Source organism: Myotis daubentonii, chromosome 15, assembly GCF_963259705.1.
Source record: "Myotis daubentonii chromosome 15, mMyoDau2.1, whole genome shotgun sequence".
NCBI classification, from domain to species: Eukaryota; Metazoa; Chordata; class Mammalia; order Chiroptera; family Vespertilionidae; genus Myotis; species Myotis daubentonii.
The window spans coordinates 7128289-7264124 of NC_081854.1; the positions used below are offsets into that span (position 1 = coordinate 7128289).

General features: G+C 56.4%; 10 protein-coding genes and 4 non-coding genes across 22 annotated transcripts in view; 10 read left to right on the forward strand and 4 right to left on the reverse strand.

Moving 5' to 3' along the window:
- The first annotated feature begins 3080 nt into the window (after positions 1–3080).
- LOC132216601 (kallikrein-5-like) lies at positions 3081–14850 on the forward strand. The gene is made up of 6 exons (XM_059665895.1): positions 3081–3244; positions 3431–3508; positions 7037–7316; positions 8490–8746; positions 9701–9834; positions 14429–14850. Exons 2-6 carry the CDS (start codon positions 3436–3438, stop codon positions 14582–14584), a joined length of 900 nt encoding a protein of 299 aa, XP_059521878.1. The 5' UTR covers positions 3081–3244; positions 3431–3435; the 3' UTR covers positions 14585–14850.
- Positions 14851–41698: 26848 nt separating this feature from the next.
- On the forward strand, positions 41699–47531 carry KLK15 (kallikrein related peptidase 15). The gene is made up of 5 exons (XM_059665487.1): positions 41699–41764; positions 45825–45978; positions 46308–46591; positions 46691–46827; positions 47379–47531. The coding sequence occupies exons 1-5, from the start codon at positions 41725–41727 to the stop codon at positions 47529–47531; spliced, it is 768 nt and encodes a 255-aa protein (XP_059521470.1). The 5' UTR covers positions 41699–41724.
- A 3023-nt stretch (positions 47532–50554) lies between these two features.
- KLK1 (kallikrein 1) lies at positions 50555–54849 on the forward strand. Its single transcript, XM_059665488.1, has 5 exons — positions 50555–50649; positions 52272–52428; positions 53562–53848; positions 53961–54097; positions 54621–54849. Exons 1-5 carry the CDS (start codon positions 50604–50606, stop codon positions 54774–54776), a joined length of 783 nt encoding a protein of 260 aa, XP_059521471.1. The 5' UTR covers positions 50555–50603; the 3' UTR covers positions 54777–54849.
- Positions 54850–55193: 344 nt separating this feature from the next.
- Positions 55194–64069, reverse strand: LOC132216603 (transmembrane protein 202-like). 3 transcript variants are annotated; one of them, XM_059665898.1, is made up of 5 exons: positions 63603–64064; positions 61477–61677; positions 56561–56707; positions 56158–56286; positions 55195–55889 (listed from the first exon to the last, which is right to left on the reverse strand). In XM_059665898.1, the coding sequence occupies exons 1-5, from the start codon at positions 63628–63630 to the stop codon at positions 55705–55707; spliced, it is 690 nt and encodes a 229-aa protein (XP_059521881.1). In that variant the 5' UTR covers positions 63631–64064; the 3' UTR covers positions 55195–55704. The 3 variants fall into 3 exon arrangements, 2 of the variants coding, with proteins under 2 accessions (XP_059521882.1, XP_059521881.1); XR_009448775.1 differs by having other exon boundaries at positions 55782–55889; positions 56158–56291; positions 63603–64059; XM_059665899.1 differs by lacking the exon at positions 56158–56286 and having other exon boundaries at positions 55194–55889; positions 63603–64069.
- Positions 63915–69884, forward strand: LOC132216602 (MAGE-like protein 2). Of its 2 annotated transcripts, none has more exons than XM_059665897.1 (2): positions 63915–65149; positions 68952–69884. In XM_059665897.1, the coding sequence occupies exons 1-2, from the start codon at positions 63915–63917 to the stop codon at positions 69316–69318; spliced, it is 1602 nt and encodes a 533-aa protein (XP_059521880.1). In that variant the 3' UTR covers positions 69319–69884. The 2 variants fall into 2 exon arrangements, 1 of the variants encoding a protein (XP_059521880.1); XR_009448774.1 differs by lacking the exon at positions 63915–65149 and adding an exon at positions 68172–68555.
- A 1238-nt stretch (positions 69885–71122) lies between these two features.
- Positions 71123–86498, forward strand: LOC132217273 (protein FAM200C-like). Its single transcript, XM_059667363.1, has 6 exons — positions 71123–71161; positions 71259–71374; positions 73303–73346; positions 78054–78093; positions 84373–84413; positions 84538–86498. Exons 1-6 carry the CDS (start codon positions 71123–71125, stop codon positions 86355–86357), a joined length of 2100 nt encoding a protein of 699 aa, XP_059523346.1. The 3' UTR covers positions 86358–86498.
- On the forward strand, positions 73165–73249 carry LOC132217710 (small nucleolar RNA SNORD88). Its single transcript, XR_009448978.1, has one exon. It is a non-coding gene; the product is annotated as a small nucleolar RNA SNORD88 (small nucleolar RNA).
- On the forward strand, positions 77882–77972 carry LOC132217708 (small nucleolar RNA SNORD88). Its single transcript, XR_009448976.1, has one exon. It is a non-coding gene; the product is annotated as a small nucleolar RNA SNORD88 (small nucleolar RNA).
- On the forward strand, positions 80128–80218 carry LOC132217707 (small nucleolar RNA SNORD88). Its single transcript, XR_009448975.1, has one exon. It is a non-coding gene; the product is annotated as a small nucleolar RNA SNORD88 (small nucleolar RNA).
- A 436-nt stretch (positions 86499–86934) lies between the features above and the next one.
- Positions 86935–87025, forward strand: LOC132217706 (small nucleolar RNA SNORD88). The gene has a single exon (XR_009448974.1). It is a non-coding gene; the product is annotated as a small nucleolar RNA SNORD88 (small nucleolar RNA).
- Positions 87026–90010: 2985 nt separating this feature from the next.
- On the reverse strand, positions 90011–95077 carry ACP4 (acid phosphatase 4). Its single transcript, XM_059665900.1, has 11 exons — positions 94973–95077; positions 94785–94889; positions 94625–94711; positions 93679–93825; positions 93321–93419; positions 93150–93245; positions 92083–92215; positions 91920–92002; positions 90664–90797; positions 90256–90434; positions 90011–90181 (listed from the first exon to the last, which is right to left on the reverse strand). Exons 1-11 carry the CDS (start codon positions 95075–95077, stop codon positions 90066–90068), a joined length of 1284 nt encoding a protein of 427 aa, XP_059521883.1. The 3' UTR covers positions 90011–90065.
- Positions 95078–110014: 14937 nt separating this feature from the next.
- Positions 110015–111007, reverse strand: GPR32 (G protein-coupled receptor 32). The gene has a single exon (XM_059667364.1). It carries the CDS (start codon positions 111005–111007, stop codon positions 110015–110017), a length of 993 nt encoding a protein of 330 aa, XP_059523347.1.
- A 9762-nt stretch (positions 111008–120769) lies between these two features.
- On the reverse strand, positions 120770–123272 carry CLEC11A (C-type lectin domain containing 11A). Its single transcript, XM_059665901.1, has 4 exons — positions 122922–123272; positions 122495–122684; positions 121982–122173; positions 120770–121431 (listed from the first exon to the last, which is right to left on the reverse strand). The coding sequence occupies exons 1-4, from the start codon at positions 123066–123068 to the stop codon at positions 120998–121000; spliced, it is 963 nt and encodes a 320-aa protein (XP_059521884.1). The 5' UTR covers positions 123069–123272; the 3' UTR covers positions 120770–120997.
- A 3666-nt stretch (positions 123273–126938) lies between these two features.
- Positions 126939–135836, forward strand: part of SHANK1 (SH3 and multiple ankyrin repeat domains 1) — a 53368-nt gene continuing 44470 nt past the window's right edge. For 4 of the 6 annotated variants that reach the window (XM_059665271.1, XM_059665272.1, XM_059665273.1 and 1 more), the window contains exons 1-6: positions 126941–127365; positions 129783–130080; positions 130251–130454; positions 131141–131212; positions 133716–133824; positions 133906–134057. In XM_059665271.1, the coding sequence (XP_059521254.1) occupies positions 129826–130080; positions 130251–130454; positions 131141–131212; positions 133716–133824; positions 133906–134057 (792 nt within the window). In that variant the 5' untranslated portion in view covers positions 126941–127365; positions 129783–129825. Of the gene's footprint in view, positions 127366–129782; positions 130081–130250; positions 130455–131140; positions 131213–133715; positions 133825–133905; positions 134058–135836 lie in introns of all 6 variants that reach the window. The other 2 variants (XM_059665276.1, XM_059665275.1) reach the window with 2 other exon arrangements.

The following is a 135836-nucleotide window of genomic DNA, read 5'->3' on the forward strand; positions in this document are numbered from 1 at the left end:
GAATAACAACAATAAACAGATGCCACATCAGAATTTGAGCGTCAGGAGGCTGGTGCCGGAGTCTGAGCCCCTCCCTGCTCTGCTACGTGGAAGCCTTTTTTCAATTCCCATGTGCTTTCACATTGAGCAGAAAAACTGTCACAGGCCCAATCTTTCACATGTGTATTTTTTTATTGATTCTTTCTTGAGAAGGAGAGAGACAGAAACATCAATGGGAGGGAGAAACAGCAATCTGTTGCCCCGACTGGAAATCAAACCTGCAACCTGGGTATGTTTCCTGACTGGGTGCACGGGACGACGCTCTAACCACTGAGCACACTGTCCAGGTCTAACGGATTTTTATTTTTTTTTGAAGCAGGGTCTTTGCGCATTTGGTACTTAAGGTGCTTGTGTGTCTAAGAGAATCGTACCCGTTCTAGGGACAGCCTGGTGACTTCAGCTTCACGTGTGTCGTCGGTGTCCGATGTTTAAGTTGGAGTCACACCAGCCTCCTATCCAGTGCTGGGAGACTTGAAAAAAGGCAGCGTTGGTCACATGTATACGTGTAATATGCCGAGGTGTGTGAATGTGTTTTCCTGCTGGGAGGTGTGCCTAACCATTGAAGGACGTCCGGAAGAGACCGAATGTGCTGGTTTCAGAAATGTAGTTTGAGCCCTAACCGGTTTGGCTCAGTGGATAGAGCAGCCCGTGGGCAAACTACGGCCCGCGGGCCGGATCCGGCCCATTTGAAATGAATAAAACTAAAAAAAAAAAAAGACCGTACCCTTTTATGTAATGATGTTTACTTTGAATTTATATTAGTTCACACAAACACTCCATCCATGCTTTTGTTCCGGCCCTCGGGTCCAGTTTAAGAACCCATTGTGGCCCTAGAGTCAAAAAGTTTGCCCACCCCTGGGATAGAGTGTGGGCCTGCGGACTGAAGGGTCCCAGGTTCAATTCCGGTCAAGGGCATGTACCTTGGTTGCAGGCACATCCCCAGTATGGGGTGTGTGGGAGGCAGCTGATCAATGTTTCTCTCTCTAACCCTCTCCCTTCCTCTCTGTAAAAAAATCAATAAAATAAAAAATTGTAGTTTGATATGTGTGAAGATACTTCGTTTGTAAATTAGACCAAGCGTTATTATAAAGAACTCACAGAAGTGTGTTAAACCCTGGCCGGTGGCTCAGTTGGTTGGAGTGCCATCCAGTACAACAAAAGGATGCGGGTTTCATGTCCGGTTCAGGGCGAGTACGGGAGGCAGAGATCAGTGTTTCTCTCTCTCTCTCTCTTCCTCTCTCTCTAAAAATCGATGAAAAACATTTCCTCAGGTGACGCTTTTTAAAATGTGTTAAAACATATATAGGCTGGTGTGGCTCAGTGGTTGAGCGTCGACCTATGACCCTGGAAGTCAGGGTTCCATTCCTGGTCAGGGCACATGCCTGGGTTGCGGGCTCGGTCCCCAGTGTGGGGTGCACAGGAGGCAGCCGATCAATGATTCTCTCTCATCATTGATGTTTCTATCTCTCTCTCTTTCTTCCTTCCTCTCTGAAATCAATAAAAATATATATATATTTTTATAAAGATATATCTAGAATGAAAAGGTTTGCAAGCTCAGCTTAAAAAACTAAGAAAGGGCTAGGTTGTGGGTGTGTCACTTTAATGCATGTAATAGTCCAAATACACCTCAGAATTTTATTTTTCATATTTCCCCCTGTGCACTAAGCCAGCCTAAAGGGCTCTAAGACCCCCCTTGGGACAGAGTGAGGGAGACAGCTGTGGTTTCCCTTCAAGGCATGTGACCTCCACCAGGCCAGCACCTGTGTCCATTTGTTCTTGGGTAGATGAGCCTGGCGCACAGTAGGTGCTCAGCATGTACGTGCTGAATGAGTGTGTGGCTCTTACTTCCTCGTGGGGACAGAGACCTGGAGGAGTCACAGTGAGAGATGTTTGCACAGAGTCGGGGGCACCCAGAAAGACCGGATGGAGAAGAGGTCAGGAGAGGCAGCCCCAGATGGCCCAGGACCAGGGAGGGACAAGTCACCTTTAGGGTTCCCCACCCAGTGCCCCATTTCTCAAAGGGCCAGGAGCCACCCACCCCCTCAGCCTCAGGTGGCCCTGCCCAACTTTCTCACCCACGCCTGGCTGTGCAGCTGAGCCACCGCACCTGTGGGGGGGGGGGGGCAGGGGAGAGGGGGTCTGGATCCTGGCCCCTTTCTGCTCCCTGCTCCATAGCACCAGGGTGCCGCAAGAGAAGGGGTTGTGGGGTGTCTTGGCAAAGTGGCCTGAGTTTTCTGGACCCAAAATGCAAGGATAAGGAGCCCAAGGGACAGAAAGCCAGAGAGAGAGAGAGAGAGAGAGAGAGAGAGAGAGAGAGAGAGAGAGACTCAGAGAGAGGCTGAGGAGGATTGAGCACAGGGGAGGAAAGACACAGAAACCCAGAGGTGGAGAGAGATTGGCCAGGAATCAGAGACACAGGAAGGGACGCGGATATGATCGTGGCCGTGGTTGGGCTTGCGTGCCTCACAGCTCAGGAAACTGTATGCGTGAAGTTCGGACGGTGTCTTGCGCCCCAGTCATCCCTCCATAAAGCCATTTAAGAAAATAAAGAAGAATTGCAGGGGGTATTTGACAAGCAAAGTGCTCCGAAGCATTCAAAAGAGAGAGGATCGTGGAGACGCAGAACAAGGGCAAGATGTGGAGCCACAGAGGCGAGGGAGGGAGGGAGGAACAGACACGTTGAGACACAGAGAGACCGAGATTGAGAGAGAGAGAGAGAGAGAGAGAGAGAGAGAGAGAGAGAGAGAGAGGCAAAAAGTGGTACTCTGTGGACACCTTATCCCGAAAGAGACTCAGATTCGGAGGGAAGCCAAGAGGGAGAGACGAGGGCTGGAAGGGTGACAGGAGGTGAGAGCAGGCGGGGGGGGGGGGGGGGGGGGGGGGGAGCCGGGAAAAGCCTGGGGCGGAGCCGCGCGCCCTGAGCGCAGACCCCTCCCCATCCCGAGGCCAGGAGGCAGGGAGTGGCTTTGGGGACTGGGTGGGGGGGTGCTCTGGGGGCGGAAGTGGGGGGAGGCGAGAGGAGTGATTGCTAAGACCCGCCAGGGCGCCTCACTGCCCGGGAATGCGCCCCGGGCGGCCGTGGGTGGTTATAACCCAGACGGGGTGCCGGGCGCCGGGGAGGAGGCGGCGGCGGGACGGCGCGGGCCCCAGACGTCTGCGCTGAGCAGGGAGCGGGCTCCCCACCCCCTACCGGGGGGACGTGCAGGTGAGGCCGGGGGAGGGGAGGGGGCAGCTCTCTCTGTCCTCCCTCCCGGCCCCGACTGCAGGGTCGGTTCCCAGGCGGGCAGTGTCCCCGGGCCCCTCTCCGCCCTGGGACCCGGGGGAGGGGAGGAAGGAGAGGGGTTCCCGTCGTCACTTGGCCTCCCGCTCTCTGTCCCCCCGCCGGGTGCAGGGACCATGGCTGGGACAGGACCGCCCTGGACGTGGATGGTCGGTGCCCTGCTCACAGCTCTCCTTCTGCGGGTGACAGGTAAGCAGAGGTGCTGCGTGCTGCGTGCGTGCGGGCTGCTGTGCCCGAGGGCGGAGGGCGCTCTGTGGCCTGGGACCGCCTGTCGGGGAGGGGGGGACGGGAAGGGGGAGCTGCTCGGACCCGCGCCTGGTCCGGGCGAGTGTGAGTCCACGTCCATATCTGACTGTGTGCCTGGGGCGGGTGCAAGGCTGTGTGGCTCCACTGAGGCCCGCTGGACGGCGTGAGGCCCTGCGCGCGGGTGATTGCAGGTGACTGCGTGTTTGTGCGGGGATTGTATGTGACTGCGTGTTTGTGCGGGTGAGTGTATGTGACTGTGTGTTTGTGCGGGGATTGTATGTGACTGCGTGTTTGTGCGGGTGATTGCAGGTGACTGCGTGTTTGTGCGGGGATAGCAGGTGACTGCGTGTTTGTGCGGCGGATTGTATGTGACTGTGTGTTTGTGCGGGTGAGTGTATGTGACTGTGTGTTTGTGCGGCGGATTGTATGTGACTGTGTGTTTGTGCGGGGATTGTATGTGACTGCGTGTTTGTGCGGGTGATTGCAGGTGACTGCGTGTTTGTGCGGGGATAGCAGGTGACTGCGTGTTTGTGCGGCGGATTGTATGTGACTGTGTGTTTGTGCGGGGATTGTATGTGACTGCGTGTTTGTGCGGGTGATTGCAGGTGACTGCGTGTTTGTGCGGGGATAGCAGGTGACTGCGTGTTTGTGCGGCGGATTGTATGTGACTGTGTGTTTGTGCAGGTGAGTGTATGTGACTGCGTGTTTGTGCGGGGATTGTATGTGACTGCGTGTTTGTGCAGGGGATTGCAGGTGACTGCTTGTTTGTGCGGGTGATTGCAGGTGACTGCGTGTTTGTGCGGCGGATTGTATGTGACTGTGTGTTTGTGCGGGGGATTGTATGTGACTGCGTGTCTGTGCGGGAGAGTGTATGTGACTGCGTGTTTGTGCGGGGGATTGCAGGTGACTGCGTGTTTGTGCGGCGGATTGTGACTGTGTGTTTGTGCGGGGGATTGCAGGTGACTGCTTGTTTGTGCGGGTGATTGCAGGTGACTGCGTGTTTGTGCGGCGGATTGTATGTGACTGTGTGTTTGTGCGGATGAGTGTATGTGACTGTGTGTTTGTGCGGGTGAGTGTATGTGACTGCGTGTTTGTGCGGGGGATTGCAGGTGACTGCGTGTTTGTGCGGCGGATTGAATGTGACTGTGTGTTTGTGCGGATGAGTGTATGTGACTGCGTGTTTGTGCAGGGGATTGCAGGTGACTGCTTGTTTGTGCGGGTGATTGCAGGTGACTGCGTGTTTGTGCGGCGGATTGTATGTGACTGTGTGTTTGTGCGGGGGATTGTATGTGACTGCGTGTCTGTGCGGGAGAGTGTATGTGACTGCGTGTTTGTGCGGGGGATTGCAGGTGACTGCGTGTTTGTGCAGGGGATTGCAGGTGACTGCGTGTTTGTGCGGGTGAGTGTATGTGACTGTGTGTGACTACTTGTTTGTGCGGGTGAGTGTAAGTGACTGTGTTTGTGCGGGTGATTGTATGTGACTGAGCAGATGACTGTATGTGACTGTGTGTGACTACGTGTTTGTGCCGGTGATTGTATGTGACTGTGTGTGACTATGTGTTTGTGCGGGTGATTGTATGTGACTGTGTGTGACTATGTGTTTGTGCGGGTGATTGTATGTGACTGTGTGTGACTACGTGTTTGTCCGGGTGAGTGTATGTGACTGTGTTTGTGCGGGTGATTGAATGTGACTGTGTTTGTGCAGGTGATTGAATGTGACTGCGTGTTTCTGTGGGTGATTGAATGTGACTGTGTGTTTATGTGGGTGATTGTATGTGACTGTGTGTTTGTGCGGGGGATTGTAGGTGACTGTGTGTTTGTGTGGGGCCGTATGTGCACCAGTGCAGCTCGATGTGGAGCTGCCCTCCCTCTGAGACAGTGGGTGTGTGAAGGCGGATGGTGCCGGCGTGCCACGGCACTAACATGCCTGTGTGCATGGACTGCACATGCGTGCACGTGAGGTATGCAGGCGTGTCACTGAGACACTGTGGGTGTGAGAGCAGGTAGGCCTCCCCCAGGGTGTGCGCCTGGGCAGTGTGCACTGGAGGCGATGCGTGTGCGCTTGTCTGTGACAGCTGCTGTGTGCGTGTTTCCTGGTGTGTGTGTGTGTGTGTTCCTGGGTGTGTGTGTGTTTCCTGGGGGGTGCGTGTTTCCTGGGGGGGGGGTGTTTCCTGGGGGGGGTGTGTTTCCTGGGGGGGGGTGTTTCCTGGGGGGGTGTTTCCTGGGGTGTGCATGTGTTTCCTGGGGGGGGTGTTTCCTGGGGTGTGCATGTGTTTCCTGGGGGGGGGTGTTTCCTGGGGTGTGTGTGCGTGTTTCCTGGGGGTGTGCGTGTTTCCTGGGGGGGGTGTTTCCTGGGGGGGGTGTTTCCTGGGGGGGTGTTTCCTGGGGGGGTGTGTTTCCTGGGGGGGTGTGTTTCCTGGGGGGGTGTTTCCTGGGGGGGTGTTTCCTGGGGGGGGTGTGTTTCCTGGGGGGGGTGTTTCCTGGGGTGTGCATGTGTTTCCTGGGGGGGGTTGTTTCCTGGGGTGTGTGTGCGTGTTTCCTGGGGGGGTGTTTCCTGGGGTGTGTGCATGAAGCTTCTCTGCTCTGGGTGGTCAGCAAGAGCATGAACTGATGAGCTATGGGGGCCGGTGATGGGGTGGGGGGTCGTGTCTGTGGGTTTGTGGGGGGAGGAGCATTCAGGAGGCGCCTTGTGTCAGAACCAGCTCTGCTCTCCCCTCCACGGGGCTCCCCAGGTTGAGCTTGCTTCCCGGTTCGGTTCTGCTGGGCCCCTCTGAGCACCCTGACCCTGACCCTTTTCCTCACTCAGCCGCCCCTCAGTGCAGGCTGCACCCACAGGCGGGGCCCTGGGTTGTGCCCACCCTGTCAGCCTCTAGGACTCCCCGCTTCACGTCGGGCCTCAATTCCTAGAGCCCAGCCCCACCTCCGCTCCCCAGTGCCCGGCTCTCTGTAGCTGGACTGCCCAGGTGACCCTGGCCTGGGCCCCACCCAGGGGGGTCCCAAGCCCCGCCCACACCCAGGCTGGGCCGCCTCCAGCCCTGACCCCATTCCCTGAGGCCTGGCCACACTCCTCGAAACCAGGCCCCACCCCTAAAGCCCCAGCCACAGGCTGCACCCCCTGAGCACCCCAGGCTGCACCCCCTGACCCTTGGCCCCACCCCTGAAGGGTGTCCAGCTTGACCCTCCCGGCCCCACCCACTGACCTCTGACCACCCCTGGGATCTCGTCACCACCTGAGCCTGGATGGACCCTGCCCTTTAACTCTAAGCCTCGCTCCTTCCCAGCGGCTCCAGCTCTAGACCCCTGGCCCCGCCCCTAAACTCCTGGCCCCACTGTCCACCCCCCCACCCCTCACCCCCCACCACCCATGAGCGCCCTTCAGAAATCCGACTCCTCGGGCTGGTCCCAGACCCTCCCCGCCTCTGAGTCCCAGCTCCACCTCTGAGCCCCTTCCCTCCTGTGTCCTGCACCCAGAGCCTGTTCTTGCAAATGCGGGTGCAGCCTGCAACCACGCCCCTGCCTCCGGGGCCTCTGGGGGCGCCCGGGACCTCGGAGCCGGAGCCGGGACCAGAGAGGGCACCCCTCTGGGCACCCGGGAGAACGACAGCAGCAGCCGCATCATCAACGGGACAGACTGCCCGGAGCACGCCCAGCCCTGGCAGGCTGCGCTGCTGCTGAAACCCAACCAGCTCTACTGCGGGGCGGTGCTGGTGGACCGGCAGTGGCTGCTCACGGCCGCCCACTGTCGGAAGAAGTGAGTGGGACCTCACCCAACCGGGTGGGGGAGGCGGGGGGGGGGGGGGGAGGCGGCCTGGAGGCCAAGGGCTGGGGGAGATGGGTCGTGGCCCAGGGAACACGAGGAGGTAGATTTGGGGATGGGATTGAGGATGGAGTTGGAGCCCTAGCCGGGATGGCTCAGTGGGTAGAGCCCCGGCCTACCCAGGACTGAAGGGTCCCAGGTTCGATTCCCATCAAGGGCACCTGCCCGGGTTGTGGGCTCCCACCCCAATGGGTGGCGTGCAGGAGGCAGCTGATCAGTGATTCTCTCTCATCATTGATGTGTCTATTGCTCTCTCCCTCCCCCTTCAGCTCGGAAATCAATAAAAGAAAATAATAATAATTTTAAAAAATAATAAATATATTTTATTGATTTTTATTGATATGACCCCTACTGGGGATTGAGACCGCAACCCGGGCATGTACCCTAACCAGGAATCGAACCGTGACCTCCTGGTTCAGGGGTCTATGCTCAACCACTGAGCTACACCGTCCGGGCATCAATAAAAATATATTTATTTATTTATTTAAAAAGAATGGAGTTGGGGGAAAGAGTGGGGTGGGGACAGGGTTAAGTTGGGGAGAGGGTTGTGGGTGGGGATGGAGTTAAGGATGGGTTGGATTTGGAGGTAGGAATGCATAGGTTGATGGCTTGGGGTGGGTAAGGGATTTAGGGATGGGGTTCGAGTTGGGCTTGAGGTTGGGAATGGGGAAGGGCATGTATCTGCTGATGGTTTGGGTTGGGGATGGAATTGTGGTTGGGTCTAGAGTCGAAAGGGTGGCTATTGGGATGGCGTTGGGGTGAAGTTGCTATGGGGAGTAGATGGGGGATTGAGGATGGGCTTGGGATTAGGGTTATGGGTGGGGTTGGAGTTGGTTGGCTTGAAGGTGGGGATGGTTAGGTTTGGGGTTAGGGATGCATGTTTGGTTTCTGTGTGGGGAAAGGTTTCAGGTGGGAGTGGGGAGGGGGTGGGGCTGAGTTGGAGATGCGGCTGGGGTGGGGACAGGCAAGAGGATGGAGATGATGATGGCGTTGGGCTGGGTTGAGGATAACGGTGGGTTGGGGTTGGGACCAGGTTTGCGGCTGCGGTGGGCATTGGATATGGGGCTGGGGGTCGGGGCTGGTGGTGATCTGCAGCGTCTTCCTCAGAATTTTCAAAATCCGTCTCGGCCACCGCTTCCTGTCGCCCGTGTATGAACAAGGGCAGCAGCTGCTCCGAGGGGTCAAATCCATCCCCCACCCCGGCTTCTCCCACCCCGGCCACACCAACGACCTGATGCTCGTCAAACTGAACCGAAAAGTCATGGAGACGCAGAACATCAAGCCCATCAACATCTCCTCCCACTGTCCAGCCGTTGGCACCAGCTGCTTGGTGTCTGGCTGGGGGACAACCAGCAGCCCCCAGGGTGAGTGTCCAGGTCCCTGTGTGTGTGTGCGTGTGCGCGAGTGTGTGTGCGAGTGTGTGAGTGTATGAGTGTGTGTATGAGAGTGTGTGTGAGTGTGTGTGTGCGCGAGTGTGTGCGAGTGTGTGAGTGTATGAGTGTGTGCATGAGAGTGTGTGTGAGTGTGTGTGTGTGTGCGAGTGTGTGAGTGTGTGAGTGTGTGTATGAGAGTGTGTGTGAGTGTGTGTGTATGAGAGTGTGTGCGAGTGTGTGTGATTGTGTGTATGAGAGTGTGTGCGAGTGTGTGTGTGAGAGTGTGTGAGAGTGTGTGTGTGTGTATGAGAGTGTGTGTGAGTGTGTGTATATGAGAGTGTGTGTGAGTGTGTGTGTGTGCGAGTGTGTGTGCAAGTGTGTGAGTGTGTGTGTGAGAGAGTGTGTGTATGAAAGTGTGTGTGTATGAGAGTGTGTGTGTGTGAGAGTGTGTGTGTGAGTGTGTGTGTGTGAGTGTGTGTGTGGGTGTGTGTGTGAGAGTGTGTGTGTGAGTGTGAGTGTGTGTGTGAATGTGTGTGTGTGAGTGTGTGTGTGTGAGAGTGTGTGTGTGTGTGTGAGAGTGTGTGTGTGGGTGTGTGAGTGAGAGTGTGTGAGTGTGTGTGTGAGTGTGTGTGTGTGTGTGTGTGTGGATATTCTCTTCATGGATGAGAGAGAGAGAGAGAGAGAGAGAGAGACATCGATCGGTTGCCTCAACAGGGGGTGGGGAGAGAACCTGCAACCCAGGCACATACCCTTGGCCTGGAACCCAACCCAGGACCCTTCCGTGCCCAGGTTGTCGCTCCAGCCGCACCAGCCAGGGCTCCGGGTCCCTCCGGTGCTCACGCATGTCCGCCTTCTCCCTGTGTCTGTCTGAGCACTCTGCCCCGCCCCGTCTCTCCCCCCGCTCACGCTCACGGTGGTCCCACTCTGCCCGTCTCTGTTCGGCAGTGAACTTCCCCAAGGTCCTCCAGTGCCTGAACATCACGGTGCTGAACCACGAACGGTGCCAGGAGGCCTACCCGCACCAGATCGACAAAACCATGTTCTGCGCCGGCGACGAGGCGGGCAGAGACTCCTGCCAGGTAAGAGCTGAGATGTCCGTTCGCCCAGCAGTCCACGCGGAGTGCCACCTGTGCGACCTGGGACCTGGCTCAGCGCTGAGCAGCCAGCCACGACCAAATCCGCCAGGACCCCGGTTCTCACAGCCCATAGGAATATAATGGTGTGAGGCATGCCTGTAATTTTAAGTTTTCCAGTAGCAACATTTTTAAAATATATTTTTATTGATTTCAGAGAGGAAGGGAGGGGGAGGGAGAGATAGAAACAGCAATGATGAGAGAGAATCATTGATTGGCTGCCTCTTGCATGCCCCCTACTGGGGATGGAGCCTGCAACACAGGCATGTGCCCTTGACTGGAATCAAACCGGGGACCCTTCAGTCCGCAGGCCGGCGTTCTAGCCACTGAGCCAAACCAGCTAGGGCTAGCAACATTTTTTTAAAGTAAAAAAGAAATTAGGTGAAATTAACTATCTTAATAATATGTTATATTTAACCCAATGTGTCTTAATTAATTTCACAATCTCTATATATAAAAGCCTAAGTGACCATTTGACCGTTCAACCGGTAGCTATGACGTACACTGACCACTAGGGGGCAGACGCTCAGCTCACAGGCATGGAAACATGCAACAGACTGATGAATCTCAGAGGGAAGGGGGGAAGGAGGAGGGTGGGAAGAGATTAACCAAAGATCTTATATGCAAACTAGAGGCCCAGTGCATGGATTCGTGCACCAGTGGGGTCCCTCAGCCTGGCCTGCAGGGATTGGGCCGAACCCGGCTCTCTGACATCCCCCGAAGGGTCCCAGATTGCAAGAGGGCACAGGCCAGGCCAAGGAACCCTATTCGTGCACCGGGTCTCTAGTGTAATTAATATAAATCAATTGTAAAATAAATTATTTTACATTCTTTTTTTTTCAATTCTAAGTCTTTGAAAGACAGACAGTGTGTAATTTTTTTTAACCCTCACCTGAGGGAATGCTTTTATTGATTTTTAGAGAGAGAGTAAGGGAGAGAGAGAAAGAGAGAAACATCCATTGGTTGCCTCCCATGTGCCTCCCGACTGGGGATTGAACCTGCAACCTAGGTATGTGCCCACCACCTTTTGGTGTACAGGACAGTGCTCCAACCACCTGAGCCACCCAGCCAGGACAGCCAGTGTGCACGAATTTCTACACTGACCGCAAAGGTGGGCTAGCCACGGTTCACGCGCTCACCAGCCCCGGGTGGCGAGTGGCTCCTGTGTAGGACAGCACAGATCTAGAGGGAGAGGTGAAGGCTGCTTTGTATGGTTGTGCACCGCACAAAGCATTCAGACCTCAAGGGGCCCCCTTCCCGTGACCCACATCACAGTGTAGCCTGTCTTTTAGGGCAAATTTCAAGCAGACGGCAGATAAGTGTCTTGTTCCCACAAAATGTGTAGCATGAAGGTTTTTTCAACAAATGCTAGTAAGATGTCTTGAAGAAGGAAAAGAGAAACCCATGCTAGAAGAAGAATGTGAGCCCTGGCCGGTGTGGCTCAGTTGGTTGGGCCTCATCCTGTGCACTGAAAGGTTGCCGGTTCAATTCCCCGTCAGGGCGCATGCCCGGGTTGGGGGCTCAATCCCCCATGGGGGCCTCACAGGAGGCAGCCAGTCGATGTTTGATATTTCTCTCTTTCCTCCTCCCATCCTCTCTAAAAAAAAGTCAATAAAATTATATATTTTAAAAATAATGTTTAATATATAAGATTGATACCAAAGTTGTTGAAAGGGCTAGAGGAGCAAAAAGGTTTTTAAAAATGGCCCAAGAGATGGCATACATAGAGTCATTTCAGGGACTGGTAAGGGCTATGCAGAGACTAAAACATAGCTCTATGATAGCAAGTGATGGGGGCAGCATTCACAATGGTGCTTGGGAGGGCCTCCCGGAAGAGGTGGCATATGAGCAGGGACTGAATGACACCAAGGAGCCAGCCTTGCAAAGGTTAAAGGGCGAGTAAAGCATGTGCAAAGGCCCTGAGGCAGAGAGGAGTTCAGCTGATTCCAAGAACAGAAAGAAGCCAGTGTGTTTGGGGACCGTGTCTGGGGGAGTAACGGGGACCAAGTAGGAGTTGAGGCTGGAGAGATGGCTGGGGGGGGGTCAGTGTCCAACAATATTTCTTGATCCCCAACACAGAGTTTCTCTGTGTTCTCATGGAAACTACATCTATTGCAGATGATAGACATTAAAATTAAACTGATACAGCAATCAGGGTCCTTCCCCTGTACTCAGGCCCCCAAGGGTTCTAGTGGAATGGACATTATCAAGCTCTTAACCACCGCCCCCCCCCCCCGCTCCCCCCAACTTAACAAACCTCACCATTGCAACAGCTTCCCAGGTCTCCAATTTCAGTTCTGTTCCCACCTAACAGTAGAAGCACGCACCTCTGCTTAGAGGGGTGGGGGTGGGGGTTATCAGAAGAAAACACATCCAGTTTGAATGCCAGCCTTTTAGACCATTTTGGCCAAGCTTGGTGCCTTGTGTTTTGTTGTTTTGGTTTGGTTTGGTTTGTTGTGTGTTTTTTTTTTCCGGGCGGGGGGGGGGGGGGTTGTTTGGTTTGGTTTGGCTGTTTTGTTGGGGTTTTTGCAGACGACAAGTTGGTTTTTCATACCAGGGTGCGGGCTTGGCCACTCAAAGCAAGAAATAACAACAACAATATGAACAGGAATAATATACTAATGGGAGCGGCTAATTGCCTAAGTGGCTCACTTAGTCAGCCGATTGGCTCATTTAGCTCATTATTATTATTGGCTCTACGTTACAGGCCAGGAGCCGCGGCTCAGCGCACTGACGGGGATATTAAGCCAAAAAGCATGAGACAAATTAAGCCGCCAGAGAGCTGAAACCTAGAGGTCAGGGGAGCGAAGCTCTTCCGCCTCTGCTGGTAGGGAAAGAGGCCAGGCCTCAGGCTTTCTTTGCATCGACCCCAGGCTCTGTGGACGCATTCATAATTTGTAAGCGCGTCCATAAGAAAAGGCAGTGAAGAGTGGCGAGTATTATTATAGGAGGGTCATTCCAGGCTCGGCCACCCAAATGAGTCCAAGGGGGCAGGTCTGTCCGCGAAAGAGGACCCAGACCTCAAGAAAGGTTTTAAAGAGTTTATTTGAGCCAGACCCCAGAGCAAAATCTCAAAAGATTGAGACCATGGTCCAGGGGATGGCCGGCTGGTGGTTTATTTTATTACTCGAGGCCCGGTGCACGGATTTGTGCACCGGTGGGGGGGTCCCTTGGCCTGGCCTGCGGGGATCGGGCCGAAACCAGCTCTCTGACATCCCCCGAGGGGTCCCGGATTGCGAGAGGGTGCAGGCCAGGCCGAGGGCCCCCACCGGTGCACGACTGGGGCCAGAGAGGGACCGCAGGAGGGCTCCAGGGTGTGTCTGGCCCATCTCGCCCAGCAGCAAGCTAACCTACCAGTCAGAGCGTCTGCCCCCTGGTGATCAGTGCATGTAATAGCAACTGGTCAGATGGTCGGAGGGACAATTAGCATATTAGGCTTTTATATAGAGAGATGAGCATCAATGCAGAAGAGGTAAGGAAGGTTGCATGATATCCATGGGTGGTGGGTGAAAGAGGCTGGGGGGCTAGGGGGTTCTCTAGGATTGGATGCAAAGTAACATGGGGAGATGTATGTTTCTTTTACATGTGGATGCAGGATAGTTAACCGTGAATATACATGGTTACCAAGCTATGCGGGTGAGAGCTAACAATGGGGAGTGTTGGGGTCCCCTCCTCCCAGTACCCAAGCATTTATCCTGCAGCCCTGGAGAGGAGCTCGTCGGATAGTTAAGGTTTTGTTATTCCAGATGCACAAAACCCATGGACAGGGCTGGCTCAAGGTAAAGGGCAAACCTGTCACATAGGATATGCCGTCCGGCAACAGCCCACTCGATGAGCGTTTTTCTTTTTTATGATCAGGACATCTGTGTGGTTGGTTGCTTTCAGTTGCTGAGCTCGTCAGACTCGCCAGGGAGCCCCCCTTTTTATTCACGGTTTTTAACGGGGCCAGGGCCGGGGGTGATTCTGCACCGCCCGGGGGACATATGGCAATGCCTGGAGATATTTTTGATTGTCAGGGGACTTAGGGGGGAGAGAAAGGGGGGAAACTGCTGGGTTCTCGTGGGTAGAGGCCAAGGATGCCGCTAAACCTCTTACGACACCCAGGACAGCCTCTCACGGCGAGGAATTCCCGGGCCCCAGTGTCAACGGGTTGAGAAACTGTCTTCCAAGGACTGAGATTTGCCTCTCAGCAAAGGCTCAGTACAAGTAGCATTGGTGTCAGGGGAGGGTCAAGGGCGAGGAAGGGAGAGAAAGGAGTGTCCGGCCGGAGACACACGAGAGGAGGGAAACAGCGAGAGATGCAACGGGAGAGACAGACAGTGGAGAGGGTGGGGTTGGGTCGGGAGGGACAGAAGACGGGTGTAGGGTGGACTGTTAACATTCTCTCTCTCTCTCTGTCTCTCTCCGCGTCCCTTCGTCTATCCATGTTTTCCCATCTCTGTGTGTCTCTCTTGGTGCTCCACCCCTCCCTCACCTGTGTCTCCCTCTCCCCACCTCCCCACGTCTCTGCTTCTCTCTGTGCCTCCCTTTCTCCCCACAGGGTGATTCCGGGGGCCCCGTGATCTGCAACGGCACCCTACAGGGCCTGGTGTCCTGGGGGGACTTCCCCTGTGCTCAGCCCGACAAGCCCGGGGTCTACACCAACCTCTGCATGTTCACCAAGTGGATCCGGGACACCATACGGGCCAACTCATGAGTCATCCCAGGCTCCGGTGTGCAGGAGACCCCCACCCCCTGCATGCCCTCACCGGTGCAGGGACCTGACACTCCTTCCAGAACCCCCACCCCCCGCCACTGCTTCCCGCGGATGCTGAGGATGGAACGTCCAGCCCCCCGAGTTTCCAGGGCCTCCCTTCCCCTGACAGTGGACCAGTCCCATCTCTGCAGTTGGCTCCCGGGGGCATGTCCTCCAAAGGCCAGAAATAAAGCATCCAAGGAGAAGTGGACTCTGTGTGTGGTCTTCTCGCCCCCGCACTCCCTGGACCCCGGGCAGGGCAGCCCCTCCCTACCACGGGACTGGCTCTGGGAGGGTATTTCCGATGAAGACACGGGTCCACTCCAGCTGCTTCCCATGTTCTTCCCAATATTGAGCGAGTGTGTGACCGTCGGGTGCCAGGAGCTGTCCCAGGGGCTGGGGACACCTCAATGGGCAAAACACAGAAAAAAAAATTCCTGCCCCTTGGAGCTCACGCTCCAGGCAAATAAGGCAGAGAATCAGGAGACCGACAAACACATTAGACAGGATTGCGATTAAATGACCCAAATCAAATGAGAACGGGGCACGAGGAAAGGGAGGGAGGTTGTGGGGAGGGGGCTGTTTATATTAGACGAGAGGCCCAGTGCACGAAATTTGTGCACTGCGTGGGGGGGGAGGGTCCCTCAGCCCCGCCTGCACCCTCTCACAGTCCAGGACCCCTCGGGGGATGTCCGACTGCCAGTTTAGGCCCCATCCCACAGGAGATCTGGCCTAAACCGGCAGTCAGATATTCCTCTCACAATCCGGGACCGCTGGCTCCTAACTGCTCGCCTGCCTGCCTGACTCATCACCCCTAACCACTTGTCTGCCTGCCTCATCACCCCTAACTGCTCACCTGCCTGCCTGGATGCCCCTAACCACTCATCTGCCTGCCTGATCACCCTTAACCACTCGCCTGCCTGTCTGACCACCCCAACTTCTTGCCTGCCTGCCTGATTTCCCCCAACCACTCGTCTGCCTGTCTGATCACCCCTAACCACCTCTGCCTTGGCCCCCACTGCAGGAGCTTTGTCCGGAATGATGTCTGGGAGGTTGTTCAGCTGTCCGGCCTAATTAGCATATTATGCTTTTATTATTATAGATGGTCATGTCCTAAACCCTCTAAACCCTGGAACCTGTGAATACGTGACCATGTTGGGCAAAGGGACTTTGCGGGTGTGATTATGTGAAGGGTCTTGAGATAGAAGTATTGTCCTGGGTTCTCTGGGTGGGACCATTGTAATCCCAGGGATCCTCAAAGGAGGGCGCGGGGGTCAGAATGAGAGATTCCATGATGCTAAGAGCTGGTTTGGATGAAGGCAGAGCCGGGGCCTGGGAGTGCAGGCGGCAATGAACTCCCCCTCCCCCCCACCCCGCCAGCCCCCCAGGCCCCCAGCTGCCTCCCAAAGTCTTGACTGTCGCCATGTGGGAAGTCCGACCCTGAGAGCTGTACGAGAATAAACATGTGTTGTCTGAAGCCTCTAGCCGTGTGCTCACCTGTCACAGCAGCCCTGGGACCCTAGCGGGTGGCATTTGCTCTGAGACCTGCAGGGTGACACCTGACAACCCCGCTGGTTGTCTGGGGGCCTGGGGTTCCAGGCCGAGAGGAGGACAAGGGCGGAGGGTCAGAGGTGAGGACAGGCTGGGCGTGTCCCTGTCAAAGGCAAACACAGAGACCGGCCTGAACAAACAAAACCAGTTTAGCTACGTTCTGCATGAAGAACTAGAAATGTGTGTGTCTAGATGGGTTTACAGGAATATCATACATTTACATAAATATAATCACACCGCAGCCCTGGCCGGGTGGCTCAGTTGGTTGGAGCATCATCCCACACACCCGAAAGGTCGCAGGTTCGATTCCCGAGATCGGGGCACGTTCCTAGGCTGTGGGTTTGATCCCCAGTCGGGGCACATACAGGAGGCAGCTGATGGAGGTGTCTCTCTCACACCGATGTTTCTCCCTCTCTCCCTCCCTCTAAAAATTGATAAAACGTATCCTCAGGTGACGATTTAAATTTTAAAAAGTCACACACATTTGTTCCGTTCAATATTCCATCTGTGTGGCTCCTCCAGGTTCTTGTCTATAGTTGAAAGACATCTCACCTCATCACGGTTGTGTAAATGCCCTCCGATTGGCTTAACAATGTGTATGGTGAACCTGGCCCTTTTAAAGGTAATGTGCTGGTGGATCATTTGCTAAAATTACGATGAAGAGGGTGGGAGATAGCCCGGCCGGCCGGCCGGCGTGGCTCAGTGGTTGAGCGTCGACCTATGTATGAACCAGGAGGTCAGAGTTCCATTCCCAGTCGGGGCATGTGCCCAGGTCACCGGCTCGATCCCCAGTGTGGGGCGTGCTGGAGGCAGCCGATCCATGATTCTCTCTCATCATCGATGTTTCTGTCTCTCTAGCCCTCTCCCTGCCTCTCTGAAATCAACAAAAATTAAAAAAAAAAAATAAGAAGAGTGTAGGGCAGTGGTCGGCAAACTGCGGCTCGTGAGCCACATGCGGCTCTTTGGCCCCTTGAGTGTGGCTCTTCCACAAAATACCGACTTCTGTGCATGGGCCACGAAGTTTCAATCGCACTGTACGTGTGCGCCCGCACGTGGTATTTTGTGGAAGAGCCACACTGAAGGGCCCAAAGAGCCGCATGTGGCTCGCGAGCAGCAGTTTGCCGACCACGGGTGTAAGGGAACGAATGCATTAGGTTCTCTTGTGAAATCGTAAATGGGGAGAAGCAGTGAGCTTGACTCTCTGCTCCGTCTCTCTGCTTCTTCCTCCTGATGGCAGAGCCCAGACGCACACGGGTCGGCCTTAGGCTGAAGGGCGAGTGGGATATGGGGAGGGAGGCCTGTGAGCCAGGAGGCCGAGGGTGGTGGCCGAGTCCGACTCAGCACAGGGCAAGCCGGGCAAAATTGAGGTGCAGTTATCATTCTGTCCCAATGCATTGCCCCCTGAGGCCAACTGTTCCTCCAGGTGGCCCGTGACCCAGATAAAGACCCTCCCCCCAGCCTTCCACCCCCCACCCCCCCTCCCCCCACACACACCTGGGCTGCCACCTGAGCTGGTTCTCAGCCGTGAGCTATAAGCTGGAACCTAGCGGCTGGGTTTTCCTGGGGAGTTTTTGTTTTGCTGAGAAAAGGGAGGGCCTATGCTTGGACCTCCCCCTTCTTCTCACCCAGAATGTGGGTGCCCAGATGTGGGCCAAGCATCTTTTTTTTAAAACGTATTTTTATTGATTTTTTACGGAAAGGAAGGGAGAGGGATAGAGAGTTAGAACCACCGATGAGAGAGAAATATCGATTAGCTGCCTCCTGCACACCTCCTACTGGGGATGCGCCCGCAACCAAGGTACATGCCCTTGACCGGAATCGAACCTGCGACCCTTCAGCCCGCAGGCCGACGCTCAATCCACTGAGCCAAACTGGTCAGGGCTGGGCCAAGCATCTTGCATCCTGAAGACGACAGCCACAGGATAAAGACGGGACCACACAGGCTCTACCCAGGTTGGCTCAGTGGATAGAGCGTCAGCCTGCAGACCAAAGGGTCCCGGGTTCGATCCCGGTCAAGGGCACGTACCTTGGTTGCAGGCTCTTCCCCGGCCTGGGCCCCTGTCAGGGCATGTGCAGGAGGCAACCAACCAATGTGTCTCTCTCACATCGATGTTTCTCTCTGTCTTTCCCTCTCTCCCACTCTCTCTAAAAATCAATGGAGAAATATCCTCAGGTGAGGATTCACAAAACAAGCGAAAAAAAAAAAAAAAAAAAGGTTGGCACCACAGGAAGTAAGAGGAAGCCCGCGCTTTGGGCGGCTTGCTTTACTAAGCACCTGGGCTGGAAATGGAGCCAAACCTCAAGGATCTGGCTACGGCCGGCCGTTGGCTTTCAGGGCTGATGCGGAGGAGAAGGTGGGGAAACTGGGTTTCCGGGGTCCTGGGGAGGTCTGACTTCCTCCCCCCGCGTGTGTCTTCTCCAGGACGGAGGCCGGCCCGGGAAGCCGGAGGGGACGGAGGCCCCGGGAACAGACTCTGCGAAGGGTGGGGAGGATCGGTGTGTTTCCTGCACGGGTGATGCAACTGGTAGAAAACAGGGCTGCGGTGGTGCAAGACACGCGCTTCTTGCCCCACGAGATGTGAAGACGTGCTGCAAAGCACGACTCACGGATCTAAAAAAAGAAAAAGTGTGGTTCGAATGCCAGGACAGACAGCTGGATCGGTGATACAGAGGGGAGCAGGCCCTGGCCGGGTGGCTCCACTGGTTGGAGCGTCATCCTGTGTGTGCACCGAGAAAAGGTGGCAGGTTCGAATCCGGTCAGGGCACATACCCAGTAGGGAGTGTGCAGGAGGCAGCTGATTGATGTTTCTCTCTCACCGATGTTTCTAACTCTCCCTCTCCCTTCCTCTCTGTAATATATCTATATCTATACCTATATCTATATCTATATCTATATCTATATCTATATCTATATCTATATCTATCTATATCTATCTATCTATCTATATATATCTATATCTATATCTATATCTATATCTATATCTATATCTATATCTATATCTATATCTATATCTATATCTATATCTATATCTATATCTATATAATGGAACTGCCATTTGACCCATATATTTCTGGGACTATATCCTAAGAAACCCAAACACCAATCAGGAAAAATATATGCACCCCTATGTTCACACATTGTTTACGGGTAAGTTTTTATCACGCGCTAACAGGTGGCGCGGGCCATTTTTGCTAATTTTTGGCGCAAATGGCAACGTTCAGTAAAATTACGATAACTTTACGTATTTACACGTTACCCGCATTCTACCGCTAGTCTATAAGAAACGTATTAATACGTGTCCCACACTCTACTACACTGGTAGGACGTATACATACGTAAAACGTGTAAACACGTTTCCCGCATACAGTGTGTTCATAGCAGCGTAATTTAGAACCGCTAAGATCTGGAAACAGCCCAAGTGCCCACCCGTAGCTGAGTGGATAGAACAGCTGCGGTACACGTACACCAGGGAATACTACGCAGCCATAAAAAAGGAAGGATCTCTTCCCCTTGGAAACAGCATGGAGGGACCTGGAGTTCTTACGCTAAATGAAACAAGCCAGTCAGAGAAAGACAAGTATCACGTGGTCTCACTCACATGTGGCACCTAATGAACAAAATAAACGGACAAACAAAATAGGCCCAAAGGCGTGGATCCATGGAAAGGGCTGACAGATCTCAGTGGAAATGGGGGAGGGGGGGCGTGGGGGGGGGGAGGGACAGGAAAAGATTAACCAAAAATGTTATATGCCTCTACAGACAATAGTGTGGGGAAGGCCGGGGGTGTGGCCAGGGGCTGGGTGAAGGGGGACACAGGGGTGACCAGAGGAGACGTCGGTAATACTGTCAACGACAAAAGTAAAATTGAAAAATTAAGCATTGGGGGGAAAGGAACCGTTCACGGGCATTTGTCAGAGTAGGAGAAGTTGTCTGTCGCGTGAAAATGGGCGAGGGACTAGGACCTACGAGATGCAAGAAGCACCTGTGGATGAAAAAGAAAAAAGGTGGACCCCCTTGTGGGGAAGTGGGTAGAGGGCACAAACAGGCGGTGGGCACCAGCAGAACTCCGAAAGCTAACACGCGCGTGAGGCGGGGTGCACACTCGTTCGTTATCAGGGTGATGGCCATTGAAGCGATGAGGAGCTATCGGTCTGCACCAATGAGGCTGGAGGAAATGCTAAGGTTGGAGAGTGTCGGGGGTACGCAGGTGTTAGAATGTTTGGGTGCACCCTGGCCAGTGCTGCTCAGTGGTTAGAGCAGCCGTGGACAAACTACGGCCCGCGGGCCAGATCCGGCCCGTTTGAAATGAATAAAACTATTGAAAAAAAAGACCGTACCCTTTTATGTAATGATGTTTACTTTGAATTTATATTAGTTCACACAAACACTCCATCCATGCTTTTGTTCCGGCCCTCTGGTCCAGTTTAAGAACCCATTGTGGCCCTCGAGTCAAAAAGTTTGCCCACCCCTGGGTTAGGGCATCCGCCTGTGGACTGAAGGGTCTCTAATTGGATTCCTGGTCAAGGGCATGTACCTGGGTTGCAGGTTCCATCCCAAACCCCGGTCAGGGCACATGCCATGCTCCCGTCTCTCTCTCTCTCTCTCTCTCTCTCTCTCTCTCTCCCTTCCTCCCTCCCTCCCTTCCATTCTCTCTAAAAATCAATGGGAAAAAATATCCTCAGGTGAGGATTAACAACAACAACAGAAAGGAATCCTATATAATAAAAGTCTAATACGCTAAGTGTCTGGTCGTCCGGTCGCCCGTTCGACCAATCAAAGTGTAATACGCTAGTGATATGCTAAGGCCACTCAACCACTCGCTATTACGTACACTGACCACCAGGTGGCAGACATTCTGACTCATAGGTCAGCTTGCTGCTGGGGTCTGGCTGATGGGGGCTGACTGAGATGGGCCAGACACGCCCTGGAGCCCTCCCTCGGTCCCTCCCCGCTGGCCAACCTCCCGCATCCCTCCCCAGCACCAGTCATGCACCAGTGGGGTCCCTCGGCCTGGTCTGCGCCCTCTCGCAATCTGGGACCCCTCGGGGGATGGTGGAGAGCCGGTTTCAGCCCCATCCCGCAGGCCAGGCGGAGGGACCCCACTGGTGCACGAATTCGTGCACTGGGCCTCTAGTGTTTAAGGATGTTTATGTGCTGCCCAGATGAGTGTGCTGCCTCCAGTTCCGAGGAAGGATCTGGCGCTATTTCATCAACTTAAATGACGACTCACACCCTGTGACTCAGTCTCTCTCCTGGCTCTACATCCCAAGGAGCCTCTGCCACACCCACAAGGAAACGTGTTGGGGGATGTGCCTGGCCTGTGCTTTGTGGAGGCTGGGAGCTGCCAGCCCTCCTGTTCGGTCCCCGTGGGGCTTGCGGGGTAAGCGTGTGGGCGTCACCGTGGGGTTCGGTTCAGTGGGGCAGGTGCATGATCAGAGCAACATGGATGGGTCTTAAACACACAGCACTGTGTGCAAAGAGACTTAGCCCTAGCCGGTTTGGCTCAGTGGATAGAGCATCGGCCTTCAGACCAAAGGGTCTTGGGTTCGATTCGGGCCAAGGGCACATGCTCTTGTTGCAGGCTCGGTCCCCAGTAGGGGGCGTGCAGGAGGCAGCCGAGCAATGAGGCTTCTATCTCTCCCTCTTCCTTCCTCTCTGAAATCAATAAAAATATATTTTAAAAATGTTGCTACTGGAAAACTTAAAATTGCAGGCATGCCTCACACTATTATATTCCTAGGGGCAGTGCTGGAGCATCCTCCGTGCCCCAGGAGGTCGTGGGTTCAATTCCTGGCTCTAACCCTAGTCGGTGCATGCAGGAGGCAACCAGTCGATGTATCTCTCACATCTGTTTCTCTCCCTCTCTCTCTCTCTCTCTCTCTCTCCCTTCCTCCCTCTCTAAAATCAATTTTTTAAAAAAGAAAAAAAGCCATAAGATTGTAAAATTGTCAAGCCACACTTTGCAAGGACTGTGGGCCCCCATGCAGGGTTAGGGAAGCTGTGTGTGTGTGTGTGTGTGTGTGTGTGTGTGTGTGTGTGTGTGTGTGTGTGTGTGTGCTGTGCCTTGCCGGTCCCTGTGGCCACCTTCTGGCACTATTTTATGTCCCTGACTTATTCAATGAACACTTGCTCTAACCCAGCTGTGGCGGATTCTCACTTGATTTCGAACCCCACTCCCCAGCCCCCTGACCCCCGCCCTGAAATGCACAGAATTGGCTCTGAGATCTGAGAGAGGCCACGGCTGAGGGTGGTAAATGTCACGCCTGGGGTGTGACTCAGAAAACTGGGTGTCCTCCACCCCGTGTCCTCGCTGTTGCGGTGGTTGGTCCCAGCCAGAAACCCGGGTCAGGGAGTGGCCCGGTTTTGTGAGTGGGCGTATTGCCCACATGCATTCCACACGCCAGATAAGCATCTAATTGTTGGCTGCAGGGCGGCCGGCTCTGGGTCCCCTTGTATTAGCAATCGGGACAATAAGGAGGACAGCGGCCGCGACTGAGGGCCAGACACCTCCCGCAGCCAGCTCCCAGGCCCGCCAGCTCTCAACCAGCAGGCTCTCGGCCAGTCGGGAGGCTGGGGGCAGCGAGGTCGGGTGGATTTGGCTCCATTTCTGCAGGAAAGCTGGCACAGGGCAGAGCCGGGATGTGAATCCAGAGAGCAGAAGTCCTGCCCAGCCGGGGTGCTCAGTGGTTAAGCGTCGACCTATGAACCAGGAGGTCACAGTTCAATTCCCGGTCAGGGCACAGGCCCAGGTTGTGGGCTCGACCCCCCAGTGGCGGGCATGCAGGAGGCAGCCCATCAATGATTCTCTCTCATCATTAATGTTTCTCTCTCTCTCTCTCTCTCTCTCTCTCTCTCTCTCTCTCTCTCTCTCTCTCTTCCTCTCTGAAATAAATAAAAATATTTTTTTTAAAAGAGAGAGAGTAGGAGTCCTGCCCGGCCCGTGTTGCTCAGTGGTTGAGCGTGGTTCCATGCACCAATAGGTCACGGGTTTGAGTCCCGGTCAGGGCACATGCCCAGGTTGTGGGATCGATCCCCTATGGGGGCTGAGCAGGAAGCAGCTGATCAATGATTCTCTCTCATTGATGGTTCTATTTCTCTCCCTCCCTTCCTCTCTCTCTAAAAAATCAATAAAAACATATATTTTTTAAAACATGAGTAGGAGTCCTGAGCCGACGCCGGATGCCACAATGCACTGGGGCCAACAGAAGCGCATGAGGACCCAGGGCGAAGGGAGAGAGGGCGGTGGCGGTTGGAGGGAGAGAGGGAGGACAGGGAGGGGGACAGGGACGGGGGCTGGAGGAGGGAAGAGAGAGGCAGAGCATTAAAGGAAGAGAGGCTAGGAGTGGTTTGAAGGCAGACTCCGATTTAAAAGGAGGGAGGCAGAGAGAGAACGTGCACTTTGGGGAGCTTTAAAAAGAGTGAACGAGTCCGGCCGCGTGGCTCTGTGGTTGAGCATCCACCTATGAACCGGGAGGTCACGGTTTGATTCCTGGTCAGGACACACGCCCGGGGTTCTGGGCTGGATCCTCAGTGGCGGGCGCGCACGAGGCAGCCCATTGGTGATTCTCTCTCATGATTGATGTTTCTCTCCCTCTTCCTTTCTCTCTGAAATCAATTTAAAAAATATATTTTTAAAAATATGTTTTATTGATTTTTTTACAGAGAGGAAGGGAGAGGAATAGAGAGTTAGAAACATCGATGAGAGAGAAACATCAATCAGCTGCCTCCTGCACACCTCCCACTGGGGATGTGCCCGCAACCAAGGTACATGCCCTTGACCGGAATCGAACCTGGGACCTTTCAGTCCGCAGGCCGACGCTCTATCCACTGAGCCAAACCAGTCACGGCAAGATACTTATTTTTTTTAAAAAGATAAAAATAGTGAGAGATACTGAAACAGAACCATAGAAAAAGCTTCTGAAGGACTTGGGAAATGGAGAGGAAGAGGGAGAGAGAGAGAGAGAGGTAGGGGGAGGGGGGGGAGAGAGAGAGAGAGAGAGGAAGAGAGAGAGAGAGAGAGAGAGAGAGAGAGCTCCTGTGGTGACAGCTGTAAGGGGGGCAGTCCAGGATGAAGAAGGGTTCTTAACCTCACCCTCCCTGCACTTCCACAGCCTCCCCTCGCCCCAGCCCCCCACCCCTAGGCCCTAGCCCGGGGCCCCTCTGGGAACTTGTTAAAAGCGAACATTTTCGGCTCCTCCTCAAACCCACTGAGTCAGGAGTTGCATTTTAACAAGAGACGCCTGTGGTTTGTGTGCACTTTCTGTGCGGGGTGTGTGTGTGTGTGTGTGTGTGTGTGTGTGTGTGTGTGTGTGTAATCGTGTGTGCACTTGCTTTTTTTTCTTTTTTTAAAAAATATATTTCTTTATTGGTTTCGGAGAGGAAGGGAGAAGGAGAGACAGATAGAAACTTCAACGATGAGAGAGAATCATTGATCGGTTGCCTCCGCAACTCAGGCATGTGCCCTTGGCCGGAATCGAACCCAGGACCCTTCAGTCCGCAGGCCGACGCTCTATCCACTGAGCCAAGCCAGCTAGGGCCCTGTGTGCACTGTCAACCTTGCGATGCGCCCCCCTGGCAGAGGGCACCCCCCTGGCAGAGGGCAATGTTAAAAGCCAGGCGCTGAAACCCAGCGTTTGCTCTCGGGCGCCCCCGTGAGGCCCGGGGAAGAACTGCCCTGGGAAAGCCGTGGGCGCGGCGAGCCGCGGGGTGGCCGCCGGTTCCCAGGCTCCCTTTGGGCGCTGTTTCCTGGCCTCTCCCCCCTGGAAATGGCAATTCCCCCTGGTGCACAGCACCTGCCCCGGGGGTGGTGCTGAGAGACGTCCTACCGCCTTCAGGAGGAGCTGGGCATAATGTAGGGGGCGGGCTGTGTCCCCCAAAAAGGGATGTTGAGGTCCAAACCCCACCACCCCGACCTCAGAATGTGACCTTATTTGGAAATAGAGTCCTTGCAGATGGAATTAGGCGCAAAGCGGTCGCCCTGGAGTAGGGTGGGCCCTGAATCTAGTATGCCTGGTGATTTGTAAGAGGAGGGAAGAGCCCTGGCTGGTTTGGCTCAGTGGATAGAGCGTCGGCCTGCGGACTGAAGGGTCCCAGGTTCGATTCCGGTCAAGGACATGTACCTTGGTTGCGGGCACATCCCCAGTAGGGGGTGTGCAGGAGGCAGCTGATGGATGTTTCTCTCTCATTGATGTTTCTAACTCTCTATCCCTCTCCCTTCCTCTCTGTAAAAAACAAATCAATAAATTTTAAAAAAAGAAGAAGAGGGAAGACTGTCTGGCTGGTCTGGCTCAGTGGTTGAGCGTCGACCTATGCACCAGGAGGTCACGTTGCGATTCCCGGTCGGGGCACCCGCCCGGGTTGCGGGTTCAATTCCCAGTGAGGACGTGCAGGAGGCAGCTGATCAATGATTCTCTCTCATCATGGATGTTTCTATCTCCCCCTCTCCCTTCCTCTCTGAAATCAATAAAATATATATTTTAATACAAAAGAAGAGGGAAGATGATGTGAAGGCAGACACGCGGGGAGATGCCATGTGGAGACGGAGACAGAGATCGGAGAGGCGCCGCTGAGGGATGCCCTGTCGGCCGGCCACCAGGGGAAGCCGGGAGAGGATAGGGAAGAGGCCGGGAGGCAGTCGGCCTGCCCACACCTTGATTTGTGGACGTCGGGCTCCTGAGCTGTGAGAGGATCGATGTCTGGGGAAAGGGAGTGGTTGTTTTGTTTTGTGTGTTCATTTTGTCGTTGCTACTCCTCACCCCAGGATATCTTTTCCCATTGCTTTTCAGAGAGAACGGAAGGGAGGAGGAGGTGGGGAGAGGGAGAGAGGAACATTGATGTGAGAGAGACACATCAACTGGTTGCCTCCCGCTCACACCCTGACCAGGGGCGGGGAGTGAACTGTAACCCAGGTACACGCCCGAGAGTGGGAATCGAACCCCAGTTCTTCGTGGCACAGGCCGATGCTCTAACCACTGAGCACCCCAGCCAGGGCTAAGTGTCTGTTGTTGTAAGCCACCCCGTCTGCTTTGCTTTGTTACAGTCTCCCTCGGAGACTCAGACCCGTGAGAAGGCTGCTCTTCTGTGTACCGTAGACGAGGGCAAATAGACTATCTCAAGGCCCTTTGCCTCTGGAGCAGCGGTTCTCAACCTGGGGGTCGCGACCCCTTTGGCGGTCGGACAACCCTTTCACAGGGGTCGCCTAAGACCCTCCTGCATATCAGATATAGACATGACGATTCGTCACAGTAGCAACATGACAGTGATGACGTAGCAACGAAAATCATCTTATGGTTGTGGGTCACCACATGAGGAACTGTATTGAAAGGGCCAGAAGGTTGAGAACCACGGGTCTGGAGGGAGGAGTTAAACACAGGTCTACTTTACAACAGGAGGTCGAGGACTGTTCAATCAGGACACGCTCAATATCGTTAGTCTTGAGAGAAATGCCGCTTAAAAGCACACAGTCAGATGCCACTTCCCACCCACCTGGTTGGCAAAAAATAAAAATAAAAAATAAAATCTCAGCTCCCAAGCTCCGAAAGGCAGCAGGGATGTAGAGCCCCCAGTGTTCCCACACGGTGCCGACGGGAGCCCCGCGTGGCATAGCCGCTTTGGGAAACGGTCGCTTGGAACACTGAACAGAATCCGTGCCCGGCAGCCCCGCCTGTAGGTGTTTCTCCAAGAGACATGGACAGACCTTCGCACAGATGTTCGTAGCAGCTTTACCTGCAGTCGCCCCGGCATCCACCGACAGGAGACAGGATACACAGAAGGTGCTGTATCCAAATGAGGCCGAGTCCTCGGCAGTTAAAAGGAACAAACTGTGCCCTGGCCTGTGTGGCTCAGTCGGTTGTGCGTCGTCCTGTACACACACACACACACACACACACACACACACACACACAAGTTGTGGGTTCAATTCCCGGTCAGGGCACATGCCCAGAGATGCGGAGTCAATAGGCAGGAGACAGTGGTCGATGTTTCTCTCTCTCTCTCTTTCTTCCTCTCTCTCTCTGAAAATTAATGAAAATATATTCTTGGGTGAGGAATAAATACTAATAATAAGATGGATGGATGGAAGGATAAAGCAAGTATCTATAATAATAAAAGCGTAATATGCTAATTAGACCGGTCAGCCGAATGACCTTCCGAACGTCATTCTGGACATCCTTGCAGACGGAGCCGTGGCAACGGGGGCCAAGGCAGAGGGGTTAGGGGCAATCAGGCAGGCGAGTGGTTAGGAGTCAGCATCCCGGATTGCGAGAGGGATGTCCAAATGCCGGTTTAGGCCTGATCCCGAAGTCGGACATCCCCCAAGGTGTCCCGGATTGAGAGAGGGTGCAGGCTGGGCTGAGGGACCACCCCTCGCCCCCATGCACGAATTTCGTGCACCGGGCCTCTAGCAGTAAAATATTAATGGAGGAATCTAAGTAGTGGCTATCTGGGTGCTCACTCTGTATGTCTTTGGAGTCGACCAGGTGTTTGCAAGTGTTCATGGTAAAGGGAGGGAAATCAGACCTGTGACTGGTTGAGTCCCAATGGCCAAGTTCCTCATCTTTATTGCCACCAGCTTAGCCCAAGCTGCTCTCCTCTTTCCCCTGGATGTTGGTTCATTCATTCATTCATGCATTCATTCAACAACTACTGAGTGAGCCCCTACGATGAGCCACGTTCCAAACGAGGTTCCCAGCATTGAACAAGTCACAGGACGTCTGTTCTCATGCAGCCCTTTCCCTTCCTAGAGGAGGGAGACAACAAACACGCCTAATGCATGTTGAATAGTCTTTCAGGGCGGCTGCATGATCTTGTGATGAAGGGGAAGAGGACAGGGAGTGCTGGGGAGCGGTTTTCTTTTCCATTGGCCTCTCTGGGGAGGTAACTCAGGTCACAGACCTGAAACGGCCGCGGCGGAGAGGGAGAGAGTCAGGGAGGTGATGGCGAGAAGAAAGAGCATCCAGGATGCCACAGGCACGCTGGACCCCTGCAAACGCTCTCTGCTGTCCACCGGTTTCCCTGCTCCGCCCTCACTTCTCTGCCCTGCGAACAGGAGGGCGAGCACGGGGCGGGGGGGAGGGGGGGAAGGGGGGGAATGCCTGCACTCTGAGGATCACAGCAGAGGAAGTTGGGCTGAGCAGGGCTCGCTGTGGGGTTTGGAGGTGAGGACGGAAAATGGGAAGAAACCCAGGACCTTGGACCCCTCACCTTCCTCATCAAAATGCCTTCGTGCCCCGCCGGTGTGGCTCAGTGGTTGAGCATCAACCTGTGAACCAGGAGGTCACGGTCCGATTCCTGGTCAGGGCACATGCCCGGGGGGTGGGCTCGATCCCCAGCAGGGGGCAGCCCATCAATGATTCCTTCTCATCATGGATGTTTCTCTCTCCCTCTCCCTTCCTCTCTGAAATCAATAAAAATATATATATATTTTTAAATGCCTTCATGAATTCTTGTTGGGACCTTTACACCTGGCAACTGTGGGGGTCCCAGTAAAGGGAGGACTGAGGGGGGTGGGGGCGCGGAGGGACAGGGGGGTGGGTAGAGGTGAGCGGGGCCTGAGTCCCCGATCCCGCAGGGGAGGAGGGTGTGGGGCAATGCCTCTCGGGCCCTTCCCTCTGCCCTGAGTCTGTGCAATCAGGGTGGGGCGCATTATTCTCAGAAATGCTTTCATGACGTTTAAGTCCACTAGTCAGCTTAGAGGAGGGAGTGGTGGGGCGGCTACCTGCTGGACGGGAGGCCGCTCGCTCACTGTCCAGGCTAGAATTTGGTCTCAGACTATGTGACTGAAGGTGGTTTGTTTTGGTTTTTTTAAAATATATTTCTATTGATTTCAGAAAGGAAGGGAGAGGGAGAGAGGGATAGAAAGATTAATGATGAGAGAGAATCATGGGTCAGCTGCCTCCTGCACACCCCCTATTGGGGATTGAGCCTGCAACCTGGGCTTGTGCCTTGACAGGAATGGAACCTGGGACCCTACAGTCTGCAGGCCGATGCTCTATCCACTGAGCCAAACCAGCCAGGGCAAAGGTGGGTTTTTCAATGCATGCTCACACACTCACGCACAGACACATGCTCAAACATGGCCCATAGGACTCACATACACTAACAACATGCTCATACAGACACACACACACACACACACACAGACTCACGTATATCCTCACACTCCTGCAGGTCTCGTACATCCTCAGATCACACACTAACCCAGCTAGGGTGAGGAGGACAGGGGTGTTGTGGGAGGGCGCTGAGGGTGGGACCCTGGGTATCGCCTAAGTCAGGAAGGAAGAGCGGAGAGACAACATCGGATGGCATTTGGCGCCGGCGACATTGTCCAAAAAGTTGGTGCCATCTTCAACCGGTGGGTACTGGCAATATGGGGTGCAGGGGAGGGGGGAACACTGGGTAAAGTATATGATTGCCTGACCACTGTACTGTACACCTGATTTAATATCCTACATAATAAAAGCCTAATATGCAAATTGTCCCCTTGAATGGGGGAATTCGACCACTCACTATGATGTGCGCTGGCCACCAGGGGGCGGCGTGGAACATGGCAGGCGTCAGCGATGCGGTGCTGGCAGCAGGCGGCAGTGGAGGCACTGCCCGCCCTGATGCGCCCCCAATGAGAGCGGGACCGTGGTGGGAAGGTGAAGCAGGTGAGTGGGCGGCACCAGGCCAAGGTGGGTGCGGGCAGGTGCAGGCCGGGCTGAGGGATGCCCCCCCCCCAGTGCACGAATGTCGTGCACCGGGCCTCTAGTGACATATAGTATCCAACAGAGCTCTGTGTTTGGACTTGGGTTTCAGAAAACCACCCTCCCCAAACACCAGTCCGGGGCAGGCGGCGAAGGAGAGTGTGAAACTGCGTGACTTCACAAGGAGACTTTTGTGCCGAGTGTCTGTAGCGTTTGAAAACAATGCACCTTAAGACCTCAGCCAGAGAAAGCTTCGGGGCTGTGCCGCGTCTCGTCTCTGTCTCTGCTGATAACAATTAAGCGAGTCATCGGTTAGCCTTCACACTTAGTCATTGTCCCAGGGCTTTTGCAATTGACTGAAGGCTGTTTCACACGCTGTGTGACCAGCTCGAGCATCAGGGAGCCTTTTCTTAACATTTTACTTTATAACTGTGGTAAATATAGATACATATATACATATCCTATATAATAAAAGCATAGTGTGCAAATTGTCCCCTCGACTGGGAGTTCGACCAGGGGGCGGGGCCAGCCAGGGGAAGGGAGGGAGGCCCCAGCCAGCAGCCAGCAGCTGCTAGAGACCCTGCCAGTGCACGAATTTTGTGCACCGGGCCTCTAGTGTATATATTTATATATAATACAAACGTTACCTTCTATCCATTTGGAAATGTGCAGTTCCGCGGTGTTAAGTACGTTTACACTGTTGTGCAACAGAATCCCAGAACTTTCTCATCTTGCAAAACTAAACCTTGTTCTTGTGAGATATTAAATCCCCGCTCCCCTTCCCCCAGCCCCGGGCAACCGTCATTCTAACTTTCCGTCCCTATGAATTTCACTATGTTTTTGTTTTGTTTTGTTGATTTTAGAGAGAGAAAGGAGGAGAGAGAGAGAGAGAGAGAGAGAGAGAGAGAGAGAGATTAGAATAAGATCATCTGAGTTCTTAGCATTGTTTCGACATCAGTTTTCTAGTTTTGACCATGCACTGGGGCTGTGAAAGATGCTATCACTGAAGGAACTGTATGAGCAACTTTTTGTGAGTCTGGAACTATTTCAAAATAAAAAGTTATAATAGATTTTTTTAAAAAAAAAAACGTGCCCTGGCCGGTTTGGCTCAGTGGGTAGAGCGCCAGCCCGCTGACCCAAGGGTCCCCAGTTCGATTCCGGTCAAGGGCACATGCCTCGCTTGCAGGCCCCTTCCCTGACCCCGGTTGGGGTGCGTGCGAGAGGCAGCCAATCCATGTGTCCCTCTCTCATGGATGTCTCTCTCTCTCTGCCTCGCCCCCTCCCTTCCACTCTCTCTACAAATCAATGGGAAAATATTCTCAGTGAGAATTAACAGCAACAAAAACAAAAACCGTGCCTGGCCCATTTTTCATTCCCTCTTACTTGCTCAATTTTCAGTGTTCTTTTTCTGGCCAGCTCTAATCCCCTCAGAACGCGTAACTGGTCTCCTTTCTGGGGCGGGGTTGGGGGGGAGCTTCCCACTGAGTTCTCGGGGGTTGAAAGACTTCCCAGAAGCAAGCTCTGCGGCCGCAAACATCCTGATGAATCACCTGTCATTTTCACGCCAACCATTGTCTTATGCTGTGTGTCATTATCTACGCGGCGTTTCACAAACCTGGAAACGAGCCAGCGTGGCAGGCCTCTGATGCTGAAAAGAGGGAAAAGGACTTTAGAGAACTAACCGAGTGTTCTGAACCCCAGCGGACGCATGGCTTTTCGAGGAGCCCGGCCTGGTGGCTGGCGGCGGGAGAAAGATAAGACTGCCTCTTCGCAGCTGCTTTTTATGTGCAACAAAACCCTTGGGGGTGGCCAAGACGCATGGTCTAGTTGTTATGTTTTTAAGAGATGATGGCAGTGGGTTGCAGGTTCGATCCCCAGTAGGGGGCGTGCAGGAGGCAGCCAATAATGATTCTCTCTCATCATTGATGTTTCTATCTCTCTCTCCCTCTCCCATCCTCTTTAAAATCAATGAAATTTTTTTTTTTTTTTTAAAAGAGGGAGATGATGGCAGGATAAACGAGGCCACAATGGAGTCTTATCACACTATACCTTTTTTTTAATAAACATATTCTGTTTGTGTGTGTGTTAATCCTCACTCAAGGATATCTTTTCCCGTCGATGTTTCAGGGAGTGGGAGAGAGAGACACATGGATTGGTTGCCTCCCACATGCACCCCAACCTGGGGATCCATCCCGGGGGTGGCCTACGACCCAGGTACGTGCCCTTGACCTGAAATCGATCCCGCGACCCTACAGTGCGCAGGCCGACGCTCTAACTGCTGAGCCCCGCTGGCCAAGGTCACATGCCCTACTTTTTGTACCATGTGGAAATCATATCCATACAAAACATTAACGAGAGGCCCTGGCCAGGTAGCTTAGCTGGTTAGAGCATTGTCCTGATACGCCAAGGTGATGGGTTCGACCCCCAGGCAGGGCACATGCAAGGAGCAGCCAATGAATGCATAACTAAATGGAACAACAAATCGATGTTCCTCTCTCTCTCTCAAATCAATAAATAAAAGCTCTAAAAATTTTTTAATTAACTAGGAATGATGAAATGCACACAGACGCTCGTGCAAGTCTCGCCGGGTTCACACTTGGCCCCTTCTTGCTGTGTGGCCCTGGGAACAGCCCGTAGCCTCTCTGTGCCTCAGGTTTTCCTCTGTAACGTGGGAGTGACGGTAGTTTCTGTTTCATCAGCTCTCAAGGAGGTTAAGTAAGTTGACATTCGTGAGGGACATGGAATAGCTCCAGAAGCAAAATAATTACTCTGTGTGATTATGACGGCCCCCCATGTGACTGTGACTGTGGTTGTTATGTGTGACTTGCTTGCCCTCGGATCTCTTCGTGGCCACGTCATGGTGTCCACATCTCCCCTTTTACTCTCCACCGGGGTCGGGAACTCTTCTGCCTCCTGGGCCAGGCAGGCCGTGTAAAGCAGGAGAGCAGGCTGGACATGGGCCCCAGAACGTCACGGAACGGTCCCAGGGCAGTGGCCATCCGGAGCTTGCAGGTGGTGGACTGTGGCCACGTGGGAATACATGTATGAGGTCGCCGGATGTCTGATGTCACCACCTTTTCCAGGGAAGCCTGAACTCTCCTGGCCTTTCAGTGCTGGTGGCTGCGTTTTCTAAATGCCTAGGACAGAGAGCCCAAGAGTAAACACGTGCAGATAAGGTCAGCTGGTCATGGACAAGGGCCCCAAGAATACCAGCAGCGGGGGTGTTTGGGGAGGGAGAGGATGGTTTCTTTCGCAAATTGTATGGGGAAAACTGGACATTTGGACGTTTGTGCACCAGGCCTCTGGTATGTAATAACTCCTTCCATTTTTCCAACATTGTAGGAGAAAAGTGCTGTAATTATTCCTGTTTCACTGATGAGACACTGAGGCACAGAGAGTCTTGGTAATTTGCCCAAGATCCCCAAGTTAGCACGTGACAGAGCAAGGATTTAAACTCTTAATAGCCTGGGTTCCAGAGTCTGTCTCTTAATTCGTGTCAAATGCAACTGGCAGTTTCAAAACTGTTTGTCATGGTAAATGGATGGTTAGTAAGGGCATTCATTCGTCCCTCCTTGGGGGCATTGGTTCATTCAGTGAATGTTAACTAATCACCTACTATGTGCTAAGCATGGTTGACCTTGATATGGATGTTTTGTCCTGAGGAGCGTATATTCCAGTCAAGGAGACAGACAGAACGAACAAGCAAAGCATTAAATGTGTCATGCGATTTTGTGGTGGATAAAGGTGTGCCCACCAGCAAAGGTGTCCTGTGAATCTGTGATCTTCCTTGGAGACTTTGAAGATGTGATTAAATGGAAGATTTTTAGGTCCTGTGTCGGAAGCTACCCATTGTCTTCACTATCAGAAAAGTGTAAACGAGGAGCCCGGAATGCTGGTGAACCTTGAGCTCTGGCAAGGGCCAAAGCTATGCACCCATTGTTTAGTCGAGACAATGGTGGCTCAATCAATTTCCTGACCTAATAGTCTCAAAGTAAATCTTCACTAATATTTACTGACCTTTAAGATAGTCTGTCTGTTACCGGAACTGCCTGCCTGCCTAAGGGCAATATGTGTATCCAAAACCGAATAAAAGGTTGGCAAGGTCTGGGCGCCAGTGAAGTCCTTTCCCCTGCGTTGACTCTCCGCCTGGCCCCCAATTTCCAAATTATTATTTCTCATCCTGTCTCGTCATTTGCCCGAGGCCCTTCTCCAGATCCCGAGCCCTAAGCCACGTGGGATGTGGCTTCTGGATTATCTCAGTGGCCCCATAAAACCACGAGGGTCCTTGGAAGAGAGAGGCAAGAGCATCCGAGTTAGACGGGGCCACATGACCGTGGGAGCAGAGGGTGGGGCGATGCCACTGCTGGCTGTGATGCTGGAGGAAGGGACCACCCACCGGCCAAGAAGGCAAGGAATGGGTTCTCCCTGAGAGCTTTCCGGATGGACTGAGCCCCCTGAAGCTAACTTTTTTTTTTAATAGCAAGGTGTTGGGACCTGCTCCATCAGGTAACCAAGATCTATTTTATTGATTTTTTCTAATATATTAATTTATTTATTTTTGTAGAGAGAGAGGGAGAGGGAGAGAGAGATAGAAACATCAATGAGAGAGAAACATCAGCATCGATCTCCGCTACTTCCTGTACACCTCCCCTCCCCCCCCACCGAGGACTGAGCCTGCAACCCAGGCTTGTGCCCTGACGGGGAATCAAACCCGTGACCTCTTGGTTCACGGATTGACACTCAACCACTGAGCCACACTGCCTCAGCCCAGTGAGACTAACTTTTTGTGTGTTTTTTTGTTTTTGAGACTAACTTTTGACTTTGACTTCCAGAAGAGAATAGATATATGTTGTTTTAAGCTAGTAAATTTGTGGTCATTTCACAAAGCAGCAATAGGAAATGAATACAGATGTTTATACTGGTAAATTTTACACTGAGGAGAGTGTATGTGAGGTTATATAGCTTACCTATGTAATAAATATATAAAGGTACATATAATCAGAGTGCGTATACTGATAATAAGGGTACAGAAAGCCACCGTACGTAAATGGGGAGGAGGGAGCCAGGGAAAGCTACTCTGAGGGGGGGGACACTTTATTTCATTTATCCTTTTTTATTTTTATTTTTTTTCAATTACAATTGCCATTCAATAGTATTTTACATTTCTTTCAGGTGTACAGCATAGTGTTAGATGATTACATAATTTACGAAGTGATCCCTGGGGATGACACATTTTATTTTATTTTTATTTTATTTTATTTTTGAGAGGGAGGGAAGAAGAGAGAGAGAAACATCCATGTGAGAGAGAAACTCGATTGGTTGCCTCCCATACACCCGCAATCCAGGCATGTGTCCTGACCAGGAATCAAACCCATGACCTTCCGGTGCCCTGGCCAACGAACGCACCAACCGACTGAGCCACACCGGCTAGGCAAAGAGCATTCTGGGTAGGAGAAACAGCCAGTGCAAATGTCCTGAGGTGGAGTGCGCTTCACAAGTCTTAAGCAGCAACACTAGGCAGGTGGGGCAAGTGCGAGAGACGGGGAGAGGCTGTGAGATGAGGTCCAAGCAGAGACACGTGAAGATCCTAACTTCTACTCGGGTGTCGTCAAAGTCTTCCAGGTCAGGCCTGTAGGTCTATCCCGTGGCTGCGGGCTATGGCACAGCAGCCCGGACAAGGCCCTGCTATTGAGAGCAAGGTTACAGATGAGAGACATTCGTGGCACCACGTCAGCAAGAAAAAGAAAGAATTCCCACCGGCCCCCTGCCACCACCCGTTTGCAACATGCTTCCGGCCGTCTCCACTTAAGAACAATTAATATCCCGTAAGCATCTTCTGTTTTGTGCATCTTTGATTCCTAATTCCTCCAAAGCCACGCTGTCCAATCAAAATAGAATGTGAGCCGCCTATGTCATTTTACATTTCCCAGTAGCCACCTTAAAAGAATGAGAAAGACGTAAGTGAAATTTCCGTTTTAATTTCGGTAGAATCTGTTATGTAAGCCAGGAGAGCCAGGAGGGCCATTGCCACAGGGAGTCCATATAACGTTTTTAATAAGAGAGTTTACTTCTGTTTTTTTAATCCTCACCGAGGATACACTCTTAATTGTTATTTTTTCACTCTTTATTGTGTTTTTTTTTTTTTAAAAAATCCTCACCCAAGAATATGTTTTTCATTAATTTTTAGAGAGAGAGAGAGAGGAAAAAAAAGACATTGACCAGTTGCCTTCAGCATGCAACCTGGGTATGTGCTCTGATGGGGAATCAAACCTGCGACCCTATGGTGCACAGGACGACACTCTAACCAACTGAGCCACACCGGCTGGGGCTCAAGGGGCTGTTTGAAGTTCAATCTGGAGGCTCCTCATGACAAATTCCAGCAAAGAAGCTTTAATACTGAATGCAGCCCCAGCCAGTGTGGCTCAGTGGATAGAGTGTTGGTCTGCAGACCAAAGGGTCCCGGGTTTGATTCCGGTCAAGTGCATGTACCTCGGTTGCAGGCTGCTCCCCGGGCCCGGGCCCTGGCCAGGGCTCCTGCAGGAGGCAACCAATCAATGTGTTTCTCTCACATCAAAGTTTCTCTCTCGTCTTTCCCTCTCTCTTCCACTCTCTCTGAAAATCAATGGGGAAATATCCTTGGGTGAGGATTAACAACAACAAAAAATAAATGAATAAAGGTGATTAAATGTGAAGAAGAAGGAGGTGGAGGAGGAGGAGGAGGAGGAGGAGGAGGAGGAGGAGGAGGAGGAAGAGGGAGGCTACCATGAGAGTTTGCTAGGAGCAAAGGTTAACCTGGGGCTGGAGCGGGGAATGGAGGGGACCCCAGTGGGGGTCAGGGCACAGGAGGCACCAGGTGTGGGAAGGGTTGATGAGGGAGCGTAGAGGGAGGCTGGGTGTCTGGAGGACTGGGGCACCCCGGGGTGGAAGAGGAGCAGGTCGGTGAACACCCTGGGCTCAAGTGGCCTTGGTGGGGACGGAGCGGGGGCACCCCTGTGCGTGGGTGGGGTAGGGCTGGGTAGGGTATAGCTGCACAGCTACTCAGGTCAAAACAGGTTCACCCTGGACTCCTCGCTGCTTCTCACGCCCGCCTGCGCTCCATCAGCAAGTCCTGCCGGCTCACTTTAAAGCAGCGGTTCTCAACCTGAGGGTCGCGACCCCTTTGGGGGTCAAAGGGCCCTTTCACAGGGGTCGCCTAAGGCCATCGGAAAACACATATATCATTGCATATGGTTTTTGTGATGAATCACTATGCTTTCTTTTTTTTAAATATATTTTATTGATTTTTTACAGAGGAAGGGAGAAGGATAGAGAGTCAGAAACATCGATGAGAGAGAAACATCGATCAGCTGCCTCCTGCACGTCTCCCACTGGGGATGTGCCCGCAACCCAGGCACATGCCCTTGACCGGAATCGAACCTGGGACCCTTCAGTCCGCAGGCCGACGCTCTATCCACTGAGCCAAACCGGTTTCGGCACTATGCTTTCATTATGTTCCATTTGTCACAATGAAAAGACATCCTGCGTATCAGATCTTTACATGACGATTCGTAACAGTAGCAACACGACAGTGATGAAGTAGCCACGAACACAATGTTATGGCTGGGGGTCCCCACCACATGAGGAACTGTACGAAAGGGTCGCGGCATTGGGAAGGTTGAGAACCACTGCTCTAAAGGAATGAGAAGGAGACCCCTTTTCCCCTGCCCCCTGCCACCAACCTGGTTTCTGTAATGCCATCTGCCTCTCCTCAGCTCTGCAGCCTGCCCCACGGACGCCAGAGGGAGGCGGTGAGCAGGCCAGCCAGACCCTGTCCTGCTTCTGTTCAAGCACTGCCCCCGGCGGCTCCCAGGCCCCTCAGGACCCAGCCAGCAAAGAGCATGCCGTCTTTGCTCTTTAATCACTCGGTTCGGACACACACGATGTTGGGCAGGAGTCCCAGGTCCACGCACCAGAGGCAGTCACGGCTCCTCCCTCTGACCCCGGAGTCTGGGGCCCCCAGTCCCCTGCAGGAACTCTCTCCCTGGGGGGGGGCGGGTTTCACGATAAGACTTGTCCTGGCAGGAGGATCTCAAAGGACCTCCAGTGCCAGGCTGACGGTGGGGACCTGTCCCAGAGCAGCGAGGAGCTGGAGGGGCTGTGAGCAGGGAGGGGCGGGTCAGGTCTGAGCGTAGACAGCCCTCGGAGGCCACCTGGTGATGGGTGGAGGGAATAAACTGGCCGGTGGGAGGTCGGGGAGGAGGCTGGGGTGCGGGGCCAGGGGCAGAGGAGGACACCTGAGCTGCAGCCAGGCCCAGGGCACAGAGAGGAGAGAACGAGGCAGAGAGAGGCAGGGACAGGAAGGAGCCAGACCAGGGACCTTTGGGCTGTAAGGGACAGGAGCAGAGGTCGCCACATGACGCGGTGGACGGTGGGGCTGTCCCTAAGACAGGAAATATGGCAGGAGGCCAGTTTGGGGAAAGAGAGAGAGATGAGTCAGGACACACGGAGTGAGAGGGGCCTCCCAGGACCAGGGGGCCGCCCTCGGCAGGAGCTCTGGGTCAAATGGAGGAGATCTACGTGGTTGGTGGTTGAACCACGAGAGTTGATGAAAGACTCCAGGGAGGAGGAGGAGGAGGAGGAGCAGGGTACAGGGCGGGACTCGGGCTGCGGTTAAGGTGAAGGACGTGTGGGGAAATGCCCGGGAGGACACCCATCACCCAGGTCTGACTCGCCAGGATGGGAGGGAGGGGGGACGCAGACGTCACCGTGCTGGGAGCAGGGCGGGCTGCCCTCCCCGTGAGCCCGCCATCGGACGCTGCTCATGTGGGGGGTTAGATGCCATCTTCTCCCATATTACCTGTGGGGAAATCAACATTGGCCACTGGTCCCCTACACACCCAGCCCCCATATTGGCTCCCCTTCCCATAAAGGGGCTGGCTTTCCAGACTTGGGGAGGGGCCATGCTTATCATTTCAGCGCGCGATTGGAGGCCAGTCCTCCGGCTCTCTCTGCCTCCTCCTTAGTCAAACCAGCAGGGGAGACTCAGCAATTGCCCAGAGCCCTCTCGCGTTCTGAGGCGTTGTAAGACAACTTCAAATTCCCAGAGCTTTGGGTCATCTTAGTGAGGATCGCCAAGCCTCCGGAAAGCAGAATCCAGACTTCAAGCCTCAAACCCAGAATCAAGACTGTAGAATCCAGAGTAAAGGCTCCAGTCACTAAATTTATACTCCAGGGTCAAGATTCTAGGAGACTAGTAATCATGGCAACCAGGTCCATGTCCGGCCTCTTTTTTTTTTTTCCGGCCTCTTAAATATACCATGCAGATTTGAAACTCCAGACCACGCTCCAAAGTCAGCCCAGGAAATCTCAGAATCTAGACCTAGACTCTAGAACAGCCGTGGGCAAACTACAGCCCGCGGACCGGATCCGGCCCGTTTGAAATGAATAAAACTATTGAAAAAAAAGACCGTACCCTTTTATGTAATGATGTTTACTTTGAATTTATATTAGTTCACACAAACACTCCATCCATGCTTTTGTTCCGGCCCTCCGGTCCAGTTTAAGAACCCACTGTGGCCCTCGAGTCAAAAAGTTTGCCCACCCCTGGTCTAGGATCCAGGTTCCAACATTCAAAATCTACCATTCATACTCCAGGTTCCAGCTGTGTGAAGATTTCTGACCTCAAGTCTTAGGTTGCCAATGCTAGATTCCAAACTTACAGATTGGATGCTGGGTTCAAAGGCCCAGGATCTAGAATCCAACTCTGAGATGTCACTCAAAGACCAGACCCAAATTCCAGAATGGAGACTACGCCAAAATTCACACTCTAGAATTCAGGTCATGAATCCCCAACTCTAGACCCCAAAATCCAGAATCCAGAACTGGGGAGCCAGAATCAGAGATCCACAACCAGAGATCTGGATCCAGAACCCAGGACCAGCGGTCCAGAATCCACGATTCCGAACCCAGAAATGAGACGTCTAGACTTCAAGATCTAGAATGGGGTGTCTGGATCCAAAACCCAAGGTCCAGCATTGGAGATACTAGATACGGAACCCGACGTCAGAAAAAGCCAAGACCCAGAGTCCAGAATCGGGGGGTCCAGAATTCAGAATCAGAGACCCAGAGTTGGGGCTCTAGACCCAAGTCCAGAATTCAAGACCCAGAACCCTACTCCAGGCACAGGAAGCGTGGCTCTAGAATCCAGTTTCTACGCCCCAGACCCCAATTCCAGGTCACGGGCTCCAGAATCCAGGCTCTGTATTTCGACCCCCAGTTTTCAACTCTGGCCATCCTGCCTCTCCCCCCCCCCCCCGCCCTTGAGGAATGGCCCCCCCAGAGGGGAAATTCCTCATTGTCGACTCAGACAAAAGTTTCAGCCCAATAAATGTTTACGAGGCCTCATCTCCCACCCCACCAGCCACCTAGGCGTCCAGCTTGTAAAGCCGCCTCCCACCCCACCCTACCCAACCTCCCCAGGCCCGGGTGGGGCCGCTAGCTTATAAATTCAAGCATTCCAGTGCCCTCTCCCCTTCTCCTGGCATCCAAGCTGCCCCAGATGCTGCTGGAGAATCTGAAAGGGGTAAGATGGTTGGGACAGGAGTAGGGGAGATGGGGGGAGACGGTCTGCCCTGAGACCACCCTGTGGGCGCTGAGAGTCCAGGTCACCCGGGTAGGCCCATGTGCCCTTTGCTGGTGGTCTACGCTGAACTTGAACCAAGAAAATGTCCTGGAGAGAAACAAGAAGCAGCTGTGTGCGTGGGGCGGGGGGGGGGGGGGGGAGGATGGAGATGGGGATGCAGGGAGGGGGCTGGAGTGACTCTGGAGGATGTCCCTGAAATCACTTGTACCAAAGCCAAGAACAGGGTCAGGAGTTGTCACGGGTTCAAGCCAGCGCAGCCCAACCCCCTGAGGTGCGTCCGGTGCCAGGCCCCAGGCTGGGCAGGGCAGGGGACACGGAGAGAACCCACCCTGAGCACCCCTGGGGATCTGTGCTGTGACGGAGGCAGAACAGACACCGTGGGACCCAGGAGAGATACGTGTTAGGAATCAAGGCCTCCCAGACGTGAAGAATCCACTGTGTCTAGAAGGTTATGTCATGGGAGACCCAGCCAGCAAGGCCGGAAGGGGAGAAGCCATCCCGACCTCGAAAGAGAGGCTGGCGGGCTGGGACTTGATCCTGGGGGCAGTGAGATTCATGCGAGCTGTGAGCACGAATCGGAGGTGGTCAATTCCAGGTGCAGAAAGACCCTGTGGGAACTTGAGTGGAAGAACCGACTCAGGGAGGGTGCAGAAGACCCAAGAGGCGGGATAGGAACCTGGCATAGGGTCTGGGGAGAGAATGTTTCCTGAGCCAGGACCTTGGAGATGGAGTGAGGCCAGAGATGGCGAACCTTTTGAGCTCGGCGTGTCAGCATTTTGAAAAACCCTAACTTAACTCTGGTGCCGTGTCACATAGAGAAATTTTTGATATTTGCAACCATAGTAAAACAAAGACTTCTATTTTTGATTTTTATTTTATATATTTAAATGCCATTTAACAAAGAGAAATCAACCAAAGAAATGAGTTCGCGTGTCCCCTCTGACACGCGTGTCATAGGCTCGCCATCACCGGTCTGGGGGCAGGTAGGACGGTGCTGGGCTCTGCCAGGCCGTGCGGGCACCTGGGAGTCTACTCCAGACCCATCGCAAACGGGATTCCCCGGGAGGAAGAGCAGGCTGGGGCTGGGGCTGGGGGACGAGGACGGTGAGAAGAAATGTCTGAGCGGCAGGCAGGATACGTCTGTGTCCCGAGGGGTCGCGATGGGGGCAGGAGGAGCCAGCCTCACCCCGTTCACTCTCTCCTCTCCCCCAGACTTCAGCAGAGCCCCGGTCCCTCCTCCGCGATGTGGCTTCTCGTCCTTTCCTTCCTGCTGATGTCTGCAGGTAAGGGGGGCCCGGGCCGGGGGGGGGGGGGGGAACCGTCTGTGGGAGTGGGGTGCTCCCTACACTCCCCCATCCTGAGCATATCCAGGTCCTGCAATCTGCCAGCCCCTCCTTTACCCAGAAACCAATTGGCTTCCTCCCTCACCCCTTCCCCACCTCGGCCACCTGCCGATATCTTTTGAGTCCTCACTCCATCATGACAGCTGTCAGGCGCGCGAGGGGTGGGGGGTCGGGGGGAGAGGTGGGGGACCGCCATGCAGTCCCCATGCCACGTGGGGCCCATGACAACAGACACAGCCACCCTGGGGTGGCACAGACCCGGGTTTCAGTTCTGGGGGCTGCTCCTCTCTTGACCCTGCCCCTTTCTGGTCATTCAGCGTCTGTGACAGGTTCCCTCACTGTCCCCTGGAGAGAGCGACAGAGGTGGGAGGCGCCAGGAGGGCCCTGTAAGAATGCGCTGGCCTTGCTGAGCGCTCAGTACGTGCCAGGCGCGGAGCTCGGCGCTAGGGAGGGTCACCCGATCCAGGCAGCATCCCCGTGGGGTGGGCTACGGGCCTCCTTTGGCAGAAGAGGGGCCTGTGACTCAGAGAGGGGCAGCCACCAGGCCAAGGTGACCCCAGGTGGCAGGAGCACTCCTGCCCACACTCACTACCACCCGTGAAGAATTAACTGTAACCTGATACCTCTACCCTGGGGGACTCGAGGGGGGACTTCCATGAACTCCCTCACACACATGACCCTCTCGCCCCAGGGGGGGGCCTCCAACCTCCCCCCCTTCCCCTTCCCCAACCCGCTGCCAGCATCCCCTTGGGCTCTGTCCGTGCTCTCTCCTCCCCGCCTCCCGGCCTGCCTGCTGCGCCCCGCTGCCACCCACCCCCCACCCTCCTCCGGCTGGGACTGGCCAGGTGCGGCCTCGGTGCCCAGCTGTTCAGCCGGCACCCTCTGCCCTTCTCCGAAGGACGACCCACCCTTCCCTTCTTAAGTCCCTTGTCCACCTCATCCCAGTTCTCCCTGCCTTTGCCAGGGCTCTTGGCCCAGCTCCCAACCCTAGAGGGCCAAGAGCATGGGCATTTGATCTTGGCGGTGAAATCCTGCCCCAGGGTGGGTGGCATTGCGTGCCTGGCTGTGACCTTGAGGGGACATATGCATGTCGCCCAGTGTAGGGAGTCACGGTCCTGTGACCTTGAAACATCCCCGTGGGCGTCCTTGTGCGTGGTGCTGTTGGAGGGAGGGGGAGCGCAGGTCCTGCTCATATATGTGTGAGCCAGGTACCCACACATGTGATGAGTGACGCTCTCCCCCAGCCCCCAACCCCCACGGCTCCTTCTTGTACATCCAGGACTATTTCTTGGTTCAGGTTCAACTTGAACACCAAGCAACTGGCTTGGAGGCTGATCTAGAGATGGATAACTATGTCTCCAGCGAAACCTATGTCCTTGACCTTGGAGGGCCAGACCCTGCACCCAGACATGGCCCTTTGAGTCCCCACAGAGTGGCTTGGGCCTGAGTCACAGTTTTGACCTGGACTGTCTTGATCTGGGCCTGGTCATACCTCTGACTGACTTTGGCTTAAATTTGTGTCCACAACCTGGCTATCCACACGTTCTGTCGGCATCAATAAATCCATGAGCCCTTTGTTTAAAATAACTAACATTTATTAAGCTGTCACCGTATGTCAGGCATCGCACACACACACCTCTCCCATCCTTACCACAATCCCATCTTACCGATGAGGAGACAGAGGCACAGAGAGGTCAAATAATTTGCTCAGAGACTCACAGATAATATGTTTGGATGCGGGGCAGGGGTTGAGGGAGTATAACTCTATCCCTCCAAATTTAACCACCATACTACAGACCCATGCCTGTGAACAAGTTCTGGGGGGTCAGTGTCTCTCCACATGTACCTTTTTAAATATATATATATATATTTATTGATTGTTTATAGAGAGAAGGGAGAGGGATAGAGAGTTGGAAACATCAATGAGAGAGAAACATCGATCAGCTGCCTCCTGCACACTCCCTACTGGAGATGTGCCCGCAACCAAGGTACATGCCCTTGACCGGAATTGAACCTGGGACTCTTGAGTCCGCAGGCCGACGCTCTAGCCACTGAGCCAAACCGGTCAGGGCTCCACATGTACCTTTATTAAAGACCCCACCTTGTCTGTCCACACCCCCATGTGCAAGTGTGAGCACCTGTGACCTGGTGTGTGCAGACCCACGCTGGGTCTTCTGTTTGCAAGCCTGTCTGTGAGTGTGTCTGTGATTGTGTGTGTGTGTGTGTGTGTGTGTCTGTGAGTGTGTGTGTGTCTGTGAGTGTGTGTGTCTGTGAGTGTGTGAGTGTGTCTGTGAGTGTGTGTGTCTGTGAGTGTGTGTGTCTGTGAGTGTGTGTGTGTGTCTGTGAGTGTGTCTGTGAGTGTGTGTGTGTCTGTGAGTGTGAGTGTGTGAGTGTGTCTGTGAGTATGTGAGTGTGTCTGTGAGTATGTGAGTGTGTCTGTGAGTGTGTGTGTGCATGCTGGCACACACGCCCATATCTTAACTGTCTACATTCCTACACACATATGAACCCCTGTGCTGTGAATATTTTTTTAAGATTTATTTATTATTATTTTGTTGTTCTTAATCCTTACCCAAGGACATTTTTCCATTGATTTTTTAAAAATATATTTTTATTGATTTCAGAGAGGAAGGGAGAGGGAGAGACAGATAGAAACATCCATGATGAGAGAGAATCACCAATCAGCCGCCTCCCACATGGCTCCCCTTCCCCCGCCCCCACTGGGGATCAAGCCCACAATCCAGGCATGTGCCCTTGGCCAGAACCGAACCCGGGACCCTTCCGTCCGCAGGCCAACGCTCTAGCCACTGAGCCAAACCAGCCAGGGCTCCATTGATTTTTCGAGTCTGCAACCGAGGTACGTGCCCTTGACCAGAATGAAACCCAGACACCTTTCGTCTGACAACCGATGCGCTATCCACTGAGCTAAACCGCGGGGCCCTGTAAGGTCTATGCTGTGATTCCTGAAGCTGCAACGCATGTAGGTGCAAGTGAGTTTCCGCTTCAAGCGCTGCCCATATCAGTTCCCACGTGGGGAAGACCCGTGGCGCCCGCCCCCTTGCCCATGACCTTGTGTGGTCTTGCCTGTGTCCTTGCACGTAGGACACACTGCATTTGGCCGGGGTGCCCAGGCTCCGGAGCCAAGACTGTGTGTCATCCGTATTGAGTGGCCACATCCAGTTGATGCCTGTGACAGCTCAGTGACCTTGAATGGCTGGTTCCAAGTGGCCATCTGCCTGCGCGGTACCCATTGTCCTTGTCTCTGCTCCCAATGACAGAACACTTCTCCTCCTCTGGCCCCTTCCCTGTCCCCTCCCTCCCAGAGCCCTTTGGCAAATGGGTGGGGGCCAGGGACAGGGGCACAGTTGTGGGGAAAATAAGCAAAAGTTGTAAAAGCTGGAGAGAGGGTGGTGCCTAAAAATCAAGATAATGTTTGGGGGAGGAACAGGTGAAAAATACACAGTGAGGGCAGGGTGCAAGGAAAAGAACCCTGACACAGCCCGGCCAGCCTGGCTCAGTGGGTGAGCATCGACCTATGAACCAGGAGGCCAGGGTTCAATTCCCGGAGGGGGGCACATGCCCAGGTGGCAGGCTTCATCCTCAGTGTGGGACATGCAGGAGGCAGCCCATCAATGATTCTCTCATCATTGATGTTTCTATCTTTCTCTCCCTCTCCTTTCCTCTCTGAAATCAATAAAAATATATATTAAAAGAAAAACAGCCCTAACCGGTTTGGCTCAGTGGATAGAGCGTCAGCCTGCGGACTGAAGGGTCCCAGGTTCGATTCCGGTCAAGGGCATGTACCTTGGTTGTGGGCACGTCCCCAGTGGGGGGTGTGCAGGAGGCAGCTGATCGATGTTTCTCTCTCACCGATGTTTCTAACTCTCTATCCCTCTCCCTTCCTCTCTGTAAAAAAATAAATTTTTAAAAAAGAAAGAAAGAAAAGAAAAAGACTCTGACACCCCACCCTCCCCACCCCCACCCCCCGCCCGCCCAGCAGCCCAGGACAACAGCGGCAAGGTGATGAAGGGCGAGGTGTGCGTGCCCCACTCCCAGCCTTGGCAAGTGGCCCTCTTCGATCGCAGCCGCTTTAACTGCGGGGCTTCCCTCGTCTCCCCAGACTGGGTGCTGTCTGCAGCTCACTGCCAAACCCGGTAGGAAGGCGGGGCTCAGGGTCCTGAGGGCCTTGGCGGGGAGGGTCTAGGGGTCTGAGAACCTTGACTCTGCAGAAGAGCCAGCTGGAGCCTGAGGACTGAGTTCCAGGCGTGGGCATGCTTGTGGGCGCTTTGGTCCCTGGGGGTGGGAGGGGGGGGGGGGGGGCTGGGGCTGGACCGGTTGGCTTTGGGGCTTTGGGGGGAGGGCAATAGGATATCTAGATTCCAAAGGGGTCGGGGCGCCCCAGGTTGCCCGCTCTTTTATGTTTCTGTCTACTCCTCCCCTGCCCTCGCGGGTAATCGCTCGCCCGCCCGCCTGGCCTGCACAGCCACATGAGAGTCCGCCTGGGCGAGCACAACCTGCGCAGGCACGACGGCACCGAGCAGCTGCGGGCTGTGAGCCGCATCATCCCGCACCCCGGCTACGTGGCGCGCACCCATCGCGACGACCTCATGCTGGTGCGTCTAGCCCGGCCGGCGCGCCTCTCCCCGCAAGTGCGCCCCGTGTCACTGCCCACGCGTTGCCCCCAAGCCGGCGATCCCTGCGTGGTGTCCGGCTGGGGCCTGGTGTCCGCCTACGAGTCTGAGACCACGGGGAGCCCCAAGTCACCAGGTGCGTGGGGACCCTGTCCCCCAGGGAGGGCTCTTGGGCGGGAGAGAACACGGGCCTGAAAAATGGATGGAGTCACTCAAGGCTCGCTGTCCTCCCCAGTGGATCTCCCAGACACCTTGCACTGTGCCAACATCAGCATCATCTCCGACTCGTCCTGTAGCAAGGACTACCCAGGGCACCTGATGGGCACCATGGTGTGTGCAGGGGTGGAAGGCGGAGGCACCGACTCCTGTGAGGTCAGAGCCAAGGGGTCGGGGCACGCCCCGAGGAGAGGAAGGGACCCGAGTTTGGGAGTGGGGGCCGGGTGGGGGGCGGATTTTGCTTGCTTGGGGCCAGAGAAGATGGTAGGGATGGGTCCGGGGATGGAGAAGGAAGGGCAGTTAGACTGGGGGTGAGGTTGGAGTTAGAGACCGTGGTGGGTTTGGGGTGGCGGATGTGGTGGTGGGTTTGGGGCGGCCGATGTGGTGGTGGGTTTGGGGCGGCCGATGTGGTGGTGGGTTTGGGGTGGCATGGGCTGGAGTTAGGGTGCCAATGACAGGGCCGTGGGTGTGGATCTGTTTCCGTTTTGAATGGGAAAGATGTCGAGGTGGGGTGGGTGGGCGTGGGGCTGGACAGGGGTTGGCTGAGCAGGGTTGCGTCGGGGTCCGGTTGGTTGGGTTCACCTGGGTTGTCTTGGGTGGAGATGGGGTGGGGTGGGATGTGGATTGAGATTGTGAATGGTGGTTCGGAGGAGGCTGGGAACACGAGACCCGAAGCTTCTCACTCCAGCTTCCCCTTCTCCCCGCAGGGTGACTCCGGGGGACCCCTGGTCTGTGGCGGCACCCTGCAGGGCATTGTCTCCTGGGGGGACGTCCCCTGCGACACCACCACCAAGCCTGGGGTCTACACCAAAGTGTGCAGATACATGGACTGGATCCGGGACACCATGAGGAGGAACTGACTGTTTTGGGCCTACCCACCCACCCCGACCCCCACCCCCGTGTCTCTGACTGAGCAGACACTCCCATGGCCGCTCATCCTGACCTGGGGCAGAATCAGCCACTACCCGCCCCCCCTCCAAAAAACCCCATTTGTCCAAGGCCCCGTGTTAGCCAAGGGCTTGTCCGGTCTGATGTTGGTGCTCACAGTCACCTGTTTAACACCAAGATAACAGCACGGGTGCAAGTTTCTCTGCAAACGTTTCTGTGGCTTTCTTCTGGGGATGAAGGGACATGGGGACCAGAGGCCGGGCGGGGAACCCAGACCTGATGTACGTGGTTCCTTTGCACCCACTGTCCTGACCCCTAGGTGAGGAGAAATGGCCTGAAAGCAGGGGCTCTGTTCCCTCCACGCATGCGATCGGCTGTGTGACCCTGAGAAAAAGGCTCAACCTCAGTTTCCACGGCTGTGAAGCAAGGGCCCTCATATGGCTTCACTCATGGGGTTAAGGGAGGAAATTCATAGGAACTGACTCAAACAGGGCCTGGCACGGGGGGGAGTGCGCTATATCACCGCACACGTGACTACATGGTCAAGAATGAGTTCATTTTTCTTTTCAAGGTTTGGTTCCCGGCTTCCTGGTAGCCATGGCAAAAAGGCAAATACTCTCCTGTCCTGGCCTAAAGCAGAGACCGGGACCCTGTGAGCTGCTTCGATTTTACCAAAGAGCCAGGAGAGCCCTGACCGGTGTGGCTCGGTGGATAGAGCGTCGGCCTGCGGACTGAAGGGTCCCAGGTTCGATTCCGGTCAGGGGCGTGTACCTTGGTTGCGGGCACATCCCCAGTAGGGGGTGTGCAAGAGGCAGCTGATCGATGTTTCTAACTCTCCCTTCCTCTCTGTAAAAAATCAATAAAATATATTTTAAACAAACAAACAAAAACAAAGAGCCAGGAGAACAGGGTTTACCATGGAGGCTGCAGGAATCTAGTTTTTAATTCTCATCAGAGATTAAAAAAAAAAAATTAAAAAAAAAGTGATTTTCAAGGTCACTGGATGTTGAGATACATAAATCTGGCCCCTGAGGACTCTCTATTCCAGCGGTTCTCAACCTGTGGGTCGAGACCCCTTTGGGGGTCGAACGACCCTTTCACAGGGGTCGCCTAAGACCATCGGAAAACACAGATATAATTACATATTGTTTTTGTGATGAATCACTCTGCTTTCATTATGTCCAATTTGTAACAATGAACTTGGGGGTCACCACAGCATGAGGAACTGTATGAAAGGGTCGCAGCATTCGGAAGGTTGAGAACCACTGCTCTATTCTATTGGGAGAGGAGAGACTGCAATTGGTGGAGGTGATGCTCTTGACCTTGGAAGGCAATGGATTCCTGAGACTTGAGGACATGACCTTGAGCATCGAGATCTGGGGAACCAGGAGGTGGGGAGGGGAAGGGGATCTCAACATTGCTTGGGGGAACAATGGTTTTTGAAACTCCAGGGAACATATGCAGGGGGACCACTGAAACTTTCTATTTCTGGATCTGGGGGGGGGGCCTAGAATTGAAATGGGCACCCCAAGATGTTATTATGAGAGGAACAATAGATTCGAGGACCTAGGCGATCGGAAAGCCAAAGCTTCTACTTCAGGGGCATCCAGAAGCCGAGGAGCTGGCATCTCGGCTCCGAGCAGTGCAGGGAGCAGGGAATTGGAGCCCCACTGTCGGTATTTGAGGGGACACGGGGGCTTCCTTGGGGTTCAGGAATTCGGAGCTTTGTATTCGGGGGGAGCCTGTGATTCCTCCACCTCCTGTTTCTGTTCCCACTCACTCCCCCACCTACCCTTGTTCCCTGCAAGACGACGAGACCTCGGTGCTCATCTTGAAGGAATGATTTCAGTCAAGAGACGAAGTGCAGCCCTGACCGGTTTGGCTCAGTGGATTGAGCACCGGCCTGTGGACTCAAGGGTCCCAGGTTCGATTCCCGTCAAGGGCATGTACCTGGGTTGCGGGCACATCCCCAGTAGGAGGTGTGCAGGAGGCAGCTGATCGATGTTTCTAACTCTCTGTCCCTCTCCCTTCCTCTCTGTAAAAAAAAATCAACGAGATATATTTTTTAAAAAGAGAGAGAGAGAGAAAGATGAAGTGCAGCAAAGCAAGCAGGAATGTATTGGCCGCAGCAAACGCCCTTTGTGAAACAAGGAAGGGCTTAGCATAGAAGAAGCAACCCAGGTAGGCCCGCTCTGGCCCAGGACGAGGTGCCGCTGCCCACTGCTGCCCTGGTTGCAAGTTCCATGGGGTCCCTTAGCGGTTAGGAGATGCCTGCCTGGGGGGAGGGGGGAGGGGGGGCAGGGAAAGGCACAGGTGTGCGCCCCAGAGGGAGAGCATGAGCTGGGCCCTCTGTCTTAAGGGCTTTTCTTTCTCTCCTGCAGGTGAGCAATCTCAGGGGAGGCCTCAGGGGCAGGTTTCGGCGGCACATGCGTCCGTTTCCCAGGTGTGCCCTTTCAGGGTCCCGGTCTCCACTGCTTGGCGGGCCCCGGGGTCAGGGGTCATTCGTTATTGCAGCTGGTCCTGTCGGGCAGCCATGGCCTCACTTCCCTGGGGTTGCCGCTTTGCTGGGCCCGGAGCTGAAACACGACTGAGGCCTCGGTGTGGGGGTCGAAACAGCAGGACCGGGGAGCGATGCGATAGGGGAGGAAAGTTTACCTGGGAAGGGGGGGTGGGGGGGGGCGAGGTAGGCACCCGGGCTTTCCGCCCTGTGACCTGCTGTACCTGGCCCATCGTCCTTGCTCTGCTCGGGTCTGTCTAACTGCCAATGACATCCTCACTGGCTCTGTCCCCAAGATCAACGCCCCAGGAGCTCCGGGCCCTGCCCTGGCTGCCCCCCTCCACCCCACCCCACCCCCACCCCCACGCTTCCAGGCCCTTCAGAGCAGCAGCTGCTGGTTCTCCCGTCCCTTCACAGGCCGGGTGGGGGGAGGTGTCCAGGATCGGAGTGCCAGCAGGGCAGGGGCGGGGCCCTAGGGGCTTTTAAAGGCTCCTCAGGGAGGCCCTCCTGGTTCACCACCTGTCTGCCCCCGGACACCTCTGCCACCATGTGGTTCCTGGGCCTGGGCCTTGCTCTGTCCCTGGCCAGTACCGGTAAGCCAGCGGGGGAAGATGTGGGAGGGGAGCCGGCCCTGCCTCTCACGCCGCCTTCCTTCCCTCCCAATATAACATACTAAGTCCTTTCCCTCCCAACCCAGCTCCCCAGCCTGCACCCCTCCAGCCACACAGACCTTCCCCCTCCAGGGCCCCAGGCTCTTTCCTCTCTCTCCCAGCCTCTCCTCCTTCTTACCTTTTCCACAGTCCTCACTCCCAGGAACCCCCAGAACTTTCTACTCTTCCCCCCTCAGATCCCGCCCCAGCCCCTCTATGAAGGAGGCATCCTGGGCCACCTCAGGCTCGCTCTTTGGGGGACTCCAACTCTTCCGAGGACCGCCCCCCCCAATCCCAACAGACCCGGGGACCCTGACCACCCCCTCTCACCTCTCCAGCTCTCTACGGCCCAACGGTCTGGCTCCCGAGTCCCCCAAACCTACCACTCCAGCTGTCAGCTCTCACACAGGTCCTCCAGTCCCTGGCATCCGGTCCCCCGATCCTCCCAGGACCCCCCAAATGCCATCAGACGCCTCCGACGGGGGTTCTGTGACCGTCTCTTCCTTCCCTCACGCTTTGCCCCGAGACCCGCATCCAGCAGCCCGGCCTTGTCCTCCAGGAGAAACATCGCACCCCCAACCACCCGCTCCTTCCCTGTGGACTCTGCATCCTTCCTCCAGCTGAGCCTTCTCCCCCTGCACCCCCTGCACCGCTCTGGTTTTCTGGGACAACCCCCCTCCCTAGGATCCCATATGCCTTCCCGGCCCAGCTGTGTTGCCCCTCCCGCCCCAAAGTACCCAACACCATGTGGGTCCTCCCTGCATTCCCACAGCTGCTTGGCCCCTGGTATGCCTCTGTCTCCATTCCTGTCCTAACATCACTCCCAAGGGACCCCCCTTTCTTTCCAGCCCGCCCCCCCCCCGACTGTGACCCAGCTCCATAGACTCCCCACCATCCCAGAATGACTATCACCGGCTCTCCCGCCTTTTGAGCCCAGTCTTGACCCCAGCCCTGTCCCGGGGCTCCCACCCCCCTTAGAATGCCATGGCCTGGTCACAGGACCCCAAACCCTACAGGAGCCCTCTCCCAGCCAGACCCTGTTGGCCACTCTTTGGCCTGGAACCCCGAGTTCTCTCAACCAGGAGCCCCAGTCACCCCACATTCCCCAGGTGCTTCTTCTTGACCTGATTCCCCAAATCCATACCCTTTCCAGAAGCCCCGAAAACCCAACCTCCCCCCCTACAAAAAAGGTCCCTAACCCTCCAAATCCTCTCACCCAGCCTCTGAGCCCCTCTCTTGAGGCCTTTAACCTTGTCCACAGCCTCTTGTCCTACAGGCTAAGACCCCCCATCACCCCACAAAGCCCACCCCGCACCTGATGGGGTCAGCTCTGCTCTCAGCAAAACATCCTCCCACCCAGGTCCAGCCACCACCCCCTTCCCCCTCCACCCCCAAAGTCTCAGAGCCTCAGATTCCTGAGCCCTTCCCATCACCCCTGCCCATGTCCTCAGACCCGGCCCTCTGCCCCTGCGTCCCTGCGTGTCCATAGCCCGGCCCCCTCTCCCAGTCCAGTCCCCTGGCCCCTGGCCACCTCCACCCGCCCTGACTCAGCACCCCCTCTGCAGGCGCCGTGCCCCCCATCCAGTCCCGGATCGTCGGAGGCTGGGAGTGCAAGAAACCCCAGCCCTGGCAGGCGGCCCTGTACCATTACAACCGCTTCGAGTGCGGGGGCGTCCTGGTGGACCCCCAGTGGGTGCTCACCGCTGCCCACTGCATCAGCGAGTGAGTAAGGGGGAGGGATGGGGCGGGGTTGGGGGTATCTGTGCTACCGCAGGACTGGGCAGCCAGCACTGACCCTTCAGATGACCTCAGGGGACGCAGAAAGGACAGGTCGTGGTCTGGGGTCACAAGGAGAGAGACAGGGCTGGAACCGGTTGACCAGAAAGCCCTCCCACAGCCGCCTCAGTCTGCCTCTGTCCCTCCCCTAGATCTCTCTCCTCTCTCTTCTCTCTCTCTCTCTCTCTCTCTCTCTCTCTCTCTCTCTCTCTCTCTCTCTGAGTTTCTGCCTCACTCCCTCTCCCCATCACTACTGTGCGCACACCCCCAGCATGGGACTGAAGGGGACCCCCAGAAAAAAAGGGAGGGTCGCCCCCAACATTTTGGGGGAGGGAGCTTCTCACACCACCCAGCCCCGCCCTCCAGGAGCCCCACAGGGAAGGGCTGGTCTCCGGTGGGGCTGCGTGGGGGCCTTGAGGGCCACGGGGGCAGGGGAAGGAATGAGAAGAGGAAGGGAAGGTGCTGGGGAGGGGAGGAGGACGCTGACCTTGGGCTCAGGGCCAGGCCACCCGCCTGCTGGGGAACCAGCCCCGAAGCCCCAGCTGCTGCTGGCCTGGGCGCAGGCCCCTCCTCCCATCTGCTCCCCCCCCTGCCCTCCGCCCCTGGTCTCTCACTCCCTGTCACTCCCTGGCCTCCTGGCTCCCACTTCTCTCTCTCTCTCTCTCTCTCTCTCTCTCTCTCTCTCTCTCTCTCTCTCTCTCCCTCTGCTCCCTCATTCTGTTCTTTCCTGCTGCTTCCTTCTGTCTGTCTCTCACCGTCTCTCTGGCTCTTCCTCATCTCACCCCCTTTCTGCTCCCTCCTTCTCTGTTCTCCCTCCCGCTCTCCCATTCCCCGCACCTGCTTCAAGCCCTTTTCCTCACTCCCCTTGTCCCCGATCAGCCTTGAATCATCGTCTCCACCGGTGTGGAATCTTTCATGCTCTCTCCCTTCTCCTTGTTTCTCTCTCTCTCTCTCTCTCTCTCTCTCTCTCTCTCTCTCTCTCTCTCTCTCGACCCAGCCCCATGCTGCCCTGCCCCTTCCCCCCCACCCTTCTCTCCCCCTCCTCCCTCCTCATGCCCTGCGTTCCCGTCTCCCCCCAGCAATTACCAGCTCTGGCTGGGTCGCCACAACCTGTTTGAAGAGGAAGAGGGGGCGCAGTACGTCCAGGTCAGTAAGAGCTTCCCGCACCCTCAGTTCAACCTGAGCCTCCTGAAGAACCACACCATCCACCCCGGGGAGGACTACAGCTACGACCTCATGCTGCTCCGCCTGGCCGAGCCCGTGCAGCTCACCGACTCCGTGAAGACCCTGGCCCTGCCCACCCGCGCCCCCAAGCTGGGGAGCACCTGCTACGCCTCTGGCTGGGGCAGCACCAACCCATACCCATGTAGGTCAGCCTGGAACCCAGGCACCGGGGGGTCGGGAGGGGGTGGGGGACTGGGGACCTGCCCAGGAGCCAGGAGGCTCCGGCCACAGCCATGCTTCCCCCTGGCCCGCAGTCGAGTACCCAGATGAGCTGCAGTGCGTGGACCTCACGCTCCTGCCCAACAAGGTGTGTGCCAACGCCCACCCCGAGAAGGTGACGGACGTCATGATGTGTGTTGGACACCTGTTGGGTGGCAAGGACACCTGTGCGGTGAGCTGACCTGCTCCCCCCGGGGCCTCAGCATGCTGGGGGGCGGGGGGGGGCAAGGGGCAGGGGTCGGGGGGACTCAGGTTCTGGCCTGGGGCTGAGAGCTATCCAGGCATCTGTCTCCAAGGCTGCCCAGATACTGCCCCCCTCCCCTGTGCTCCAGCTCCCTCCTCTGCCCCTTTCCTCCTCACACCCCCAATCAGGTGGCCCATGCGTCGCCCTCCTCCCTCTAACGCGCCTGGGCAGAGAGAGCTAGCTGGGAGAGGTGACATCTGAGATGAGCCCTGAGGTGGGAGGGTCCCGTGGATGGATGCCCCCTCCTGCTCTCCCTGCAGGGACTGTCCTCCAGGGCCCTGGTGTCCCACCCCCATTGGCTAGAACTCCACGCGCTGTCCCCCTATTGGAACCCTGCCACCTCCTTCTGGGAGTGGACCCCGGAGACAAGTGTGTCCCTCCCCACAGCTGGACTCGGGTCTGCAGGCGGAGCCCCCAGCCTCACGGACCTCACTCTCTCCCCCTCCTGTAGGGTGACTCCGGGGGCCCGCTGATCTGCAACGGGGTCCTTCAAGGAATCACATCCTGGGGCCAAACCCCCTGCGCCCGACCCAACACGCCAGGGGTCTTCACCAGAATTCTGCCCCTCGTGGGTTGGATCAAGAAGACCATGGCAGCCAATGCCTGAATGCCTCTGCCCTATCCCTGACCCCCGCACCGTCTCCCCACCCCACCCCAATTAAAACCAAATATGCATCCAATTTGCATGGAGTTCTGGTGTCATCTGGCCTCCCAGACACCCCTCCCCCCACACACACCCCCTCCCGCCCCGTCTCCAGGGCCAGGGCCGGAGTCTCCCCGCCCTCCCTGTGTTGGGGCGGGAGGCGTGCAGCAATGGACAGGGGAAAGGATGGGGCAGAGGCAGGTGTAGACAAACAGGCAGAGAAGGAGGCCGGGACTCCAGGCGGGTTCTCGCACACGCCGGCCCGACCCTGCCCCGAGGGAGAGGGCGCAATGGAGGATCGGACTCTGAGAGCGGGGTGGTGCCCACATTTTATTGTGGCGCAGAAGCCAGGAAGGTGGGCAAGGGACGCTGTGGCAAGCCATGCCCTCCTGGGGAGGGGCAAAAGCTGGGTGGGTGTTGTGTCCGCCCAGGGGCAAGAGGAGGCATCCAGGGGCGGGGCTGGCCCTCGGAGAGGGAGGAGTTCCGAGGATGAAGGGCGGCTTTGGGGTGTGGCCTAGCTGGGATGGGGCGGGGCCTAGCTAGGATGGGGCGTGGCCTGGCTAGGATTGGGGGGGCCTCGGTAGGATCTGGGCGTGGCCTATCTGGGATTGGGGCGGGGCCACGCTAGGGTGGGAGCAGATCCACACCCACTGGCCCCTTGGCGGGAGCTGCGTGCAGAGCGGAAGGGGGCGGTGTCTGACTTCTGGGATGGGGACCAGGGGAGGACTCTGGACGGGAACAGAGCCGCAAAGGGTGGGCCCAAGCTGGAGGGTCGCGGCTTTGTCAGCAGCCCTCGGAGGGCGAGGCATGTTCTTAGGGAGGCGGGTCTCCGTGGAGGTCTGATCCCCGCCCCCGGGCCCAGGTACCCGTCCGTGTCCTGAGCAACCATGGCTTAGGGAGGCTTGGCGGGGATCCCCTGCCCCGGGAGCGAACTGGACTTGCGGTCTGAGTCTGACTGTCTGGACAGGTGCCTCATAGAAGTGAGCCGCGAGGCCCACCGCCAGTAGCTCACCCGCCGATCCCAGCTGAACGAGGCCTGGCTCCACATGCCCGCGTAGTTTAAGTAGCTCAGGACTCCTGGGCAGGAGGAGCTGGGTAGGCGGCTGGACGCCCAGTTCCGCAGAGGCCCCGCCCCCTTCCCCTAGGCCCCGCCTCCTTGGGTTCACCACCATCTGGGCCCCAGGCCCAGCCCAGGTTTCTCCCCGGGCCCGCCCCTTCTTCCCGAGGCCCCGCCCCTTCTTCCCGAGGCCCCGCCCCTTCTTCCCGAGGCCCCGCCCCTTCTTCCCGAGGCCCCGCCCCTTCTTCCCGAGGCCCCGCCCCCTCTTCCCTAGGCGCCCGCTCTCACCTGTCCACAGTATCAAGGCGCCGCTGCCCCAGCATAGGTAGGAGGTAAACAGGTACGAAATACGTGGCTTTGGTCTCAGGGCCTGGCAGTTGGCTACAAAGAGCGTCATGCTGAGGATAACCAGGAACCCTGCGCTTGGGTGGGGCCAGAGATGGACACTAGGCTAAGCAGGTAGCCCGGAACCTCCAGACACACGTACACACACAGACGCTCTCGACAGTCAGAGATGCCCCCCCCCCCCGCACTACTCACCCCAACTGAGAAAGACAGCGGAAGGAGAACTGTGAGAGAAACTGTCAAAGACGGACCCAGGTGACCGTGGGACAGAAAACACTGAGATCCGCCTCCCAGGGCGCAGATGCTGGGGTTGGGAGGGCACCCCATCCCCCAGGCCCACACTTACCAATGCCGAAGCTGAGTAAACTGAAGATAAGGTCGGTCTTGTTCAGGCGGCGGAAGACCGGCCAGAAGGAGAGGGCCATGGTGGTGACAAGGATGAGACAAATGGTCAAGGCCAGCATCATCAGGCCCATGCTCATGTGGATGAGAACTGGGGGGGATGGGGGAAGTGGGGGGAGGGAGGATTGTCCAAGAGTCACCCCCAGACGCTCTCCAAGGTCAACCTCTAAACTCATGTCAATGACACCCCTGAGCTGGACCCCCAAAGGCCCCCCAGAGTTTGACTACAGACGTCCTCCAAGTCACTCCCATTCCCATCACCAGAGTCACCTCCTAGAAACCCCAAAATACGACTCTCACAAAATCACCCCCTGGGGAACCTGTAAGTCATCCCCACTCACACCCTCAGAGTTCTCCCCAATCAACCCCCATTCGCCCTAAACATAAGCCCCAGACACCCTCCTAATCAACTACGCATACCAGGGTCACCCCACAGATGACCCCTGAGTCACCCCCACTCACATTCTTGAGGTCACGCCACAGAATCATCTCAATCATTTCTAGGGTCACCCCCACAGTTACTCCCAAAGTCGCCCCACTCACACTCCCAAAAGATGTCCCACAGCAACTCACAGGATCCTCACTATCACTCCCAGACATGCCCAAACACACGTGCAAAGTTATCCAAGACACTGTAGTCTCTTCAGTGATGAAGAGGGGTTCCGGGGTGTGGAAGCCAGGAAGGTGGGTGTCTCTCTACTCCTCTCCCCTCACACTCCTAGGTCCCCTAGTGACCCCTTTCACACCCCAAAACCTCTTCCAATGTCACCTCCATTCACACCATAGAACGCCCCTCCACACAGACATTCTCCACATCCCCCATACATCTCCCAGAGCACACACACAGATGTACACATGCAAAAAAACAACAAATAAAAACAAAAAAAAAACAAAAAAAACTTACAAATATCTAAAATCAGGGTACCTAAAAGATGTCATTGCATTCACTATCCTATATAATAAAAGGGTAATATGCAAATTGACCCTAATGGTGGAACAACTGGCCACTATGATGCGCACTGACCACCAGAGGGCAGATGCTCAATGCAGGAGCTGCCCCCTGCTGGTCAGTACGCTCACACAGGGGAAGCTCCACTCGGCCACAAGCTGGGCTGATGGCTGCGAGCGCGGCAGGGGTGGCGGGAGCCTCTCCCACCTCTTCAGCAGTGCTAAGGATGTCTGAATGCGGCTTAGGTCTGCTCCCTGGAGGGGGCCTAAGCTGCAGTCGGACATCCCCTGAGGGCTCCTGGGCTGCCAGAGGGATGTCTGACTACCAGCTTAGGCCCGATCCCCCACAGAGCAGGCCTAAGCCAGAGGTGGACATCCCCCGAGGGCTCCCAAACTGCGAGAGGGTGCAGGCCAGGCTGAGGGACCCCCCACCCCTGAGTGCACAACACTCAGGACATCCGGGCCTCTAGTAGAACTGGTATTTATCCAGTTTACACTGCAGTGTGACAAGACTTGCAGCTCCTTCTGAGAACAAGCCCCTTCCTACTTTGCCTGCTTTTGAACAGTTTCAGCCAAATGAGCTAAGGCTTCATCTGCTATGCTTCTGGCAAACTGCACACCTCTGACACCTAACCAGCAAGCAAAAGGTTCATCCTATATACACAATAGCAATGGCGCTCTCTGGTGACTACAAAACCCTGATGGAAGGCTTCTCCGGGCACACCTTTGTGCTCTGGGGCCACAGAGATACACATGTGACTCTGGTTGAGCCCATCACAGTGTCCCATGCCCCAGACCATGGTGATGGGCCATAAGGTGGGCACACGATCAAAGCCCTGCCCTGGGACTTTTTCTAACTGACGTTTTTGGGACAGCTGTCCCTCCTCTGGTCCATAAGACCAGGAGCCTGGAGCTGCCTGAGTCTGGCTCCCAGCCTCCTGGGGGATGGGAGACCTGAGGGAGTAAAACTAAAAAAGGAAAGCAGACAAGAGAAGGAGAGTTGAGGCGACACTGGCTGTTGGGCTGTTGTCATCCCAGAGGCCAGCCCATCCTGTGGCTTGGTCAGGAAAGAGTGGATGTTTACGGCTTACCTCCACCCCATGCATGTCACCCTCCTACCTGTTCCCCACTCTCAGCCCCAGTTATAAGCCAATCAGTGCATTGCATTGCTCTGGCCGCCAGGCTTGGTTGGCGGTACTGGTGTGACCCAGCCAGGGCTTTGACGGGAACTTTCGGGGAGGGGGGGTGGCATGCAGAAGGCAACCAATCAATGATTCTCTCTCATCATTGATGTTTCTATCTCTCTCCCTATCCTCTCTTATACATACAATATATAATTATATTATATATATAATTTTTAAAAGGGCATGGCTCCTCCTCTGCCCAGGCCCTGGTCCGGGAGCATGCAGGAGGCAACCAATCAATGTGTTTCTCTCACATTGATATTTTTCTGTCTTTCCCTCTCTCTTCCACTCTCTCTACAAATCAATGGAAAAAATATCCTCAGGTGAGGATTTAAAATAATAATGATTTTTAAAATAAAATAAAGGTAGTTACCCTGGCCAGTGTGGCTCAGTCGGTTGGGCGTTGTCCTGTGTACTGAAAGAAAGGTCATGGTTCTATTCCAGGTCAGAGCACATGCCCAGGTTTCAGGCTCAATTCCCAGTAGGGGGCGTGCAGGAGGCAGTCGATCAATGTTTTGGTCTCACAAGTAAGTTTCTCTCTCTCTCAAAATCAATAAAAATATATTTTAAAAATACAAATAATAAAATGATGGTAGGTGCAGCAGCTGGTAAAAGAAAAGTGTTTTTATAAAACTTACTAGAGGCCCAATGCACGAAATTCATGCAAGAGTAGGTCTTCCTTCCCCTGGCTGCCAGCACCAGCTTCCCTCTGGCACCAGGGACCCAGGCTTCCCTTGCAGCCCTGGCTTCATCTGGAAGGTCATCCAGTAGGACATCCGGGAGGACATCTGGTCTAATTAGCATATTATGCTTTTATTATTATAGACTAGAGGCCCAGTGCATGAAAATTCGTGCACTGGAGGGGAGGTCCCTCAGCCTGGTCTGCTCACAGTCCAGGTGCCCTCAGGGGCATGAGGCAACCCGGCCATCATGGGAAGGTGACGCCCCCATCACACCTCTGCTGCTGCCACTACCGGCAGCGCAAGCCTCGGCCAGCCCTGGTTACCTGAGCCTTGGGTGACCCTGGGCAGCTGGGCAGCCAACATCTGAGGCTTGCCTGCACCTTGGGCCATCCTTGGGCAGCTAGAGGCCTGAGGGCGGATCCGGCCTCACTGCGAGCCTGCCACCCCCGGTGGGTTTGAAAGGACTGGGGCCTCCGGCGAGGCTGAGGGAACTAGGCATCGCCATCTTGTGACTATGGGCGCTGCCATCTTTGTAACGGTGTGACAGTGAATTTGCATATTCTGTCTTTATTAGATAGGATAGCTAAAGTTGGTGTAGCACTTAAAATGTGCCAGGCAGTGTTCTCATTCCTTTATGTGTTTTAGCTCACACATTAACAGCTTACAAATTGGTACTGCTATTACTGCCATTTTTAGAAATGTGGAAACTGAGGCACAGAGAGGTGAAGAAATGCATCCAAGATCACCCAGCTACCAAGTGGTTGGACTAGGATTCGAACTAGGCACTCTGGCACCAGGCTCCAGGCTGTCTCCTGTTGCAATGCTCAAAAGCAATGAAGAGCCCTAGCCGGCTTGGCTCAGTGGATAGAGCATCAGCCTGCAGACTGAAGGGTCCCAGGTTTGATTCCAGTCAAGGGCACATGCCTGGGCTGTGAGCTCGATCCCCAGTAGGGGGCGCGCAGGAGGCAGTTGATCAAGGATTCTCTCTCATCATTGATGTTTCTCTCCCTTCCTCTCCCAAATCAGTAATAATATATTTTAAAATATATTTTTGAAAAAGCAATGAAGAGACCAACAAGGAGGCAAAATGTTCCTGCTGAAAACCTCTTGTCATCTTTTCTGGAAAAACAAAATGTTAAGTGAGAGAGAGAGAGAAAGTGATGGTGTTTTCAGCCACCTAGTGATGAGGCAGGCGGGCTTTCGGTCAAGTATAGTGCTCACTTTCCAAAGCATACGACAGTCCCATTTCCTTATGAGCCAGAAAGAACTCCAGGAGCCCTGGCCGGTGTGGCTCGGTTGGCTGAGCGTTGTCCCAGGCACCAAAAGGTCACGGGTTGGAGTCCCGATCAGGGCACATGACCAGGTTGCTGGTTTGCTCTCCAGTGAGGGCCATGCAGGGGGCAGCCAATTGGTGGTTCTCTCTCATCAATGTTTCTCTCTCTCTCTCTCTCTCTCTCTCTCTCTCTCTCTCAAATCAATTAAAAAAAAACACACATATTTAAGCCTAACTGGTTTGGCTCAGTGGTTAGAGCATCAGCCTGCGGACTGAAAGGTCCCAGGTTCGATTCCAGTCAAGGGCATGTACCTTGGTTGCAGGCACATCCCGAAGACGGGGTGTGCAGGAGGCAGCTGATCGATGTTTCTCTCTCATCGATGTTTCTAACTAACTCTCTATCCCTCTCCCTTCCTCTCTGTGAAAAATCAATAAATATATATATTTAAAAAACATATTTTAAAAGAAAAAATTCTTTTTTAAAAAAATATCAGTTCTCTTCTCACTTCAGTGGTGACTTTGTTTTCTTTCTTCGGTGGTGTTTTTTTAAAAAAAAAAAAAAGAAAGAAAGAAAGAAAAAGAAAAACAAAGAAAGAAAAAAAAAAAGTACCCCAGGAGACCCCCTCACAAGGCCTTCAGAGAATCTCCAGAAACCCTTTCTCAAAGGCTCTGAAAAGATTTCCCCCCAAGGACACCAAAGCTCCCTGCCCCTGATCATCTCCAAGGATCCCCCTGCAGAGTGCCCCAGAGCCCGTCCATGGCCCCCACTGACCAGTGACTTGGCCCACGTTGGAGCATTTGTACTTCTTGCAGTTGATCCAGAAGCCCATGTAGCCAGAGTAGGAGCCCTCCAGGTAGGCCATCCGCCCATCCACCGCGCTGAGCACCATCAGGGTGGTGAGGGTGCTGAAGACCAGGGCCCAGCCCCGCAGGATGTACTTTCTGTCCTCCTCCCAGGAGTAGTTTGGGTCCGCTGGGAAAGAATCGAGGACTGGGGGGTCAGGATCGGCCTGCATCCTCCTGCGGCCCATCCCTGAGCACACAGCCGTGTCTCCATCCCCACCCGAGCCGCCCCTTTCACCCCGTTCTCCATCCCCTTCCACCCCAACCCCGATGCCAACCTCATCCCCATCTCCGTTCCTGTCTCATCCCCCGTTTTAACTTTGTCTCCAGCACCATTCACAGCCCCACGCCACCCACAATAGTCTCGGTCCTCAACCCCAAACACATCCCCCTGCCCATCTCCAACCCTCATGCCCAACTCATCCCCCATCCTCAACCCTATTCCAAGCTCAAGCCCATCCTCCTGTCCCGATTCCCCAAGCCCGAGCGAGAACCAGCCCCTCTCTGGACCTCAATCCCTTATCTCCTTCGATGTCACAAATCCCAACCCAGGACGCGCACAACAATGACACAGATTCCAGAGGGTGCTCACGAGGCCATGACCCATGGTGTCAAAAGAGTGAACGCAGGGGATACACCCAATATTCACCAAGCCCCTGTGATCCCGCCAACCTTCCCAGCTGGCAAGGGCCCCCCGGGTCTCACTGTTCACTAACTAGACTTCACAGGGTCTTTCCCACCTGGGTACCTCCACGCAGTCCCGCCTGCTCCTCCAACCTGGGCACTCCCCTTCCACCTTTGCCCAGACTGCCTTAATCACCCTCACTTCTAATGTCACTTCTTCCGCATCTCCTTTCTGACACCCCCACCCCCGGCAACTGACCCCCACAGCCTCCGTTCTTAGTCAGGTTGCCCATTAAATGCTCCTAGAGTACAATGTGCAATTCCTCACGGACTTGTCCGTCGTTATTCCACTGACTTTTTTTTTTTTTTTAAATCTTGACCCAAGGATAGTTTTCCATTGATTTTTAGGGAGAGTGGGAGAGAGAGGGAAAGAGAGAGAGAAATATCGATGTGAGAGAAGCACGTCGATTGGTGGCCTTCTTCCGGAGCCCAGACCAGGGCCCAGGTCGGGGAGGAGCCTGCAACCAAGGTACCTGCCCTTGACTGGAATCGAACCCGGGATCCTTCAGTCTGCAGGCCAACGTTCTATCCACTGAGCCAAATCAGCTAAGGCTTCACTGATATTTTTTTTTCCTTCACCAGTTTTCCTGGACAGACCCCCATAAGGATAGAGGACAAATCTGCACCCCTATCGCCTGCTGCACCCCTATTGCCTGGTACACAGCCTTTGCTATCCTATATAATAAAACCCTAAAATGCCAACAGCAGAATGACCGGTCACTATGACGCGCACTGACCACCAGGAGGCAGAAGCTCAATGCGGGAACTGCCCCTGGTGGTCATTGCGGAGTTCCCACAGGGGAAGCACAGCAGGAGCCTCTCCCACCTCCACTGCAGGCGGGCGGTAAGGAGCAAAGGGTCCTGGACTGCGAGAACCCCAGACTGCAAGAGGGATGTCTGACCGCTGGCTTAGGCCCAATCCCAAGCCAGGAGGTGGACATCCCCCAAAGGCTCCCGGACTGCAAGAGAGTGCAGGCCGGGCTGAGGGACAACCCCCCCCTCCAGTGCACAAATTTTGTGCACTGAGCCTCTAGTAATAAATAAAGGGGTGAAATGGATTCAGAGAGGGCCCTGGAAGGGGTGTGGAGTGAGGCAGGTAGGAAGAGGGAATTATAACTTCAGGACCTCTGGAAACTGTAAGAACTAATCTCAGAGACACTGGTGACTCAACCCTACCTAGTCCTGACCCCGCTCTGGCCCCTCTCTAACCCTGTCTCCACTCTGAGATTGCTCCCTACCCCCCAATCCACCCCTTGCCCTGTCCTGACACCTCTCTGACCCAGCTACGACCTCTTCTTGTCCCAATCCCGACCCTGCCCAGACCCCACACTGAATGCACCCAGACCCAGTCCCAACCCCCATGTCACTCACACAGGTCCACTGTGCAGGATGCGTCCATGGCCAACGTCCCAACTCCCTGGAACCTCTCCAACTGTCACAGAACCTCCCCGCAGCCCCAGCTTCAGGCCAGCCGGGAGCCCTGAGGCCTGCTTGAGGACAGTAGGAGAGACCAAGAAACACTGAAGGAAGGACAAAGAGGTCAAAAGGCCAAGGGACAGAGCCTGAACCCCAGAGAGAGACCAGAAGACTTCCAGTGGCCACTGAGGTGCCGGGAAAGAAGGTTGGAGGCAGTTGGCAGACTGTCGAGTGCATCTAGGGACTGGCTTGGCCCTCTACTGCCACATGTCCCACAAGTCCCCATCTGGCCACCAGAGCAACCAGGCAGATGTCCTTACAGAAGATCCCGAAAGTGACACCCAAGATGAGACTTCAGACCCTTTGCCCAACACCTCCAGGCTAAGTGCCCAGGACCCTCCACCCATTCTCCACCCTAGCCCAGTCAGCGTCCAAGAACCGCCATCCGTGACCCACTCCCGCCGGGTCAGCATCCAAGAACCGCCACCCGTGACCCACTCTCGCCGGGTCAGCACCCAAGAGCCGCCACCCTTGACCCACTCTCGCCGGGTCAGCATCCAAGAACCGCCGCCCATTCTCCACACGCGCCGGGTCAGCATCCAGGAACACCCGCCCACTGTCCACACTCGCCGGGTCAGCATCCAAGAACCGCCACCCATTCTCCACACGCGCCGGGTCAGCATCCAGGAACACCCACCCACTGTCCACACGCGCCGGGTCAGCATCCAGGAACACCCGCCTGTTATCCAAGAGACACTGCCCGTCATCCACACTCGCCGGGTCAGCATCCAAGAACCTTCACCCATCCTGCGCACCCGCCGGGCCAGCGTCCAAGAGCCTTCGTCCATCTTGCGCACCCGCCGGGCCAGCGTCCAAGAACCTTCGTCCATCTTGCGCACTCGCCGGGCCAGCGTCCAAGAGCCATCGCCCATTGACGAGAGTCTCTGGGGCAGTATCCGAGAGGCACCATCCCTTGGTAACATTAGCCAAAGGAGTATCCAGGAGACACCATCCACGGTTAACATTAGCCAAATGAGTATCCAAGAGACACCATCCGTGAGCAGCGTTCACCAAGCCGGCCCCCAAGACACAGCGCCAGTGACCCCTCTCAACACCCTGACCGTTCCGCCAAGTGGCCAAACGAGTTTCCAAATTCGTAGATTCAGTATCCCCAGGCCTTCGCCGGTGCCCCACATCCCCCTGGCCTGTATAGAATCAGTTGCCTACACCAGTCAAACCAGTTTGGAAGACACCTTGACAAGCACCCAGAGTCAAAGTTTAAGGGTTCCAGGCATCAAGTTCCCAAACCGGGCCAGTGTGGACGTCCCCCCTTCAATTACCGAGAGCCCCGAGGCCAGCATGGAAAGCATGGAACAAATTCTCTGGACCTCCCAGGAGGACTTCAAAGAATCTTTGTACAACCTCCAATTAAGCAAAAATACTCCAGATAGCGATGTCCAAAGCACCCCGCTACACAGCTCCACGGACACCAGCTCTTCCAGGTGAGAGGCAGAGGTCCAGGCAAAAAGGCCAGGTTCTGGGTGAGAATTGGGGGGGTAGGGGTGGAGGGTGGAGGGAGCCAGCAGTCAAAGGACAGGGACCAGAACATGCCTGGCATCGCAGAGATTAGAGGTTGGACCTAGGTGTGGCAGGTCTTGGAAGCTGGTCCTGCAGGCTGGCCATGGGTAGGACATAACACAGAATCTGGAGAGGGGATTTTAGGGTGGCAGGGCCTGGAAGCTAGATCTGGAGGCAAGGGAGCCTGGAGGGCAGGACCTGGGGGAGACAGGGTATAGAGGATGGACAGAGAGAAGATAAGAGTCTGAAGGGTAGACTGGGTGGGACCGGGTCTGGCAGCCGGACCTGGGATGGTTGGGCCGGGGAGCTGGACGCGGCGCTGACACTGGCGGTGGGCTCTCTGCAGCAGGTTTTCGGTCAGGGCCAAACGCAGACATTCACAGCTGCCCGTGGGCACGCGGCTGCTGCACCAAGCCAAGAAGCTCAGCCGCCAGCTGAGCCTGGTGCTGAGCCTGGTGGGCGCGGTGATCATCGGTCTCATCACCCTGGGCCAGCCCTGGGTCCACTTCCAGGTGCCACTGACACTCCCCGGGGGTCCTGCTGACCCCCCGCCCCAAACCATCCCCATCAGCACCATCTTCGTGGTGCGGTGTTCTGACGTCTCCTGCCTGCACGAGCAAGACCACAATGCTTGTAAGGCCTGCCCTAGACTCCCCATTCCCAGGGCGCGTTTCTCCTCTGTCCTAAAGACCCCTTTCTGCCTTCCCTGGGAGGACCCCACCGCCCCGGGTGCGTCCCCTCTTCTCTGCAACGGTCCTCACTACCTCCGGACCAGCCTCCCTTCCCCAGGGTGGGGCTCCCTGCCACGAGACCACCCTACATGACCCTGATCCTGGCGTTCCTGGTTCTCTTCCTTCCCTAGACTTGCTGGACTCTGCCTGGGCCTTCTTTTTCATTTCCGGCTTCACCAGCTTCTGCCTCTGCCTCATACTCATGGACATCACCTTCTTTACCAAGTCCAACGTGCCTGTGCTGGACTTCTCCAACATCGTCCTCAGCAACCTGGCAGGCATGGCGCTGAGATCCTTCCTTTAGGGACACCAAGGCCAGGCGAACCCTGCCGGGCGCCTACCGTGACACCCAACCCGCTCCCGCCAAACTCCAACCGCATCCCCTTCCCATCCCCACCTTCCATCCCAATTCAAATCCTATCTCTTGACCCAGTGGTTGGCAAACTGCGGCTCCTGAGCCACATGGGGCTCTTGGGCCCCTTGAGTGTGGCTCTTCCACTAAATCCCACGTGCGGGCGCGCATGCAGTGTGCGATTGAAACTTCGTGGCCCGTGCGCAGAAGCCGGTATTTTGTAGAAGGGCCACACTCGAGGGGCCAAAGAGCCGCATGTGGCTCGCGAGCCGCAGTTTGCCGACCACTGTCTTAACCCATCCCAATAATATGTGTGTGTGTGTGTGTGTGTGTGTGTGTGTATATATGTAAAATATATATATAAATTTTCAACCTAACCCCATCTCCAGCCCCAATACCAGCCCCCACTTCACTTCCCAGCTCCATCACCAACACATCTCAAACGCATCCCCCGCCCCTTCCATGCTGTCCAGGCCCCTTCCCACCCCCATGACAATTCAATCTTCTCTCCAGAATCCAAGCCATCCCCCACCCCTTTACCAACGTCAGCACCCAACTGCAACCCCATCGCCCTATCGCCCGTGAACCTCGCTCTGAAACTCAACCTAACTCATTCCCAGCTCCATCCTCCATCTCCAGTCCATCCTTTCCCCCAGCCACAACCCAACACCAACCTCCACCTCCACCTCCACCTCCACCTCCTCCATCCTTATTTCTCAAACTTCAACCTCTACCAAGATCCCATCTCTATTTCCAGTTCCAGCCCCACCCCCAAACCCTGCCTCCTCGCCACCACCGGTGATTTTGTTCAAGCTACTTCATCTTTCTGAGCCAACTTCCTACCACGTGGAGATGTCGTGAGGACTGAACTGGGAGATGTCATCACCCGGTGTAGATATTGTACATGTCCTTACCTCCATACTCCCACCCAAGTAACTCAACATTGATATTCCGATGAGAATAGTTTAGTTCCATTTGGATGTCAAATCACACTTTTTAGAAAAAGGGGCCGTGGGGAGCACTTTAATTTAGAAATGAAGGATATTGTCTTCTCTTGCGGTAATTGACCACAACTTTCGGTTGCATCAAGAGAGCATCTTTGGAGAGTGACAGTGACATTTCCGTGTTAGCAAATGTTATGTGTCCAGTCTGTTAGCTCTCCCCGATTGTTTAACTCTAAGGGATACGGGGTGGAAAAGGCCTCACTTTTATGTCATCTAAACTAGGACGTTTTCCTATAAGAAAATAATTCCTGCCCCGTCTCCCTTTTAATTAAAGGGAAAACACTTCCTATACTATGAACATAAAGAAAAAATTACCCTACCCAGGCCCTAGCTGGGTAGCTCAGTTGGTTAGAGCATCATCCTGATATACCAAGGTTGTGAGTTTTATCCTCAATCAGGGCACATACAAGAATCAACCAATGAATGTATAAATAAGAGGAACAACAAGTCGATGTTTCTCTCTCTCTCTCTCTCCCTCTCCATTCTCTCTCTCTCTCTCTCTCAAAAATTTATAAATAAAAATTACCCAGTACTCCATTCACTACCTGAAAAAACAAAAACTTTTCCTTTTCACAAATCATCTTTAATTCATGTCATTAAAAAAAATGCAGCTAAAATATCCAGAATGACAGAGTTCCTTATCCACTACCTCAGAAACCCCAAATTAAAGACCCAGTACAGTGATGTTAATCTGGCTTGATTCTTGAGGGCTCCCTGTGTGCCAGGAAATGGGCCAACCTCAATAACTCTTCGCCTGACAACCAAGGAAGTGGTTCCTGCAATTATGCCCACTTTACAGATGGGGGGAATGAGGCTCAGGGAGATGGAGGTGTCCCGATGGTGGGAGGCCGAGGCCAGACAAGCGTTCCAGTCAGTTGGCCCCAAAGCCTGTGGTTTTAGACACCCCCTGGCCCACAGAAAGACCAAGACTTGCACTTCCGATGTCCTCTGCTATGACATTGTCAGGAGCCTCTTATCCTGCTTGTGAGCAGAGATACAGGGGGGCAAAGGAAGTGGGGAAATAATGGGCAAGAGCCACGCAGTTACACAGCCAGGGGCACGGGTCTTCACACACCTGCTGTCCAGCCTCCTCACACCTGTACTCCTGCAGGGACCAGCATGGCATTGGGTGTCCTGTTCTACCTGCTGCAGGCCCATGAGTTCCTGCAGGAAGGCATGACCTACAGTCTGGGGCGTAGCTTCTACCTGGCGTGGACTGGCATCTTCTGCTTCCTGGCGATTGGTCTGAGCTGGGATGGGGTTGGGTTTGGACAGGGTTCAGTGATACCGATGGGGGACGGCCCGGGAAAGAGTTGGGGATGAGGATGGGGTTGGGTTTGGGTTAGGAAATGGATTATTGGGGGCAGGGTAGGGATGGGTTAGGTTTGGGTTTGAAGGTGGAGGGTTGAAGGAAATGCAGGTGAAGGGGTTGGGGACAGGGTAGGGGATGAGATGGAACTGGGGACGGGATTGAATTTGGAAATGGATTCGGACAGTGCAGGGAATGGGGTTGAGGTTGGGTGTAGGGATGGATATGGGGACAGGGTAGGGGGTATCATTGGGCATGGGGAGAGGACTGGGGTCCAGGTGGGGCTGGTGAACTCTACACCTCACCCCCTCTGCTTTCTTCCTCCCTCAGGTTTCATTTCCTACATGAACTACGTGAATTTCTGGTTCATCCTGGCACCCCAGGCCATCTGGACTTAGGACATGGGAATGGCCCTCCTTCCTTCCTGCTCCCACAGCTCCCTGCCACGGGGCTGACGACCCTGCTCTCTGGCCCTCACACCCGCCAGGACTCTTGTCCCTTTTCAGTTCCTTCTGAGTCTCCCCCACTCAAATTACTAATCGGCATTTTTAAATCTGTACTTTGGCCCAGAATATGCTTTTGGCTTAGTACCTTGTCAGTGTTCTGTGGAACTGTCATCCCTCCTGAGGTCGTCCCTTGGGCCCTGTGGGGTAGAAGGATGGGACTTAAGGGTAGAAGTGAGGGGAGGGAATCATGACAAAGAGACTTGAGGCACAAGGCCAGCCAAGAATTAGGCCAACAAGGATATTTTTTCCATTGCTTTTCAGAGAGAGAAAGTGGAAGGGAGATGGAGGAGAGAGAGAGAGAGAGAGAGACTTGTTGTTCCACTTATTTATGCATTCATTGCTTGCTGCTTGTATGTGCCCTGACCAGGAATTGAACCTGCAACCTTTCGGTGTACAGGACAATGCTCCAATCAACTGAGCTACCCGGCCAGGGGTCAAATTTGTTTTTTTGTTTTGTTTTTGGTTTGTTTTTTTTAAACGCAGGCTGATTTGTAACTATGTGCCAGACACCGGATCTATAGCGGTGATCAAATTGGACACAAATCCTTGTCTTTACGGAACTGACATTTCATCTGGGAGGCAAAATAATAGGACCACAAACAAAGAGTTGGGTGTGTTGGGGGATCCGTGCTATGAAGAGAAACAAAGGAGTGTAAGGGAGACCGGTCTGTTCTGTAAAGAGAAGGGGGGCTGGGGGGGCCTCTCTGCTAAGGTGACCCCTGAGCGGAATCATGGCTCAAGAGAGGAAGAGAGCAAATGGAGTTAGATCGCGGGAAAGAGTCCCAGGCCGAGGGAACAGCAAATGCAAAGGTCCTGGGGCGCAACTGTGTGCCTGGCAGGTCCTAAGAAGGCCCGGGAACCAGCGTGCCCGTGGGGCCGGGCGAGGGAGGGGAGGGAGGAGGATTAGGGGACCGCGGCACCTCACTCCCAGCCTCGGGGGCACCTCACTCCCAGCCTCGGGGCCACAGCGAAGCCCTGGCTTCACTCGGGGTGCGGTCCCCGTAGGAAACGCCTCGTTTTTCCTAAGAGAGGAGTTCGCGTCTCTTCCTTTCACTTCGGACTACAGACTTCACGGGAGGACTCTCCCAGCCAGAAGGAAGGGAAAAAAACCCAGAAAACGAGGGGAACCAGCCAAACAACGTGTGTTCTGCTCACGTGTGTGTGTGTGTGTGTGTGTGTGTGCGCGCGCGCGCGCGCACGTGTGTGTGTGCATGTGTGGTGTGCGTGTGCGCGCGCACGTGTGTGTATGTGTGTGCGTGGGTGTGCGTGGGTGTGTGTGTGTGTCATAAAGAGTCCGCACCAAACTGTTGACCACGGCGACCTCCGGTGTGTGGGTTGATATAGAAAAGTTTCCTTTTTCATCTTTGAAAAAAAAAAACATACCTTGGTTGCGGGCACATCCCCAGTAGGGGGTGTGCAGGAGGCAGCTGATTGATGTTTCTCTCTCATGCATGTTTCTAACTCTCTATTCCTCTCCCTTCCTCTCTGTAAAAAATCAATAAAATATAAAAAGGAAAAAAAAAACGTTTTACCATCATGTCTGTTGAAACACACGCCTTAGATCGCCAACTTACCATGAAACCCAGCCCCCAGGTCTCTGGCGATCTAAAAGCCGGGGAACGAGCACCAAACGCGGCCCTGCCTCAGCTCGAGTCCTGTCCCCGTCCTCCTCCCTCGGACCCGGGAGTCCAGGACCCCAGCCCGCCCCCCGCACCTCCCCGCCCGGAACCAGAGTCCAGGCTAAGCCTCTACTCCTCGGCACCTGAGCGCCCTCCCAGAACTCCCCCCTGTCAATCTCAGCTCTGGCCCCGCCTCCCACGCTGCCGCTGGGATTACGTCAGGAGTCGGCCCCGCCCCTTCCGCCAGGGCTGTGGCGCGGGAACCGCCAGTTTTCCCTGCCGGCCCCGCCTCCACTCGGGGTCCTTCCCCTTCCCGATCCTTCTTTGGGGCCGTCCACCGAAGTGCCTGACGCTCCTGACAGGACAGCAGGCGTCGATGTTTCCTCGGTTTGTGTTGTCCGCCTACGGGGGCAACGTATTATGTCCTGACGTTCAGGAGGATTTTAACGGGGACAGACACTGTCCTTCCTCGAGCACGGAAGCGGGGTTTTTGGCACCGGCGCCGCCACTAGACGCCTCGGGGCGGAGCCCAGACTGGCCGTGGGGGGTCCTCGCGAGCGGCGCGCTCTGTAAAGTGGGACGCGAGCGCGAGCCCCGCCGCGTTCGTTGAGGAGAAAGTCGGAATCGGGTGAGTGTTTCCTTCGTCTTCGGTTGCTTTCCGTCAGCGCGGCGGGGCTTAGGGATCGGGGCCGCGCGTGCAATGAGGTGCCCGGGGCTGTGGCGGGATGGCCACGCTGTCGCGTGGTCGGGACCACGGCCTTCGCCCCGCATCTTGGGGCGTCTGGAGCGGGTGGGCGGCGCTCGCAGTGTGGAGGACTCGCCGTCGGAGCGGCCGGCGCCATCTCGGCAGCGCGAGGCCCGGGCGTCCGCCATTTTGTCCGTCTTCCTCGGGGGGCGTGAGGCGGCGAGTTCTCCTGAGGTTTACCGCGCGTGCTTCCCTTCGGACGTAGCTTCTTTGTTTCCCACCCCAGGCGGCTGCGCATGTTTTGCCGCCTCGAACAGAGACTGAGGGGAGTTAGGACCCCAGAGGCCACGAAGGTGAACGTGGGAGTGGGGTCTCCACGCGAATGGCTGGTGTTCTGAGAAGCGGATAGGAATGGCCTCAGGAGAAAGCTAACGAGGCCTCTGTCCGCCTTCAGGAATCCTGTTGACCCCGTCGCTCCGAGCAGTCGGTTAAACGTTAGTTCTGGGCTAGTCGGGCCTTAAGGCAGTGGTTCTCAACCTTGGCTGCACGTTAGAGTCACCTGGGAATCTTTGAAATCCTGATTTCCGGGCCTCATCCTCCGGAAATTCTGTTTCCTTGTGATGGGGTGGGCCCACAACATTAGTAACAAAGAAACTAGCCCCAGGCTACCATCCGTGAAGCTCATATCCCGTCTCCCCCATCAAACCGCCATGTTCCAAGTGGGAAGATTTTTCTCATTCATTCATCATTGGCATTGCCGTCTTTCCGCCACTGCCCCATACGTTTCTTTTCTCTTTTTCTTTGTAAATATATTTTATTGATTTTTTTACAGGGAGGATGAGAAACATCAATCAGCTGCCTCCTCCACGTCCCCCACTGGGGATGTGCCCACAACCAAAGTACATGCCCTTGACCGGAATCGAACCTGGGACCCTTGAGCCGAAGGCTGATGCTCTATCCACTGAGCCAAACCTGTTCTGGCGTTTCTTTTTTTTTTTTCTCGTGCCCCTTTTAACTTTTTTTTTTTTACCCCAGAGAGGAAGGGAGAGGGAGAGATCGAAATATCAATGCCTCCTGAGCGCCCCCTACTGGGGATCGCGCCCGCAACCCGGGCATGTGCCCTTGACCAGGGAATTGAACAGTGATCTTCTGGTTCATTAGTCCCTGCTCAACAACTGAGCGACACTTTTTTTTAAAAAAAAATATTTATTTATTTATTTATTTATTTACAGAGAGGAAGGGAGAGGGATAGAGAGTTAGAAACGTCGATCAGAGAGAAACTTTGACCAGCTGCCTCCTGCACACCCCACTGGGGATGTGCCTGCAACCAAGGTACATGCCCTTGACCAGAATCGAACCTGCGACCCTTCAGTCTGAAGGCCGACGCTCTATCCACTGAGCCAAACCGGTTAGGGCTGAGCAACAACACTTTTTACTTTTTATTAGTGAAATAGCCAAACATACAGGAAATACACATAATCTTGATATCGGAAACAAGTCACATGTCTGTGTTATTTGGACTTAAAAGTGTTTTTGTTTCTTTTTTTCCCTGCACTTAGTGTTTTGAAATAAATTCATTTCATCCAAAGTAGTTGCCACTTACATTCCTGAAATAATATTTTCTACTTAATGACAATGTCGTCACCCCTAATGTTTCCCAGTCTCTTAAGTACTGTTGGCATGGTCTCAATCCCTGAAGGTGATTGGCCTTGGGCCTGGTTGCCGAGGGACTGGGACTCCCATGATGTTCAGCACTGGGCTCCGATCACCCCTGAGGACACTCCTGGGACCTTTGGCACATGGGAGTCCAAGGGGGCCCCCCCCCAGACTATTTCTTTGCACACCCTCACTAAGTCCTTCCTGTGTTACAGGTGTCTCTTCAAGCTGAGGGGCCACCCACCACCACCCCATCTTGGTACATGGTCCCACTCCCTGACCCACCCAGGTCTAAAACACCTGCATTTTGGGTGACTTCACATCAGATATCCCTGGGACCTAATTTATATGTGAACAGTCATGCTCAGTATTTACATACAATTCCCAGCTCTGCTATTGGTGGGATTGACGTGATAGTCAAGTGATTGTACTGCTGAGCCTCAGTCTCAGATTCTGTGTCTAGAATCTGACACATGACCAGGGAGATTGTCCTCTCATATTTAGGGGGTGGAAGGGCGGGAGGCAGAGCATGATATATCCTGCTTTTGAAAGGAAGAGTTGAATAAAATGAAATGCACAGGCTGTGAAAGGAAGAAATATACATACATTTTTGGTTTGGGGACTAAGCAAAAGTCCAATTTTCAGACTTAGTAGAAGAAAAGAAACTGTGGCTAGCAGTTAATACTGTCACTGGTTTCTAGACTGGATATAGTGTATCAGCCAAGTTGAGAGCTTTCCATGAATTGTGTGCATATAAACTTGTAGTTAATAAAGTTACCCTCTACTGACACATAGCTGTTAAAATGACAGTGCACCATGGCAGATATTTCACAAGTGTTTCAAAGACCTAAGTCGTAAAATGGGCCTGGATACAGGTTACCCAAAGAGGAGCAAGTGTTCTAGACTCAGGAGGGCTTTCCCTCTGTTCCCTGTTCTTGGATCTTCCAACACTTGCTGGCAGGCCCTTTAGGGAGGAGAAGCTGCTTTTTGTGGTCAGCTCAAGTTTTGGATCATCTGATTGTCACATTTATATTTTTTAATTGATTTCAGAGGAAGGGGGGGAGAGAGAGAGAAACATCATTAATAAGAGAAAATCATTGATCAGCTGCCTCCTGCACACCCCCCCCCCTCCCCAAACTGGGGTTCTAGCCCACAACCGAAGCATGTGTCTATGACCAGGAATCCAACTGACCTCCTGGTTCATAGGTCCGACACTCAACCACTGAGCCACACCGGCCAGGCCCTAATTGTCTTTTGAGGGGCTGATGCTCTTCACCCTAAGTGCCCTCTGAGAGGGAATTTCTGGGAAAGCGTGGAGGGAGGGAGGTGCCAGCTGGACATGGGTATGGGGGGCAGGGGAGATAGTGTCTCTGTCTTTTTTTAAATTGTTGAAAGTATTACATACAGCTGTGCTGGTTAATCGGATTTTTTTCAGTAGATGGAGTTACACGTGGGTTGATATATATGCAATTTGATATCTATTTTGCATTGACAGCAAGCTTCAAAACTTCATGTGTCAAATTTTCTGAAGGTGTTAACATGATAGATTGTTTACACTTAAAAATGTCAAATTTTGTGCCAAAAAAAGAGCATTTGCGAGAAGTTTTAATTCATCTACACTAATAAAAGAGAAACATGGTAATTGGCGTACGACCGCTACCCTTTTCATTGGCTAATCAGTGAGATATGCAAATTAACTGTCAGCCAAGATGGCCACCGGCAGCCAGGCAGCTTGAAACTAACATGAGGCTTGCTTGCCTCAGTGACGGAGGAAACCAACGTTCCCGCCTGCGCTGAAGGCCTCTGAGCTGACAGTTTCAAACATTGTAACAAATACCGCCAGACTTTAGCCAGCAGGATCACAACATTGTATGCAAAGGCCAGAAACCTACTTTCAGCAGGGGAGGCCTAAGAGCTGGAGCCAAGACTCAAGCTAAAGCTGGCCCAGAATTTAAAAAAAAAAAAAAAAAGGAGCGGTTGGGAGCTTCAGTCACCCCCAGCCTGAAAACAGCCTTCAGCCCCTCACCCAGACTAGCCAAGCACCCCAGTGGGGACCCCTACCCTGAAGGGTGTGTGACCAGCTGCAAACAGCCATCATCCCCTCACCTAGGCTGTCCAGGCACCCCAGTGGGGACCCCCACCCTGATCCAGGACAACCTTCAGGGCAAACCAGCCGGCCCCCACCCGTGCACCAGGCCTCTACCGTATATAGTAAAAGGGTAATATGCTCCCAGCACCGGGATCAGCGGAACCGTGAGGCCTCCCGGCACCGGGATCGGCATGTCGGGGCAGCGCCCAAACCCCCTCATCACCCTGCGGCTCTGTGTGACGGGGCGGCACCCAACCCCCCCCACACACACACACACACACACACACGGGCCCTGCTCTGTGTGTAACGGGGTAGAGCCATAACCTCCCCATCAGCCCTGCCCTGAGTGTGACAGTGGCGGCGCCCCAACCCGCTGATCCGCCCTGCTCTGTGCGTGACAGGGGACGGTGCCCCAACTCCCCTATCGGCCCTACTCTCTGAGTGACGGGGGGGAGCTCCTCAACCCCCTGATGGGCCTTGCTCTGTGCGTGACAGGGTACAGAGCCCCAACCCCCCTGATGGGCCCTGCTCTGTGCGTGACGGGGTGGCGCCGCAGCCTCCCCATCGACCCTGCCTTGAGTGTGACAGGGGGCAGTGCCCCAACCCCCCAATCGGCCCTACCCTAAGCATGACTGAGGGTGGCATCGCAACCTCCCAATCCACCCTGCTCTGTGCATGACAGGGGGCGGCGCCCCAACTCCCCAATCGGCCCTGCTCTGAGCCCGACCAGGGGCTGCACCTAGGGATTGGGCCTGCCCTCTGCCATCCTGGAGCAGGCCTAAGCCAGCAGGTCATTATCTTCCGAGGGGTCCCAGACTGCTAGAGGGCACAGGCCGGGCTGAGGGACCCCCCCCCCACCCCCACCCCCAGTGCACAAATTTTTGTGCACCGGGCCTCTAGTTACTTTATATTGAAGAAAAGTGCTGCTGAAAGTTGTATACTTTGGGAAGCTTATGGTGAACATGCTCCATCTCAAGATACTTGTGAATGCTGGTTTAAACACTTTAACACATTGTTTGCGGGTAGTTTTTATCGCGCGCTAACAGGTGGCGCAGGCCATTTTTGCAGTGAATAGATTTGATTACCATTATACCTGGAAGTACATACATAATTCACCATTGTATGTGTTAGAGACCCAAATTTTGTCCTTTGTAATTCGTATATCTGCATGTTAGCATCCCTTTAGAGCAATAAAAAAGTATAAAAATAAACGTATTTATACGTTACCCGCATTTTACCGCTAGTCTATAAAAAACGTATAAATACGTTTCCCGCATACAGTGTGTTAAAAGTGATGATTTCGATGTGAAAGACAACACTCAGGTCAACCAAAAAAGTTTGAAGACCAACAATTACAAGCCTTATTAGATGAAGATGCGTGTCAAACTCAAAAACAACTTGGAGAAAGATTAGATGTTGCTCAGCAAACAATTTCCGATTGTTTACAAACAATGAGAAAGATTTTAAAGGAAGGAAAATGGGTGCCACGTTAACTGAACGAAAGACAAATGGAAAACCACAAAGTCATCAATAAAATGCTGCTTCAGCGGCAAGAAAGAAAGTCTTTTTGCATCAAATTGTGACCGGCAGTGAAAAGTGGATTTATTGTGAGAATCCCAAATGCACAAAATCATGGGTTGATGCAGGTCAACCATCAGCATCAATGCAAGGCCAAATTGCTTTGGAAAGAAGACAATGCTCTGCATTTGGTGGGATCAGGAAATTATGAGCTTCTAAAACCAGGTGAAACTTAATACTGATCGCTGTTGACAACAAATAATCAATTTGAACCACGCTTTGATCATAAAATGACCAACATGGGCCAGAACATACGGCAAAGTAATTTTGCTTCATGATGACCCACCATCACACACTTCAAAACCAGTTAAAGACACATTAAAAGATCTTGCCTGATGTTTCTGTTGAAATTACCATGTTTTGATTACAAAATCTGCATTATTAACCAGTATGCCTGTTCCCTTTTTTCCCACATTGATCCTCTCCAGTCTGTCCCTTGTCCGTCCGTCCCCCCAAACCCTCACCACCCCATTGTCTGTGTTCATGGGCCATGCATATATGCGTACAAGTGGACAGCATATTTCTTCACAAAACTCGGATTTAAGAGTTTCTGCTTGCTAAAGAGTAGCTCACAATAGGGAGTGCTCGCCCTGTTTCAGTACTTTTGAGAACTCACCAGATCCAGATCCTGATGGCAGGCATTTAATTTTTCTCTGATTCAGAAGGTTCTGGTATAGCTGTTTCCCCAGGTTAAGCAAGGAATGGCAATGCAGGACTGGCCCAAAGCTGGAGGCTTTGGGGAGCTGGGTGGGAAAGCAGGCCTGAGGTGTGGACAGAGTACGTGCAGGGATGTGCTCATCAGACCCACCTTGGAGCTGAGTCAAGGGCCTCCTTCATCTCAGTGGATTCTGCCAACAACCTGTCTGCAAGGCGAATCTATCCCCATTTTCAACAGTGGGGCTTAGGTCAGTTGCTGCAGGTCATACAAGTAGTGACACCCAGGGATAAGCCACTGAGGTGGCAATGAGGAGATTTAGTGTCAGAAGGCAGGCAATGGGGGTTCCCTTGTTGCAGCTCAGGGCCATGTATTAGTCGTTTTTCCTGTCTGGAATTTTGAGTTCTTGTCTGTGTTGTCCCCTTAGGACTGTAGGCAAGTAGCTCTGGGGCCTGGGTGAAGACAGTGACTAGGGTCCCCATGATGTCCAGCACTGGGCTCTGACCTCCCCTGAGGACATGGTGCCCCCTGGGATCTTTGACACCCAGGGGTCTGAGGGACCCTGGCTCTGGGGAGGGATGCATGGGGGACTATGGTTGCCCTGCACCCCGATAACTGCTTTCCCTCCCTACTCCTTTCTGCAGGTGGTTCCTCCAGGAGTCAACAGCCCCCTCATCCTTCTTGGTAAGAAGTATCTTATTAACTCCATAATCATGTTAAGTTTCTAATGTTACAAATTTCTAGTTAAAAAGACCTAAATTGTGGTGGTGTTGGTATAATGAGAGGTGCTGAGCACCCACTCTGAGCATGCACAGTGCTCTGCACTTGTTCCTTCAGACCTCAGGAGCCCAGTGAACTGGGTCGTTTGTTCCTGTTCCACAGCTGAGGACCTGCATGTACAGAGACTCTGATTTTCCCATGCCCCTCTCCTTTTTGGAAAGGGGAAAGGGCCTTATTTCTGCAACCTCCATGCACATTGGGGTGCTGCAGGGTGATAGGGGTGCTCTGTTTCCCTCTTCCCTGCAGCTAAGGCAGCAGAACCAAGGAGGTTGGCTTTTGCTGTTGTTAATCCTCACCCAAGGGTATTTTTCCATTGGTGTTTGTTTTTTGTTTGTTTGTTTTGGTTTTTTTTTAGAGAGAGAGAGAGAGTGTAAGGTAGAGGGAGAGACACATCGATAGGTTGCCTCCCATGTGCATCCTGACCAGGACTGGGGATTGAGCTTGCAACCAATGTACATGCCCTCGACCAGAGTCAAATCCAGGACTCTTCAGTCCATGGGCCAACACTCTAACCACTTAGCCGAACCTGCTAGGGCTAAAGAGGTTGGTTTTGATCCCCACTAATGCCACTTTGACCTGAGGGGTCATCTGTGACTTGCCTGCTTGGCTGCGGTGGAGGTTCCTGTGTGGGTGCTGTGGCCTGGACTTACAGCAGAGTCACCAGGGAGCAGCCCCCAAAACTGCCAGTCCATCCCTGAATCATGTGACTGCCACTGTGCACAGATGGAACGGGTAAGGATGTGTACGGAGGTAGATGTAGGACAGGGGTGAGCAACCTTTTTGTGAGTGCGTGCCAAAACCAGCAAAATCTCTGACTCAAATTTCTGCGTGCCAACCCTAGTTTTTTGAGAACATGTTACGCCTACTTGATATCTCTTAAGGTGTACGTATGTGAAGAACCTTGAAGAAATAATAAAATTCATTCGAGCGACAAAAACACAGTATATGATGATGAATAATACATTTATTTTTTATGTATGCATATACACTTCTAGTCCGACAGAAAACTTTATGACCCTGTTTGATATTATCAGTGGGACTTTTGCTGCTGCATCACTGATGACAGAGATTTTACATCAGGTTTATATTTCGTGACCTTCAGAGATATGCACGAGCTACTACTTTCATCCGTCAGGCTACTCCTATTACGAGACTTAACAAAATTCATCACTGAGAACAAAGATTCACAAGCGTATGTGGATGAAAACATGGAGAGTAACGCTGTCGCCAAGTTTTTTAAACAGAAAAAATTTTCTGGAATGGCATTCCAAGTCCTCAATAGTTCATTTTCGACACTTCTCTCTGGTACTCCTGTCTCTAATCGATTTTTTTCAATGTTTTCCAAGTCAACTCTAAGGTCAATAAACTTCTGCTTCCAAATTGAGCTACTCTGAAATTCAATCAACTGCATTTCAAAGTCAGCCATGTCTATCCATGAAAACATTTGTAAGTTTAGTTCCTCCAGTTTCATGCTGTCTGGAAACCTCATGAATTTTGCTGTCTCTTCCAGCTCTCTGAATTTCGCAAATCTTGAGAAGAACTGCTCAGTAGTTGACTCGATGATGTTTAAAAACAGCTTTTGAAGGCTTTGACAGTCTGTTCTGTCATCTTTTGGGAGGTCTTTGATGTGCCTCTTGAGGTTTGGGAAATAGCTAAATCTCTCACCATCCACATCCCTCTTAAAGACTTCCAGTTTCTTTTCAAAAGCCTTTATGTAACCACATATAACATCAAGTGTCTTGCCAGTTCCTTGTAATTTAACATTTAAGTCATGCAAATGTTCACAAAAATTGTAAATGGAAGATGATTATAAGAGAGGGTTTCGAGTACCAGCAAAAGTGATTGGCGTGCCATGTTTGGCATGCGTGTCAGGGATTGCCCACCCCTGATGTAGGAGCACTTGGGATTAGATTAGAAACACGCTGATGGGGGTGCTTTGGGCCCCTATGATGTTCAGCACTGGGCTCTGACTTCACTTGAAGACACGGTGCCCCCCAGGACCTTTGACACCTGGGGGTCTGAGGGGCCCTGGCTCTTGGGAAGTGTGGACAGGGGACCATGGTTGCCCTGTGCCCCACTGATCTCCCCTCCCCCACTCCTTCTTGCCGGTGTTTCCTCTAGGGCAGGGTTGGGCAACCCCTGGTACGCATGCCAAACATGGCAAGCCAATAACTTTCTGGCACGCAAAACCCTCTCTTATAATCTTCCATTTACAATTTTTTCATTAGTACAGTGGGGCCTTGACTTATGAGTGTCCCGACTGACGAGTTTTTTGAAATACCAGCTATCTCTCGGCCGATTTTTTGCGTTGAGTTGATAGAGTAATTTGAGTTAACGAGCTCGGTCTCGGAATGAATTAAACTCGTAAGTCAAGGCTCCACTGTATCGGCTTTTTTATTTTTCACATAAATTCAGTGTAGGTGCATCTTAGATAAATAAATAATTTTACATAACAAGTTATCTTAAAGACCATAGACATGGAATGACGAGAGAGGGGAAGAGCAATTTCTATGCCTCTGCCTTAACTCTCCCTGCCTTCCTAGATCCGACCAGTGTTTTGGTTTCAGCCTCAGACGCAATGGGTTTTCGTTGACAAGACAACCGCCTCACCTACTTAATTCAAAATTTCACTCTATAAAACTGAATCCTCCACTCTCGCTTTGCCCACCGGTACTAACGAAAGGGGAATAAATTTCTATGTTTCTCTTCGATGCGCGCTACAGCAGTAATGTGACGTCATCATCACACCGTATCCGTCTGCGCTGAAAAGTAAGTTACATAATTACCGTACTTCTATTACATTATGCTATATTTGTCTATGTTTTCTTTATTCTGTTATTTTCCTTAGGAAATATTTTTAGTTTGTCACACTTTTGTTATCCATAAACCAAATCTTATAAATAAAAATAATAACTGATATGCATACAATGTATTGTGATTTATAAATAAAGGTTCTACATTTTGTGATTTTTTTACATGCTTTATCTTTACTGTTCCCTGCATCGCGCCCGTCTTCCCATTTTGTAGGGATGGCAAACTATTTTTCTTTCTATTTACTTTAACCCTTGGAGTGCCAACCAATATCCTAGGAACTATGCTAAAATTGCTAAAGCATTTTTGCTGATTTTACAGCAGTTTTGGGGGAAAAAACTTCATAAAATTGTAGTACCTGTAAAAAATTAGGCAGATAAATGCCAGTGGTGAATTTTAGAACTACAAACATTTGGCATCATAACATAAGTAATCTGCACTTAGGTGCCATCTGTCAATAAAGAGTGAACTACTAGCATCTAATAGTGACACTGCAAGAGGAGCGCGATCGCACTCCCCGGTACTCTAGGGGTTAATTAAAAAAAGTTATAGCAGTACAGTAGTTTGATCAAGCTAATTAATCACTGACATTTTACTATTCTTCTTTCACCTTTTTCACGTATACCATCATCTCATGTATTTTTTCTGTCCTAGATTGTGTAGAATGTCAGGACCACCAGCTAAGAAACGATGTAGTTCAGCTGAAAAGGATGTTAGAGAATTTCAAAAATACTGGACAGAAAAGTTTGGTGTGATTAAGAAAGACAACAAAGCCTTATGTGTTTTCTGTTCTGAAACTGTTGTTTGCAGAACATCTTCTGTAACAAGGCATTTTGTAAGTGTTCATAAGAACATAAGCAATAAAACCGAAGAGGAACAAAGAGAATTAATTTCTCGTGAACTCAGCAAAACAAAAAAGCAGCCTGATAATTTTATGAACTTCATCTCAGGCAGGTCGAGTTTCAACTTAGTTGCTGCTAGTTTTGAAGTTTCGAAAGTCATTGCCCAACATGGAAAACCACTCAGTGATGGAGAGTATATTAAAGAAGCTTGGCTAGAATGTGCACCTTTCCTTTTTGATGATTTCTCAGAAAAAGAAAAGATTATTCAGCGCATTAAAGATTTGTCCGTGAGCAGGAAAACAGTTAAGGATAGGATACTTAAGTTGGCGAGTAATACTGCTGAACAATTAACAAACGATTTGTCTTCATGTCAGTTTTTTTCTATTTGTATTGATGAAAGTATAGACATTACATCGTCATCTAGGCTGGCCATTTTTTCTCGACTTTGTAAAGGTGATGAAATATGTGAAGAGATGGTTGCCCTTCTAACTCTTCCTGAGCGTACTACTGGGGCTGAAATATGTAAAGCAGTTACGAACGAATTCTCTTCTCGACAAATAGACATTTCAAAAATAGTGTCCGTCACCACTGATGGTGCTCCTTGTATGACTGATGAGAAGGCAGGTTTTGTAAATCTGTTTGCAAAAGAAGTTGGTCATACACTGATAGGTTTTCATTGCATCATACATGAGGAGGCTTTATGTGCAAAAGCTGGCCTGAAGGAACTGCAGGAAGTGATGCAAACAGTTACCAAAGTTGTTAATTACATTTCTGCTCGGGCTTTAAATAAAAGACAATTTCAAGTTTTACTGAATGAGGTAGAATCTGTGTATAAAGGTCTGAAAATGTATAACAACATTCGATGGCTTAGCCGAGGTTTGGTTCTAAAACGATTCGTTGAATGCTTAAACGGGATAACGCTCTTCTTGAATAACCAACATGTTTCTTACCAAGAATTGTCTGACGCCACGTGGGTTTCTAAACTGATGTTCTTTGCAGATTTTTGTGAACATTTGCATGACTTAAATGTTAAATTACAAGGAACTGGCAAGACACTTGATGTTATATGTGGTTACATAAAGGCTTTTGAAAAGAAACTGGAAGTCTTTAAGAGGGATGTGGATGGTGAGAGATTTAGCTATTTCCCAAACCTCAAGAGGCACATCAAAGACCTCCCAAAAGATGACAGAACAGACTGTCAAAGCCTTCAAAAGCTGTTTTTAAACATCATCGAGTCAACTACTGAGCAGTTCTTCTCAAGATTTGCGAAATTCAGAGAGCTGGAAGAGACAGCAAAATTCATGAGGTTTCCAGACAGCATGAAACTGGAGGAACTAAACTTACAAATGTTTTCATGGATAGACATGGCTGACTTTGAAATGCAGTTGATTGAATTTCAAAGTAGCTCAATTTGGAAGCAGAAGTTTATTGACCTTAGAGTTGACTTGGAAAACATTGAAAAAAATCGATTAGAGACAGGAGTACCAGAGAGAAGTGTCGAAAATGAACTATTGAGGACTTGGAATGCCATTCCAGAAAATTTTTTCTGTTTAAAAAACTTGGCGACAGCGTTACTCTCCATGTTTTCATCCACATACGCTTGTGAATCTTTGTTCTCAGTGATGAATTTTGTTAAGTCTCGTAATAGGAGTAGCCTGACGGATGAAAGTAGTAGCTCGTGCATATCTCTGAAGGTCACGAAATATAAACCTGATGTAAAATCTCTGTCATCAGTGATGCAGCAGCAAAAGTCCCACTGATAATATCAAACAGGGTCATAAAGTTTTCTGTCGGACTAGAAGTGTATATGCATACATAAAAAATAAATGTATTTTTCATCATCATATACTGTGTTTTTGTCGCTCGAATGAATTTTATTATTTCTTCAAGGTTCTTCACATACGTACACCTTAAGAGATATCAAGTAGGCGTAACATGTTCTCAAAAAACTAGGGTTGGCACGCAGAAATTTGAGTCAGAGATTTTGCTGGTTTTGGAATGCACTCACAAAAAGGTTGCCCACCCCTCCCTGCTCTAGGGCAGCAGTTCTCAACCTGTGGGTCGCGACCCCTTTGGGGGTTGAAACACCCTTTCCTAGGGGTCGCCTAAGACCATGGGAAAACACATATTTTCGATGATATTAGGAACTGAGACACTGCTCCTCTGTCTGTCTCCAGGCAGGTCCACCCACATGCAGATATGCCGATATTGAGATACACCCACATACAAGTACCCAGAGTGATGACATCGCGCCAACCCCATCTCGTACACCCCGTACAAATACAGCTGTATGTGACAGGGTTGGCGCCATAATGTACTTATGCGGACCAGTCACATGTGTAGAGAGCAGCTACTATGTAGAAAGCAGCTATTGTGTTGAAAGCAGCAGTATTGGAGGTAAAACGACACTTCATGAATTATAATTACTGGGTTAATGTAAAATCATATACTGTAAAATCAAGTACTGCAACGAAAAATATCTGTTTCATGGGAACTTAATCTGGATGCTGATCGGTCTTTTTATATTCAGCTGTGGTTGCTATGAATACGGCCCCCTTGTGATAGTAACAGGTATGTAAAAAAAACAAAACAGAATGGTAAATCATAGGATACTTTAATGAACTGTATTGACTGAACTATGCCATGTATCACCTTTTGTATTATTAAAGCTGTTGTTATATATTATTTTCATTAGCAAACCATCCCATGACAATGGATCGTGTAGAGAAGAATATTAAGAAAAGAAAATATAGTGAGGATTTTTTACAGTATGGTTTTACCTCAATAATTACAGCAGGAATTGAGAAACCGCAATGTGTTATTTGTTGTAAAGTTCTATCAGCCGAATCTATGGAGCTGAACAAACTAAAACGCCATTTTGATAGCAAGCATCTAAGCTTTGCCGGCAAGGATACCAACTATTTTAGAAGCAAAGCTGATGGACTCAAGAAAGCCAGATTTGACACTGGTGGCAGGTGCCACAAACAAAACGTAGCAGCCGTTGAAGCTTCATATTTGGTGGCACTCAGAATCGCCAGAGCTATGAAACCTCACACCATTGCTGAGGATTTACTATTGCCAGCGGCCAAAGACATTGTTCGAGTTATGATCGGAGATGAATTTGTTACAAAATTGAGTGCAGTTTCCTTATCTAATGACACTGTCCGCAGAAGAATAGATGACATGTCTGCTGATATTCTTGATCAGGTAATCCAGGAAATTAAATCTGCTCCACTTCCAATATTTAGTATCCAGCTTGATGAATCTACAGATGTTGCAGACTGTTCACAGTTACTGGTTTACGTGAGGTATATTAATGATGGTGACTTTAAAGATGAGTTTCTTTTTTGCAAACCTCTTGAAACAACAACTACTGCACATGATGTATTCGACACAGTTGATTCATTTCTGAAAGAGCATAAGATCTCTTGGGAAAAGGTTTGTGGTGTTTGCACAGATGGTGCTCCAGCTATGCTAGGATGTCGATCTGGATTTCAACGGTTGGTACTGAATGAGTCACCAAAAGTCATCGGAACTCACTGTATGATTCATTGGCAAATATTGGCAACGAAGACGCTGCCACAAGAGTTACAAGAAGTAATGGAAAGTGTAATAAGTTGTGTCAATTTTGTAAAGGCGAGCACTTTAAACAGTCCACTGTTTTCGCAACTGTGCAACGAGTTGGATGCGCCGAACAATGCTCTGCTATTTCACACTGAAGTGAGATGGTTGTCAAGAGGAAAAATTTTAAAACGTGTTTTTGAGCTTCGTGATGAACTCAAAACATTTTTTAATCAGAAAGCAAGACCACAGTTCGAAGCACTTTTCAGCAATAAAAGTGAACTGCAGAAAATAGCTTACTTGGTTGACATCTTTGCCATCTTGAATGAGTTAAATTTATCACTGCAAGGACCAAATGCAACATGCCTCGATTTGTCTGAAAAGATCCGATCATTCCAAATGAAACTTCAGCTTTGGCAAAAAAAATTGGATAAAAATAACATTTACATGTTGCCTACCTTATCTGCTTTCTTTGAGGAACATGACATTGAACTAGACAAAAGGATTACGATGATAATTTCTGTGAAAGAACACTTGCACATGCTTGCAGACGAAATTTCATTGTACTTTCCAAATCTGCCTGACATCCCGTTCGCACTTGCCAGAAGCCCATTCACAGTCAAAGTTGAAGATGTTCCTGAGACAGCACAAGAGGAGTTCATTGAACTTATTAACAACGATGCAGCAAGAACTGATTTCTCTACAATGCCAGTTACAAAATTCTGGATCAAGTGTTTGCAGTCATATCCTGTTCTGTCTGAGACTGTGTTGCGCCTTCTTCTTCCATTTCCAACAACATATCTTTGTGAAACAGGATTTTCCAGCTTGTTGGTTATCAAATCTAAATACAGAAATAGACTTGTTGTGGAAGATGTTCTTCGTTGTGCTCTTGCAAAGACTGCCCCGAGAATTTCTGATCTGGTGAGAAAGGAGCAATCTCAACCTTCGCACTGACGTTGGCTTTTTACGCATACTGTCGCAAAATGTGGTAATGTAGTTTACTGTTGTTAAGACTGTTACCTGTGCTACACCATACTTCAAGACAAAATTTCATTTACTTGTAAGTAGAAATAAATATTTCACAATATATAATTACATATTGTTTTTCTGATTAATCACTATGCTTTATGTTTAATTTGTGACAATGAAAATGCTTCCTGCATATCAGATATTTACATTACAATTCATAACAGTAGCAAAATTACGGTTATGAAGTAGTAACAAAAATAAAATTTTATGGTGGGGGGTCACCACAACATGAACTATATTAAAGGGTCGCAGCATTAGGAAGGTTGAGAACCACTGCTCTAGGGGTTGAAGGGTCATTGCTCTAGGTAAGAACAGAAGAGGCTCCCTCATTCATAGATTGTGTGAATTATGCTAAGGTCAAGGCAAAGGCTGAGCAGTTAGCTGAGCCAGGCCTGCTTCTCAATTGGTTGAATCTTCACAGTAATACTATTGGGTAAGGGGAGGTTTATAAAGGAGGGGCTGGGGGCACTGCAGAGAGACATTCTGTGTTGGGCTGTGCTTGGGGCCCCTATGATGTCCAGCACTGGGCTCTGACCTCTCATGAGGACACTGTGCCTCCTGGGACCTTTGACACCCAGGGGTCTGAGGGGCCCCAGCTCCAGGGAGGTGTTGCAGCTGTAACTGTTTGCCACACCTGGTGCCCCTGTGTCCCTGCCTGCAGCTCCTTTAGTAGCACTCCTTGGGCTTCCTGCTGTTTCCCTCCAAAGCAGTTGTGACCATGGCCGAGAGCATGACGGTGCTGGCGCACCACTGCTACATATACACTGAGTTCCTGGCCATTGCACAGCACTTCAAGCAGAAGCCCAACGAGCAGCACCATCTTCAACTGCCTCTACAAGTGTCTGCGGGGCAGCCGCAAGGCGCTACTCACCTGGCCACTGCAGGCCTGGCTCCAGCGCTGGCAATCCTTCCTGCACTTCGAGGTCACCGAGATGCCCTTCGGGTCCTGGACCACCATGTAGCAGTGCATCCAGCTGGCGCACCAGCTGAGCATACTGGAGTGGATCTACCGAGAGCCTGCATCTCAGCAGGCACCATGGCCTACACCTAAGGACATGCCCTTCACACAGGGCTGGCGTGGGCGCCTGCTGGCGCTGGCCAGGTCCTCCAAGTTGCAGCTGGTGCTGGTCGGCCTGCCATTCAAGGGCATGACAGTGCTGGAGGTGATGATGGAGGTCCAGGGCAGAGACCAGCTCAGGGACCACCTAAGCTGCCTCCTGAGCCATGACATGTCCAAGGAGAGGGTGGACAAGCAGTCCACCAAAGTCCTCCTGGACCTGTACGTCAAGGAAGCCACATGTAGCCATAGCCTCCCAGCCTACATGCTGGAGGAGGAGCAGCCCCCGCCTCCACGCTACTCCATCAGGGCCTGTGGGTAAGAGAGCCCATGGCTCCTTACCTGCCTCTGGGCCCTATCTAGGAGCCCTAGTTTCCAGGGCAGGGAGATGCAGAGTCCCCTGAGGGACTGCCCACCTGTTTTGTTTTTAAGATGTAAGAGTTGAGTATTTTTTAATATATATATATATATATATATATATATATATATATATGGAGATAGAAACATCGATGATGAGAATCATTGATTGGTTGCCTCCTGCATGCCCCCTACTGGGGATCCAGCCTGCAAGCCTGGCATGTGCCCTTGATCAGAATCGAACCAGGGACCCTTTGGTCCACAGGCTGTATTCACTGAGCCAAACTGGCTAAGGCTGACCTTGAGTTTTTTATGGGCGGGCCACCCTCACCTAGTTTTGAGGAGCCCAGAAGAATAAGGTGTCCTTCCCCCAGTAGCTACCTCATGGGTGTCACTGGCTGACCACAGTGGTTCTGTAGAGAACCCAGCAGGCCTCTTACATTTCAGCTGAAATAGCATGTTGGGTGGGCACCCCTCGGGCCCCCAAAGCACTACAGGCCCAGCAGGGAGACCCCATGGCCTACAACATGAAGTTTGCACTGTTTTTGTTACTTGTTAATGCATTGTTTTAATACTTGAAGCATATACAGCACTTTGGTTTTAAGCACTCTTCTCTGTTGTCTTGATTTTTCTCTTCAGACTATTTTGTTTGTAACGCCTTTCCCTTCTGAAGCCAGCCTGCTGTTGCTCACCTGGGGAAGCGACTGCCAGGCCAGTCCCAGTGTCTAGCTGCATGTGTGGTTTCTGGCCAGCGTCTGGGTTAAATGTTGGGACCAGGAATCCCGCTGAGGGTGGGGAGTGAGGGCTTAAATAGTGAGCATCACTGCATATGAACTGTGGTGCTTGACGCGGCCGCCCTGCAAAGCCATTTCCAGAACCTTCGTGGGGCAGGGTTCTGGACACGCCTGTCTCCATGGGCCCTGAGAGAGCTATGCTCCGTCAAGCCCTGGGAGCCGCCCCCAGCAGCAGGGCAGGGAAACCTAAGGACTCAGGCCTTCCGTGGGTGAGAAGTAAGAAGCTGTGTCCCTCCCAGGACCAAGTACAGAGGGCATCTGGGTGTGGCTGCCTCGCTTCTAAGGCCTGTTCTAAGACGATGGGTGTGATGGGGTGACAAGGCTACCTTCAGAGTCCAGGGCATGGGCCCCTGCCCACAGTGCTGGGAATTGGGTAGACCCGGCTTTCTCCTCTCAGTCTAGGGGGCTCTGCACCCTGTTTTCCCCCGTTGGAAGGTCCTGGTAGCTGGGATTGACTTCTAGCCACAACCTCTCCCCCCACCCCACCTCCAATTCTCCAACTCTACCATTTGTAGTGGGCACTGAGTGAGTGGCTGCCTGCTACACACCAACGCCCCCACCCCCAGTGTTCTGATCTGGGGTGTTCACACACTTGAGCCTGATGCCTGGCTGGTGGGAAGGGCAGTGGCTACAGGAGTCTAAGTGCTGTCTGGGTCCTAGGCCCACTGGGCCCACCACACCAGCCACGTGTGGCCGTGAGCCATTGAGATGTGGCTGGCACCTGAATCTTACATTTTATTCAAATGGCCGATGGCAGTCCTGAGAACGGTCCAGCCGCACCTACTCTGCTGGTCCTGGGAGGTTCATTTCAGAGGTGCTACGGTCTGAGTCTTGACGCGCCCTGAGATGGGAGCACAGAGGCCAGCGGCTTCCCGAGTCACACAGCCTCAGGCTTGGTACTGAGCAGCCTTGGGGCCGGGCTTAGCTCTCCAGATACAAGACAGGCCTGACCCCACCCCAGGAGCTTAGAGGGCTGGAGGTGCCACTTGTCCCCTGGGTATCGAGTCTAAGAAAGCTCAGCCTTGTTTCTCACACCACGTGCCGTACCTACTAATACCATCCCGACAGAACCACCACATGCCATCATGCACATAGAGAAACGCATCAGCACGCCCCTAGAGGCACCCGCACACACCAATACAGATTGCACGTGTGCATAGGGGCCTGTCAAGCATGCAGATATGTGCCATCGCATGCAAAATGTTCAAATATCTACACATGAACTGCATGTGTGCACAAGCCACGTACGTGTGTGCACACAACCACTTGTGGCTTCCAGGCCTGGGAGCCCTGGTGTCCGTTTCTCCCCCACCCCCGGCCCCACGCACAGGCGCGCACAGTAAGTCATGGAAGCTGGTACAGTGGGTGAGCACACATGTTGGGGTCCAGGGTCAGCAGTGGGGAGGGGGTGCCCGGTTTCGCGGCTCACACGGGGTCTCCCCAGGCCCGCAGGCAGCCGGGTCTCCAGGCCAGCAAGCCCAGCCCTATGCAGAGCGCCGCCAGCATGGCCACAGCCCCAGCCAACAGGGGCACGACGGTGGCTGCAGGGAGAACATGAGGGGTGAGTCTCAGGACTTGAACCCTCCTATTCCCACCCCAACACCAAGGGCCTCACCCGTGGGAGTGGGAGTCTCATGGGTGCCGTGGCAGGGGACCCCGTGAGCTGGAGGCCGGGCCGGGGCGGTCAGCTGGCGGAAGCGGCCTAGTGGGCAGGGGGCTGGGCACCCGGGGAGGCTGAGGCTCAGGGGCAGGCCGGTGGAGTCGTTGCGGTAGAAGAGGGAGATGGTGACGTTCCTGCAGAGAGAGGAGGCGTGTGGCAGCAAGGCTCCTCACCTCCCCTGCCACTGACCTCAAATCCACAAGCATCTGAATGGAGGAGCTGGGCTCCTGGCCACCCGTCAACCTCCTGATGGCCTCCCTGGCCAACTCCCCCTCCAGGCCGGTGCCTGGGCGGCCCTCTGCCTGCCACCATCCTCCTCTGGAGAGCTCTGCCCGCCCGTTCCCAGGCGCCACCCCTCCTCACCCTGCATCTTCGTCGTCGTCATCGAGGTCCCCCAGGCTCCTCCGGAACTCGAAACCCAGGCAGGCAGCGTAGGGCGGGGTGTGCCCGTCGTAGAGGCCCAGGGCCCCCTGGAGGGCCAGCAGGGTGCTGTCGTGCTGCCGGCAGATCAGGGCTGAGCCGGCTCCTCTCTCCTCCCCTGACGACCCCTTTCCCTGCGCTCTAGGCTCCTGCATCCAGCTGCCTCCCAGACGTCCCCAGGCCCCTTAGGAACCCAGCCCCCAAAGCTGCTCACCCTGAAGGCAATCCCACCCGGTACAGGGAATCATTCAATAAAGATTAGTCAAATGGCCCCGCCGGCGTGGCTCAGCGGTTGAGCGTCGATCTGTGAACCATGCAGTCGAGGTTCAATTCCCAGTCAGGACACATGCCCAGGCTGTGGGCTGGATCCCCAGTGTGGGGCGTGCAGGAGGCAGCCGATCGATGATTCTCTCTCATCGTTGATGTTTCTATCCCTCCCTCTTACTTCCTCTCTGAAATCAATAAAAATATATTTTTTAAGCCGAAACCGGTTTGGCTCAGTGGATAGAGCGTCGGCCTGCGGACTGAAGGGTCCCAGGTTCGATTCCGGTCAAGGGCATGTACCTGGGTTGCGGGCACATCCCCAGTAGGGGATGTGCAGGAGGCAGCTGATCGATGTTTCTCTCTCATCGATGTTTCTAGCTCTCTATCTCTCTCCCTTCCTCTCTGTAAAAAATCAATAAAATATATTTAAATATATATATATATATATATATATATATATTTTTTTTTTTTTTTTTAAAAAGAAAACATTGGTCATGGCCCTAACTGGTTTGGCTCAGCGTCGGCCTGCGGACTCAAGGGTCCCAGGTTCAATTCCAGTCAAGAGCATGTACCTTGGTTGCAGGCACATCCCCAGTTAGGGGGTGTGCAGGAGGCAGCTGATCGATGTTTCTCTCTCATCGATGTTTCTGACTCTCTATCCCTCTCCCTTCCTCTCTGTACAAAATCAATAAAATATATTTAAAACAAAACAAACATTGGTCATGGACGCAAAACATGATTGGGCAGCTCAATTCAACAGCCTGCCCTCCTAGAGGAGCTGAATTCTTTCTCAGAACACCATCTCCTCCCTCCTTCCAGACACTATACCTCTAGTGATATGTCTGCAGCTATGAGTTACCCACTGGCTCTTCCTCACCCCAACGGCCACCCCCCTCATCCCTGTGCCCTCGCCGCCTCCCTTGCCAAAGACTCACAGCCGAGTACATCACCATCTTGAGGGGCAGCCCCAGGCGCTGGACCCGAGAGAAGTTAGCAAGGATGGCGTCCAGCAGGATCCCTGAGGGGGCAAGACCAGGGTGCTGAGAACCCCCAGAGGGAGGTGCCCAGCCTCCCACCCTCCCCCACCCCAAACCTCACCCCCTGTCAGCTGGGCCTTCTCTGCTGCCCGGGGTGGGCCCACGTGGGCCCCAATGTCCAAAGCCGAGATCTGGGCTAGTGTCTGCAGGACATCCGGGGAGGCCCAGGACGGGAGGGGGAGACCGTGGGCTCGCTGGGGAGAGACGGGGAGAGAGGATAATGTGACCGGATGTCCTGAGCTCTTCGTGGTCCCTTCGCCCTCCCAATGTCGGTACTTGTTCCTGCGATCCTCTCTCCGCCCCCATCAGAAGCCTGCACAGCTGGGGCTGGCCAGGTCAGGAGGTGGTGGCTTGGGCAGTAGCGATTATTTATATTAATCACCATCACCCCACAGTCCAGCAGCTCTTCCCTGAGAGCTTTGGGGCCAGAGGTTTTCAGAATTCAGCCATTTGGGATTTTGGCCCCGTCCCAGGCTGCCAGTTCCACATACCTCCTAGCATCCCGTAGGGTCTGGGCAGCCCCCCAGTCACACACATTGCTAGTCCCACTGTGCGGTTGGAACATTCCCAGCAAGTGGGGGAAACCCAGCCTATGAAGAGCATCAGGCCGTGCCAGGGGCGCTGGGTTGGGGCGCTCTTTGGACGGTAGAACCACAAAGAGGAATTGCAAACACGTAGCCTCGGGCCTGAGTGCCGGCACATGGCGTGGATTAACCCATTTCGATCTTCACAGCAACCCCAGGTGGTGGTCCCTCGGTGCCCCCAGCCCCATGGTGCACATGGAGAAACTGAGGCCCTAAGGCAGCGGTTCTCAACCTGTGGGTCGCGACCCCTTTGGGGGGTCGAACAGCCCTTTCACAGGGGTCGCCTAAGACCATCGGAAAACACATATATCATGACATACTGTTTTTGTGATGAGTCACTCTGCTTTCATGATGTTCAATTTGTAACAATGAGATTGGGGGTCCCCACAACATGAGGAACTGTATGAAAGGGTCGCGGCGTTAGGAAGGTTGAGAACCACTGCCCTAAGGGTTCAGGGGCTGGCCTGTGGGAGCATGGCTGTTGAGCTGCAAAGCTGGGATTTGAACTCAGCTTGCCTTAGCCACTGGCTGGGCGGAACCTCACCTGGCACATCAGTGTGTCCAGAACCTTCCACGCCCTGCGAAGCGGCTCCCCAACCAGGGACAGCCCCGTGCAGTTCTCCAGGTGAGCCAGGAAGTCCTGGGTGGACAGGGCCAGGTGAGTCCGGAGGACCGCCACGCCCGTTCCCCACCCCATCCCGCCCGCCCGGCTCACCGTCCAGCCCTCCAGCGCCCTCTGGTACTCGGGGGCCTCCGTGGCCTCCCGCAGCAGCTCGTGGTATCGGGGACAGCTGCGCGTGGGGAACCTCAGCAGCTGGGGGAAACTGAGGCTCAGAGAGGACAGCAGCACGACTGGGGGTGCGGGAGTCGGGGCTGTGGCCCGTCTCTCCCAGGCCTGGCTGCGCAGCATGGGGACAGGGCTCACCGTCCGGACCGCTCTGCCCCAGGAGCTCCTGCTGCTGGGCTCTGACTCGGGCTCCCGGGAGCCGCCCGCCAAGCCCTGCACCTCCTCTCCTCCCGGCCTCTGCCTCTCTCCGTGCCGCCCACCCCCGGCCCTGCCCACACCCCCTGACCTTGTCCTCAGTGACCGGCACCGTGTGCACAGGGATGGGCCTCCAGGCGGCCTCAGGGCGCCCCGGGCCGGCCTCGGGGAACAGCCCCCCCAGGTTGGCCTGAGCGCTCTCCAGGGTCCGGTCGAAGTCCGTGCTGCGGACATACACCTGGGGTGGGGGTGGGGGGCGGGTGAGGGGGCGACGGTCACAAGGGGCCCACAGTCGGGGTCAGAGCTTAGCTGCAAAGCTTTGGGTTCACTCTGGAGTTGCAAGGGGTCAGGCGTCAAAACGTCAGGTCCGATTTGAATGTCTGAGCTTCCGTGTTGGGAGTTGGAATCAGAGGTCCACCGCAGGGGCAGCCGGGTTGGAGGTCAGAGATGGGGTGGGTGTGTAGGGTTAAGGGGTCGGCTGAGTCATCGAAAGTCAGAAAGGAAGATCAGCATGGATGCTGGCTGGAAGCTGGAGGTCAAGATTAGGAGCGCGGGATGGAGGACATGGGGTCAGAGTTCCGTACATATCAGAGGTCAGGGGTCAGGAGGAACGAGCCTAATTAGGGGATGGCAGACGACAGAAGAGGAGATAGGAAAGGAAAGATTTGGTGAAGGGCAGAGGTCAAAGGTCTGAGGTCAGGAGGGCACGTTGATTCCATGAAGGTTAAAGACAGACTCGGTCAGGTTTTGGAGTGCGAGGGTGGAGGTCAGCAGGTCTGGCTGGTGTTGGCGAGAGCGAGAAGACAGAGGTGAAGGCCAGAAAATAAAGCTGGAATTGACGGAGGTCAGGGGTCAGAGGTCCAGGTGTGACTCAGATTGGGATGAGGTCAGAAGCGGATGCTGCGAGATCAGAGATCAGACACAGGAGCAGAGCAAATTGACGGGGATGGAAGGCCAGAGGCGGAGGCCCGCGGAGAGCATGGGAGTCAGCAGGGGCAGAGGTGGGCGGCCAGGGGGCCAGGTCGACATGGCAGTACCTCCTCCCGCCGGTACTCGGGGCTCAGAAAGGCCTCGTAGCGGCTCCTCAGGAAGCGGCCCAGCTCCAGCTGCTGGCGGACCCCCTCCTGGGGACAGAGCAGGCTCAGCGGACCCCTCCCCGCCCGGCCTCACCACTCAAACCCACCCCCGGCTCCTCACCGAGGTCAGCTGGCCCAGGCCGCGCGGCCACAGCGTGGACACGGCCTCCTTGTGCGGGTCGGTGGGGTAGGAGGCCAGCGGGGCCCGGTCCCCATGGCGGAACACCTGGGGAGGGGACCCACCCGGTCAGTCAGGGCCGGCCTGGGGGAGGGGAGGGGAGGGGAGGGGCCCGGGTGGGGGCGCCTCACCACAGCCACGAACACCAGGGGTCCTTCCACCAGGGCCTGGGGCAGGAGCAGCAGCAGGAGCAGGAGAGGTCCGATGGCGTGGCCCCGGAACCCTGGCCCGGCCATGTCCACGCAGCCAGACGCTGAGCTCAGCCGGCCGTCTGTGCCACAGCCCCACCCGCCCATTACCTCCCAGCACCGCACGCGAGCAGGTCCCAGCACGTTCCCCAGCCGCCGGCTCCCCCGGGCCTTTGCCAGCCTCGGGGTTAACCGTGGACTAATCCATTTCATCGTCATCACAACCCCAGGAGGTGCTGGTATGATTCTCCCCAGCCCCGCTGTGCAGGTGGGGAAACTGAGGCACGGGAGGGTTAAGTCACTTGACTGAAGGAATACAGCTGAGTGGCAGGCAAAGCTGGGATTGGAACCCAGGTGCCTGTAAGCTGGGCCCAGGAGCAAGGAGACTTCCACCCTCGCCCCACATCCCAGACCAGTGATGGCGAACCTATGACACGCGTGTCAGAGGGGACACACGAACTCATTTTTTGGGCTGATTTTTCTTTGTTAAATGGCATTTCAATATATAAAATAAATATCTAAAATATAAGTCTGTGTTTTACTATGGTTGCAAATATCAAAAAATGTCTATGTGTGACACGGCACCAGAGTTAAATTAGGGTTTTTCAAAATGCTGACACGCCGAGCTCAAAAGGCTCGCCATCGCTGGCCCAGAGTCTTAATGTGATAAGGTTTAGGCAGATGTGAGAGAGGCAGTGTCTTATCAAAACCAGGAGGTGGAGGTTCAATTCCCAGTCAGGGCACATGCCCAGGTTACGGGCTCGATCCCCAGGGGGGGCGCGTGCAGGAGGCAGCCGATCAATGATTCTCTCTCATCAGTGATGTTTCTCTCTCTCTCCCTCTCCCTTCCTCTTTGAAACCAATACAAATATTTACACATATTTTTAAAAGACAGGCCCCATCTCAAGATCTGTCCCGGAATCGCCTCTGCCAAGTCCCTTTCGCCAGGTGAGGGAACGTGCTCGCAGGCTGTGGGATGAGGGCGCGGGCATTTTTAGGGACATGATTCAGTCCACCATGCCCGCCGGCCCCTCCCATCCACGTTCTGCCCTCCAGGCAGGACCCTGAGCTGGCCCCCTGCCCTCTGCATCCTGGCTGGGGTCAGCCATCCAAGGACACCTGCTGGCTGTCACGTAGCTCCCGACTGGGGACCCTGTCTCTTGAGACTCGGGCGACATGGACCCTGCTCCTGCCCCTTGACGTCCTGGAGTTGTGTATTAATTCGTTTGCTGGAAGGCGGGTCCCAGGCCCCTGGCCTCGTTGGGGTTCCTTGACCTGTGGGCGCTCGCTCCCGCCTCCATCGTCCCTGGCTCTCTCTTTTCCTTACACTTACAGGGACACCCGTTATGGCCTCACTTTAACTCGATTACATCTGCAAAGACCCTGTTTCTAACGTCACATCCACAGGTGCCAGGGCTGAGGTGTGAACAGACCTTTGGGTTGGGGGGGGGGGGCTTGATCCGACCCCCAACAGGGTGGTAGCAGCTCCCCACCTGTGCTAAGCCGGGGCGCTGTCCCTCCTCCCTGAGCACGGTCCCTGCATTAAACTCGCTCCCGGGGGTTGTGCCGTGGGACGGGGACAGGAGACCGGTTCCGACGGCTCAGGCACTGGCTTCATACGCACACTTTTCCCCCCACACGAGGTCAGACCGGGCGTGCGTCCTGTCACTTGCACTTTTTGGCAAATGTCTCCTCTTCTCTCAGGCCCCCTGTCCTCTGGAATGTCTGCGATTTCCCCCCAAACATCATTTCCTGCTGCTGTGTCCAAGCAGGACCCCGTTCAGGTCGCCCCTTCTGGTCATGCGTCTCTTAGGGGTTTTTTAAAATAGAGAGTCCACTTGCCTTCGGGGCTCTGTCTGTCTGCTCTGTGTGCGGCTCACCCTGTGGGATGCCTCGCCTCCTGGAATTTTCCGGTTGGCGCTCTGACGCGTAGGTTCCCAGCCGAGCCTGGCCTTGCCAGCGGCTGTGCTGAGGGAACCCGCTGGGGACGCTGAATTGGCCAGTGCTGATCGCTGCTTCGAGGGGAAAAGCATCATGGCATTTACACCTATGTGCAGGGTGTCCCACAAACGTATCCCACTGGAACCGCTGATCGCTCCGTGCGGGCAATTTGTAATGATTTTGAAATGTGTTTTAATAACCACTGCCTTTAGAACTCTTCAAAGTGGTTGTATACATTTTGGGGTGACTATATATATATATATATATATATATATATATATACACACACATACATATATATATATTTGATGTAGATGTAGAGAGATATAGATATAGATGATATAGATATAGAGATAGAGATAGAGAAATAGAGATAGAGATTTAGAGATATAGATATAGATATAGATATAGATATAGATATAGATATAGATATAGATATAGATAGATATAGATATAGATATAGATATAGCCCTAGCTGATTTGGTTCAGTGGGTACAGCATTGGGCCTGCAGAATGAAGGGTCCCAGGTTCGATTCCAGTCAAGGGCACATGCCTGGTTGCAGGCTCCATCCCCAGTAAGGGGCTTGCAGAGGCAGCTGATCAATGATTCTCATCATTGATGTTTCTATCTCTCTTACTCTCTCCATTCCTCTCTGAAATTGATAAAAACATATTTTAAAAAAGATATAGATATATAAATACAGATACAGATGTAGATATGGATATGGATATAGATAGATATAGATATAGAGATAGAGATAGAGATAGAGATATAGATAGATGTGGATGTGATTGTGGATGTGGACATGGACGTGGACATAGACGTAGATGTAGGTGTAGATGTGGATATATCTCCACAGATGCCCTGACAGCGCCATGGCATTCGTTCGGGGCTTGGAAATAGCTTTGTGAGCAGACGGATTCGCAGATGCGGGCCCGTGGGTAGGTGGACTGCCCAGGTTTCTCCCTCCTCTGTGTTTCCGGTCACCTGCAGTCCGTTCGAAGGGCGTGAGGGACACACAGAGAGTTAGGTGTCTGCAAAACAGCAGGAGGAGGCAGAGTGGAAGTCGGCGGCGATGACCGAGGAGGAAGAGGGGCTGTGGGAGCCGCGGCTCGTCCCTGTGGCCAGAGCTGGGGAAGCCGCCGCCATGGCTGGTTTCTGCCCTTGTGACGGCCGCTCCAGCCCCTAAACGCCACCGGGCTCTGAAGTCCAGCCCAGGCCTCTGTGGCACCTCCCGACCTGCGATCTGCGTCTGGCAGACGGGCTGGAGAAAGCAGCATGGCCCCTCACGACTCAGGCCACAGCGCCTGCCGGACCCACAGCTCCTCCCGCGCCCACAGCTCCTCCCAGACCCACAGCTCCTCCCCGGCCCACAGCTCCTCCTGGGCCCACAGCTCCTCCTGGGCCCACAGATCCTCCCAGACCCACAGCTCCTCCCGTGCCCACAGCTCCTCCCAGACCCACAGCTCCTCCCGTGCCCACAGCTCCTCCCAGACCCACAGCTCCTCCCGGACCCACAGCTCCTCCTGGGCCCACAGCTCCTCCCGGGCCCACAGCTCCTCCTGGGCCCACAGCTCCTCCCGGGCCCACAGCTCCTCCCGGACCCACAGCTCCTCCTGTGCCCACAGCTCCTCCCGGGCCCACATCTCCTCCCGGGTCCACAGCTCCTCCCGGGCCCACAGCTCCTCCTGGGCCCACAGCTCCTCCCGGGCCCACACCTCCTCCTGTGCCCACAGCTCCTCCCGGGCCCACAGCTCCTCCTGGGCCCACAGCTCCTCCTGGGCCCACAGATCCTCCCAGACCCACAGCTCCTCCCGGGTCCACAGCTCCTCCCGCGCCCACAGCTCCTCCCGGGCCCACAGCTCCTCCTGGGCCCACAGCTCCTCCTGGGCCCACAGATCCTCCCAGACCCACAGCTCCTCCCGCGCCCACAGCTCCTCCCAGACCCACAGCTCCTCCCAGACCCACAGCTCCTCCTGGGCCCACAGCTCCTCCCGCGCCCACAGCTCCTCCCAGACCCACAGCTCCTCCCAGACCCACAGCTCCTCCTGGGCCCACAGATCCTCCCAGACCCACAGCTCCTCCCGCGCCCACAGCTCCTCCCAGACCCACAGCTCCTCCCAGACCCACAGCTCCTCCCGGGCCCACAGCTCCTCCCGGGCCCACAGCTCCTCCCGGGCCCACAGCTCCTCCTGTGCCCACAGCTTCTCCTGGACCCACAGCTTCTCCCGGGCCCACAGCTCCTCCCGGGTCCACAGCTCCTCCCGGGCCCACAGCTCCTCCCGGGTCCACAGCTCCTCCTGTGCCCACAGCTTCTCCCGGGCCCACAGCTCCTCCCGGGCCCACAGCTCCTCCCGGGTCCACAGCTCCTCCCGGGCCCACAGCTCCTCCTGTGCCCACAGCTTCTCCTGTGCCCACAGCTCCTCCCGGGCCCACAGCTCCTCCTGTGCCCACAGCTTCTCCTGGGCCCACAGCTCCTCCCGGGCCCACAGCTCCTCCCGGGCCCACAGCTCCTCCCGGGTCCACAGCTCCTCCTGTGCCCACAGCTCCTCCTGTGCTCACAGCTCCTCCTGTGCCCACAGCTCCTCCCGGGCCCACAGCTCCTCCCAGACCCACAGCTCCTCCCGGACACACAGCTCCTCCTGTGCCCACAGCTCCTCCCGGGCCCACAGCTCCTCCTGTGCCCACAGCTCCTCCGGGGCCCACAGCTCCTCCCGGGCCCACAGCTCCTCCCGCGCCCACAGATCCTCCCGCGCCCACAGATCCTCCCCCGCCCACAGATCCTCCTGGGCCCACAGCTCCTCCCGGGCCCACAGCTCCTCCCGGGCCCACAGCTCCTCCCGGGCCCACAGCTCCTCCTGTGCCCACAGCTCCTCCTGTGCCCACAGCTCCTCCCGGGCCCACAGCTCCTCCTGTGCCCACAGCTCCTCCGGGGCCCACAGCTCCTCCCGGGCCCACAGCTCCTCCCGCGCCCACAGATCCTCCCGCGCCCACAGATCCTCCCGGGCCCACAGCTCCTCCCGGGCCCACAGCTCCTCCCGGGCCCACAGCTCCTCCTGTGCCCACAGCTTCTCCTGTGCCCACAGCTCCTCCCGGGCCCACAGCTCCTCCCGTGCCCACAGCTCCTCCCGGGCCCACAGCTCCTCCCGGGCCCACAGCTCCTCCCGGGTCCACAGCTCCTCCTGTGCCCACAGCTCCTCCCGTGCCCACAGCTCCTCCCGTGCCCACAGCTCCTCCCGGGCCCACAGCTCCTCCCGGGCCCACAGCTCCTCCCGGGCCCACAGATCCTCCCGCGCCCACAGATCCTCCCGGGCCCACAGCTCCTCCCGTGCCCACAGCTCCTCCCGTGCCCACAGCTCCTCCTGTGCCCACAGCTCCTCCCGGACCCACAGCTCCTCCCGGACCCACAGCTCCTCCCGGACCCACAGCTCCTCCCGGGTCCACAGCTCCTCCTGTGCCCACAGCTCCTCCTGTGCTCACAGCTCCTCCTGTGCCCACAGCTCCTCCCAGACCCACAGCTCCTCCCGTGCCCACAGCTCCTCCCATGCCCACAGCTCCTCCCGGGCCCACAGCTCCTCCCGCGCCCACAGCTCCTCCCGCGCCCACAGCTCCTCCTGTGCCCACAGCTCCTCCTGTGCCCACAGCTCCTCCCGGGCCCACAGCTCCTCCTGTGCCCACAGCTCCTCCTGTGCCCACAGCTCCTCCCGGGCCCACAGCTCCTCCCGGGCCCACAGCTCCTCCCGGGCCCACAGATCCTCCCGCGCCCACAGATCCTCCCGGGCCCACAGCTCCTCCCGGGCCCACAGCTCCTCCCGTGCCCACAGCTCCTCCTGTGCCCACAGCTCCTCCCGGACCCACAGCTCCTCCCGGACCCACAGCTCCTCCCGGACCCACAGCTCCTCCCGGGTCCACAGCTCCTCCCGGGTCCACAGCTCCTCCTGTGCCCACAGCTCCTCCTGTGCCCACAGCTCCTCCTGTGCTCACAGCTCCTCCTGTGCCCACAGCTCCTCCCAGACCCACAGCTCCTCCCGGGCCCACAGCTCCTCCCGCGCCCACAGATCCTCCCGCGCCCACAGATCCTCCCGCGCCCACAGCTCCTCCCGTGCCCACAGCTCCTCCCGTGCCCACAGCTCCTCCCGGGCCCACAGCTCCTCCCGGGCCCACAGCTCCTCCCGGGCCCACAGCTCCTCCCGGGCCCACAGCTCCTCCCGCGCCCACAGCTCCTCCCGCGCCCACAGATCCTCCCGCGCCCACAGATCCTCCCGCGCCCACAGCTCCTCCCGTGCCCACAGCTCCTCCCGTGCCCACAGCTCCTCCCGCGCCCACAGATCCTCCCGCGCCCACAGATCCTCCCCCGCCCACAGATCCTCCTGGGCCCACAGCTCCTCCCGGGCCCACAGCTCCTCCCGGGCCCACAGCTCCTCCCGGGCCCACAGCTCCTCCTGTGCCCACAGCTCCTCCTGTGCCCACAGCTCCTCCCGGGCCCACAGCTCCTCCTGTGCCCACAGCTCCTCCGGGGCCCACAGCTCCTCCCGGGCCCACAGCTCCTCCCGCGCCCACAGATCCTCCCGCGCCCACAGATCCTCCCGGGCCCACAGCTCCTCCCGGGCCCACAGCTCCTCCCGGGCCCACAGCTCCTCCTGTGCCCACAGCTTCTCCTGTGCCCACAGCTCCTCCCGTGCCCACAGCTCCTCCCGGGCCCACAGCTCCTCCCGGGCCCACAGCTCCTCCCGGGTCCACAGCTCCTCCTGTGCCCACAGCTCCTCCCGTGCCCACAGCTCCTCCCGTGCCCACAGCTCCTCCCGGGCCCACAGCTCCTCCCGGGCCCACAGCTCCTCCCGGGCCCACAGATCCTCCCGCGCCCACAGATCCTCCCGGGCCCACAGCTCCTCCCGTGCCCACAGCTCCTCCCGTGCCCACAGCTCCTCCTGTGCCCACAGCTCCTCCCGGACCCACAGCTCCTCCCGGACCCACAGCTCCTCCCGGACCCACAGCTCCTCCCGGGTCCACAGCTCCTCCTGTGCCCACAGCTCCTCCTGTGCTCACAGCTCCTCCTGTGCCCACAGCTCCTCCCAGACCCACAGCTCCTCCCGTGCCCACAGCTCCTCCCATGCCCACAGCTCCTCCCGGGCCCACAGCTCCTCCCGCGCCCACAGCTCCTCCCGCGCCCACAGCTCCTCCTGTGCCCACAGCTCCTCCTGTGCCCACAGCTCCTCCCGGGCCCACAGCTCCTCCTGTGCCCACAGCTCCTCCTGTGCCCACAGCTCCTCCCGGGCCCACAGCTCCTCCCGGGCCCACAGCTCCTCCCGGGCCCACAGATCCTCCCGCGCCCACAGATCCTCCCGGGCCCACAGCTCCTCCCGGGCCCACAGCTCCTCCCGTGCCCACAGCTCCTCCTGTGCCCACAGCTCCTCCCGGACCCACAGCTCCTCCCGGACCCACAGCTCCTCCCGGGTCCACAGCTCCTCCCGGGTCCACAGCTCCTCCTGTGCCCACAGCTCCTCCTGTGCCCACAGCTCCTCCTGTGCCCACAGCTCCTCCTGTGCCCACAGCTCCTCCCAGACCCACAGCTCCTCCCGGGCCCACAGCTCCTCCCATGCCCACAGCTCCTCCCGGGCCCACAGCTCCTCCCGCGCCCACAGCTCCTCCCGCGCCCACAGCTCCTCCCGCGCCCACAGCTCCTCCCGCGCCCACAGCTCCTCCCGGGCCCACAGCTCCTCCCGGGCCCACAGCTCCTCCCGTGCCCACAGCTCCTCCCGGGCCCACAGCTCCTCCCGGGCCACAGCTCCTCCCGTGCCCACAGCTCCTCCCGTGCCCACAGCTCCTCCCGGGCCCACAGCTCCTCCCGGGCCCACAGCTCCTCCCGGGCCCACAGCTCCTCCCGCGCCCACAGCTCCTCCCGCGCCCACAGATCCTCCCGCGCCGACAGATCCTCCCGCGCCCACAGCTCCTCCCGTGCCCACAGCTCCTCCCGGGCCCACAGCTCCTCCCGCGCCCACAGCTCCTCCCGCGCCCACAGCTCCTCCCGCGCCCACAGCTCCTCCCGCGCCCACAGCTCCTCCCGCGCCCACAGCTCCTCCCGGACCCACAGCTCCTCCCGGGCCCACAGCTCCTCCCGCGCCCACAGCTCCTCCCGCGCCCACAGCTCCTCCCGCGCCCACAGCTCCTCCCGCGCCCACAGCTCCTCCCGCGCCCACAGCTCCTCCCGCGCCCACAGCTCCTCCCGGGCCCACAGCTCCTCCCGTGCCCACAGCTCCTCCCGGACCCACAGCTCCTCCCGGGCCCACAGCTCCTCCCGGGCCCACAGCTCCTCCCGCGCCCACAGCTCCTCCCGCGCCCACAGCTCCTCCCGGACCCACAGCTCCTCCCGTGCCCACAGCTCCTCCCGGGCCCACAGCTCCTCCCGGGCCCACAGCTCCTCCCGCGCCCACAGCTCCTCCCGCGCCCACAGCTCCTCCCGGACCCACAGCTCCTCCCGGGCCCACAGCTCCTCCCGGGCCCACAGCTCCTCCCGTGCCCACAGCTCCTCCCGGGCCCACAGCTCCTCCCGGGCCCACAGCTCCTCCCGGGCCCACAGATCCTCCCGCGCCCACAGATCCTCCCGCGCCCACAGATCCTCCCGCGCCCACAGATCCTCCCGTGCCCACAGCTCCTCCCGTGCCCACAGCTCCTCCCGTGCCCACAGCTCCTCCCGTGCCCACAGCTCCTCCCGGACCCACAGCTCCTCCCGGACCCACAGCTCCTCCTGTGCCCACAGCTCCTCCTGTGCCCACAGCTCCTCCTGTGCCCACAGCTCCTCCCGTGCCCACAGCTCCTCCCAGACCCACAGCTCCTCCCGCGCCCACAGCTCCTCCCGCGCCCACAGCTCCTCCCGGGCCCACAGCTCCTCCCGTGCCCACAGCTCCTCCCGGGCCCACAGCTCCTCCCGGGCCCACAGCTCCTCCCGGGCCCACAGCTCCTCCCGCTCCCACAGCTCCTCCCGTGCCCACAGCTCCTCCCGTGCCCACAGCTCCTCCCGTGCCCACAGCTCCTCCCGGGCCCACAGCTCCTCCCGTGCCCACAGCTCCTCCCGGACCCACAGCTCCTCCCGGACCCACAGCTCCTCCCGTGCCCACAGCTCCTCCCGGGCCCACAGCTCCTCCCGCGCCCACAGCTCCTCCCGCGCCCACAGCTCCTCCCGGACCCACAGCTCCTCCCGGGCCCACAGCTCCTCCCGGGCCCACAGCTCCTCCCGCGCCCACAGCTCCTCCCGGGCCCACAGCTCCTCCCGCGCCCACAGATCCTCCCGCGCCCACAGATCCTCCCGGACCCACAGCTCCTCCCGGGCCCACAGCTCCTCCCGGGCCCACAGCTCCTCCCGGGCCTACAGCTCCTCCCGCGCCCACAGCTCCTCCCGCGCCCACAGCTCCTCCCGGACCCACAGCTCCTCCCGGGCCCACAGCTCCTCCCGGGCCCACAGCTCCTCCCGCGCCCACAGATCCTCCCGCGCCCACAGCTCCTCCCGGGCCCACAGCTCCTCCCGCGCCCACAGATCCTCCCGGGCCCACAGATCCTCCCGGGCCCACAGCTCCTCCCGCGCCCACAGATCCTCCCGCGCCCACAGATCCTCCCGGGCCCACAGCTCCTCCCGGGCCCACAGCTCCTCCCGGGCCCACAGCTCCTCCCGCGCCCACAGATCCTCCCGGGCCCACAGATCCTCCCGGGCCCACAGATCCTCCCGCGCCCACAGATCCTCCCGCGCCCACAGATCCTCCCGGGCCCACAGATCCTCCCGGGCCCACAGCTCCTCCCGCGCCCACAGATCCTCCCGCGCCCACAGATCCTCCCGGGCCCACAGATCCTCCCGGGCCCACAGATCCTCCCGCGCCCACAGATCCTCCCGCGCCCACAGATCCTCCCGCGCCCACATATCCTCCCGCGCCCACAGCTCCTCCCGGGCCCACAGCTCCTCCCGCGCCCACAGATCCTCCCGCGCCCACAGATCCTCCCGTGCCCACAGATCCTCCCGGGCCCACAGCTCCTCCCGGGCCCACAGCTCCTCCCGCGCCCACAGATCCTCCCGGGCCCACAGATCCTCCCGGGCCCACAGATCCTCCCGGGCCCACAGCTCCTCCCGGGCCCACAGCTCCTCCCGGGCCCACAGATCCTCCCGGGCCCACAGATCCTCCCGGGCCCACAGCTCCTCCCGCGCCCACAGATCCTCCCGCGCCCACAGATCCTCCCGGGCCCACAGCTCCTCCTGGGCCCACAGCTCCTCCGGGGCCCACAGCTCCTCCCGGGCCCACAGCTCCTCCTGGGCCCACAGCTCCTCCTGGGCCCACAGCTCCTCCTGTGCCCATGCTTGACCTGCCCCCCTCAGCCCTCTGTGGCTCCCCAGCCCCCTCCAGTGAATTGGGACAAAGTCCTCAGTGTGGTGTTGGGTTTGGACTCTCTTATCTCAAATGTCCTGGTCCCAAGCTCAGCTACCCCATGGGGCATTTTATTTCCAATATTCTTGCTTGATATCGGAGAGGAAGGGAGAGGGAGAGAGAGATAGAAGCATCCATGATGAGAGTCATTGACCCGCTGCCTCCTGCACGCCCCACACCGGGGATTGAGCCCGAAATCCCGGGCGTGTGCCCTTGACCGGGAATCAAACCGTGACCTCCGGGTTCATAGGTTGACACTCAACCACTGAGCCACACCAGCCGGGCCCCCATGGGACATTCCTGGCCCCCAGGCCTCTGCCCCAGTGTCCCCTCTACCCAGAATGCCCTTCCCCATCGCCACGGCTACCATTCTGGTCTCCTGGACAACCCTCTCAGGTTCCGGTGACTGGCTGGCCTCCCCTCTCTGACCCAGAGGCCCAAGAGCAGCAGCGGGAGAAGGAGGTCACGTGACCTTGCCCAGAGGGCTCATGGCCATGAACTTTCAAGAAGTGAGGGCGGGTCAGGGGGGACAGGGAGGGCGGGCAGGGGCGGGAGGGGCTGGGTCCTGACCTCCCCCTCCCCCTCTCCCGTCCCCACAGAACGTGACACTGGCCATCGCCGTGTTCACCATCCTGGCCTCCATCTACTTCTTCAACAAGGTGAGCGCAGGGAGGAGCCGGCGGGCGGCTCTGTCAGCGGTCCCCGTGCCAGCGTCCTGGCCTCCCCTCTCCCACATCCCTGCATGTCTGTGTCTCCTCCCCTCTTAGGCTCAGCGATGAGGAAGCGAAGAAACGGGACAGCTTAATCCAAGAGCCCGGCCTCTGCCCCGACCATGACTCTGGCCCCGGAGACTTAATAAATGAATCAGCATAGCCAGCTCTGTGCCAACACCGTGTGGGACTCTGTCCCAGGGCCAGGCCTCTGGGTCTGAGGGAGGAGGGGCTGGGGGCCAGGCCTCTGGGTCTGAGGGAGGAGGGGCTGGGGGCCTGGACCCCTGGGTCTGAGGGAGGAGGGGCTGGGGGCCTGGACTCCTGGGTCTGAGGGAGGAGGGGTTGGGGGCCTGGACTCCTGGGTCTGAGGGAGGAGGGGCTGGGGGCCTGGACTCCTAGGTCTGAGGGAGGAGGCTGGGGGCCTAGACTTCTGGGTCTGAGGGAGGAGGGGCCGGGGGCCTGGACCCCTGGGTCTGAGGGAGGAGGGGCTGGGGGCCTGGACTCCTAGGTCTGAGGGAGGAGGCTGGGGGCCTAGACTTCTGGGTCTGAGGGAGGAGGGGCCGGGGGCCTGGACCCCTGGGTCTGAGGGAGGAGGGGCTGGGGGCCTGGACTCCTAGGTCTGAGGGAGGAGGCTGGGGGCCTAGACTTCTGGGTCTGAGGGAGGAGGGGCCGGGGGCCTGGACCCCTGGGCCTGAGGGAGGAGGGGCTGGGGGCCCACATTCTCAGATTTGAGGGTAGGGGCCCAGAATTTGAGCTGGGTTTTGAGGGATGAGTAGGAGTTTGCAGCAGTGTTTAGAGAAGAAGAAGTTATTCCAACTTTGGGTGCAAGAGCACAGAGGAGAGAAAGAGCAGGGCTGATACACCACTTGGCACCAACACAGACCGCTCTGCACAGCAGATTTCATTTCTTCTCTCGGAGTCCCGGCTTTCTTATCAGACAAAAATCAAAACGTCTTTGTCCCCTGGGCCCAGAAGGCCACCGCAAGGACAGCCTGAAACCGAAGACGAGTGTGGGCATCGTAAGCGTCTTTCTCTTCTCTTAGCAAACTTGTATTCAACCTTCAAAACCCACCGTCCATGCCCCTTCCTACAAAAGATTCCAGATGCCCAGGACAGAGTCAGCCCCGGGCTCCCCCACTCCCTGCCTCCGTCCCCAGCACGTGGCTCGCCCTGGATGGCCCCTCAGCCTCTGGTTGAGCTTCAGCCACTTTCTCACCCGAAAAGAAACCATTGCATTTCACCTGGAGATCTGAGATGGCGGCCTCTTCACAGGATGAGCAAACATGCTGGGCTTCCCGGCAAAGGACCAGCAAATTTCAGTTCGGGATGGAATCATAGCTCCGCTACCTTTTGGGCTAAAGATCGCCAACACTTGGGGCCAGCGGTTCCGCACACTGGGTACTTGCGCCCCCTTGAACGCTCGGGCGTCCTGGTTCCGACAGTCTGACTTATAGGAGCTTTGGTTGCAATGCTCCGAGTCACCACATGGGGGCGGTGTTGGGCCATTTTCCCAGTCAGAAATGAGTCCGGCTCCCGGAGGGAAGTGGGGTTCCGCAAAACCAATACTTTGAGACTGGTGTGTGTGTGTGTGTGTGTGTGTGTGTGTGTGTGTGTGTGTGTGTGTGTGTGTGTTGGGGGGCGGGGGACCCTCACTGCTCCCACCCCCACACTTCCCTGGCTGGCCTACCTTGGACCCTCGCCCCAACCCCCTTTTTCTTCCTCCCTTCCTTCCTTTCTTTTTTAAATATATTTTTATTGGTTTCAGAGAGGGAGGGAAAGGGGGAGAGAGATAGAAGCACCAATGATGAGAATCATTGATGGGCTGCCTCCTGCACGCCCCCCCCTCCCCCCCGGGGATGGAGCCCCCAACGCAGGCACGTGCCCTGACAGGGAATCGAACTGTGACCTCCTGGTTCATAGGTCAACGCTCAACCACGGAGCCCCCAATTTCTATTCTCTACCCCATCACAGGGGTCTCTCTACACCCAAAGTTGACCCTCTCCCTCCCTGCTCACAGCCCTCCTATGGTTCCCCTGTCCCCCTGAGAGGATTTCTAGTCACAGCCCCGCGGCCTGCGTTGAAGGCTGTGTGCACTGGCTTCCTCCAGTCTTTCTCTTTAAAAAAAAAAAAAATCCAGCCAGCCCGGCCGGCGTGGCTCAGCCGTTGAGCGGCAACCTGTGAACCAGGTCATGGTTCAATTCAGGTCCAGGGCACATGCCCGGGTTGCAGGCTCGATCCCCAGTGGGGGGCGCACAGGAGGCAGCCGATCAATGATTCTCTCTCATCATGGATGTTTCTCTCTCTCTCCCTCTCCCTTCCTCTCTGAAATCAATTAAATATATATATTTAGAATTCATCCACCTCCTCAGCCCCCTCCATGGCACAGCCTTACCCACAGATAACTGAGAGATGGTTTTGCTTTTTTAAATGCCATGCCCCAGTGCCTTTGCACATGCTGTGCCCTCTGCCTGGAGTGTCCTTTCCCACCTCTGCTCTGTGTCAGCCCTTCCAGAGGCTTCCTGGGAAATCCCTCCCTATCAGATATACCTCCCACCCCCTCCCTCTACTCCTCTGCCCTCCATCTTCAGTGGCTACAACTGGGGGGGGAGGGGCGCACCCGGAGTCGAATCAGACTCCTGCCGGACCCGCAGCGTGAATCTTGGCCGTCGTGTTTATAAAACGATTTATTGGCAAAGAGCTTGGTCTTGGCGTCCCCTGGGCCTTGCCAGCACTTAGTGCTGGGCCCCGGGGAGCTGGCGGCGGCATTTTCACAGCCGCAGGCGTGGAGGCCGATGGGGCTCAGCTGGCTGCGGGCTCCCTGGGGGGCTTTTCAAACTCCCAGCGCCCAGCCCGCCCCGGCCACCACGAAAACCACAGGGCCCGGGGTGGGGCCTGGGCGCCCAGAACTGTAAAAACTCCCCGGAGATGCAGGTCCGAAGGAGCCGCAGGTCGAGGGCGTTGCGGCCACGCGTTTCCCAGGACAGAGAGCGGCAGATGTCCGGGGTGGGCGCTTCTGAGCTCGCTCCTGGGACACATCGGAGACGCCAGAACGTGGAGCAAAAATTACCCTTTCATTTGGGACCATTTGGGAGTTTGAACTCGAAAGACAACAGGGTTCCCGGAGCAGGATGGTTAGGAGGCACCGATAAGCCAGGTGTGAGCTCAGGCCCTGCGTTCCCCGGTCCCTGGGGCCGAGGCGTCCGGGGTGCGGGGGACCCTCTGGTTTTAGGCCTGAGAGCCCCACATGCGGGAGTCCCGGGTGAGCCGTGAGCCTGGTCCCACGGTCCTACCTGCGTCTGCACTCCCCGCTCGCGGCTCTCCGTCTCTCGCTGGACTGTGTCCCTGTCTGTCCGTCCACCCGTCCGTCCGTCCGTCTCTCCCCACTCCTCCTCCTCCTCCTCCTCCTCCTCGGCTTCGGCCCAATGCCAGCTCCGTCCGTCTGTCCCGGGCCCCCCCTCTGCTTCCGTCTCTCCCTGGGCCTTTGTCTCCAGGTCTTGTTCTGTCTCGTCTCCCAGGCGTTCCCTCCTGGCGGCCGGACCGGCTCACCCCGCCCCCTCCCTGTGGCGGCCTGGGCCTCCTGGCTGCAGGACCCCATCACCTCTGCGTCACCCACTGCTCCCCCCAGTACCTCTTCTCCCACTTCACCCGCTCTCTTCTGGGTCCTTGTCCCCCTGCACCTGGGTCCCTGTCCCCCCTCCACCTGGGTCCCTGTCCCCCTCCATCTGGGTTCCTGTTCCCCTCTCTCTGGTCTCTTTCTCCTTCCTTCCAGATCCCCTCTCACCCCTGCTTCACCTCACCATCTCTCACTACATCCACATCTAGTCTCACACTCTCCCCCCTCCCCTCACTGCCCCCTCCCCTCTCTGCCCCCCTCCCCTCACTGCCCCCTCCCCTCACTGCCCCCCTCCCTCACTGCCCCCTCCCCTCACTGCCCCCCCTCAGGTCCCGGCAGGAAGTTTGGACCTGCATCCCCATCGCCCAACCCCCCCTGCCTCCTCCCCAGACCCTCCCCTGGGCAGGACCAGAGGGTCCCCCACAGCCGCTGCCTGAAGGCCTGGTCCCCGCACACATAGAGCAGGGGGTTGAGGCAGCCGCAGGCCCCCGCCAGGACGAGCCCCAGGGGTCTGAGCAGCACCCAGACCTCGGCCAGGCCCAGACTGGCCTCTCGCGCCTCCAGCAGCCTCAGCAGCATCAGCAGGTGGAAGGGGAACCAGCAGAGGAAGAGCAGGGCCCCCGAGGCCCAGGGCAGCCCCAGCAGCGGCGGCCTCCCCGTGAGCCCAGCCAGGCGCAGCTGGGCCCGCAGGAGGACGTGGAGGGCGCCCAGGACCCCCAGGGGCACCCCAAAGCCGAACACCAGCTGGTTCAGCGCCAGGCTGGACAAGTGGGGCAGCCCCCTGGCCGAAGTCCTGTTCTCAGGCCGGGCCGGACCCCCACAGCCCCCGCCCCGCCGGCCCCACGCCCCCAGCGCCAGCAGGAGCAGCCAGAACGCGCCGGCCCAGAAGGCCGCCCTGCGGGCACCCCGGTGGCGCAGCGCCCAGGCCGGCCAGAGGGTCGAGGCGCAGCGGTCGGCGGCCCTGCGGGCCAGCAGGCGGCCGCTGGCGTAGAAGGTCAGCAGGGCCAGGCCGGGGTCCAGGTGGCAGAAGGCCGCCCCCAGGGGCCAGCAGGACGGCGTCCAGGTGACGGCCAGCGGCAGGAGGACCGTGAAGGCGACGTCGGTGGCGGCCTGGTGGCCGAACCAGGCGGCGGACAGCGCGGGAGGCAGGTGGGGCCCCGCCGCTCGGAACACCAGGCCGCGGCTGGCCACCTCCAGCAGGTAGGCGGCCAGGATGGCCAGGGAGTAGGCGAGAGAGAGGGCAACCGCCGAGGGGCACACGACTCCAAAGGGTGCCGGCCGCCGAGCGTCCGAAGGGTCCTCCATGGGCCGCGGGGTGCTGTGGGGACCCGCGCGCCTCTGCGTTAGCCTGTCCCACACCCATACACCCCCCCCCAACCCCACCCCAGACGCCGTCCTCTCCCCGTCTCCCCGGCACCTCTCAGTCTCACTCTGACTCTCTCTGCCCTGTCCCTGCGCCCTGTCCCCATAGCCCCGGCCCAGCTCAGCCTCCACCGGCCTCCCTGCCTCCCGCTCCCCCTCCCGAGCGGCCCCTCCCCGGCCCACAGGCCTCCCACGGCTCCCCAGGTCCCTGGGCAAAGTCCCAGCCCTTCCATGGAGCTGAAACCCCAGTGGCTGCCCCCACCCCCGCCCCCTGCAGCCCCTCCTGCCCTTGAACTGGCCCTTCCCCATTCCCGCAGGGGACCTGTGTCCTGGGAGGGTTGCAGGAGCTGCTCGGTGGCCACTCCTAACAGCTCTGCCTTTCAGACGGGGAAACTGAGGCTGGGGAGGGAGAGTCAGGTGCTCAAAAATCAAAGCAGACAGAGCACAGGCCCAGCCCGGATTTGAACTCACGTCTGTGCGGCCTCAGAGGCCTGGATGTTAACTGGGGGGCCCGCCCCCACCCCCGTCCTGCTGTTTGTGGGCCTTTGTTTACCCACGCGGTGCCTTTGCTGGTTGTCCTGGACTCACCAGCAGGCGGGGGTGCGGGGGGGCGCGGGGGCAGGCGTCTTCCAGGGCGTCTGAGCAGGAGCTGGCAGCCGGACCTCCCCTGGAGGACCCGGGCGGGGAGGAGTGAGGAGCGGGCAGCTCACAGTGGGCAGAGGGGGGAGCGGGAGGCAGGGCCCAGGTGGAAATCAGAAGGGTCTGAGCATGAGCCGGGGTTTCCCCACCTGTGGCCTGAAGGACCGCGCTCTCTTCCAGGTGCCCCAGGACCAGGTCTGAGCCCCTCAGCCTGGCGTGGGCAACCTGACCTGTCGTGGCGCCGCCCACACCGCCAGCCTCATAGCTCACCACTTCCCTTCCTTCCGCTCTGAAGTTCCCAAAACAAGCTCCATGGTTTCACGCTCGCGTGCACACACCCAGCCTCTGTCCTCGCCGCCGGTTCCTCATCCTGGGCCACTTGGCTTTACCCCATTGTTTCAGCCGGCAAACTCCTACTCATCCTCCAAAACCCTATTGGCTGCCACCTCCCTCAGAAAGCCTTCTCTGACTGCTGCCCACCCATCCAGACAGGATCAGGTACCGCCTCTCTCTCTCTCTCTCTCTCTCTCTCTCTCTCTCTCTCTCTCTCTCTCTTAAATTTCTTCTTCTTCTTCTTCTTCTTCTTCTTCTTCTTCTTCTTCTTCTTCTTCTTCTTCTTCTTCTTCTTCTTCTTCTAGAAAGAGAGAGAGAGAGAAACATTGATTTGTTGTTCCACTTACTTATGCATTCAAGGGTTGTTTCTGGCATGTGAACAGACCAGGCATTGAACCCACAACTTTGGCGTAGTAGGATGACGCTCTAACCAACTGAGCAACCCGGGCAGGGCTCACCTCTCTTGCACGCAGGGCCTCTGAGAGTGGGTTCCAGCTACACCCCTTCCCAGTATCCCTGTCATCACTCGCTCTTGGCTTAACCTTCCTGCTCTCCCCTCCATCGCCCTGACAATCATGCATCATTTAAACTTTCTGTTTTGTTCCATTGTCTCTCTGCACCCTCCTTGCCGCCCCCCCCAACACTGTACCATAGATTTTCATCCCAGAGCAGTGCCTGGCACATCGTAGGTGCTCAGGAAATACTGTTGAATAAAGGGATGAATGGGTGTGAGTAAGGACCCCCATATCCATGTGGTAGGCAGAGTAACAGTCCCAAAGATGTCCCTGGCCAGGGTGGCTCAGTGGGTTGGGCATCGACCTGTGCACTGAAAGGTTGCCGGTTTGATTCCCGGTCAGGGCACATGCCCGGGGTTTGGGGCTATATCCTCGGTAGGGGGCGTGCGGAAGGCAGCTCCTTGATGTGTCACTCTCACATCAATGTTTTTCTCTCACCCTCTCCCTCTAAAAAAATCAATTTAAAAGCTATTTAAAATAAATTTTAAACATGTCCATGTCCTACTCCTCAGATCCTGTCTGTTGCATTAGCTGGAAAACAGGAATTAAGGGTGCTAAGCGGGTGACCCTAAATTAGGGACAGGGCCCTGGATCACCCGGGTGGGCCCAGTGTTGTTAGAGAGAGGGCGGCAGAGAGAGACGGGCCTCGAAGCTGGAGGAAGGGGCCATGAGCCATGAGCTGGGCACAACCAGAACCAGGAAAAGGAAATGGATTCTCTAGCGCCCATGACCCAGTTAGCACCTCTGGCCCCCGCATCATGAGATAAGTGTGTGTGCGGGGGGGGGGGGGGTTGTTATTTTTTAAAAGAGATGTATCCTTCTGTTTTTATTTTTTTTATTGATTTCAGAGAGGAAGGGAGAGGGAGAGAGAGAGAAACATCAATGATGAGAGAGAACCATTGATCGCCTGCCTCCTGCACGCCCCCTACTGGGGATCGAGCCTGCAACCCGGGCATGTGCCCTCACTCAGAATCGAACCCGGGACCCTTCAGGCCACAGGCCGACGCTCTATCCACTGAGCCAAACCGGCTAGGGCAAGTTTGTGTTGTTTTGAGTAGCTACGTTTGTGGGAATTTGTTACCGCAGCCTTAGACAACGAATACGCCCATTTTATAGGCCAGCAAATGGAGGCTCTGTGAAGGTCACGCAGACACTGCATTGCTGGCTTTGCCTCTGGAATGGCAGGGGGTTGGAAGTCGGGGACAGGCCCCAGAAAGAAGGGTCTGGACCCAGGAGGGCCAAAGGGGAGGCCAGGAGGCCGCGGCCAGGCTGCGGTGGGAGGGGTGGGGCGGGCCTCCTGGAAGAGGAAGGAATGGGAGCCCTGGGGGGAAGTGGGTGCCGGGCTCTGAGGCTCCCGAGGGCCTCAAGGTGTCCAACAGGGAGGGGGCAAGGTGAGGGAGGAGGAGGGGGGTCCTGGTTTAGAGACGCTCACTCCCCCCTCTCCCTCCTGTCACTCCCTCTGGCCCCTTCTGGCCTGGCCCGCCCCCCCTTCTCCCTCCCCGTGCCTGGGCCCCAGGTGCATCTCTCTGCCCTTGGCATTGATCCTGCCCCTCCCCTGCTCACGCACCTGCCATGGCTCCCCAGGGCCCCTGGACAAAGTCCCAGCCCCTCCGCCTGGCCTTGCCCTGAGGCCCAGCAGAGCCCTCAACTCGACCTCCCACCACTTCCCCGGGAGCTCTGGGCCGCCACCTGCTCTGTCACAGAGCGACCCCCTTGGCGGCTCCCCGTCCGCGTCCATGGCTGGGGCCTCTGGCAGCTGAGAGTCTGGGTCGGGGTCCCCGGGGGTCCCCAGCGTCATTCAGCACAGGAGCCTCACCCAGCCCTCGGTCAGGTCAGCCTGGGACTGGGGGCGTGGGGGGCAGACAGGACCCACTCGCCACAGGACGTGTCCCAGGAGGGGGGGACGGGCACAGGGCAAAAGAGACAGGCTGCCATTTCACCCCAAACAAGCCTGGGACCCAGATGAGCCAAGCTCCTGACTGAGATGGGATCCGGCCCTGACATCGGATCGGATCGGACCGGCTGGAACCGTGGGACCGACCGTGACCTGGGCAGGTAGGTCCTACCCTGCGGGCAGCTCAGAACCCAGGAACCAACCAAGTCTGCAGCCAGCAGGGCGGGGTGGGAGCCCAGGGAAGGTGTCAGGTGTCGGGGGATGCGCTGTCTCCTGACAGCTGTTTTCCCACTGGGGTGACAGTCTGTCTGTCTCCCGCCCGCGGCTGCGGCTCCGCCTCCCTCTCTCCCTGTTGACAGAAACTGGGTTGTGATTGAGAGCGTGAGGCCGCCCTCCCGCCTGGGAGGCAAGCGTCTGTGGGATCGTCTGTGGGATCGGCAGGCAGGTCGGGGCTGGGCTGCGAGCTCGAGGGCACGGCTGCGCTCCTGGCAGGCCCCGTGGGTGCCAGGGCTGGTGGGCATCTGTAGGGACCGTGTGCTCCGTGCACACCGCTGGGCACAGAGTGCGCGTGGAGGTGGGGGCTGTGGGATCTGAAGAATGAGGGCTGTCTGCCCCTCCCTGCCCCCTGGCAACCCAGCCCCTTGCCCTGGAAAGTCACCCCAACTTTGGAAATGTCGGCCCCCTTTCTCCCCCTCCAATGCAGGCTCCCCTCCCCTCCGTCTTTCTGACGCCAGTGCCTCGAACCGTGCGGCTCACCTGACAGGCCTTCACGAACCAGGACTGAACGGGCTAGCGGGGTCAGACCATTCAAGTCCCGACGACCACTTACTCGCTGTGTGACCTTTGGGAAGTGGCCTTCCCTCTCTGAGCCTCAGTGGCCTCATCTGAGCAATGGGCGTCATTGTGCGAGGCCTCTTTGGGGAGCCTGTGTGTTGATAAGGCTCCGCATGGGACTGGGTGCACAGGATGCGATCCATGCCTGTGAGGGTCTCTGTCTGATGACGGGAGGAGTGAGTCGCCCGCTCGGTTCTTAGAGAAATCTCATTAGAGAGAGTCTTCAGTCCTCATCTGGCCCAGTCAGAATCCGAGGTGGGCAGGGCCCGCCTGGCTCAGTGGTTGAGCGTCGGCCTGTGAACCAGGAGGTCGCGGTTCGATTCCCGGTCAGGGCACATGCCCGGGTTGCCTGCTCCATCCCCAGTGGGCGGCGTGCAGGAGGCAGCGGATCCATGATTCTCTCTCATCATTGATGTTGCTATCTCTCCTTCTCCATTCCTCTCTGAAATCAATAAAACTATATTTAAAATAATAATAATAAAAAGAGAAGTCTTCCTGGAAAGGAAGGGTGGAAGGAATACGGGGAGATAACCAGGTGTCTCGCACGGAGTGATTGAGATGAGGCCACGCCAGGAAGACCTCCTGGAGGAAGAGGCGGGGTTGTGCAGGGCCCTGCAGCCTCCCAGGGGAGAGGCTGCAAACTTTAAGGGTCCCATCATCCCCTGGGCACTTCAGCTGGGAAATGGGGTGACTGAGGAACCCCACCTCACTGCGGGCCCTGGCTTGGCATGATGAATAGGCAGTTCTTTCCCCCGTAGCCGTTCTATGTTTTTAAATATTGAACCCAAATATAGAAAGTCCCTGGCAGAGACCATGGCTGTGGTCGACACCATTACGCAGCCCAGCGTAAGCATCATGGACGTGCCAGGAGAGGAGGGAGAGAAAGGAACGGGAAAGAAATTGAAGAAGTAATGGCTGAAACTTTCCAAATCGCACTAACGGACACATCTAGGAAGCTCAGTGAACGCCAGTAGCATCAACATAAACAGACCCACAGTCAGACACATCCTAGTGAAAATGTTGAAAGTCGCCCTAACTGGTTTGGCTCAATGGATAGAGCATCGGCCTGCGGACTGAAGGGTCCCAGGTTCGATTCCGGTCAAGGGCATGTACCTTGGTTGCAGGCACATCCCCAGTAGGGGGCGTGCAGGAGGCAGCTGGTCGATGTTTCTCTCTCACCGATGTGTCTAGCTCTCTATCCCTCTCCCTTCCTTTCTGTAAAAAAAATCAATAAAATATATTTAAAAATAAAAATAAAAAGAAGTTACATAGAAAAATCTTTAAGAAATTAAAAAGACTGAAAAATTTATTATTTAAAAATATATAAATAAATAAATAAATAAATAAATAAATAAATAAAAATAATTGGTCATCCTTATGGGAAAAAATAAAGTTGGATCTCTACATCACACCACACACACACACACACACACACACACACACACTTCAGATGATTACAGACTTCAATGTGGAAGTCAAATCTTTTAGAAGATAATGAAGGACAATGTGTTTATCACCTTGGGGTAGGGGAGGACTTCTTAAAAGAGTCCCCAAAAGTACCCAGCATAAATATTTGGAAAACTGACTACATTCAAATTAAGAAACTTCTGCCCTGGCCCAGTGGCTCAGCTGGTTAGAGCGTCATCCCTTCCACTCTCTCTAAAAATCAATGAAAAAAATGTCCTCAGGTGCCCGGCCAGCGTGGCTGAGCGGCGACCTGTGAACCAGGATGTCACGGTTCGATTCCTGGTCAGGGCACATGCCCGGGTTGTGGGTTTGATCCCCACTAGGGGGCGTGCAGGAGGCAGCTGATCCATTATTCTCCCTCATCATTGATGTTTCTCTCTCTCTCTCTCTCTCTCTCTCTCTCTCTCTCTCTCCCCCTCTCCCTTCCTCTCTAAAATCAATAAAAATATATTTGAAAAAAATAGCAGAACATGGAAACACAGATGCTCATTTGTGAAATGCAAAAACCTCAGCCAGAACAAAGCGAATTCGCTGTAGTGTCTGCCCCAGAGGACACCACACCATGGCAACAACGCAGGAACAGAGCCACACGAGCGAATATTTGTAATATGTTTGCCTTTATTTTTATTATTTTATATTTTTATTGATTTCAGAGAGGAAGGGAGAGAGAGCTGGAAACATCAGTGATGAGAGAAAATCATTTTTTAAAATATATATATTTTATTGATTTTTTTACGGAGAGGAGGGGAGAGAGATAGCTAGAAATATGGATGAGAGGGAAACATCGATCAGCTGCCTCCTGCACACCTCCTGCTGGGGATGTGCCCGCAACCCAGGTACATGCCCTTGATGGGAATCGAACCTGGGACCCTGCAGTCCACAGGCCGACGCTCTATCCACTGAGCCAAACCGGTCAGGGCGAGAGAGAATCATTAATTGGCTGCCTCCTGCAGGCCTCCTACTGGGCATGGAGCCTGCAACCCTGGCATGTGCCCTGAAGGAATTGAACCATGACCTCCTGGTTCATAGGTGATGCTCAACCACTGAGCCATGCTGGCGGGGGCTCAAGAACTATTTCTAACCATTTTCCATGAACCTGTTTCACTTATTTTAAAAATGATTATGACCCACCCATGGAAATCTACCCATATTTTGGGGAAAAAAAAAAAAAAAAAGCTTGTAGGAAAGATCTGAGCGCTAGTTACAGACTAAACAAAAGTTAGACTCTTGAGGCTTTGGGGTTTTCTACGGGTTAACGCGTGACCGGACTACATTTCCCATAGTACCTCGGGCCCAGCCCCGATGGGTTCTGAGCTCTGATTGGAGACTGCTGAGCTCTGTCTTCCTTGCGAAGGGCGGGGTCCTAAGCTTGCTGGGAAATGTAGGCGATCCGCACGTGGGAGGAGAGGGCGGGGCTTGCGGAAGGACCTGCGTGAGGCACCCAATGGCCGCCGGGAAATGTGGCGGTAGGCCTGTCGCTCAGCCGCCTGGGATTTGTAGTCCTGACAAGCCCCTGCGGCTAGCAGTGCTAGTTCTGCCCCAGGCTGGGTCATCTCCGGCCTTGGGCTCTTCCTCCACCACTTCCCTGGGTCCATGAATGTTTCTACCCTAATAGCTGCTGCGGCTTCCTCTGGTCCGCGGCTCCTGGCTCTCAGAGCAGATGCTCCTCCCCGAGGGCCAGGGAGGGGGCACTGGCAAAAGCTGGCCGTTGGCAGGCCTGGGAGGGTAAGGGGTCCCATAGGCAGACCTGAGTCAGGAATAAACCCGCAACGCTGTATGTAGGCGAGCTGAGCTCATGTAGAAACTCCTTGCAAATGCCTTCCACTCACCACCTCGGACCTCTCTGCGTGCCCCAGCTCTTTGCTCCTAGGCATCTAGCGTGATGGAGGGTGTGATGGGGAAAGTCTCGGACCTGTGCAAGCCCGGGGATTTGCCAGGAAGAGAGAGCAGCAGTTCGAGACCCGACTCCTCTCAGGGTCCCCGACCTGGCCCCACACAGCCATCCTCGAGGCTTCATTCAAGGGGCTCCCATGTGCCAGCCAGGGTATGCTGGGTACACGGAGTTGCTTATACCCAGCCCTGCCCTGCCCCACAGTGTCCCCCAGCCTGGCTGACCAGTGCAGGGTCAGGAGAGACGTCTCACTCACATCGGCCCAGTGGGAAGTGTCCTAGGCAGGACTAGAACTTGGGCCTTCTGGCTCGAGTCCAGGCAAGGATAGCCATTGAACTGCCCAGAATGTCAAGTCTGTGAGGGTGAACCCCTCCTGGGCCAGGGCAGGAACTCCTCTGCCTCATCTGCCCCGTGGTTGCCTCTGACCTTCTGCTGCCCCGCATCCAGCCTGGAAAACGAGCTGAAGGGCAAGAATTCTGAGCAAGGTCTTCCTGACCAGAGGCCACCCCTTCTCACTCTCCAGCTGGAGGGGGCGTGGTGCTCCCCCTTTTTGGAAATGACAGGGGTGACTGTCACTGGTTGGCCCAATGGTGACACTTTAGGCTGGTTGGTGCCACAGCTGAGGGAAGGGAAGAAGAAACGTTGTGATCTCTTGGTTTCTAGGATCATGTCGGAGTCAGGACCCTGATGCCAGTATTGGGGGGAGACACCGGGGTGATTTCGGGGTGTCCCCATGGCCCCAGGGAATAAAGGTATGAAAAGCGGTGGGGAAGGGAAGGTATCGCGTGGCTCATGTTCCACCATTTCCCAAGTGCTCACTCACTTCCTGGGCTCATCTGAACACCCCAAGAACCACACAAGGCAGGGGTGAGTGTGCCTGTGTTCAGATGAGGAAACTGAGGCTCAGAGCAGGGAAGGGACTGGCTCCTGGTCTCACAGGCAGGGAGTATAGGAGGGAACACTGGGAGGGAGCCTACACTTCCATGCTGGGTAGGTCTTCAAGTTTGTGTCTCCACACAGGGCCCTGGGGGTGGGGCGGTGCCCCATGGGCCATCTGCTGAAAGGAGCTGGAGGCACAGGAAACAAAATTAAACAAGGTCTCGCCCTAACCGGTTTGGCTCAGTGGATAGAGCGTCGGCCTGTAGACTGGAGGGTCACAGTTCGATTCTGGTCAAGGGCATGTACCTTGGTTGCGGGCACATCCCCCGTAGGGGGTGTGCAGGAGGCAGCTGATCAATGTTTCTCTCTTTTTTTAAAAAAATATATTTTATTGATTTTTCACAGAGAGGGAGAGAGATAGAAAGCTAGAAACATCCATGAGAGAGAAACATCGATCAGCTGCCTACTGCACATCTCCCACTGGGGATGTGCCCGCAACCCAGGTACATGCCCCTGACCGGAACCGAACCTGGGACCTTTCAGTCCGCAGGCCGACGCTCCATCTACTGAGCCAAACCGGTTTCGGCCAATGTTTCTCTCTTATCGATATTTCTAACTCTCTATTCCTCTTCCTCTCTGTAGAAAATCAATAAAATGTATTTTAAAAAAATTAAATGAGGTCTTTCTTGCAGGACTTGTCAGAGCCTTTAGCTCCTTTATGATTCCCCAGATTTCTCTGATCAGGACCAAGACCTGGGACAATGATTGATAGGCCCGGGGGGTCCCAAAGGCCCTGAGCAGCGGGGCACCATGGGGGTGAAGGTGTTAGTGTGTGCACTTCGGTGCTCCCGACATCTGTGTGCAAGCGTGGAGGGCCGTGTGTCACAGATGCATGGGGGTTCTCAGCTGATGGTTCTGGGGTTCAAATAACACCCGCACAAGAGGAACGGGCCAGCCCTGACCGGTTTGGCTCAGCGGATAGGGCGTCGGCCTTCGGACTGAAGGGTCCCCATTCGATTCCGGTCAAGGGCATGTACCTTGGTTGCGGGCACATCCCCAGTGGGAGGTGTGCAGGAGGCAGCTGATCGATGTTTCTAACTCTATCCCTCTCCCTTCCTCTCTGTAAAAAAATCAATAAAATATATTTTAAAAAAAGAGGAATGGGACAGGCGCCCCCAAGGCCAGGTGCTCGCCTTTCCCGGCCTGCCACGCGGCGAGAGAAAGGCCCAAAGTGCTCCCACTGCCCGCTCCGGTCAGATTCCAGAGGCTTTATTGTCTCGGACCTCGCCGCTCTCAGGAGACACACAGGCAAGGAAGGGGTCCCGGCCCCGTGGGCACCCCGCCTCCACCCCCGCCTCCGGGATCGCCCAGCCAGGCAGGGTGGGTGGCAGGGAGGGAGGGAGGGAAGGACGTTCTCGCTGGGTGCGCGGCCCTGGCCAAGGGCGGGTGCGGGATGGAGTGGAGGCGGGGGACCGGCCCCGCTAGAAGGGGAACTCGCAGACGTAGTAGAGGCGCCGCTCGCAGTCGTGGTCCCACCAGGAGCCGTCGTCCGAGGCCTGCGCCACGCAGTTCTCGAGCGCGCCGCCGTTGGGCTGGTTGGGGCTGAGCGGGTGCGGCGCGGCGCTGGGCTCGCGGCCGGGCGCGCGGTGCCAGGCGAAGAAGGTCACGCGCTGGCCGTTCTCGAAGAGGTAAAGGCCCTCGGCGCGCCGGTCGTGCACGCCCAGCCACACGGGCCAGTTGTAGGGAGCCAGCGCCGTGCGCAGGTAGCGAGCGAGCGCCTCCATCTGCTGGCGGTCCGCCGGCTGCGCGAGGCTCCCGCCCCGCGCCACGCACCGCGCCTGCGCCGCCGCCTGCGCCTCGAAGTCGCGCGAGAGCAGGAAGCACTTGTGGCCCAGGCGCAGCCCTTTCAGGCAGCCTGCGGGAGGGGCGGGGTCAGGCCCTCGGTGGGCGTGGAGGGGCGGGGTCAGGCCCTCCGGGGGCGTAGGGGCGGAGTCATACCCTCCAGGGGCGTGGAGGGGCGGGGTCAGAGACTCCGCGGGCGGCCAGGGAGGAGGCGGGGTCAGGCCCTCGGTGGGCGTGGGGGGCGGGGTCAGGCCCTCCGGGGGCGTAGGGGCGGAGTTATATCCTCCGGGGGCGTGGACAGGCGGGGTCAGAGACTCCGCGGATGGTCAGGGAGGAGGCGGGGTCAAGAACCCAGCAAGGGGGCGGAGTCAAGGCCGCCGGGGGCGGGGCGATACTGTAGGGACCGGACTGCAGGGGGCGTGGCGCGTGCAGAGTGGGGTCGGCTCCACCGCCTGCTCCCGGCACTACCCCCCCTCCCCGCTACTCTAGCCTCCCCATCAGCCAACAGCCCCAAGTTTCAAGGAACCCCCTCGCCCCCGACCTCTCCGGGCCCCCTCCTCCCACCGGTTTCCCGCCAGGCCCGGATCGCCGTGCTTGCCCCGCCCCGCCCCGTGCGGACTCACCCTCCAAGCGGCCGTGCTCGCGCTCCGCGCGGCTCTGCGCCTCCTGCAGGACTTGCACGGCGTCGCGGGTGTCGCCCACCGCCTCCCGCAGCTGCCGCAGCCCCTTGGTCAGCTCGACCACGCGGGTGTCCAACACGTGCAGACGGACGTGCAGCTGGTGCAGGCCTGTGTCTAGGCCGGCCAGGCGGCCCACTGCAGACGGACAGGGCGCACGTTGGATGGGGACCCTGGGGGCGGCATCAGGGGAGCGGAGGACCTGGGGGGACAGGGACCTATGGCCTCTGGGGGCCGAGTTTGTGGGATGGGAGTTGGGGGACTTGAGAGTCCTGGAAGGTCGGTGGCCCCCGGCCTTTTTGGGAGGCAAGGCCGGGACCCAGAGCTCATAGGGTTGTGGGCGAGACGGGCTGGGCCGTGAGCAATTGAAAGCTTCCCCCCGGTAGCGACAGGACGGTTCATTTTGGGGCAAATGATGGTGGAGGCCTGGCGGGCAGGGCAGACCTAATGATAACTCACGGATGTAAGTGATGGCGTCCTCCGGGGTGGGAGAGGGGCTGGGGGTGGAGGAGGGGATCGGCGTCGCTTCCTCCTCTTCTTCCTCCTCCTGCTGGCCCTCCTCAGTCTCTGAGGCCCCTTTGTCTTCAGGGGTTCCCTCAAGATTGTCGTCCCCCCTCAAAGTGGGCAGCCCCAGGGCCTCCTGTAAATGCTGAGGCAGGGAAGGGATGGCCAGGGACAGCCCGTCGCCCCATTCTGACTCCCCAGATGCTCCAACCACCCCCTCTCCAGCTGCAATCTGGCTAACTGCCCTCGAGTCCCTCCTGGGAGCCCATCACCCCCATCCTCCGGGCCTCTCCCATCCCTCCCGCTGGCCCAGTTCCCTGATCCTGCAACAGCCCCTCCCAGGGCCCTGCTGGCCGCGGCCACCATCCCCCCAGCCACTCACCTTCAGCAGCAGGGCCTCCCTCTCCCGCTCCTCCTCCTGGGCGCCTCCCCAGCCCCCCTCCCACTCCCTCTCGGCTCCCCGAGCCCCGTGGCTGAAGCCCAGGAGCTGGGGGACCACCAGGGCCCCAAGGAGCCAGGCTGCCTGCATCAGGGCGGGCTCGCAGCACCCAAGGCTGCGGACAAATGTCTCTGAGGAGGGGGTGTCTCTGGCGACTGGAGTGTGTCCAGATCACTTGCCCCCCGGTCCCCACCTCTCCCAGCTCTTCCCTGGTCCCTCTCCTCCCAACGCCTGTCTCTGTTCTTGGTCTCAGTTCCTCGATGTGTGTCTCTCCCCGCCTCTCTTGGCTCCCCTGAGGCCCTCCCTGCCTCTGTGGCCGGAAACCTCCAACGTTCCAAAGCCTGGATCCTGCCCTGGGTCTCCCCTCACTCCCTCCTCTTCCCACTTTCCAGAGCTCACTCCGCCCCATTCTTTCCTTCTGCCCGGGCCAAACGCCCTGATGGGCAGGAGGAGCAGGGAGCTAGCTCTCCAAGGGATCCTGCGGACACAGCCTCTACCAGGAACCCCCGCAGGGGGGTTGTTGGGCTGGGACCCTGCACCCCGCCCCTCTTCCCTACTCCCCCCCTCCCACCCCCGTGTCCCTGGCCACTCCTCACAGAGGGGGGACTGCGGGGTCTCTCCAAGGTTATTACCCTGCTGGACGAGGCTTTCCCACCATTCTCAGGCTTTAGGGCACCGTCTCCCCCAGATCTCCCATCCCACCCTCCACACTCTTGCCCCAAGATGCAAGTTGAGTGTGTGGGACACCTACAAGGAGCATGCGTGTGTGCAGGCCCAGGAGGCCGGCCTCTGGGGTTCATTTCCCATACGTTTTTTCTGGAAGCCTGCAGACCAGGCCCTTCCTTGGTGACTGGGGACTCCAGACAGGCAGACAGGCCGTCCCACTGGGTGAGGGGCTCGGGCAGAGGGGAGGGAGGAGGATGGGTGAGGTGAGGGGGGTGGGGGTGGTCAAGATGCTTTCTCCAGGAGGTGGAGCGGACAGGTGCTGGGCTGGGTGCCTACGGAGCTCTGAGCAGTCAGCGAGGTTCCTCTCCAGCCTGGACCACTGCAGTCGCCTCCTCCCGCTCGCCCCCTCCTTCCTCCCTAGCCCCTCCAATCCACGCTGCTTGCCGCAGCCAGAGCAATGCCTCCAAACTGTAAATCAGAGCCTGTCACTCCCCACTCCCCTGCTCCCCCAGCTTCCCATCACAGGCAGAGGAGAAGCCAAACCCTGCCCTTGGCCAGGGTCTGGCCAGCCCCGCAGGGAGCCGGGGAGGGCAGGTCCTTTGCAATCCTGCCAGCTCATCACCCCCACGCCCCTGCCCCCTAGGGTCCAGCCACACTGGAGTGCGGGTAGCCTCTTGGCTATTTCCTGAATGCTGAGCTTCTTCCCACCTCCTAGCTTTCGCACGAGTCTTTTCAGCCTTCTAGAACAAGGCTCTGTGGCTCAGCCCCTTCTCATTCCCCAAACCTCAGCCCGGAGAGGCCTTTCCTGACTGTTTTATCTAAAGAAGCTCTGCTCCTGCCCCAGCTGGTGTGGCTCAGTGGATAGAGCGCCGGCCTGTGGACTGAAGGGTCCCGGGTTCAATTCCAGTCAGGGGCACATGCCTGGGTTTTGGGCTTGATCCCCAGTAGGGGGTGTGCAGGAGGCAGCGGAACAGTGGTTCTCTCTCATCGTGGATGTTTCTATCTCTCCCTCTTCTTTCCTCTCTAAAATCAATAAAATATTTTTTTTTTAAAAAAAAGAAGCTTCACTTCTGCAAATTATTTTATTAAAACACCCCCTTTGATCTTTTCGGTATACTCAAGACTGGCATTGTCTGGTTTGTTTGTTTGGTTGGTTGATTGGTTGTCGCCTGTCTCCTGCCAATGAAGGCAAGGGTTCTTGTTTATCGCTGGATCCCCAGAGCTAGAACAGGGCCAACCTAGCGCATAGTAGGTGCTCAATCAGGTGCCGAGTGAGAAAGGAAGTAGCCACTCATGGCACCACAGTAACTTAGCCCCTCGATGGGAAGCTTGACTGTTGTGCTCAGATGGCACCCTGAGGCCCAGGCAGGGGGGCACGGGAAAGGGTCGGGGCGGCCAGGGTGGATGAGGTGGTGAGGGCAGAGGGAGAGAGGATGCACAGGCAAGAGAAGCAAGAGGCCAGGCCATGCCCACTCTGTGCCAGACTCGTGACTCATGCAGGGCTTTCCTCCATTTGGCCTGGCCAGCGGTGCCAGCAAGCATGGAGCTCACCGGCCAGGGATGCCAGGGCCCACTCTTCAAGGGAGGAAACCAAGGCTCAGAGAGGGGCCAGCAGCCCGCCGGAGGTCACCGGCATGCAGGCAGCTGGCCAAGGCTTCTGGCTCTACGCAAGAGCAGGGCCCCTGCCCGCGGCTGCTGGGAGCCCCAGGAGGGGCCTCGGAAACCAAGGCGCCCGGGCTGCCTGCCCTCTTCCAAGGAAGCAGAGGGCAGCGTGACCTTGGGCAGGCTGCTGCCACATCAGAGCCGGTACCTCCCCGGTGCCCCTGAGGGTTCCCAGGACCCCTCCCCAACAGCTACAGGCCTCCAGACCTGACGCACAGACCGGGACAGGCCTTGTAAACTGTAGACGGGCGCACAGCCTCTCTCGCTGATGGCACCCGCCTGGGCAGCTGTTCTCTCCCAGGGCCCAGCTGCTCACCACCTGGGGCGCTGGCTGGGGGTGCACCAGAGGGGGGCCTCCCAGAGCTGGGCCGGCACCTGCTGCAGCTCCAGCAGAGGCACCCGGAGCCCGCAGCTGGAGATGCCTCCGGAGGCTACTGCCCAGCACTGGCGCCTGTGCCCTGGCTGGTGGCCCTGGGGGTGCTGTTGGAGCTGGGAGAAGGGGAGAAGGCTGGGCTCTGGAGGCAATTTCATGGAAGCCCTGACTCTGTGGGTGCAACGGGGGTGGGGGGGGGCACCAGCCAGCTGAGCTGTGAGAATATGTAGCCATGGTGAACAATAGGGGTGTGTGTGTGAAGACTTTGAGCCTCTGAGCCCGCGCCTACCTGTCCCTGATCCCTGGCACCACCTGGGTGGCCTTGGGTATTGGCCTCTCTGAACCTCAGTTTCCCTCTCTGGAAAACGGGGATGGCGACTGTCCCTACCTGGCCCATGGATTGGTGGGAGAAGTCCAACCCGGGATAAATCCAGACCGGAGCCCGGCACACAGGAAGTGCTCCCGAAATGCCAGCATTCATCAGGCAGGGCAGCTGTGGCCCGGTGCCCGCACCCAAACGGGCGTGTGCACACCTGGGTGGTGGAGGGTGAGGTGGGTGGGTGGGTGGGTGTGATGGGGGACGCAGGCACACGTCTCCCTACCCAGTGTGTCTGCTTAGGGGGTGCGTGTGAGTTGGAGACCCGAGGGTGCACACGGGGTGCCTGGTCCTGCGTGGGGCGCCAACGCATGCTGTGCTGCCTGTGTGCCCTGGCGCACAGGTGTGCTGCGTACACGTCACACGTGCTGAGTGCGTGTGTGGAAGCGTACCCTCAGGTAGGTCCCCGCGCACGCCCTGCAGAGTATGTGCATGTGGGGACGCTGCACCTGCAGGGCCAGCTAGCGACTCCCTGCACCTGTGTCCTGGGAGAAGGGGTGTGCGCGCGTTTAGGGGGACAGCATGGGAGTCTGTAGCTCTCGGCATCCAATTTGAGGGCGCAGAGCTCAGCCACCAAGATTTCTTGCGCCCTACTGTGTGTAGAGAGGGAGGGAGGGGCTCTGGGAAGGGGTGGTCCTGGGGTGTTGAGGGGGTACCGTTAGGGGGGCGGGGCCCCCTGGTCGGGGTTTGGGGGCAAGCAGGGGTGGAGTCCGGGTTCGGGATCTGGTGGCGAGGAGGAGGAGGAGTGGGGGAGGGGAGGGGCAGGGGGCGGAGCCGGCGGTGGGGGGGGGATGGGCGAGGTTTGGGGGCGCGGGGAGGGGCGATGTCTCCTCTGCCGGCTCCCGGAGGGAGGGGAGAGGGCGGAGGGAGGGAAAGAGGGAGGGAGACCGAGAGAGAGACCGGGTGAGGGAGAGACAGCGAGAGCGAGAGAGCGAGAAGGGAGACCGAGGAGGCACGGAGCGGGCGGCGGCGGCGGCGGCCCGAGGAAGAGGAGGAGGAAGAGCCGGCGGAGCCGCGGCGCCCGGAGCGGCCGGACGGAGCCGGGGGCGGGCGAAGCCGGGAGGGGCGCGGCGGCCGCGGCTGAAAGGGGACGCTCTGCGGCCGGCCAGGCCCGGTCCGCGGGGGGGGGTGAGGTCCGCGGCCCCCCCGCCCTCCCCCCGGCCCCCGCCCGCCCCCGCCCCGGCCCGCTCGCCCTCCGGGGCGGTGGGGCATGGCCTGAGGGTCCTCCGCCTCCGGGGGGGTGGGGGGTGGGGGGAGGGGGGAGGGGCTGCGGGCGCCGCCGACCGGGACTCAGCAGCCCCGCCAGGCAGGTAAGAGGCCCGAGAAGCCGGGGGTTCGGGGGGCGCCGCGGGGCTGGGGAGGCCGGAGGGGGCGGGGGCGCCCGGACGTCCTTGGCCGCGCGTCGGGCTCCCGGCCCCGGGCGTGCGGTGCGGGGTGGGGGGTGGGGGGCCGGGAGGGGACCGTTGCCCCGGGCGACGCCAAATTGGGTTACACCGGGGTCCCCCGTGCCCCGTCCCAGATCGCCGACTGGATGGGAGGCTGCGCCCCCACCCCCGCCAGCGGAACCCCCGGCCCGGCCACTCCCCCGCCTCCCCACCCGCCGCCTGCGCCCCGGAGCTCTCCGGCCGCCGCGCGGGCCCCTCCCCCGGCCACCCCGCGCCCACCCCCCGCAGCGGGGGTCTGGCCTCGGCCTCCCTCGCCCCCCCCCACCCCCCTCGAGGTCCTGCCTCTCCCTCCGGCTCCTCCGAGCCGCTCCGCCCGCGTCACCAGCGCCCCTTCCCCACCCGCCGCCGCCTCTCCCTTCTCCGCCGGCCGGCGCGCCCCCTCGGCGCCCGCCCCCGAGTCCCGCTGCCGGGCCCCCGCCCCCTCTCCCGCCGGGCTCTCCCCCGCGGGCTCCTCGGCCCCGGCCCGCTCCCTCTCCCGCCTCCCGCCGCCTCCTTCCCTTCTCCCGGGTCCCCCGCCGGCCTCCCCGCCGGCCCCGACCCCGGCAGCTCCCCGGGCGCCCCCTCGCTCCATCCCCCTCGCGCCGGTTGCCAGCCCGTCTCGGTGCCAGCTGCGTGCCAGCTATTCTTAGCCGCCGCGCGTTTGATTCATGCCGCCCCGGCGGCGTGTGCCCGCTGCCTCCTTCGGGCCGCAGGGGGAGGGGCCGGCGTGGTCCCGGGGTGGCGGGCAGCGCCCCCGCGCGCGGCGGCCGGGCCAGCTCCGCCTTCCTCCCAGGGGCGACCCCGTTGGTGCCGGGGTGAGGCTGGCGGTCAGCCAGGGCCGGCCGAGGGGGAGTGGCCGCGGGCCCCCTGTTGGGAGGTGCGGGGTGGAGTCGCGCGGAGCCGGGGGGAGGCCGGGGGTTCCGCGGGGTTCCGCGGGGTTCCGCCAGGGCGAGGTGGGGCCGCGCCGCCCGGCACCTGGCGGGGCGGGAGCCGCACGGGCCGAGCTCGCGTGGGGGAGTGGTTGGCCGGCGGTGCTGCTGGCTCGCCCACAGCTCTTGGAAGTCTCCTCGCATTTTGCCTTCCCTCCCCAACCCCGCCAGCCCATCCCCACTCCCCCAAAGTCAGCAGTACCCTCCACTGCTTCCCATCTCCATGGCAACGGTGCAGGAGCTGGGCCTGGTGTGGGGGGGTGGGGGGTGGGGAGGGACCAGACCAGACATTCTGGTTTCCGGTGCTGGGGTAGGAGCGGGGGAGAAGATGAGCCAGGCGGACCCCATTGGGGACCCACTTCCCTAAGGCTGCCTCATTGGAGAAGAGTAGGGATTGGGAGATGACCGCACCCCAGTCCCCGGACCCTCACCCCACTCAGGGCTCCCAGCCCCAGTCTCCCTCAGCGTGGGGCCACCAGTGCCAGGCAGTGCTGGTCCGCCCACCCTGCATCGCCAGTTCTCAAACATGCCCACAAGTCACACACACACACACACACCCCCCCCCGCACCGACACAGGCCACCACACTGCTGCCCCCTGGACAGCCCTCCCAGGGCCGCCTCCCCAGCCCCCCACACACCCTCCTAAGATGCCCCCAGCAACCTGCACAGGCCTCCTGCTGTGCTTCCCTCAGGGACACCCCATGCATGATGCTCCGCCCCATGGCACCCCTTCCCGGTGCCCCTGGGACACTGGTCCCCCAGCACACCTTTGCAGCCACACTTCAGTGAAGTCACCGGCTCCACCCTCTCCGGGCACCACGTGGCCTTCTGCTCCGCTGCCCCGGGCTCATGACACCTCCCCGTTTCCCTTACTACATCTCAGCCCCATACCCCCCTCCCCCCACCCCGCCTCCTTAGCCAGGGAGAGGGTGGGAGGCCTCCGGTGAGGGGCCAGGCTGGGGCCAGGAGGGCAGGGTGCCGGTGGGCCGTCCACCTGTCTGTCCTCGGCTAATTTTAGCTGCATTTTCCGTGGCCTGGCAAAGTGGGCCAGTAGCTCCCGCGGTGATTCTGCGGTTTCTGGGACACCAGCACGCTGACCCAGCGGCAAACTGGGGCGCAGGCGGGGCGGGGGCTGCGAGCAGGGCCAAGGGCAGGGAAGGAGACATGTGCTGGCAGCGTGGCAGGGATGGGGGTGTGTGCACAGGCGGCCGGAGCGTCTGGGGGTGTGTCCAGCCTCCGGCCTCGGGCCTGCCCGCCTCCTGCAGCGTGAGGCCCGCTGGCCTTGACTCCTGGGCCGCCCAGTGTGCCTGGGGCCTTTGGAGGGTTGGGGCTCCGAGGCTGACCGCCGCCCTTGGCCCCCCACCCCCCCACAGCGACCTGTGATGCTGCCGTCCCCCATCGCCCCGTGTCCCCACGATGACCCACAGCCCCGCCTCAAGCGAGGACGAGGAACACCACAGCGCCAGCGAGTGTCCCGAGGGCGGCTCGGAGTCCGACAGCTCCCCAGACGGGCCCGGGAGAGGCCTCCAGGGGACCCGGGGCCGGGGCAGCGGGGCACCTGGTAGCCTGGCCTCGGCCGGAGGCCTCCAGGGCCGCTCCATGTCCGCCCTGGACGACGCCCACTTCAGCATGATGGTCTTCAGGATCGGCATCCCGGACCTGCACCAGACAGTGAGCGACCTGCCCACCCCGAGGCCCCCCGCCGCCTGGCCCTCCATTCCAGACACCCCTCCTGCTCCCCCAGACCCCCCACCTGTTCCAGCATCCCCCCACACACACACACACCCGCTTCCCCAGCCCGCTCAGGCCCCGCCCTGTGGCCTTGTCGCCCTCCCCCCCAGAAATGCCTGCGCTTCAACCCTGACGCCACCATCTGGACGGCCAAGCAGCAGGTGCTCTGCGCCCTGAGCGAGAGCCTGCAGGACGTGCTCAACTACGGCCTGTTCCAGCCCGCCACCTCGGGCCGCGACGCCAACTTCCTGGAGGAGGAGCGGCTGCTGCGGGAGTACCCCCAGTCCTTCGAGAAGGGGGTGCCCTACCTGGAGGTGAGCCCCACAGCCTTCCCAGGTGAGAGGAGGCGTGTCCCGCCACACAGCTGCCCCCCCACCCACCCCGTTTCCCTCCCGGCCAAGACCTGAGCAAGGAACCTTCGGGATCTCCGGGCCCCTGAGAACCACCTAAGAGTCAGAGAGGCCCAAGTCCAAGGGACCGTCGGTTCTCCGAGCGGCAGAGGGGCCTTGGGACAGTCACGTCCCCGCTCCAGGCTTCTCCTCGCCCGCCCGTCACGTTGGGGAAGGATTCCTAGTTTTAGCAGGTGTTTGAGATCCTTCCCTGATAGTCTGCACAGCAGGCCTGCACCCCCACAGCCGGCCTGCGCCCCCACAGCCGGCCTGCGCCCCCACAGCCGGTCTGCGCCCCCACAGCGGGCCTGTGCCCCCACAGCGGGCCTGCACCCCCACAGCCGGCCTGCATCCCCACAGCCGGCCTGCACCCCCACAGCCGGCCTGCGCCCCCACAGCGGGCCTGTGCCCCCACAGCCGGCCTGCATCCCCACAGCTGGCCTGCGCCCCCACAGCCGGTCTGCGCCCCCACAGCCGGCCTGCACCCCCCTCTGCCCACCCAGCCCAGGCCGTGGCTGTTTGCACCCTGGCCCCGAGCTCAGCGGGAGTCCGGCCTCCTCCCCAGGCCCTGACTCTGGCCTCTGCCTCCCTTCCCCCGCCCCTCGCCTCAGTTCCGGTACAAGACCCGCGTTTACAAACAGACCAACCTGGACGAGAAGCAGCTGGCCAAGCTGCACACAAAGGTGAGAGGACCCTGCTGGCACCTGCTCCCCCCCCCCCATCTCCCTGTGCCCTGCCCGGAGCCCACTCCCCAGCCCCTGCCTCCCCCACCTCTTCCTGACAGCCCTCCACATCCCTGGACCCTTTCGTTCCTCTGCCAGGACAGCCCCCCAGACCCCCCCTCCCCGTATCGTAACTCCTGAACCTCCCCTTGTGCCCCTCATTCCTGTGCCCGGGCCCACACCGCGTCCGCCTGGCTCCCACCGTCTTCATGCTTGCACTGCCCTGTCCCACCTCCTGGGTCCCTCATACCCATGCAGGGTCCCTCACCCTCCTCAGCCTGGACTGTGACGCCCAGTGCCCTGCTGCCTGGGGTTGATTCGTAGATTCCCCGAGTCCCCCAATCCCATGGCCTAACCTCTACCAGGTCCAGGGATGCCCGTCCCCAGCCACTTCTGTCCTCCAGGCCCCTTGCCTTCCCGTGCTCGGACCATGTGTCTCTGCTGGTCCCGGAAAGCTGGGAGGAAGCCAGGGGGCTGCTTTGTTTTTTGTGGTTTTTTTTTTAAATCTATTTTATTGATTTTTTACAGAGAGGAGGGGAGAGGGATAGAGAGTCAGAAACATCGATGAGAGAGAAACATCGATCAGCTGCCTCCTGCACACTCCCCACTGGGGATGTGCCCCCAACCCAGGTACGTGCCCTTGACCGGAATCGAACCCGGGACCCTTCAGTCCGCAGGCCGATGCTCTATCCACTGAGCCACACCAGCCAGGGCGAGGGGGCTGCTTTGGTCCACAGTGAAGCGAAGCCCGGCCAGTGTGGCTCAGTGGTTGAGCGTTGACCTATGAACCCGGAGGTCACAGTTAGATTCCCGGTCAGGGCACATGCCCAGGTTGCAGGCTCGATCCCCAGTAGGGGGCGTGCAGGAGGCAGTCCATCAATGATTCTCTCTCATCATTGATGTTTCTCTCTCTCTCTCCCTCTCCCTTCCTCTTGGAAATCAATAAAAAAAAAATTTTTTTTTTTTATTGATTTGGTTTGGCTCAGTGGGTAGAGCGTCTGCCTGCGGACTGAAGGGCCCCAGGTTCGATTCCGGTCAAGGGCATGTGTCTTGGTTGCAGGCACATCCCCAGTAGGAAGTGTGCAGGAGGCAGCTGATCGATGTCTCTAATTCTCTATCCCTCTCCTTTCCTCTCTGTAAAAAAAAATCAATAAAACATATTAAAAACAAAAAACAGTGAAGTGAAGGATCCTTGTCATTTGGGGATTCCTCCTCGTCTCCCCCCAGCATGCATTCGGCCTAGTCCTCCCCCCAATATTCCACCCCTCCGCACCTGTGCTGTCCACTGCGGGAGCCACCGGCCACAGACAGCTCCCCAGCACGTGCAAGTGTGGTGGGTCCCCGCGCTTAGCCAGGCTCTGAGAGTGAAATGCATGCCAGACTTCAAAGAAACATGGATGAGAGAGAAGCATTGGTCAGCTGCCTTCTGCACGCCCCCTGCTGGGGATCGAGCTCAAAACCTGGGCACGTGCCCTGACCTGAACCTGTGACCTCTTGGTGCAAGGGATGACCCTCAACCAACTGAGCCACACCAGCCAGGGCATTTTTTAAAATTAAAAAGTTTTATTTATTTATTGGTTGATTTAAGAGGTGGCGGGGGGGTGGGGGTGGGGAGGGAGAGAGAAACATCAATTTGTTGTTCCACTTACTGATGCATTCATTGGTTGGTTCTTGTATGTGCCCTGACCGGGGATCAGGCCCACAACCTTGGTGTATCAGGACCATGTTCTAACCTACTGAGCTATCCAGCCATGCTGTTCCCTGTATTTTCTTTTACTTTCCTTTCTTTTCTTTTCTATTCTTTTTTTTATCCTCACCCAAGGATATATTTTCCCATTGATTCCTAGAGAGAGTGGAAAGGAGGGAGGAGGGGGGAGAGAGAGAGAGAGAGAGAGAGAGAGAGAGAGAGAGAGAGAAACATTGATGTGAGAGAGACACATCGATTGGTTTGTCTCCTACACATGCTCGCACCGGGGCTGGGGAACCTGCAGCCAAAGTATGTGCCCTTCACTGGGAATCGAACCTGAGACCCTTCGGTCCAAGGGCCGATGCTCCAACCACTGAGCCAAACCAGCTAGGGGCCCCTTTCTTTTTATTTATTTATTTTTAACGTATTTATACTGATTTTTATTGACTTCAGAGAGGAAGGGAGAGGGAGCGAGAGATAGAAACATGGATGATGAGAGAGAATCATTGATCAGCTGCCTCCTGCACGCCCCCCCTACTGGAGGTCGAGCCCGCAACCCAGGCATGTGCCCTGACCGGGAATCGAACCGTGACCTCCTGGCTCATAGGTCGATGCTCAACCACTGAGCCACACCGGCCAGGGCCCCCTTTCTTTTTTTAAAAAGTGGCTACTAGGGACTCTCAATGCCTTGTGGGGCTCACTGTGAATTTCACCGGAGATCCCAGCTTTATCCCCGGCTCCCTCACGGGCCTGTCCTCTCTCTTGTCCACGACCCAGACCGGACTGAAGAAGTTTCTGGAATACGTGCAGCTCGGGACGTCTGACAAGGTGGCGCGGCTGCTGGACAAGGGGCTGGACCCCAATTACCACGACTCGGATTCAGGAGGTAGGGACGGGGTCAGGGGCTCCAGGGAGGCGCCCAGCACCAGGCCTGGGGGCTGCATGTGACTGGCTGTCTCACCCTCAGAGACCCCCCTGACGCTGGCTGCCCAGACAGAAGGCTCCGTAGACGTGATTCGAACCCTGTGCCTGGGCGGGGCCCACATCGACTTCCGAGCCCGGGATGGCATGACAGCCCTGCACAAGGCCGCGTGTGCCCGGCACTGCCTGGCTCTCACGGTGAGGCGCCAGCCCCCCAGGACGCTCCCGCAGATACGAGACACCCCCAAATCGCCGTGTTTCCCACACAGACTGTCCCCGGCAAATGGCTCCAGACCAGCGATGGCGAACCTTCTGAACTCAGCGTGTCAGCATTTTGAAAAACCCTAACTTAACTCTGGTGCCGTGTCACATATAGAAATTATTTGATCTTTGTAACCAGGGTAAACCAAAGACTTATATATATTTTTTTCTTTTTTTTTTTTTTTAATATATTTTATTGATTTTTTTTTCTTTTACAGAGTGGAAGGGAGAGAGATAGAGAGTTAGAAACATCCATGAGAGAGAAACATCTATCAGCTGCCTCCTGCACATCTCCCACTGGGGATGTGCCTGCAACCAAGGTACATGCCCTTGACCGGAATCGAACCTGGGACCCTTCAGTCCGCAGGCCAACGCTCTATCCACTGAGCCAAACCGGTCAGGGCGACTTATATTTTTGAGATTTATTTTATATATTTAAATGCCATTTAACAAGGAAAAATCAACCAAAAAAATGAGTTCGTGTGTCACCTCTGACATGCATGTCATAGGTTTGCCATCACTGCCCCGGACCCTCCCTCCCCCGCCCCCTCCATGGTCACGCCTCCCACTGGTCTGAGATCCCCGCTCAGGCCCCAGGTGCAGCCACCACCCAGCTCAGGATCCGCTACAGCTGGTCGTCACACGGGCCTTCCCCTGGGCCCAGGTAGATGACCTGACTCTCCCGGCACCCAGATACTCGGTGTCCCCCACCCCCTCTGACCCAGCAGCACCTGCCACTGTGTCCCTGAGGGGTAGAGACCCTCCTCCACACACACACCTGCAAACACAGCCCCCTCTACCCTTCCCAGCCCAGCGTTCACTCCCCAAGCACACGCCCCCTTCTCTCGCCTGCCAGTGCGGCCCCTCCGCCCGAATAGAGGAGCCACATCTACCCACAAAGTACATCCACGGAGTCAGCTTGCACAGTCTTATTTTAAGATGCTCTTCCCTTTTTCTTTTTCTTTTTTTCTTCTTTTTTTAAAAAAATATATTTTATTGATTTTTTACAGAGAGGAAGGGAGAGGGATAGAGAGTCAGAAACATCGATGAGAGAGAAACATCGATCAGCTGCCTCCTGCACACCCCCCACTGGGGATGTGCCTGCAGCCAAGGTACATGCCCTTGACCGGAATCGAACCTGGGACCCTTCAGTCCGCAGGCCGACGCTCTATCCACTGAGCCAAACCGGTTAGGGCTTCCCTTTTTCTTAAATATATCGATTGGAGAGCGACATCGACGTGTTGTCGCACTCGTTTCTGCATTCATTGGTTGATTCTTCTGTGTGGCTGACCGGGGATCGAGCCCAGAACCTTGGGGTATCAGGATGATGCTCTATCCAACTGAGCTACCCGGCCAGGGCTGCTGTTCCCTTCCTCCCACCCCCTCCCGAGGGGGCTTGAGCCCTCTTCACACACAGGCCAGGATAGATCACCCCCAAAGATACGTAGCTGTGGGTAAACGCCCAGATCCACAGGTAGCCCAGCTTAACGGGCCCCCCTCCACCTCCCTTTCTCCAACCCCCTTTTTTTTTTTTATATATTTTATTGATTTTTTACAGAGAGGAAGGGAGAGAGATAGAGAGTCAGAAACATCGATGAGAGAGAAACATCGATCAGCCGCCTCCTGCACATCCCCCACTGGGGATGTGCCCGCAACCCAGGTACATGCCCTTGACCGGAATCGAACCTGGGACCCTTCAGTCCGCAGGCCGACGCT

Coding starts and splice junctions, on each gene's coding strand:
- LOC132216601 (XM_059665895.1), top strand. CDS start 3,436: ATGGCTGGGACAGGACCGCCCTGGACGTGGATGGTCGGTGCCCTGCTC. Junction 3,509..7,036: donor TCTCCTTCTGCGGGTGACAG/GTAAGCAGAGGT, acceptor TCCTGCACCCAG/AGCCTGTTCTTGCAAATGCG. Junction 7,317..8,489: donor GCCGCCCACTGTCGGAAGAA/GTGAGTGGGACC, acceptor CGTCTTCCTCAG/AATTTTCAAAATCCGTCTCG.
- KLK15 (XM_059665487.1), top strand. CDS start 41,725: ATGTGGCTTCTCGTCCTTTCCTTCCTGCTGATGTCTGCAG. Junction 41,765..45,824: donor CTTCCTGCTGATGTCTGCAG/GTAAGGGGGGCC, acceptor CCCGCCCAGCAG/CCCAGGACAACAGCGGCAAG. Junction 46,828..47,378: donor GAGGCACCGACTCCTGTGAG/GTCAGAGCCAAG, acceptor TTCTCCCCGCAG/GGTGACTCCGGGGGACCCCT.
- KLK1 (XM_059665488.1), top strand. CDS start 50,604: ATGTGGTTCCTGGGCCTGGGCCTTGCTCTGTCCCTGGCCAGTACCG. Junction 50,650..52,271: donor TCTGTCCCTGGCCAGTACCG/GTAAGCCAGCGG, acceptor CCCCCTCTGCAG/GCGCCGTGCCCCCCATCCAG. Junction 54,098..54,620: donor GTGGCAAGGACACCTGTGCG/GTGAGCTGACCT, acceptor CCCCTCCTGTAG/GGTGACTCCGGGGGCCCGCT.
- LOC132216603 (XM_059665898.1), bottom strand. CDS start 63,630: ATGGACGCATCCTGCACAGTGGACCTGT. Junction 56,708..61,476: donor CAACGTGGGCCAAGTCACTG/GTCAGTGGGGGC, acceptor CATCCCCCCCAG/TTCTCATCCACATGAGCATG. Junction 55,890..56,157: donor CGCCTTGATACTGTGGACAG/GTGAGAGCGGGC, acceptor CCTCCTGCCCAG/GAGTCCTGAGCTACTTAAAC.
- LOC132216602 (XM_059665897.1), top strand. CDS start 63,915: ATGTCCCACAAGTCCCCATCTGGCCACCAGAGCAACCAGGCAGATGTC. Junction 65,150..68,951: donor ACGGACACCAGCTCTTCCAG/GTGAGAGGCAGA, acceptor TTCCTCCCTCAG/GTTTCATTTCCTACATGAAC.
- LOC132217273 (XM_059667363.1), top strand. CDS start 71,123: ATGTTTCCTCGGTTTGTGTTGTCCGCCTACGGGGGCAAC. Junction 71,375..73,302: donor GAGGAGAAAGTCGGAATCGG/GTGAGTGTTTCC, acceptor CCTGTGTTACAG/GTGTCTCTTCAAGCTGAGGG. Junction 78,094..84,372: donor CAGCCCCCTCATCCTTCTTG/GTAAGAAGTATC, acceptor TTTTATATTCAG/CTGTGGTTGCTATGAATACG.
- ACP4 (XM_059665900.1), bottom strand. CDS start 95,077: ATGGCCGGGCCAGGGTTCCGGGGCCACGCCATCGGACCTCTCCTGCTC. Junction 93,826..94,624: donor CCGAGTACCGGCGGGAGGAG/GTACTGCCATGT, acceptor CCCCCACCCCAG/GTGTATGTCCGCAGCACGGA. Junction 90,435..90,663: donor GACGACGACGAAGATGCAGG/GTGAGGAGGGGT, acceptor CTCTCTCTGCAG/GAACGTCACCATCTCCCTCT.
- GPR32 (XM_059667364.1), bottom strand. CDS start 111,007: ATGGAGGACCCTTCGGACGCTCGGCGGCCGGCACCCTTTGGAGTCGTG.
- CLEC11A (XM_059665901.1), bottom strand. CDS start 123,068: ATGCAGGCAGCCTGGCTCCTTGGGGCCCTGGTGGTCCCCCAGCTCCTG. Junction 122,174..122,494: donor GGACGCCATCACTTACATCC/GTGAGTTATCAT, acceptor GTCCGTCTGCAG/TGGGCCGCCTGGCCGGCCTA. Junction 121,432..121,981: donor CGAGCACGGCCGCTTGGAGG/GTGAGTCCGCAC, acceptor CCCCTCCCGCAG/GCTGCCTGAAAGGGCTGCGC.